Genomic DNA, 144,179 nt, shown 5'->3' with positions numbered 1-144,179 from the left:
TTTTGTGTCCATTTTCGTCTACCCAGGGTGGAGCGCCTTGTGAGGACCCAGTAACGTTGAGTGAATGCCTCGCCCCATGCAACGGGGGCAGGTAGAGAAAAAGAATTGAAATTGACTCTGAACTCAAGGGATTTGCCATTCGTTAGAAGAGGCTGCATCAAAACAAAATGATGGGAGGAGCTTCAAGACGGCGGAAGAGTAAGGCGTTGAGATGACCTTCCTCCCCACAAATACATCAGAAATACATCTACGTGTGCAACAACACCTACAGAACACCTACTGAATGCTGGCAGAAGACCTCAGACCTCCCAAAAGGCAAGAAACTCCCCACGTACCTGGGTAGGGAAAAAAAAAAAAAGAAAAAAAGAAAAAACAGAGACAAAAGAATAGGGATGGGACCTGCACCTCGGGCAGGGAGCTGTGAAGGAGGAAAGGTTTCCACACACTAGAAGCCCCTTAGCGAGCGGAGACTGCGGGTGGCGGAGGGGGGAAGCTTCAGAGCCACGGAGGAGATTAAGAGCGCTGCCTAAAGGAGCTCCAGAGACGGGCGTGAGCCGCGGCTATCAGCGCGGACCCCAGAGACGGGCATGGGACGCTAAGGCTGCTGCTGCCGCCACCAAGAAGCCTGTGTGCAAGCACAGGTCACTCTCCACACCTCCCCTCCCGGGAGCCTGTGCAGCCCGCCACTGCCAGGGTCCCAGGATCCAGGAACAACTTCCCCGGGAGAACTCACGGTGCGCCTCAGGCTAGTGCAACGTCACGCCGGCCTCTGCCGCCGCAGGCTCGCCCTGCACTCCGTGCCCCTCCCTCCCCCCCGCCTGAGTGCGCCAGAGCCCCCAAAGCAGCGGCTCCTTTAACCCCGTCCTGTCTGAGCGAAAAACAGACGCCCGCCAGCGATCTACACGCAGAGGCGGGGCCAAATCCAAAGCTGAGCCTCTGGGAGCTGTGAGAACAAAAAAGAGAAAGGGAAATCTCTCCCAGCAGCCTCAGAAACAGCGGATTAAAGCTCCACAATCAACTTGATGTACCCTGCATCTGTGGAATACATGAATAGACAACGAAGCATCCCAAATTGAGGAGGTGGATTTTGGGAGCAACGATATATATATATATATATTTTTTTCCCCTTTTTCTCTTTTTGTGAGTGTGTATGTGTATGCTTCTGTGTGTGATTTTGTCTGTATAGCTTTGCTTTTACCATTTGTCCTAGGGTTCCGTCTGTCCGTGTTTTTCTTTTTTTTATCCTTATTAATTATTTTTTATTTTAATAATTTTTATTTTATCTTATCTTTTTTTATTTTATCTTTTTCTTTCTTCCTTTCTTTCTTTTTTTTCTCCCTTTTATTCTGAGCCATGTGGATGACAGGCTCTTGGTGCTCCAGCCAGGCGTCAGGGCTGTGCCACTGAGGTGGGAGAGCCAAGTTCAGGACACTGGTCCACAAGAGACTTCCCAGCTCCACGTAATATCAAACGGGGAAAATCTCCCAGAGATCTCCATCTCAACGCCAAGACCCAGCTTCACTCAACGACCAGCAAGCTACAGTGCATGACACTCTATGCCAAACAACTAGCAAGACAGGAACACAACCCCATCCATTAGCACAGAGGCTGCCTAAAATCATAAGTCCACAGACACCCCAAAACACACCACCAGACGTGGACCTGCCCACCAGAAAGATAAGATCCAGCCTCATCCACCAGAACACAGGCACTAGTCCCCTCCACCAGGAAGCCTACACAACCCACTGAACCAACCTTAGCCACTGGGGACAAACACCAAAAACAACGGGAACTACGAACCTGCAGCCTGCAAAAAGGAGACCCCAAACACAGTAAGTAAAGCAAAATGAGAAGACAGAAAAACACACAGCAGATGAAGGAGCAAGATAAAAACCCACCAGACCTAACAAATGAAGAGGAAATAGGCAGTCTACCTGAAAAAGATTTCAGAATAATGATAGTAAAGATGATCCAAAATCTTGGAAATAGAATGGACAAATACAAGAAACGTTAGCAAGGACCTAGAAGAACTAAAGAGCAAACAAACAGTGATGAACAACACAATAAATGAAATTAAAAATTCTCTAGAAGGGATCAATAGCAGAATAACTGAGGCAGAAGAACGGTTAAGTGACCTGGAAGATAAAATAGTGGAAATAACTACTGCAGAGCAGAATAAAGAAAAAAGAATGAAAAGAAATGAGGACAGTCTCAGAGACCTCTGGGACAACATTAAACACACCAACATTCGAATTATAGCGGTCCCAGAAGAAGAAGAGAAAAAGAAAGGGACTGAGAAAATATTTGAAGAGCTTATAGTTGAAAACTTCTCTAATATGGGAAAGGAAATAGTTAATCAAGTCCAGGAAGCACAGAGAGTCCCATACAGGATAAATCCAAGGAGAAACATGCCAAGACACATATTAATCAAGCTATCAAAAATTAAATTCAAAGAAAAAATATTAAAAGCAGCAAGGGAAAAACAACAAATAACTCATAAGGGAATCCCCATAAGGTTAACAGCTGATCTTTCAGCAGAAACTCTGCAAGCCAGAAGGGAGTGGCAGGACATATTTAAAGTGATGAAGGAGAAAAACCTACAGCCAAGATTACTCAACCCAGCAAGGATCTCATTCAGATTTGACGGAGAAATTAAAAGCTTTACAGACAAGCAAAAGCTAAGAGAATTCAGCACCACCAAACCAGCTTTACCACAAATGCTAAAGGAACTGCTCTAGGCAGGAAACACGAGAGAAGGAAAAGACCTACAATAATACACCCAAAACAATTAAGAAAATGGTAATAGGAACATACATATCGATAATTAGCTTAAATGTAAATGGATTAAATGCTCCAACCAAAAGACATAGACTGGCTGAATGGATACAAAAACTAGGCCCGTATATATGCTGTCTACAAGACACCCACTTCAGACCTAGGGACACATACAGACTGAAAGTGAGGGGATGGAAAAAGATATTCCATGCAAATGGAAATCAAAAGAAAGCTGGAGTAGCAATTTTCATATCAGACAAAATGGACTTTAAAACAAGACTATTACAAGAGACAAAGAAGGACACTACATAATGAGCAAGGGATCAATCCAAGAAGAAGATATAAGAATTGTAAATATTTATGCACACAACACAGGAGCACCTCAATACATAAGGCAAATGCTAACAGCCATAAAAGGGGAAATTGACAGTAACACAATCATAGTAGGGGACTTTAACATCCCAGTTTCACCAATGGACAGATCATCCAAAATGAAAATAAACAACGAAACACAAGCTTTAAATGATACATTAAACAAGGTGGACTTAATTGATATTTACAGGACATTCCACCCAAAAACAACAGAATACACATTCTTCTCAAGTGCTCATGGGACATTCTCCAGGATAGATCATATCTTGGGTCACAAATCAAGCCTTGGTAAATTTAAGAAAATTGAAATCACTGATGAACACAGATGCAAAAATCCTCAACAAAATAGTAGCAAACAGAATCCAACAGCACATTAAAAGGATCATACACTATGATCAAGTGGGGTTTATCCCAGGAATGCAAGGATCCTTCAATATACACAAATCAATCAACGTGATACACCATATTAAGAAACTGAAGGAGAAAAACCACATGATCATCTCAATAGATGCAGAAAAACCTTTTGACAAAATTCAACACCCATTTATGATAAAAACCCTCCAGAAAGTAGGCATAGAGGGAACTTTCCTCAACATAATAAAGGCCATATGTGACAAACCCACAGCCAACATCTCCTCAATGGTGAAAAACTGAAACCATTTCCACTAAGATCATGAACAAGACAAGGTTGCCCACTTTCACCACTATTATTCAACATAGTTTTGGAAGTTTTAGCCACAGCAATCAGAGAAGAAAAAGAAATAAAAAGAATCCAAATGGGAAAATAAGAAGTAAAGCTGTCACTGTTTACAGATGACATGATACTATACACAGAGAAACCTAAAGATGCTACCAGAAAACTACTAGAGTTAATCAATGAATTTGGTAAAGTAGCAGGATACAAAATTAATGCACAGAAATCCCTTGCATTCCTATACACTAATGATGAAAAATCTGAAAGTGAAATTAAGAAAACACTCCCATTTACCATTGCAACGAAGAATAAAACATCTAGGAAAAACCTACCTAAGGAGACAAAAGACCTGTATGCAGAAAATTATAAGACACTGATGAAAGAAATTAAAGATGATACAAATAGATGGAGAAATATGCCATGTCCTTGGATTGGAAGAATCAACATCGTGAAAATGACTACTACCCAAAGCAATCTACAGATTCAATGCAATCCCTATCAAACTACCACTGGCATTTTTCGCAGAACTAGAACAAAAAATTTCACAATTTGTATGAAAACACAAAAGACCCCGAATAGCCAAAGCAATCTTGAGAAAGAAACATGGAGCTGGAGGAATCAGGCTCCCTGACTTCAGACTATACTACAAAGCTACAGTAATCAAGACAGTATGGTACGGGCACAAAAACAGAAATATAGATCAATGGAACAGGATAGAAAGCTCAGAGATAAACCCATGCACATATGGTCACCTTATCTTTGATAAAGGAGGCAAGAATATACAATGGAGAAAAGACAGCCTTTTCAATAAGTGGTGCTGGGAAAACTGGACAGCTACATGTAAAAGAGTGAAATTAGAACACTCCCTAACATCATACACAAAAATAAACTCAAAATGGATTAGACCTAAATGTAAGGCCAGACACCATCAAACTCTTAGAGGGAAACATAGGCAGAACACTCTCTGACATAAATTACAGCAAGATCCTTTTTGACCCACCTCCTAGAGAAATGGAAATAAAACCAAAAATAAACAAATGGGACCTAATGAAAGTTAAAAAAGCTTTTGCACAGCAGATGAAACCATAAACAAGACAAAAAGACAACCCTCAGAATGGGAGAAAATATTTTCAAATGAAGCAACTGACAAAGGATTAATCTCCAAAACATACAAGCAACTCATGCAGCTCAATATCAAAAAAAATCCAGTCCAAAAATAGGCAGAAGACCTAAATCGACATTTCTCCAAAGAAGATATACAGAATGCCAACAAACACATGAAAGAATGCTCAACATCATTAATCATTAGAGAAATGCAAATCAAAACTACAATGAGATATCACCTCACACCGGTCAGAATGGCCATTATCAAAAACTACAAACAATAAATGCTGGAGAGGGTGTGGAGAAAAGGGAACCCTCTTGCACTGTTTGTGGGAATGTAAATTGATACAGCCACTATGGAGAACAGTATGGAGGTTCCTTAGAAAGCTAAAAATAGAACTGCCATACAACCCAGCAATCCCACTACTGGGCACATACCCTGAGAAAACCATAATTCAGAAAGAGTCATGTACCAAAATGTTCATTGCAGCTCTATTTACAATAGCCAGGACATGGAAGCAACCTAAGTGTCCATCAACAGATGAATGGATAAAGAAGATGTGGCACATATATACAATGGAATATTACTCAGCATAAAAAGGAACGAAACTGAGTTATTTGTAATGAGGTGGATGGACCTAGAGACTGTCATACAGATTGAAGTACATCAGAAAGAGAAAAACAAATACCATATGATAACATATATATATGGAATCTAAAAAAAAAAAAAGAATAAAAAGAAAAAAAAATGGTCAGAAGAACCTAGGGGCAAGACGGGAATAAAGATGCAGACCTACTAGAGAATGGACTTAAGGATACGGGGAGGGGGAAGGGTAAGCTGGGACAAAGTGAGAGAGTGGCATGGACATATATACACTACCAAACATAAAATATATAGCTAGTGGGAAGCAGCCGCATGGCACAGGGAGATCAGCTCGGTGCTTTGTGACCGCCTGGAGGAGTGGGATAGGGAGGGTAGGAGGGAGAGAGACGCAAGAGGGAAGAGATATGGGAACATATGTATATGTATAACTGATTCACTTTGTTATAAAGCAGAAACTAACACACCATTGTAAAGCAATTATATTCCAATAAATATGTAAAAAAAAATGATGGGAGAATCCCATCAGACAGTATAGAGTTTGATGTCAGGTTAAATACGATTAAATGCCAAAGTGAAAAGCGGATGGGAGCTGAGAGGGTGGCTGCATTCAGTAGGTATAATTTCTAGGGAACGGCAGGGTCCTTCAAGGCTGACTAGGTTTCCAGCAGGCCCAGAAGAAAGGCATTTGGGGAAGGGGAAATATACTATGGAGGCCCAATGAGCATCCTGCCCCCTCCATGTTCATCAAGCCTGGACTCATGCCTGCAGCTGCCTTGCTCTATTCAAGGTCAGCCAAAAATTGGAGTTGTTGTGCTTCTAGGGCAATCAGATATGCCTACTTCTCTGAAAGCCTCCATTTCCCTTTTTGTCCTCTATTTTAGACTCCTTTCCTCACCCCCTATGTAGCCATTAGCACAGTGGACTAGGGATTTCTTGTTCCCCATCTTCTGGGAGGACTGTGCTTCTGGGCTCCCATGTGCTTGGGTGCAGCCGTGTGACCAACTCTGGCCAATGAGCTGTGAGTAGAAGTGAAGGGAGTCACTCCCAGGCCACAGCATTTCACTGCCAGTGTGGGGCTCTCCAGAACATTCTTTGAAGGACTGGCTTGAGGTGGTGGCTGTGCCGTCAGTAATTAGAATGATTCAGGCCTTTCTGCTGACTCCTAATGGTCACGCCGTGGGAGACAGCACTACACTGAGCGGGCTTTCAGTTCCATTCCGTAGATGTTGTTGCCACAATTCGACCTAGCCTGTCCTGAGTGATACAGCCCCACACTGAGAGAGGACACAGTCTTCTTGGGGTGCATGGATTTGGAAGAGGGGCCAGGAGAGCAATGTCTCTAAGTATACATTCAAAAACCTTGCAATGCCCTGCCCTTTCTGCTGAGGGAGACCCCCTCCATGGTCACCTAAGACCTTAGGGGGCTCCCTCCAGGAAACTGAGGCTCAGGATCAAGACAAACCCACCTCCAGTGCCCATCCATTGTCAGGCCCCTCCCACGGAGGACAGGCATCGTCTGGCCCCTCCCACGGAGGACAGGCATAGTCAGCACTCAATGATGGGTATATGGGGCGGGGGGTGGGGGAGGAGACAGCCAGATCTGCCCCAGACAAAGAGAAAGAAGAAGAGGACAGGGCTCTGGCCTACTGGGGTTGAAGAAAACAAAGGGATTAAAGCCAGAGAGGGTCGTGGTGGACCTGCTGCCCAGAAAGTACCCCCTTCCGCAGCACTGCACCCCCATGCTGCTTCTCAAGCCCTTCTTCCCTTGATCACCCCTTCCAGACTGTCCTTTAGTGACGGGTCTCACGTGTTCAGTCAGTCATTTAACAAACAGGCATTGAAGACCTCAGTGGGCTTGTCTTCAGGATGCACAACTGTGCCTATGTATTCCTGCCCTTAAGGAGTTCCATCTGGTGGGGGAGAGACAAGTAAGGCTAACCTTCCCTAGACGAGTTTTAAGTACTAGCATAGACCATCCAGAGGGGGTTTCAGGGACCACAGAGGAGCAGCTCTGTCCCCAGCCCGAGAAGTCAGGGAGGGCTTCTCAGCGGAGGTGAGACAGCAGCTGTTGGGCAGAGTTAAGGGAGATGCCGTCCAGGCACAGGCAGCAGGGGGCGCACAGGAGCAAAGGAGTGAAGGCGAGAGAGTGCTGAGCTGGGCCATTCAGAGAACGCTAAGCGGCTGGGCACAAGTGGCACAGGGGGCCTTGTGGGCAAGCAGTAAAACATGCGGCTGAGATGGAGGGGGCAGGACCTGGTCACCAAGGGCCCCGTAACCATGGCAATGGTGATGAGCACAGGTTAGCGAAGAGCTACTGCAGAGATTTAAGCAAAGGAACACATTGATCAGATTTGTGTGTAGTTGGGAGGAAAAAAGAGTTATTTTGTGAGCTGGCCAGATAGGAAGAGACCTTTTTTTGTGCGTTTATTTGTGTGTTTGTGTGTTTAATTGTGTTAAGCAAAACTTCCCCCGGGCACAGGTGATATGAAAAGATAGGCCCCGGGGCAGAGTACAGAATGGGGCAGGAGGGCAGCGGGGTAATGGAAGATTTTTTAAAAAATTGGAGGTGCTTGGTTTTATTCTGGATAAGGGGCCGGGGAACAGTGGGAGGGGTGGAATGGTGGAGAGAGAGACCCCATGAGATGTAAACAGCCAGAGGCAGAGAGAAGGCAGCTAGGAAGTGACAGAAGCCATCTAGGAGGAGAGAGGGCAGCTAGGGGGAGGCACGGAGGTGAGGAATAGCCTGGAGTGAGGACGGCTGAAGCACTTCTGCAAGTAGGGAGTCCAATATTAAATGTTTAAGCAGTTAGCAGCACCAAACCTCAGTGTAACCCCAGGCCAACCCTGTCACCCACCAATCCTCACCAAAATGACTTCTGTGTGGACGTGGGTCAGAGACACGGCACAACCACATGGCATGAGATCCAGAGAGGATCCAGAGAAGTCAGGAGAAGCAAGAAATGGGTGTATGAGGTGACGAGGATAAAGATAGGTCCCCTACAGAGGATTACTGGAGATCCTGGGCAGGGGGAAGCTGGATTTCATCAAGTGTGAAATGGGGCTTGAGACAAATTTCGTTAATGTAATAAAGAAAATGATGACCAGGAAGGTGATAGCCACTTAGGCTGTAACAACACTTTGAATAAGAAAATACAGGTCAAATATTGTCTATATTTTCTTTAAAACACCTCAGTATGGATATAGGAAGTATGTGTGCATGCAAGTTAACTTCTCCACCAAGTTAACCAAGGCGGAGGGAGGAAATTAGTAAACATGTGAAGGACCCCAAGTTTCAAATATTGCTTCCTAAATCTTCCTCAGAGTTTAATTAAGAAATATTAAAAAAAAGTTTTTTGGCTAAATAAGCAATGTTAATGGTATGTGGATGGCTAGAAAGATACGTACAGGCATGTTTCCATGCTTGTAGGAAGGTCGCATTAGAATCTATTGCTTTAGGTCTAGAACTTTGGTCTATCCCCGCCCCCTTCCCACCATCCCCAAACACACATAGAGGATTCTGTCACCTAATCAGATGAAAAAGTTGGTTCTGCCATGCGAATATTCTTACATTTGCCTCAGATGAACCTGAGTTAATTAGGGTACGCTGTTGTAACCAAGAGCTCCCTCCCTCCACCCCCAAACACAGTGGCTTAAAGAATTTGATTGCTCTCTCAAATAAACACCTCTATCAAGGTGAGAGATCCAGGTTGACAGGGCAGCTCTGCTACCTGAAATGATTCAGGGATCCAGGTTCCTTCCATCTTGGTGCTCTGTCATCCCCTAGGGTATTGCCTTGCAGGGTCAGACCTGAGTTGTGGGATCTCCATTTTCTTACTTGTAGAAAGGGAAAAGAAGGAAACTCGGTGCATGTTGGTTGACTTTTAAGTTGGAGTAGAAGTTTTAGGTTGTCTTTTAAGTTGGATGAGTTGGGCTGTCTCGCAGGAGATAGACTGGGAGTAGAACACATCCCTTGTGCTCACATCCCGTTGGCTCACCCTGGGTAGAGAAGGACTAGAGAGAAGAAGGGAGGTCCTTGGCTCAACAGCGTCTGCGTACTTTCAGTTCTATTACCATGAAAGGAGGGAGAGCGGATTTTGGCCTTTCTGCCACAGAACCCTCCCTTAAGGTTCTCATTGAAGGGCTTAAAAGGGCAGAGGTTTCAGGGGCTTCCCTGGTGGCGCAGTGGTTGGGAGTCCGCCTGCCGATGCAGGGGATGCGGGTTCGTGCCCCGGTTCGGGAAAATCCCACATGCCGCGGAGCGGCTGGGCCCGTGAGCCATGGCCGCTGGGCCTGCGTGTCCGTTGCCTGTGCTCCGCAACGGGAGAGGCCGCAACAGTGAGAGGCCCGCGTACCGCAAAAACAAAAAAAAGGGCAGAGGTTTGGGACCTCACAAGAACAGGCTGACTAGTTTTGGTGCCTACTTATTAATAAATGTTTGTATGTGTGGCAGGATTTGGTCTCAGAATTCCTTTCATTGTAACATACTTGATGGTGAAGTTGTGGAGACAACCCGGTTGCTCTGAGCGTGGGGTGACCAGCATCACCTGGGAGCTTGTTAGAAATGCAGGACTCAGGTCCCATCCCAGACCCACTAAGTCAGAAGCTGCCCTTTAACAACACCCCCAGGTAGCTCCTGGAGAAGCACAGTCTCCCTGCACCTTTACCTGGTCTTGAGTTCGGCCTCTTACGTAGATAGTTTTCCATTGATTTTTACAGTTGGAAGAGCCCAGGCAGCACCCATGACTGTTTTTCAAACTGTAACTAAGGACCCACTAGTGACTAGTGATATCATTTTAGCAGATCATAACCAGCATTGAAAGAAAGGCAGAAAAGACATACAATAAAAAAAGAAAATAAAGTGCATCACACTAATCGAGGATGAGAGTTGTTTTCAGTCATAGATACCTATAGATGCGTAGCTGTGGGTCGTCGCCGAGAAATACAAAGGTATTTGAAAGTCACAGATGTAGGAGCAAGGGTCTGTGGCAGGAAGTTCACAGACTTGGTGGTAAATAGTCCTGAGGTTGAAACCACCTCTGAAGAGCGTGTCTTTGGCCAGTATTGAACCTCATTTCCTCATGTGTAAAACGGGTTAACTTCAACCTCCTGGGCTGTGGCAGTTACCAGGGCAGGGCCGGGAATAAATCCCTCGAGGGCCCTTCTTTCCCCTTAGTCGTATCCTCTTTGTTTTTAGGACGGGAGAGTGGCTCGCCTGGGGCTTCTATGCTGAGACTAAGTTAGCCAGGATTCCTAATTCTTTGGGTCTCAGTTTCCCTATTTGTGAAGGAAGGCACCTTAGCCTGGAAGACTTCTAAGGGGCTCAGCCCCGTGGTCCACGTAAGCGAGTATGTCCAGAAAGCACGTGCATGTGGCGTGGGAGGGGAGGTGATGGAATGACCCTCCCTTTGCCTTCGGACCCTGCAGGTGCCGGAGTTCCCAGACTAGACACTAGGGAGGGGCAGAAGGGAGCATCCCCTCGCCGGGGAGCCCTTAGTCCCGCTCCTCCGCCAGCGGGCGGTGCGGCAGCGCCACCGTGTGGTCGTGCGGCATCAAAGCGCCGCCGCTCTGCCAGCTGGAGCCCCGCCGGGGAGACTTGGTGCGAGGGACGGCGAAGGGGAGAGCATCTGGTCTTGCACACCCCACCCCAGTTTTCTTGCACATCCCACCACCCCCCTTGCGGAAATGTTCGCGCCACCAAATGCAGAGTCGCCGGAGCTGGGGCTGTGACCCCTCCCTGCGCGTGTACGGCGGGGCGGGCGCCAGTGCAAAGGGCACCTCGGGAAGACACGGTCCCGTTCCAGACCGGGGTCAGCTGAAGAAGGATGTGGATCCTGGCGGCACAGGCTAGCATCTAGCTGCCAGCTCAGTATCTCATGGTTCGAGCGCACTGGTCTTGTAAAGCGGGGGTCAAGGGTTCGTGGCCCAGCCACGCGTCTGCCTTTCCCCCTCCCTGGCATCAGATCACCCCTTCCCCGGGGCTCAGGTTCTGCTTTTCCTCTTGGATCCCACAGGGAAAAGAAGCATAACGGGCAGCTCCCGAGGAGGGTGCCCAGATGGATGTGGTTAGAGAAGGGCAGCCCCGAGCGTCCTGAGCTGAGGGAACCCGGGCCTCGCCTTGGGCAACAGCGGCCTCCCAGATCCCAAGTGCCACCTTGTCCCAGGACCCGCGATTCCAGGAATGATCCAGGGGTCTCCGCCCCAGCGCTCGCACTCTCCAGACAGCGGGGTTTTCAAGCGCTTTGCTCTTTGAGCTCAGAGATGACACAAGAGGAAGATAAATCAGCGACGAGCTCCCCTCGCCACTGTGGGGATGCTCCCTCTCGCCCACGTCCACTTTAAGCTCTTATTTATCGAGGTTCACCCTGGGCGTAGCCCTTGTGCTAAATTCCCCTCCAAAAGTAATCTTTCGCAGGTGTTTGACAAAGTACAGCTGACGCATTTGAGGCCAAAAGAGACTAAGTCATTTACCCAAGGTCACCCTGTTCGTAAGTAACAGACAAGAAACGCCAGGTCAGTCCACCTTTCTCCCAAGCCCATCACCATTCGAAGGAGACACCTTTCGCTTCTGCACCCTCACCCTGGGTGCGGGCGAGGGGCTTTTTATTGAGCCGAATCAGGGAAACCTGGGGAGTTGGGAAGAGAACTCACATCTAATGAAAGAAATGGTCTTCCTGTCACTCCCTCAGCCCCCATGCCCTTTCCATCTTGACCATTTCAACTCTCACACGTGAAGGAATAGAGCAGAGATGTTTCCACTGAAAGCCTGAGGTTAATTATTTGGCCTGCTGGAAGGACTCTGGAGGTTACTCATGGGCATAGTGATCATGATGAACTCTGCACTTGGTGCAAGTTATGTACTTAACTTTCTGAATCTGCTCTCCCTTGTGACTACTAGTAACAGCTAATGCTTTTAAATCACCTGTCAAATCTAAACAGAATCCGTGAATTATCGCAGTGTTGACAACATTATAAGTAGTATTATTAGCCTCGTTGTCCATAGGAGGAAATTGAGGCCCAGAGAAGTTAACTCTCTTGCCTAGGGTCATACCGAGAGCAAGTAGCAGGGTCAGAATTCAAACCCAACCTTCCTGGTTCCCGGCGCCTTCAACCACCGTGCTGCTGTGGAAGACATCCAGAGCCTCTCGTAGGGATTTTCTGGAGCCAGAAAAAACAAAGCTGTGTCTTCAAGGTAATACAGTTTCTGCAAATGTTCTATCAAAGTCCTCCGATTGTAGAGCCAAGAGACTTTGTTCATACCATTCAAGAGAAAAAAAAACGAGAACCTTAAAAATGAATTCTCCCTTGTGCCTGTTCCTGAGATTTCTCTATGGAAGGAAGATATTCTCTGTGCCTGGAAGTAATATCTTTTCATCCTACATCATGTAAGAGACCAATGCAAAGTCTCCTACTATAACCTCCCAAACACTTCAGTCTTTTTATTCTGCATGGAGTTATGTTGCTGTCCTGATTAAAAAAGAAACAAAAACCCACACTTTCATAGCTTTTAAAACAACATCAAATAAGCCAGAATTTCCGTGTATTTCTGTGTACCACACCAGGAACAGTTAGGGTGGGTGGCAGACTGGACTTTCCAAAAGTGGTCACCCCAATACCTCCCATCACACATGGTCTTAAAATGTAACTGGGCACTCGTCTTGAATCTGGGTAGACCTGGGCCAACTTCTCTATCTCCCCTGCTCTTGAACCTGAGTGGACTTTTGTGATTACCTTGACCAATTAATTGTGGCAGAAGTGACGATATACGTTTTTCGAGGCTGGACCAGACAAACGCCATGCGTGTCTGCCTTGCCGCCTCGGGACACGCGTTTCTGCAACTTGCTGCCTCTAGCCCCGGTTTTCCAGCCTCCCCCAGCTGACGGAGCAAAGATAAGCTGACTCTACCAAATTCTGCCCAAATTGAAGATTCATGAGTAGAATAAGTGATTATTGTTGTTCTAAGCCATTAAGCCGGAGACGTTTGTTAGATAGCAGTAAATGCCTGGACCAGGTCCTCTACACATTTTGCCCTGTTATGAACTGTTCTGCAGTGGACTTCTTTAGACCTATCACTTTCTGCACATACCTGAAGCTTTCCCTAGGGAAACATCTAGAAGCAGCATTGCTGGGCCAAAGAATATTTTGTTTATGGAACCGCACACGTAGTGAAAGTGTGAAAGCATACGGGGAGTGATCCACTGTAGTGTAAGTCCTGACACTGGGTTTCTTTTTTTGTAACACGAGTGTCTGACTTAAGCTTTGGTTGCTGAGGCATCCACTTCAAAGACGGCGACCTCGAATCAACACATTCCCAGCCACACGGCTAGATGGAGGGCCAGCCCGCCTCCCCCCACTGAAGCTCTTTTGTTTTAGTTGATTTCGTTTTCTTTTGGTTGATTTTGATAACTAACCATTTGGGAAACTTGTTTTCTCTCTTCCTGTGCTTTAAAGTCCTGCTCTTATGTTCTAAATTCACCCAGAAAGAGTGAGCCCTTGAAACCCCAGGCCCAAGCCACCCCCACCTGGGACTTCTCTGTGTTGTTCCGGGTGTGTTGTGTAATTTCCAGGTCCTGCGAGTAGTAAACCTTTATTTTTTTCAGAGTTTCCTGATGGTTATTGCTGAAGGGCGTCTTGCAATCAGAATAAGAACCACGAGGGCCAGTGGTTGGCCCAATGTGACAACATTGGTTATTGATGGGCTGAAATCGGCATGAAACATACACGTAAAGGATGAGTGTGAATCTTTAAAAGTGTCAGGGAGGAAGAGGTTTTCCTCTACAATGCTAGGTTCTCCTGGCTGGTCTAAGAGTTAAGTTGACTTGAGACAGATTCACAGGAGGAAAATCAAAGTATAATAACATGTATATATGGGAGAGATCCCGGAAGACTTAGGAAATCACCAAAATGGCTGAAGCCCTCACCTTCAGCTAAAGACAAAAGAGGATGTTCCTAGTGGTTTGGGACTTCAAAGGGGAGAAAGGCAATTCACATGAAGGTGGAAAAGCAAATGTTGGGTACATAAATGTTTGCAGAGCCCTGCAGAGACAATGGGCTACAGGATGGACTCTGACCTCTAAGAGTTTCCCACAATACACATTACCCATACTTTTTGCAGATTTCTCTGGTGATAGCTCTATTCTGGAAGCAGGCCCTCTCTCTACATTTTTTTTAGGCAGTTAGGGGGAAGGTCAAACAAAGTTTCTTCCTAAGTCTTTTGGGCCTTAAAAATAATCAAATTAATCCTCACGCCAAAGAGACATATTTTGAGGTGGCAAACCCTACAGCAGAATCCGTAAGATTCTATTTCTTTAAAAAAGAAACCTGAAGGTCTGAAGCAAATACTACAATGCTAACACCTGTTAAACCTGGGTGTGGGGATAGATGGGTATCGTACTTTACATTTTTAATTTACATTTCTTAAATGTGTTATGTATTGATATTAAGTTATTTATAATTGTGCGAATATTTTATTATTTAAAAATCTCAACTCAAATAAAATTATGTCCTAGTAATTTTGTCCCTTGTGATTTTCTGTTTCATTTGTTTGATCACATCCCTGATTGATTAAAGCAAGACCTTTGGCCTTTGACGGGCTGACAGTTCAATGCAAATACCACATCCTCCCTACCACACACCCTTCATCCTGGCCATACTCACAGACCTGCTGTTAAGAAACAATCAGTGCTCCTTGAGTTTCCCTGCCTTTGCGTGAGATCGTCCCTCTGCCTGGAATAATAATCCCAGAGATTTCGCTTCACAAATTGTTCTCCCGTGTCTCATTTGACCCTTATCTGCTCCCTGTGACAGTAATAACAGTACCATTTACTGGGTGAGCTACATATGCTACGTTCCGTGTCAAATGCTTTATGTGTGTCTTTTTAAAAGTAGGTTCTGTTGTCGTCGTCCCTTTTTTGCAGACAAAGAAACCCACTTTGGCTTAAAGGTTACTTGTTATTATCATTGTTGTTGTTTTTATTATCTCCCAAAATCTTGGTGGCAGAGCAAGAGTCAACCTCAGGCCTGTTCCGAGTCCACAACTTTGGCCATTAGACGGTACTGCCTCCCGCGAGAAAGCTGTTCTTTTCATTCTCAAATTACAGTTAAAGAAACAGATTCTGAGAGTTTCCCTCCCTGCCTGTCTAATGAATTACTCATCCTCCTAGAGCCACAGCGATGGCCCTCTGTCTGGGAAGCCCTCCTCCTGTCCACACAGTCCACACCACACCCCCATGGAAGGGTGTTTATAGCCTGCCTTCTCTTCTGCTAGTTGCCGAGCTCCTCAAAGGCAGAGACTGGCTTGTGCACATTTGTATTCCCAGCACCTAGAATGGCCCCTGATGCATTATGAGCGCCTAATCTTTTCAGAAATGAATATTGATTAGCACCTGCCCTGCTCAGTCCCTGAGCAACATACATGCCCGTGAACTCAGGTGTGCAGTTCACTTCTGCTGTGTGCACAGGGCGTAGTTTGTGCAAATGGCTCCCAGCCTTCGGAAACAAACAACAAAAATCCCCACTCATCTTTACCAAAGAAATCCAGCCCAAAGGATTGCCCACCTTGAGAATTTAGATGATGGCTACCCTGAAAACTCCATAAAAAAAAAAAAATAATAGAATAAGAGTGAACGTGGGGCTTCCCTGGTGGAGCAGTGGTTGAGAGTCCGCCTGCCGATGCAGGGGACACGGGTTCGTGCCCCGGTCCGGGAAGATCCCACACACGTGCCACGGAGAGGCTGGGCCCGTGAGCCATGGCCGCTGAGCCTGCGCGTCCGGAGCCTGTGTCCCGCAGTGGGAGAGGCCACAACAGTGAGAGGCCCGCGTACCGCAAAAAAAAAAAAAAAGAGTGAATGTGTATTGGGCATTTAGCATGTGCCAGGGACTGTGCTAAGCGACATACATGGATTTAATTTTTGCAAACAGAGTGAACTATTGCTTTTCTTTGTTCGGTGAGCTAGGTGCTCTGGTTTTTACGTTAGTGAATGTGCAAATCGGAATTTTCCGGGGAGGTTTGGAGGAGAGAATAGGATGTCTTAACTCAAAAGTTCTGTCGTGTTATCGTCACTGCTAAGAAGACTCCTGGCGGAGCAGCTTCTCTGAGCCGAGGGTGGCATTTGTCACTTCTTGGGGAGTATGTATGGCACTGACATTTAATGATGCCATCATGCCATGCTTTGTCAATATCTCTTTTCAAGCAGCAGCAGGGAGTGACAGGCAGTGCTCTGTGGAATGATCTGCATTGTGACACCAGACACTGACAAAGTCGCTTTTATCAGCCTTACTTTTCTCATGGAGTTTTGAAGGAATGTTGGCATGGCGCTGTTTCTTCTCTTTTGACACCACAGTCAGTTCACTCATTCAAACCCCCCTATCATGGTGTGCACAGGAAGCTATGGGGCACACAGGGATAGCAGAAACCAGTGACTCAGGTCGCCCCAGTGCTCTGCGTCTCAGTGTCTTGTCTGATCTAAGTGCTGGTGTCATCGTCTCCTCTGTCACTCAGCATCCTTCATACACTAGGGAAGGCGGTGGTGGACAAGCTAAGTCTCACATCTGACAATTTTGCTAAAAGGCAGATTTTACTAGTAAACTTTATTTATCAAGTCTGTGCTATGTGACAAAGATTTTACCTCGTTCTATGAAAGCTTCAAGAGAAATTTAAGGCTTGGTCTCTGCCCTCAAATAGCTGAGCTGACTGTGTGAGTAAAATAAAAACCTATGAAAAACTTACAAAACAGCTGAGTTGAGAGTATGTCTTACAGCCAGGTTCAAAGACCTATGAGTAGAAATTAAGGCTTGGTCAAGATGAAAAAAAAAAAAGCATTTTCCCATTCTAACCCCATTTCCCTCTCCAGAGGACAAAGAAAGAACTGATCTGAAATTGTCATGAAATTCAACTCTTGATCTTCCAGGCCCTGATCATCCACAGTAAAAAGGAGTCAGCCCTCAAACCTCTTTTAAGCCACTAGAAGACAATTCAAGTAGGGTCTAAGTGGAAGACCAGCTGGGGCTAAAGTATAATGAGAAAGGATTCCTCATCTCCTCTCAGATGTCTCAAAGCCGTCACATGGGCAGAATTTAGGTATTCCTTGCTTGGGCCTGGTACTAAAATTCAGTGAAATAATCCAAAGACCTATCTATTCCCAGGCAAAATATTAGAGAGAGCTCTAAGAAAATGTCATTGTATCTACAGAAATAGCATTTGATAAAATCCAAACATGCTTTCATGATAAAAATGCTAACAAAAATAAACAAACAAAAACCCCCAAACAAACAAACTAGGAATAGAAGGGAACTTCCTCAACCTGATAAAGGACATCTATTAAAGAAAAAAAAATCATATGAAATGGTACAAGTGTGATAGCTTTCCCCTTAAGATCAGAAACAAGAGAAGTATGTTCACTCTTGCCACTTCTATTCAACACTGTGATACAGATTCTAGTGAGGACAATTAGGTAAGAAAAAGAAATAAAAGGCATCCAAATTGGAAAGGGAGAAGATGCATGTGACATGATCTCCTATACAGAAAATCCTAAGGAATCCACTGAAAACCTATTAGCACTAATAAATAAGTTCAGCAAAGTTGCAGAGTACAAGATCCATATGCAAAAACCAATGGTATTTCTATTCACTAGCAATGAACAATCTAAAACTGAAATTAAGAAAACAATTCCATTTACAATAGCATCAAAAAGAATAAAACACTTAGGAATAATTTAGTAAAAGCAGTGCAAAATTTATACCCTCCAAACAAACAAGCAAACAAATCACTGTTGGAAGAAGACCTAAATAAATGGAAAGACATCCCAAGTTCTGGATGGGAAGGCATAATATTGTTAAGATGGCAACAGTCCCTGAAGTAATCTACAGATTCAGCACGATCACTGTCATAATCCCAGCTGCCCTTTTTGTAGATTCTGACAAGCTGATCCTAAAACGTATATGGAAAGGCAAGGGACCTAAGGTAGCCAAAACAATCCTGAAAAAGAAGAACGAAGCTGGAAGACTCACATTTCCTGATGTCAAAACTTATTACAAAACTACAGTAATCAAGACAGTGCAGTACTGGCACGAGTACTGACATACAGACCAATGGAATAGAACTGAGGGTCTAAAAATAAACCCTCATATGTATGATCAATTGATTTTCAAGGAGAGTGTAAAGACAATTCAATGGGGAAAGAGTAATCTTTTCAACAAATGGTGCTAGGACAACTAGATACTCACATGCAACAAACAGAAAAAAAGATAAACTGGACTTCATCAAAATGTAAAACTTTTTTACCTCAGAGGATATCATCAAGAAAATTTTAAAAAACCCCACAGAATGGGAGAAAATTTTGCAATCACATATCTGGAAGGGGACTTCTATTTTAAAGATATAAATAACTCTCACAACTTAATAATAAAAAGAAACCCAATTTAAAAGTGGGCAAAGGATCTGAACAGACATCTCTCCAAGGAAGTTGTACAAATGGCCAATAAGTAAAGATGCTTACCATCATTAGTCATCAGGGAAATGCAAATTAAAACCACAATCAGATACCACTTCCCACACACTGGGCTGGCTATAATAAAAAAGACAGATAATAACAAATGTGGCAAACATGTGGAGAAATTGGAGACTTTGTGCACTGCTGGTGGGAATATAAAATGCTGTAGCCCCTTTGGAAGAGAGTCTGGCAGTCCCTTAAAAAGCTAAACATAGAGTCATTGTATGATTGACCCAGCAACACTACTCCTACCTACATACCCAAGAGAAATGAAAACATGTGTCTGCACAAAAAGTTACACATGAATGTTCATAGCAGTATTATTCATATAAAAACCAAAAAGTAGAAATCAACCGCTGAATGGATAAATAAAATGTAGTATATTCATACAATGGAATATTATTGGGCAATGAAAAGGAATGAAGGACTGATATATGCTACAACATGTATGAACCTTGAAAACATCATGCTAAGTGAAAAAAGCCAATTATAAAAGACCAATTCTATGACTCCCAAACAGGAAAATCTATAGAGACAGAGAGACAAGGGACATGATAGCTAAAGAGCACAGGTGTTCTTTGAGGGTGATAAAATTGATTTTGGTGATGGTTGCATGCATCTGTGGATATACTAAAAACCATGGAACTGTTTGATTTAAATTGGTGACCTATTTGGTACGTGAATAAAGCTGCTAATGTTAATAAAGCTGTTGAAAAAAATCAGTGATATTACAGGTGTCTGGGAATAAAAGAAACAGTAGCAAATTCAATATCACGTTAATTAGAACACACAGCAGGATTTCAGACATGTTGCAGAGCGCCGACCTGAAACGGAGAAAAGTTGGTATTAGACCCATTTTGTAGATGAGGAAATTGTCTTAGAGAGTTTAAGAACTTGCTCAAGGTTATCTAGTTAGTAAATGTCAAACCCGAGACTTGGGTGCAGGACAACCGCTGCCATGTCAGCTCCAGGGGGAGTGAATTCTTCATCTCAGGTTTAGTTTAAAGAAACAACGCATTTAACTTTTTAAAAATTCGGTGGAGTGTCATATTGGATATGGGCAATGAAGCAGGGAGGTTGTAAGAGATGCTGTCCTCCTTTTGGAACCTGGCCACATCTCCGCGTGCCTTGGCACTGTGTCCAGGATGAGTACAAAATATCGTGTGTGATGAGAGGTCGTGCGTTCGAGTGAGGCCCACACTCAGAAGACTCAAGCCCAGCCACAGCGGGCCTGGGAAGCTCTAAGCCTGTCCACAGGCCTGGGGCAGATCTTGTTTGCCTCACGTGCCTGTGGCTTTACCTCCGGTTCACTTCCCCAGCCCCTCGGCCCATCAGCCAGGGCTGGTTTCTGCACCTCACGATTGTCTTTATTTTCCCTCTGCCTCTGGGAACACTGTGTTCCGGTGGTTTCGGTGTGTGAGCAGAGAAGGGCTGATTTTGTTTGAGTTGGAGCAGGACTGTTGGTTCAGTATCAGCAGTCAAGAGGCCATGGCTTTCTAAGAGATTTTTTTTTTTTAATTTAAGCTTCTCAGTGTACCACAGGATTGAACTGTGTACTGCTTTGTCTATTAACTTTATGTTTTATGAATTCTCTGTTTTGTGGACTAGAAACCCAGGCACACAGACCATGTGCTTTATTCTGGGTAACACAGCTGCCACACGCTCTCAAGATCCAGTACTATTAACCCGGTAGGGCTACGCCTCTCAGATCTATGTCTTCCACCTCTCTCTGCTGTCTGAGTGTGGGATCAGAACCCTCCCCAAGAAGGGTGTCCACTTGGAAGCACCATCCACAATATCCTCATTTCTTATTTCGATTCTCACTACAATCCTGCCCTCATAATGTTATTCCTATGTTTCAGATGAGGAAACTGAGGCTCAGGGTGCTTCCGTGACTTGTTCAAGGTCACATAACCAGGATTTGAACCCTGGAGTGGGTAGACTCTAGACTGAGATTCTTTTCCTGGACCCCTCCCCAGCCTTGGTTTGTGGCCAGGGAAAATTACTGATGTTCTCCCGCCCCCATCCTCAACTGCCCCCCACATCCCTGTCTGTAAACTGGTGAAAGTAATTTGGCTTCAGAGGACATCCATGCAGGCCTGTAGGGAGAAAGGAGAAAAGAATGGACAATGAGAGCCTGTAGGGTGTGTGGGGAAGAGGGAGGCAGGACCTTGGCCTTGGTAATGGGAGTGCGGGAGTTGGGGGGACAGGACTAAAATGTGTCAGTGCCTTGGACAGGCTAATAAAATTTGTCAACTCTCCCAAACCAATGTTCTTCCTCTTTTTCGTTAACTGTTTTTTTAAATTGAAAAAGTAATAAATGTTCATGGTAAAAAAATCAAAACTACTTCTCCTCCATACCTCCCAGTCACCCTCCGAGGAAGGACAATCTGTCTTCTGTCTCCTTCAGGAATATTCCAGATATATATTCTACATATAGACACACACATTTCTCCCTTTCATTTTCACAAATAGGAACATAATCTGTACACTGTCTTGCACCTTATTTTATCCTCTTATCTTAAAAACTCTTCCACACCAGCTCACATAGATCTGTCTCATCTTCTTCATTTTGTTGTTTTTGTTTTTTGTGTTTTTTGGCTGCATTGGGTCTTCACTGCTGCGTGTGGGCTTTCTCTAGTTATGGAGAGCAGGGCCTACTCTTCGTTGCAGTGTGTGGGCTTCTCATTGTGGTGGCTTCTCTTGTTGAGGAGCACGGGCTCTAGGCATGTGGGCTTCAGTAGTTGTGGCACGTGGGCTCAGTAGTTGCGGCACACAGGCTTAGTTGCTCCACAGCATGTGGGATCTTCTCGGACCAGGGCTCAAACCCGTGTCCCCTGCATTGGCAGGCAGATTCTTAACCACTGTGCCACCAGGGAAGCCCCCTTCATTCTGTTTTACAATTGCACAGCATCTCATCCTATGGATGTTTCTTCATTTATCCAACCAGCCCCTATTGCTGGGGTCACTCAGGTTGTTTACAAATTTAGGTTGTTATAAACAATGCTGGGAAAAACATTCATGTCTATTCATTTTCAAGTATAATCTCTATGATGATTTCCTAGAGGCTGAACTGATGAAGGAACTGCTGAATCCATGAGAAAGAATATTCTACTCTTTAATAGAGATGCCAAGTTGTGCTGCATCAATCTGAACTCCTATCACCAAGGAAGAGTACCTGCTTCCTCTCAGTGTGACGTAATTTTTCAATCTGTATTACGAAGTGTCACAGGCTGAATAGTGACTCCTAAATATATCACATCCTAATCCCTGGATCCTGCACAGGTTACATAATACGGAATACAGTCTTTGCAGATGTGACTAAATTAGAAACTCCGAAAGGGGGAAATTATCCTGGAAATTACCCAGCTTGGCCCAGTGTCCTTATAAGAGGGAGATGGACATCTGACTACAGACAAAACAGAGGAACATCATGTGATGGAAGCAGAAAGAAGCAGTAGAGAGAGATGTTCCACTGCTGGCTTTGAAGATGGAGGAAGGTGCTGGGAAGCAAGGAAGGCAGCTGGAGAATTGGAAAAGGCACAGAAATACCCTCCCCCAGCACCTCCAGATGGAAGCACTCCGCCAACACCTTGATTTTAGCCCACTAAAGCCATTTTGGACTTCTGGCCGATCTAACTGTAAGAGAGTAAATTTCTGTTGTTTGAAGCCATTAAGTGTGTGGTTATTTGTCATGGTGGCAATAGGTCATTAATACTGGAGGGAAGGCTTAGTGCTCTGGTGGGGGGAGAGAGGAGGAAGTCCTGCTGTCCATCCCCCACCTCTGCTCCCTGCTCAACTGTTCAAAGCAATTCCCCTCTGACTCCAGGCCTGTGCCCCTCACCCAGCAGAGAGAAGTCTTCCTCATTAACCCCACTCTCAGGAAGGTGGCTCAAGCTAACCGCAGTTGCAAGCAGCGTATTAAAATATTTCTTCCAACCACCCACAGATCTCACTGAGAAGATATGGACAAATAACATTTTCTCCTCCTCTGTCCGTTTCCGGCGCTGTTTAGTCACCCCTGTAGTTTGCCCTTTAAGGACCTCATTTGTACATCAACATGGAAGATTTGACAGCGTTAGCTTTGCGACTCCCTGCCGCAAAGCAATTAGGATGGTGGGAGGGCCCTAACCCGACTAATCTCAGGGCCTCGCCCTTCATTGATTTCTGGAAGCTGAGAGGTCACTTTCAGTTGGGGCTCTCTTCGTCTCTGGAGTGAGAAAAGCAGTCACTGTTCTCTGTGGTACACGGGCCTCTCACTGTTGTGGCCTCTCCCGTTGCGGAGCACAGGCTCTGGACGCGCAGGCTCAGTGGCCATGGCTCACGGGCCCAGCCGCTCCGTGGCATGTGGGATCCTCCCGGACCGGGGCACAAACCCGTGTCCTCTGCATTGGCAGGCGGACTCTCAACCATTGCGCCACCAGGGAAGCCCACAGTCAGTGTTCATAGGGATTTGCGACCTGGCTGGGGAGAGGTGTGAGTTGGGAGGAATTATCTGAAATTTGATACATGCATTCAAAGGTTCAAAGGTTCAAATCTGGCTGTGGGCTCCCTAAGGAAAAGGAAGAAAATTGCTGAGCAAATAAACTCCAACTCAAACAAAACCTTTTGGGGCAAATGAGTTACGGAAGGTGCCTGTGGTTTGCAAATAGATACTTGATTAAAGCCAATGGCTCGATAAAGCCATTTTGGGATGCTAGGAAAATCTCTCTGCCTTCATCCTCCACCTACCCAGTCTCCTGGTTCTGGGCATACCAATTTCTGCTCAGGACCAAGTAGGTGAGAGTTACAGGGGGGTTAGCTCCCTAAACCACCTGTTAGAGTAATAATCCTGGGCTCCTCTGAGGCAAGTGGATCAGGCCGTGCCGCAGGATGACAGACTAATTATCCCAACCATCAGAAGTGTCTTCTGTGTCTCTAATCTACCTTGACAATCCAGTGGTTTGTCACTTCAAGGCCTCTTTAATTGGCTGCGTGATTGACACAAGTGTGGGGGGCTTTTTATTTTAAGAATTGAGGAGAGCCTATGCCTTCAAAATTAGTTCAGTTACATATAATTGCTTTGCTATGATGCCAAAGACCTAGTTTGCGCCCTACGTGGGCTAGAATCTGATTCTTGCAGTCACTCTGACTCTAGGTAACTAGCAAGAATGACAAGAGACACCCAAGCAATTTTCTGTGTTTATTATTTACCTTTCACCAAAGGTCTCCTCAACCCTAGGTTGACCTGACATCCCTTTCAATAGGATTATGAGAAAAGCTGCTATGGTCTGAATGTCTGTGGCCCCTCAGAATGCATATGTTTTGGTTGCAAGTGACAGAAATCTAATTAATTTTTTTGTCATTGTTCATATACCGTACAAGTTCAAGAGTTGAGCTGCTTGGAGTCATAGCTGGGTTTGGGTGCTTAAACAGTAAGGACAGGGTTCTGTTACCCTATTTCCACCTCTCAGTTCACCTTCTGAAGAGGTACTTCTCTTCACGTGGTAGAAAAGATAGCCTCTGGCAGTGCCAGCCTTTCCCGACCCAAAGGGTCCACTCTCCCAGAGAAAAGGCATACCTCACAGGCCTCAAATTAGCATAGCATTCATGGAAGCCTCAGACTGATCTGGCCTGGGTCACGTGCCCTCCTCTTGGCTCAGTCAACGGATGCAGGAGGAGTTCTATGATTGGCCAGGTGCTAATCAACGGATGCAGGAAGAGTTCTATGATTGGCCAAGTGCTAAGTGCTGGTCATGTGACCAGGAGGAGGAAGAAGGCGCTGTGATTGGCAGTCTCACCAGAACCACTCGAATAGGGGAAGTTCCTTTCCCCAGAGGCAGAGGTGGCCACAGCCAGAGTAAGAAAACAAATCGCCTCCACAGACATGAGAAGTGCAACTGTTACAAGTCCGCTCGCCCTGGTAAGTCCTGTGTCTCCACTTTTTCCTCTGAATAGCCTCTTTGTCTGACAATGTAGCCTGTTATGACAATCAGCCTGGAGTTTCAGAAGGGAAGGTTCCGAACGTGTGGAACGCTGGTTCAGTTTCCTCATCCTTAGGACCTGGCGCCGGTAAATGGGAATAGATTGCTCTGCCTCCGGTCATAGAGACCTAACTTATCAGAAGCGATTCTTGCCTCCTCTCGAGGATAGTAAAGGCTGGGAGCTCCTTGGACCGGAGTTGATAAACCCAGGGAGGAAGCAGCAGCCCCACTGGCCGGCTCCTCGTAGACCTGCAAACCCTGCCAGGCCTCCCTTCCCCATTCCCTTGTCTTCCTTGGCAGTTTAGCTGGCCCAGCCTCAGCTAGAATGTCTATTCGACCGTGAAACTTGGCTGTTCTTTCTTTTCTGGCCTTTTGTAAGCTTCGAAGAGAACCTTTCCTCGTTTGGATTTTCTCCCCTTTCTTGCCTGGGTATTTCATGGGTTTTCAGGCATCAGTCCTTATATGATCATTGCTTGCTGAGGTTCTAAAAACTTTAAAGAACATTTGGTTCTTGGTCATTTAAGGCTTCTTCTATGTGTTTTACAGAATTACTTGGAACTTACCTGTTCCATTTCCCCATTTGAGACTGAAATCTCTGCTACTGCATGAAGAGGTCATGGTGAGCTCAGCTTAAATACCTCAAGAGATGGGGCACTGACTCTAGTTCGCTGACTCCATTGCTAACCAGCTCCATTAGTTATAATGTTCTTTTTTATTTGGAGGACAAATCTGCTCATTTTGGCTTAGATCCGGCACACATAATTTGTCTCATCTTCTTCTGTATCCATTTAAATATTAAAAGAGTGCTTTTATGTTCTCTTTCCTATCTCTTAGCTAATATTTATTGAACACTTACTTTGTCTAGTGCCGTACTAACTGCTTGACACACATATGCTCACTTAATCCTAGCAACAACCTATGACGTAGGCAGGCATTATTATGCCCATTTTATAAGTGAGGAAACCGAGGCACATGGGTTCACCAGGCTGACGTGTCAGACTGATATGATGCCAGAGCTCACACTTATAATCCCATATGCTCCTCAGTTTTTTTTACAACAAAATAAACCATATAAATTCAATGTACTAAGCAATCTAATACCATTCAAAATGGCCTTTTAAATCTCCAGAAGGGCTCAAGGAAGGGGGCAAGCTTTCTTTACAAGCAGTGGAGAGGCAGTGTGGAGACCCAGCCCAGTGGCAAGAAGGAGGGAAAAGCCAAATTGGAGCCCACCCTGGTACCTGGGTATCCACCACTGAGGACGAAGGTGAATTGTTGCAGAAGGCATCATGGAGCAATGGTCCCAATCAGAGGCTCAGGAGACCTGGATTTCATTCCGTGCCACACCAAAGAATGTATAACTTAACGTATCCCCATCTCAGTTTGACCAACTGAAAAATGGGGGTACCCTTTAACTCCACCCACTTTCCAGAAAAGTTATAGGAAACTGATCAGCTAATAAAATATGGGTTTTGAAGCCCTTGAAAAAAGGATGGTAATAGAAAAATCCAACTTTACTTTTAGGTAATCAGCCCACATGGGCCAGTGTCTGACGGCAACAAAGATTTCTTCTGAGACCCGCAAAGAGTCAGCCAGAAACCTGTGCTGTGATGGGTACGTTCTAGGATACAAACTGTAAGCTACTCATCTCCCATGAGGAGTGACGGTGATGGGCTGAAAGGAAGGATATCTTTTCTAGTGAAAACACCCTCTTCTCTCCACACTGGTGTAAATAAATGTGTCTTGCTCTTATTGGCTTCTTTGAGGATTCTCTGAGTGTCAATTTGAGGACAGTTTGTGACTTAATCTATGTGGCGGGAACAGTTAATGTCTAGGCTCATTAGTGTATTTGTTCTCTCTTCTCCCACTGGGCAAATTTAGCTTGCCTCGCCTAACCACTCAGCATAGTGTATATTCAGATTAATCTTTCCCAAGCCTTCCTTTCATCCTGCTGTCTCATGGTTTTCTACCTGCAGAATAAAGTATAACCTCCTCAACTGTTAGCATCCACAATCTCTTCCCATCCTGCCCCACTCATATCATCTCCCACTTCATTCCCATAGGAACTTTTTATTTCAGGGAATCTTGTCTTCTGAACTATTCACATAGCTGTGCATCCATCACCACAGTCAATTTTAGAACATTCTCCATTACCCCCAAAAGAAACCCTACAGACCTCTTATCCACCCCTCACCCCCCTGCCATCACAGATCCCTCCAGTCCTCAGCAACAACTAATCTACTTTGTGTCTCTATAGATTTGCCTATTCTGGACATTCACATAGATGGAATCATACAATATGAGGTCCTTTGTGACTGATTGCTTCCACTTAGCACGAGCTTTTCAAAGTTCATCCATGTCGTGGCGTATATCAGTACTTCATTCATTTTCGTCGTCCAATAATATTCTATTGTATGGAGGCCACATTGGTTTATTCATTTATCAGTTGATGGGCATTTGGGCTGTTTCCATTTTGTGGGTATTATGAATAATGTGGCTATGAACATTCATGCACAATTTTTTGTGCGGACATGTTTTCATTTCTCTTGGGTATAAACCTAAGAGTGGAATTGCTGGGTCGTGTGGTAACTCTATGCTTAATCTTTAGAGGAACTGCCAGGCTGTTTTCTAAAGGAGCTGCATGGTTTTACATTCCTGCCAACAGTGTGTGAGGGTTCTAATTTCCTCCACATCCTTGCCAACACTAGTTATTATCTGTCCTTTTTATTATAGCCATCCTGGTAGATGTGAAGTAGTATTTCATTGTGGTTTTGATTTGCAATTCCCTGATAACTAATGAACATCTTAGTTTATTGGTCATCTGTTTATCTTCTCTGGAGAAATGTCTGTTTGGATCCTTTGCCCATTTTTCAACTGGGTTATTTGTCTTTTTATTGTTGAGTTGCAAATGTTCTTTACATATTCCAGATAGAAGTCTATTATCACATATATGATTTTCAAATATTTTCTCCCATTTTGTGGGTTTTCACCTTGATAGTTGTCCTTTGAAACACAAAAGCTTTTAATTTTGATGAAGTCCAATCAATCTGTTTTTTTCTTTTGTTTCGTGTGCTTTTGATGTTATACCTAAGAAGCCATTGTCTAATCCAAGGTCACAAATATTTATGCTTTGTTTTCATTTAACAGTTTTTCAGTTTTAGCTCTTACATTTAGGTCTATTATCCTTCTTTTTAAATTTTATTTATTTATTTTTGTCTTCATTGGGTCTTCGTTGCTGCGTGTGGGCTTTCTCTAGTTGGGGAAAGCGGGGGCTACTCTTCATTGTGGTGTGCAGGCTTCTTGTTGCGGTGGCTTCTCTTGTTGCGGAGCATGGGCTCTAGGTGCATGGGCTTCAGTAGTTGTGGTGGGTGGGCTCAGTAGTTGTGGCTCGTGAGCTCTAGAGCGCAGGGCTCAGTAGTTGTGGTGCACAGGCTTAGTTGCTCTGCAGCATGTGGGATCTTCCCGGACCAGGGCTCGAACCCGTGTCCCCTGCATTGGCAGGCAGATTCTTAACCACTGTGCCACCAGGGAAGTCCCTATTATCCTTTTTGAGTTCCTTTTTTTTTAATAAGGTGTGAGGTATGGGTCCACCTTTATCCTTTTGCATGTAGATACCCAGTTGTCCCATCACCACATTTTTAAAAAAGATTATTCTTTTAAAAGGTTACTCTTCATTATCTTGGTACTCTTGTCAAGCAACTAGCCATTTCTGCCGTAGTATACCTCTTAGCTATTCTCTCCTCTGTATTGTAGTACCACCCAGACCTGATGGCCTTGCTTACCTATATAGGGCCTTGAAAGGGGCTGCTGAGCTTTGGGCTCCAGGTGGAAGTGCAATTCTGATGATGTGGCAAGGAGCCCTCCTCCCCAGCCCCCCACCCCCTGAGCCAAGGAGAGCAATGTCACTGCACAACATCATACAACTCAGAGATGGGGACCAGCCCATTAGGTGAAGTCTTCTGTACTTTTGGAGAGTGGAGAATACCTCCATGGAGAAGCATGTGATTGGGGAGATCTCTGGCTAAAGATTAAACTTCCAAATCTGAGCAGAGTCGAAATTGTATATATGCTGTATAGACTGGATTACTGGTGAGCAAAGATCTCTTTTCTGTCCCACTCACTGTGCGTGAGTTATGTATCTCCACCCAATTGACATTGGACTTGGGTCTGTGACTTGTTTGATGCATGGATTGTTAGATATAACGTGAGCAGAGTCCTTAAATATGTTTGTGTTATTGTGTGTCTGCTGTCTGCCCTGAGAAAATGTGCCCTGGTCAGCCACTCATCCAAAGACATTGGGAAATTATTGTGATCCCCTCTCCCAGTGTTTGTATTTTCAATTTGCTCTTAGTGTGAAGGCTCATTTGGAAGTGAGGAGAACTGGTTCTATCTTGTGTTCTCGCACCAACCAGCTGCGTGAGCTCACCATCACATGTCTCTGGGTCTTAGTGGGTTTGACTAAATGGTAGCAGATTTGAAACCAGACCGGAGCAAAGCTCGACAATCCCTGGCAAGTGCAGCAGAGCTGCAAAGCAGTAAATTAAGAAAATGAACACGAGGTGTAGTAAGCCACTGAGTTTGGGGATGGTTTGTTACACAGCACATTTGCAGAAATAAATGACTGATATTCATGCAGAGGTGGAATGCAGAGGCCTCTGAATGGGATACCACAGGTTCCCATGCCTTGATACATGTTGGAGGATTTCCAACTGATAAAAGACTTTTTATCTTGGCAATGAGCCATTGTAGCCATTGTAGGAAAAACAAAGGATCACCCAGTGGACAGCACAGACCAGAGCCCTGAAAAATCTGGGCAAATCCAGACCCCACTGTGCTCTAGAGCACTGGACAGCTAGATGGAGGGCTAGGTGTCAAGCATTAGAGCTTAGTTCCAACTCATCAAACACTTGCTGAGCACCTGCTACCTGCAAGACACTGTGTGGACATTTAAAGGTCTTTGTCTTGTCACTGCTCCTCCAAAACACTATGTGTATTCCTGCCTTAGGACCTTTGCTGTTACTACTCCCTCTGCCTGGAATGATCTTTGCTGGGATTGTTACATGGCTGCCTTGTCATCATTCAAGTCTCAGCTTGAATTTGACCTTCACAGAGAGGCTATTCTGATCACCAGCTAAAGTAGCCACCGCTTGCCCTGATTCATTTACTAGCACATCGTCCCGGTTTATCTTCATGGCACTTACCACCACCTGGCATGTTGTGTGTTTATTTGTTTGTTTGTAGTCGTTCTTCTAAAATGTAAGCTCCACAAGAATGGGATATTATCTGTCTTATTCACTATTGTATCCCCAGCTCCTAAAACAGTGCTTTCGTACATTGTAGGCACTCAGTAAATATTCTTTGAATAAATGAGCAAGGTGCTTACACAGGGCAAGAAGGGAAGGGTGAAGAGAAAAAAAAGGTGTGTATCCAGGCCCAAAATTACTGTAGTAAAGGTATGTAATGTCACTTCCTGGAAAGAGTTCAGGTTCTTGAGTCATACTCACTCTACCATTAACTACCCTATAAACTTGGGCAAGTTTTTGTATTAGCTAACATACCATTTTAGCTGATATAATAAAAGGCCACAATAGCAACAACTTAAACAATACAGTCATTTGTTTCTCTCACTTAAAAGTCCAAAGAGGTAATCTGGGGCTGGTGTGGTGACTCCGCAATCATCAGGGACCCAGGCTCCTTCTATCTTGTTGCTCTGCCATCCTTAAATGGGGCTTCCAACTTGTGGCCCCAAAAAAGTACTTGGCTCCTCTCATGTCTACATTCAGGCCAACAGAGAGGAGGGATGAGGGGAGAGGAAGACCAGCCCCTCCCTATAAGGGCTGGGCTCAGAAGCTGCACTCATCGCCCCCATTCACATCCTGTTGGGTAGAACTTAGTCATATAGCCACATTTGACAGCAAAGGAGTCTGGGAAATTAGTTTTTAGCTGGAGAGTAATGTTCCCAGCTAAGAAATTCTATCATTGTAGAAGGAAAAATGCATAAATAGCAGTCTCTACCCCATTCTTTACCACCACTCCACTCCCAGCCCTCTGCCCTATCCCGTTCCCGCATTTGTAGAACATGTGCCTCGCTGTGTTACAATGAAATGAGATGAGTTATTTGGAAGTATCTTGTAAGCTCCGAAGTTCTATCCAAACATATAAGTTACTGATTGCAAAAGAGTAAAAAACACAAAGGGCGTTGCAATCATAGAACAAGGGGAGATTCATTCTAGCTGAAATGATAGAGGAGTTTATGGAGCAGGTAGCTTTTAAGTTGGGCATTGAAATATTGATCAGTATTTTTAAGGAAGGAAACAAAGGAGGTTGGGGGTGGTATGGAAAGCATCCTAGGTGATAGGAAAAGTAAGATCAAAGGTAGTAAGGTGAGAATTTACATGCCTGTTTGAGATGCTACGTGGGGTATGGTTTGGGGAGTACAGGGGCAAAGGAACGAATTTGGACCAGAGCAGGCAGAACCCTGATGCCATGATCAGGAGTTGGAGAGCTTTGGATGAGAAGTGGGAAGCCCATGCCAGCCTCTGAGTAGGGGTAGGATGTGATTTTTCTCCACAGCAGTGCCTGTCCCTGGAGGAAGATGGCCTTGGAGATGGGGAGGCCACTTAGGAGGCTGTTATGAGAGTCCTGATGAGATGGGCAAGGGCCTGAACTAGAGCTGTGAGAATGGAAAGATAGGGATGGATTTGGGAACCATCTCACATGTAGAATCACCAAACTCGGCAGCAGATCAGATGGAGTGAAGAGTAAGTACTGACCAGGGTTTTACCAGGTACCATTGACCAGGAGGGAGACCCCAGAAAAGAGGGGCAAATTCAGGAGGAAGAAAGTAAATTCAGAGTGTTCAGTGTGACTCAGAGCACCTCCCAGTAATGGGAAATTTAAGGTGTGCTCATAAAATTGAAGGCAAAGAACTAAAGAATTTACCAAAATGATAAAGATGCTTAATCAAAAGTGCTGTTGCCTCTTACAGTATGATCTAATGTCTAACAGTTCAGACAGCGCAATTAAAATTCAGTCTTGGGGAATAACTTCTTTCCCTTTCTGGAGCCCTAGCTTTTGTAACTCACTCTTTACACACAAGCAAGGCTGGGCTGTGTCCTTACTTGATACGTGAAGGGCATTTCCAGAAGCCCTGCAGGGTTAGGTGTGCATCTCACCAGAGTCTGGGGAAATATTTGGCCATTTCTTTTCTTTTCCTCCCAAACATCCTCCTTTGGTCTGAAGATATCCAGATCCTAGTCTTCAGTCCAGTTGTGAAAAAACCTTTCCAATTTGTGTTCATAGTGTCAGGAAGAGGTTAAGAATATCATCATGAGCTGCATTGGAGATCAACAGTGAAAGCTGGACAGGAGATAGTGAGTTCTTTCTCTTTCAAAATTTTCCATCATTGCATAAAATTGATTATGCAAAAAGCGTAAACTGTTTTTTTTTTAAATTTATTTTTGGCTGTGTTGGGTCTTCGTTTCTGTGCGTGGGCTTTCTCTAGTTGCGGCGAGTGGGGGCCACTCTTCATCGCGGTGCACAGGCCTCTCACTGTCGTGGCCTCTCCTGTTGCGGAGCACAGGCTCCAGACGCGCAGGCTCAGTAGTTGTGGCTCACAGGCCTAGTTGCTCCGTGGCATGTGGGATCTCCCCAGACCAGGGCTTGAACCCGTGTCTCCTGCGTTGGCAGGCAGACTCTCAACCACTGCGCCACCAGGGAAGCCTGTAAACTGTTTTTATTTAAACAACACCTTGAGAGTTCTCAAGGACAGTGGAAGGTCCCAGATGGAGGTGGAGCCTGGAGATTTTTTTCTCAGCCATGCATGGTCACTGGCTGTACCATTTCACCCTGTAGAACTTGCAGTGGCTGTCACTTGGTTCTGAGGAATTCATCTCATCATGTCGTAGATTTGACCTTGAACATCCTGAGCTGGGAGGCAGAATTTATCAACCACTCTTGCTATTATTATGATTATTTTCCCATACATTTGGAGACCCATGTGGTCCAGGCTAAGAACGGTGTTAACATTCATAATCCAACAAACAGGAGTACATGGTGCAGCCCAATCATAATCCGTAATAATACTGGGTAAACTTCTCTCTTCATACCCCCAATACTCCCATGTGGTTTTTCTGTCTCTCCCCAGCATCTCTTCCCACCTCCTTAATATGAAATTAGCATGGCCTCTCTGAACATGTAACAATACTTCCTTTTTACGAAGGTAATGAGCAAATTCATGGTTATGAGGCAAATAAAGGAAAAGAAACTTGGGAACAATCACACTTTAATACTTTTTCCCACAGCTCAATTATATATTGTAATTCATTATTTATATTATTAATTAAATTGTATAATAATAGCCAACGTTTCTGTAGTGCTTTGCCATTTCCAAAGTGCTTTTATATCCATAACTCCTCTAGTGCTCACAACAAGGAAAGCATGATAGGTATCACTGTCGTTTCACAGATGAGGAAACGGGAGAGGCTGAACAAATTTCCCCAAGTCACAGAGCCAGGAAAGAGAATCTGGATTCCAGTCCAGGTTCTGTGGCTCCGAGGGCCTCAATAACACAGCTGAGGACCTCCTTGTCCCCACACTGGACCTGGCTTCAGATCCTCTGCTTCTTGGGGACCTGGGAGTTCTGTCAGTGGGTCTGCAGCAAGCCTGTCACCGGGCTGCAAGGCTGGGACTACTCTTGTTCGAGTTCAGGGTCTTTACACCTTACATTGTTGCCCCCTCACTCGTCTCACCCTAGTGCTACCCTCGCTGGGCTTATCCAGGAAGAAGGAAAATAAACCCAGCCCCTGCACCCTCCTTCCACAACAAGCGCAATTTGCCTCTTACAACAGAAGGAGAGGAGAGCAGTGCCTCGTCCACCTTCACGGACAGGAGGCATCCGTTGGCCGTCATGGGCTTTCGGCAGCTTCAGGAAGCTGGGGAGGGGGAAGCAGGGATGGCTGACTTCACCGAACATATAATAGGTGTTTGTGGTGCCATTTAAAATATTTAACAAGCTGTGGGAGCCCACTGGTGGCTGTGCTGCTTTGGTCTCTGTATTTTGCCGAAGGTGAATGTTTCCTGTTCCTAATCTCTCTGGTGCAAGAGACAGATGTCAGGCTTAGTGTTCAAAAAGTGAGACAGACAGACTGGCTACCGCTAATGTTCTTAAAAGAAAATCACATTCCCCCTCTTTTTCTTTCATTTCTCTTTTTTCGCAGAAGAGTGAAGGGTGACAAGATGACCCAGGCCACTGGGCCTCAGCCACTCTCTCTGTTTCATGGTAGAGAAGGTAGAGAAATACCACCTTGGCCAGAGCAGGGTCCCCAGCATAGGGATGTCTTTGACCTTTAGGGTAAGAAGTGAGTTTCAAGCTTTTCATCCCAAGGGGTGAGGGCTGTGCCTCAAACCAGGTTACAGACCTACTATCTACAGATATACCTCACATGAAGGTCTGTTCGTACGAATGTGTTCAAAATAAGGTACCATAGTGTACCAAATAAACCTCAGCCTGGGTTCTAGGCTGCTTCTGCCACGATTGAGTAAGCTGCAGCAAGTCTCTGGGCCTCTGTTATCTCAGTTAATAAAATGAGAGCCTTGGTTTGGAGTGGGGATGGTCAATAGGCATTGTCAGTAGCCTTGGAATTCTTTCAGCTGCACTGCTCCAGGCAGCCATCATTAATCAGTTAGAGCTACGTGAATCGACAGCAGTGGTGTGCTGGTAAATGCCTAACAACTGGCTCTCTGTGGAAAAAAAGCCCTGGTTTGTCATGTTTGCCAATTTCTATGGTGTAAACACTCCACTGTGGCTGATTTCAAGTTTCCATCGCAAAGTCACTGAACACACTGTTGGGAAGAGATGTACGTCATGATGTACATCCCCAGCACCCGCAGTTGATCTCCAAAGAGCTGTTTGTTTCCCATAGTCTATGATTCTGAATCAAACCTCTTGGAAAGTTGCATTTCCTAAAGTCACTGCTTTTTGAGTTCCCCCCAAAGCAGATAAGCGTCAGGACTTTGTTGGGAAAGTGAGAGTTCAGGGCGCAGAAGTGAAGGCTTGGAGAATGGGGAGCAGGGAGGAGGAAAAGGCAAAGCAAGGACACACCCAGCGGGAGGGCCGCCCCACCCATCGCACTGCCTGAAGAGTCATGTGAAGTACGTCTGGCTGGAGGAAGAAAAGGGGACGCCGGTATCCATTTCGCCTGCCCCCATAGGTCAAGGTTTGTGCCGTGGGCATTAACTCTCTGCCTCCAGGCTGTGCTTTCAAGGGCTCCAAGCACCAATGGAGGAGCCAGAGGGCAGGAGGGGGGAGGCACAGGCTTAATGAGAGGTTGTTAGGTGCCCCTGTGTGAAGCTGGCTGGAGAAGAACCAGTCATCCCAGGGGTGGTGGGTATAAAAGATCAGTGAACATGAGGGATCTGAGGTAGTGTCTAAAGTGTCTGAGACACCTCCATGGGAGGAGATGCAGTGGCTCAGTTACTTCGTCTTGTCCCTGGTCCTCTGACCCTCATGAAGATGCTTCCTCTTTATAGTGTGGATTCCAATGCTGGCTCTTGGTCCTCTGACCCTCATGAAGATGCTTCCTCTTTATAGTGTGGATCCCAATGCTGGCTCTGCTACTAACCAGCTCTGTGACCTTGGGTGAATCACTTAATCTTGCTGTGCTTCAATTTTCTCATCTGTAAGTTTGACATAAAAATAGCACCTAACTTAACAGACTGTTGGGAGGATTAAATGAGTTACCACCAGCAGAGTGCTTAACAGAGTTCCTGACATATAGGATGTACTCAATTAAAGTTAGCTCTTATTAGAGTGTTTCACAATTTTTTAGGAAATTTGCTGTAAGTACCTGTGGCAGATTGTATTTCCCAAAAATGGCCACAGTAGTATGTCTGCTCCCCACCCCCATGCTTTTCACACCACGCCAGCCTGCCCACTGAGAGGTGGAGTCTATGTCCCTCCCCTTGAACCTGGGTGGGGACTCGTGACTATTCCGGCCGATGGGCTGTGGCAGGAATGATGCTGTATGATTTCTGGGCTAGGTCATAAAAATGTTACCAAACTCAGGTTCGGCTGTTTGCCCCTTGAAAGTCAGTGCTCTAGAAGACAAGTGTTGGTTGGAAAGGAAAGGTTGCTTTATTCAGGAGACTGACAACCTGGGGAGAAGGCAGACTTGTGCCCAAGAACCAACTCAGAAGATTCTGCTCCACCATGAAAGTTTTTAAAGGGAAAGAGGGGAAGTTAATCACAGTTAATCATTTGGGGAAGGGGGTCAGAGTCTTCCTTATCTTCCACTGTGTGCAGACTTTCTTCTGAGTGGTTGGAGGTGAGATAAAACAGGGTGGTGTTCCACAATTCTTATGCTCAGCCTGAAGTTACCATCTTCCACCTGGGTGGGAGCCTTAGTTCCTGCAGAAGAACTCAAAGATAAATTGTTATATATATATTCCTTGAGGAGGAACCAGGACCCTGCCCCAAGGCTGCACTATTGTTTCTTGACTGCTCCTCCTTTGTTTCTGCATTCCCTCCCTTTTCTGATTAGCAACTGTTTGAATCTGTTCTTCGAAACTCAGGGAAGGTCAGGGAGGCTGAATGAAGCCTATTTCCTACAAACAGGAAACAGGGGACACTAAAAGATTTATACCCAGGAGGGATCCAAGGGTTTGCTCTATTTCAAAAAGAATACAACTTGGACCGTGAATTAATCTCTTTCTTGTTCTCTGCCTCTGTCTCTCTCTCCTCAGGATATTTGTCCTGGCAGCCCAGCTACCATGTTGCGAGGAAGTCCAAGCCACTTGGATAAGCCATAGGTAAGTGTTCTAGCCAATTGCCCCCGCTAAGGTCTCCACCAACAGCCAGCATCAACCTCCAGCCACGTGAGTAAACAACCCTTCAGACGATTCCTGCCACCATCTTTGGAGTTTTCCAGCTGAGGTGCCAGATATCACAAATTAGGAACAAGCTATCCCATTGTGCCCCGTCCAACTTTCAGACACCAACCCCCTCCGCAAGAGATAATAAATATTATTGTTTTAAGCCATTCATTTCTGGAGTAGTTTCTCAGCAACAGATAGCTACTAACCCATCATACTTGCATACACAAGTCCGTTTTTAGCCTTTGATTTCCAAATTGAAGAGTCCTCGCTTGTGAAATCTGCCTTCAAACAGGTTAGTACCCCCTTGGAATTCTTGTATCATGTGTTTTGACTTGTGGGGCAAGACTAGTTCTAGCGTAGCCCTTGAGGACCACTGCAAGGGTACACAATGCCTCTGGGAACACCCCCCATGTTTGTGGTAAGGCATGGAATGGGGAGATCTTGGAAAGGAGAAAAAAAGAAATGAAGGAGGAAGAGAAGAAAGGCATTAGAAAGAGATAAGGAGGGGGCAGATAATGGAGGAGAGGATATATGGCTGAAGGGGCTGATGGTCCACACCAGGTGACCTCAACAAGATGCCCCAATCCTGTTGACTCACTTCCAGGGAGGCCCTGGATGACCCTTTCTCTGCGGGAATCTGATGAGTCACGCACACAGCCAGATAGGGCGTGGGAGGGTATCTGCCTTCCTACTTCATGGCAGGAGACGCCAACTGGATATTGTCAAGTCTAACTTTGATTGAACCACCACTTCCTGTCAGGTTCTGTGCTAGACTCTGGGAATATGAGATACTCCAAGTCCCTGCCCTCAAGGAGTCAGAGACCATTTGAGAAACAGAGTTTAAAACAGTTCAGTCACCCAGTATGTTTTCCAAGGGAGGCCTCAGCTAAAATTTAGGAAGAAGTTCTGAAATAGTTAAGTGTGTGAGTGGGGCAGTGGTTGGGTGTGTAAGCAGAGGACGAGAGGGAGGAGGCAGCTGACTGCATGGATTTAATTAAAACAAAAACACCACCATTGATTTTGAAAGCACTTGGCTGATGTTCATTAACCATCTGGGACTGATTTGATGGTTGACTCTAGAGACTCTGGTAAATAAAATGAAAATAAATATTTCCAAATTGAGTGTACTTTGAGTCTGATGATTGGGCTTCGGTTAGAATACTTTTGAAGAGGCTGAAACCAACTCAAACTGGCTTAAGTAGTAAAGGGAATTTATTGGCAGACGTAACTGAGGAGTCCAGGTTTGGGTTCAGACACAGATAGATTGCAGGCTGAGACACATTCATTGCGACTCAGTTTTCTCCATCTCTAGACTCTACCTTCCACCATATTGGTGTCACCTTCATGTTTCCCAAGAAGGTGCTAGCTTCTCCAAGCTCTCCCCTCATTGTGGCAAGGTGGCAAGGTGGCTGCATGGCTCCAGCCCCTCATCCTCTCAGAGCCACTCTCCTCTACCCCAGCATGCCTTGCAGATGTCTCTGGTTAGGCCCTGTGCCCAACTCTGAAACTTTCACTGCAGCTGTGGTAGGATATAGGCTCAGGCCTATATCATGTGCCTACCCATGGAGCTGGGGTAGTGGAAATGGGGAAGCCTGACCCAACCACAGGTACTAAGAGAGGAGGTTTGGATTGTCACATAAAGATTGGGGACTTTTATTAGAAAAAAAGGGGAATGAGTGCTGGGGAATAAAATTAAATGGCCCCACAATGGCCCAGAGACAATGAGACAATGGGACGTCTCAGGGACAGTGGAAGGCAGCTCAGCACATGAGGGGAGTTAGGCCAACGTGGTTCTGAAGTCAAGGTCAAATTGGCCTCATTACTACAGCAGAGAGTCTTACTGGCCACCATATATATACGTCTGTGTGTGTGTGTGTGTGTGTGTGTGTGTGTGTGTGTGTGTGTGTTTCCCCTCCCACTGCAGAGTGTGACAGCCATGGAGGTGTGCCATTCTTATCTTCTTTCAAGAAATAACTGCTCCAAACAGCGCAATTAGCTTTGGAGCTAAAACCGTGCTCTCTCAGGGGACCCCCCCCCCCCCCCCGCAGTTGATGAATGAGCATGGTGGTACTAGAGCTGGTCGTTTCTGCTCAGCGCAAGACTTCTCTAGCAGGCAATCTTTGCTCTGGATCTCCCTGTCAAGTTGGCTGACACTGATCTGCTTTGCAGTCTGAGGCTTGATCCCTGAATCACTCTGTGGAAGGCCTCCCACTGACCAGGATCACCACATTGGACTGTTCCGTCAGCCAAAGAAATATATTTGGTGGTATCTTTCTGCACTGCAGGCATACTTTCTTATAATTCCTACTCTGGTAAATGCAGATCTTAGAAATGAAAATATTAGAAGTGTTTTTTTGTTTGTTTCATTGTTTTTTAAGAGCTTGGCTGTTGCCTTGGTTTGGACCACTATAATAGAATACCATAGACCGGGTGAACAAAAATTTATTTCTCACAGCTCTGGAGGCTGGAAGTCCAAGATCAAGGTGCCAGCAGGTTCTATGTCTGGCTTGTTTCCTAGTTCATAGGTGGCTGTCTTCTCGCTGGGTCCTTACATGGGAAAGGGGGCAAAGGAGGTCTCTGGGTTTTTTTTTTAATAAGGGCCCAAATCCCATTCATGAGGGCTCGACACTTGTGACCTAAAGCCCTCCCACAAGCCTCACCTCTGAATATCATCACACTGGGGATTGGGTTTCAACGTACGAATTTGCGAGGGGATACAAATATTCAGTCTATGGCAGCTGTCTTTAAATGTTTGCCCTTAACAAAAGCACAAAACAGCTCTTAAAACCCAGCTGTGGTTCAGTGTTTCAAATAACATTTTTATAGAAATATGACACGTTATAGAAAGGTGCACAAGACGTAAATTCCTCAAGATCAATGGATTATTACAAAGCAAAACACACTTGTACTCACCATCCAGGTCAAGGGAAAAATCATTTTCTCACCCTAGATGTCTCCGGCCTGCCCCACCACACAGCCCCTCTCAAGATTCTTACAAGTTTCACATTCTAAGTCTAACAGAGGAAGCAGATTCAACCAACCCCTTTAGTGAATGGAGTGGCAGACTGGAAAAAGTAGAGCAAAACTTCCTTTGGTATTGTTTGTTGGCTTTAACCTTAAAAAGCAAGTTTTATCTTGATGTTTTCAAAACCCAGAACATTTTCCAGGCACTTGGATAAGGAAACAGGAAGTGGAGAGGCAGAGGTTAAATTTTGTTCTATCCTTGTTCAGGAGTCTGATCTTGATAAGCAAAGAATATAATTAAAATGGATTACAGACTATTAACCACAAACAAGAACAAAATGATTGCAGTGTGTGTAAGCCAGTAATTAAAGCTTTAAAAGAGGAAAAAGTCACCATCACTTAAAATGTTTATTTGTCAAGGCTAGTGACAAATATTGACATGAGAGCTTTTTTCTTTTCTTTTCTTCTTAGCCTCAGGCTCTCAGCAATTAGTGGTGCATATTCCAGAATCAATATGGCCTCAGGTCTGAAGCAGTAAGATCCATACATTTTAAAATGAGCTGGTATAGTAGCAAACTGGATCCATAAAACAGACTTGCTGGCAGCATATTTCAATTAGTGCTTATTAGAAGACAAACAAACAAGTCAGGAGCAGCATCTCCTTAAATTGGTTTTATCGCAAAGACACTTTTATGATGACCTTCAGGGAGAGACATTTTTTTGTCCCCTTTTAATTTATTTTTTAACCATTTTTAAACTGAATTATAGTTGATGGACAATATTATATGTTACAGGTGTACAATATAGTGAGGCACAATTTTTAAAGGTTAGACTCCATTTATAGTTATTGTAAAATATTGGCTATATTCCCTGTGTTGTACAGTATATCCTTGTAGCTTATTTTATACCTAATAGTTTGTACCTCTTAATCCCCTACCCCTATCTTGCCCCTCCCCACTTCCCTCTCCCCACTGGTAACCACTAGTTTGTTCTTTATATCTGTGAGTCTCCTTCTTTTTTGTTATATTCATTAGTTGGCTGTATTTTTTAGATTCCGTAATAAGTGATATCATACAGTATTTGTCTTTCTCTGTCTGACTTATTTCACTTAGCATGATGCCTTCCAAGTCCATCCATTATGGCAAAATTTTGTTCTTTTTTATGGTGAAGTAATATTCCGCTGTATATATACACCACAGCTTCTCAGTTTTCTCATCTGTAGAAAGAATAATGATCATATTTACCTTATAAGGCACTGTAAAGAGTAAATGAGATAATGTATGCAAGGTTCTGGCATGCAGTTCAAGCTCTTGATGCACGAGCTACTGCATTAGTCAGGATAGGCTACAAATGAGTCCCCAAATCCCGGTGGTTTTACTCAATGAACTTCATTTCTCACACAAGCTATGTCCCTACACGGGTCAATGAGGGGAGGGGAGGGAGAGGGCTGTGCTGCACATTAGCCACTCAGGGACCCACACTCCGTAGATACACTAAATGGAACATCCAACAGTAGCAGAAGAGAAACAGTAGAAACCGACCCCGCACATTAGCCACTCAGGGACCCACACTCCGTAGATACACTAAATGGAACATCCAACAGTAGCAGAAGAGAAACAGTAGAAACCGACCCCAAAGTGACACGTGTGATTTCTAACATGTCTTATTGTTCAGAATTCGTCAGTTGAGCACCAAGGAGCCTGGGAAGTATTAGGGACAGGCAGAATGTTTAGTGAGTCCATGCCATTATATTATTATCATTATTATTAATGTTGTAGGTTCCATAAGAGTTTTACCGTATGAAATTGGAAGAACACATTTTGATCTGTGATATGGCTGAATCCCTGGAGAATTCAACCATTCAACAGCTGTTCGTTGAACACCTATGATGAGGAGATACCGTTTAAGGTGTGGGATAAACTTGACCAAATAAGGACCCTCGTCCCATGGACGTTAAAGTACAAAAATGATGTAACCATATACCAAACCAGCTAATATCTGAGAGCATTAGGTCTTGGCGATGGGGGCCAGTGGTCGGGTGTGGGGTGGGGAGTCGTGTTTGTGCTGAGACCTGAATGACAAGAAGGAGGCAGCCAGAGGGGGATCCAGAGGACGAACTTTCCAGACAGAGGGAAACCAGTAAGTTTCAAGAGCTGTAAACAAGGGCAGTGTGGCTGGAGGATAGACAGGGAGAGGTGACAGGAGGGGAGGTGACAGAAGGTGGCAGGAGCCAGCTTATGTTCAGCATCACAGACCCTGGGAAGTGGTTGTGAATTCAGCTGAGGGGATGTGGGAAGCTGTGGGAGGCCAGAATGGAAGGAGGGTACGAATGGGAGCAGGTGGACCAATAAGGAGGCTCGTGAAGCCACGCAGGGGAGAGGTGGTGGCGGCAATAGAGAGAAGCGGTCAGATTTAGGGTACATTTTGGAGGTCAGCTTCATAAGCACCCTCCCCCATCACCCACTGCCTGATCAGCCATGCTAAGGATCCGGTGAAACATTCCATCCTTGGATGGATCATGGAAACAGACGATACCTCTAAACCCTTTACCTCTCAGAGACCTCCCACAGGTCCCTAGATAAAAATTATAACAAGGTCTTTGCAAATCTCACCACAGTGAAAAACAAATCAGATCAATGCTTGTTGAATGAGTAAAGATGCCTCTCATTCTCTCAGGTTTATAGCCGAAAATCCTCCAATTCACTTGATCGCACTGCCAGGAGATTTAGCAGTTAGGGCTGCGTGTGGATTGGAGTCTTCTCGGGACTTGAATGCTTCTTGAAGGTTTCCATCCTGTCCAGCCGAGTGCGGATTTTATCAGAGGCGGAGATCAGCGTCCCAGGCAGGGCCCTGACCCTGGAGGCCAGGAGACAGTGGTCTCCCCTCTTACCTGCCGTGGAGCTTGGACAGTGCACCTGTCTTCCGTGGGACAGCTCAAGCCACAGATACTTACAAGCACCAGGCACAGGGCCTATGGAGATGCATAAAACAAAAGTTCTTCACCTCAAGTAGTCTCTGAGGAACTAGTATAAGGGACCCTTCACATTCCTTCTAATTCTAACCCCTATGATTTCCCAAATATAGTGAAACCCCCTTTACCTGGCTTCATAAGAGGTGATGGGTGGAGCCTGGAATGCCTTGCCTACCTGTTTACAGATGTGGATGCTGGCTCTCACACCAGCAATTTGCCCATCCAAGCAGTAAAATACTTGTGGGACCCATGGGTCTGTGAGTTTGAACCCATGCAGGGTTATAAATAAGTTCCTCTCTCCAGGGCTGTAATGAGAATTAATGAGGTTTAATTCTACAAGGTCTTGCCAAGCAGGGGTCAGGCAATCAGGAGTTTCTATGAATGAAGGAAAAGATTGTGTTGATCAGGAGTGATCTCCTTGCACCATCAGGACAGAGGGAAGCAGCCTGGTTCTGCCACGAGCGAAGAATGCTGAGCTGGTGGTGGCAAACCCCAGAGTCATGGGTTATGCAGAGGGAGTGTGCTGACCAGGGCTACCTAGGGCTGCTGGTCAGGCCAAGGCCAGACCCAGAAGGTGGGCTCCGATCCTGGGAGAAGTGAACTGCATTCCAGACCTCTGGAGGGGGTTCTGGTGCAGACCAGCAAGGAATGTACACTCGGGGGGTGGGGGGCAGATCAGGCTCAAAGCAGGGTTTGAAGTGCATCGGAATGAGAGATCGGTACCATGTGTAAAATGGGGACCATACAACAGTCATCCTAGGGTTCTCATGAGGATTAAACGAATGTTGGCTGCCTCTGGCTACAAACAGCAGAATCAACCAGCATTGACCTGATTTGCTCTTCACTGTGGGGTGAGATTTGCAAAGACCTTATCACAACTTTTGTCTGAGGACCTACGGGAGGTCTCTGAGAGTAGGAAGGTAAACCCCCTAAAGAGGGATCGTCTGTTTCCATGGCCCACGCAAAGATGCAGACTATCAATTCATCCTTAGCTTGGAAGATCCAAGCGCTGGGTGTTGGGAGGGACCTTAGTGAAGCCAACTCCATTATCACCCTGCTCTGCCTCTAAAATGTACCCCAAACCTGAGCACTTCCCAAGTCAAGGGATTAATCAAGCAGGAGCAGCTATAACCCAGCGCCAAGACGTTCCTGCCTCTGCTCTGGCTGGAGGGAATCTCTGGGAACTGCCGGAGCCACAGGGGTCGACAGCAGTTTCTGGAGAGGAAATCCGCACAGCAAAATCCCTCAGCCCAAACTGTAAGCCAGGCAGTTGGGAGAGGGATGTGACAGGAAAAAGATCCAGGTATGGAATTTAAAAAAAAACTTTTAATGGGGTAGAGTTGCTTTACAATGTTGTGTTAGTTTCAGGTATACATATACGTATATGGAATTTTAATTTCATTCCTCCATTGATGAGTCACCTAAACTGAGGGGGATTAAAGGGGCTGAATTCAGTCTGTAAGCAGCGCTCTGTTTCAGGCACTCGTTCCCCAGTTGCTTGAATTTGGATGCCATCACCAGGGCATTTGCCACAGTCCACACCAGTCCCTTACTTCATTGGTCTACCGCAGCTTAAGCTACTTGCCTGTATCCTGAAGTCACTTGGTATGTGACCCTTACCTCATTGGTGGGAGATTGGAGCCAGCTTATACTGACAGATGAGAGCTGATTGCTGTATTTTCAGAAATTTTCCAGACAGTAGACATCCTATTGGTAGCTTGAAAAGAGCCATGGAGGGAATAGTTATACCACAGAAATTGGCAAATGCTACAAATCAGGGCTTTTTTCCCCCCTGGGGCAGAAGGCACCCTACCACCTTAAATACTACCCCAAAACCGCCCCCCCCAAAACAAAAAAAATACTGAGCACAGGGTTAGGGAGGAAGAAGAAAAAGGAGAGATGCAAAGGTAGACCTGTTTCTTGCATTCAAAGAAATATTGAATTTAAGTAATTGCAAACCACCTTTGCTTAAAACTGTCCTGTAATGCTCTGTACTGAACAACGGAACTCAGCTATGGTGACAGCACATTGTAATCACATGGGAGCTTTGAAAAAGCCCTCATGTCTGGGATCTCCTCTCTATAGCTTCTGCTTTAATGGTACTGGCCGGTGGCCTGGCCACCAGAACTTTTGAACTCCCTAGATGATTCTGCAGTGCACCTGGAGTTATGAACACATGCCTGACATCTTTATAGCATCAGTTCACAAAGTGTTCTCACAGATCTTCTGCCTTTGTATAATCAGGAAAGACACACTGCTCTAATAAACAGCCCCAATTCTCTGTGATGAACACAATAAGTGTGGCATGTGGTGAGAAAAAGCACAGATTTGGTGCCAGATAACCTTCTGAGCTTATGGTTTCCTCATCTGTAAAATGGGCGTATTATGACAGTCACCATAGGGTTTTCATGAAGATTAAAGGAAGGTAGGATGCTATAAACCATAGAATACCCAAGTAAAAAGGGCTTATTATTTAACATGCCTAGATATTCAGGGGTAGGGCAGTTCCAGCATTGGTTCCTCAGTTCCACAATATCATCAAAAGCTCAGGCTCTTTCCACATTTCTGCTCTGACATCCCTGGGGTCTTTTGACTTTGTGTTCAGTCTTGCTTCCTCATGCTTACAAGATGGCTGCCACAGTTCCAGGTATCACATGTAGACATGGCACTGTCTGGAGAAAGAACCACTTCCTTCCATTGTCACATTTTACTGGGGAGGGAAAACTCTTCTTAGAAGCCACCAGTAGTCTTCTCCTTGGGTATCGTTGGCCAAGGTGGGAGTCACACGTTTTAGCTGCAGGAGAGCCTGAGGAAGCAGGTTTCTGGCACTGTCAGCCTTTGCAATGGCAGGTGGCTGTGCAGCCAAGAAGAAGGAGATGAGTAAGTGTTGTTGATGAGGCCACAGAGAAGTCTTTTAAGGGACCCTGCACTGTGCTTGCCACACACAGAGCTCAGTACATGTTTGTTGCTTTCGCCTTTTATCCTCTTATCCCACCCTTACCAACCACCACGTCATCCCTTTACATTCAATAATTCTAATTTCCTTCCTAGAACTAGCCTCTCTCCCAAGACCAAAGATATGTCTGATCAGCCACTGAACACCCACAAGTGCATGGCTCTCTTTAGGCCCAGGGAGGCCATTACACTTGGCTATAAATATCACCAGGTGTTTGGCTTCCTCTCTCCCCTTGGATGAAGCTAAGAACTAGGGAATAATGCCAGGTAGCTTCACCTCAATAAAAAATAGTCACACCTCACTGGTCTTCCAGCATTCAAGCTATAGGACATCTTAGTAATGCAGATCCCCAGGGCAAGGTTCCCATCTGGAGAATTCCCACCTGCCAAGGTGACTATGTGCTCATTATTAAAACCCCACAGAGCAGTAATGAACCATTCTCCAGGGAGGTCACACCCTCTAATTAATAACATATATGTCAAATCTCATTAGGGGCAACTCCAAGACACCTTTCAGAATCTTTTGTTTCAAGGAAATCAGTTCCCTTGGAATATAGGCAGAAACAAGCCAGCTTCAGGCTGAGAATTAAAATGTTATGCTGCATGTACTATGAAACAAAACTTTTGAAAGTTGTAAACTAATATAGTCACATTATAGAAAATGTGGGAAATAAGAGAAAAGACAAATAAAAGCACCAATAATTCTACCACACAAGTAAAATCAGTGTTGTCATTTTGGTATAATTCCTTCTCAACATTTTTCCTTTGCTCAAATGTTTTTACATAGTTATAATCACAGTATGCGTGCTCTTTTTATTGTACTTTTTCAACTTATAGTTAAGAAGCATTTACTGTGTGTGTACTATGGCACCAGCCTCAGGGTTAGATGGTGGGAGTTCAGTGGAGTAGAAGACAGGCAATAAAAAACAGACAGTGCAATATGATAAGTGAATGGAAGTGGATGGCAGGGGTTATGGAAACGTGTTAGAGGAACTTCCAATCTGGACTTATTCAAGAACGGCTTCCTGGAGAAGGTAATCTATAATCTGAGACCCAGAGATGCATAAGAATGAGCTTAATGAAGAGGAAATGGGAGGAGTGGCCTCTGCAGAAGGAAGTATTTTTCACGGCATGGGGAAGACCCAAGCTGAGCAAGTACATGGTGTGTGGAGGACATGATATGAGAGTAATTCTGCATGGTGGGAGCTTGGGCTCTGTTATGGACTGAGTTGTGTTCCCCCCAAATTCATATGTTGAAGCCCTAACCCCCAATGTGAGTATATTTGGAGATAGGGCCTTTAAAACATAATGAAGATTAAATGTGTGTGTGGGGGGATGAATTGGGAGGTTGGGATTGACATATATACAGTACTATGTATGAAATAGATAACTAATGAGAACCTACAGTAGAGCACAGGGAACTCAGTGCTCTATGGTGACCTAAATGGGAAGGAAATCTAAAAAAGACGGGATATGTGTATACATATAGCTGATTCACTTTGCTGTATAGCGGAAAATAACACAACGTTGTAAAGCAACTATACTCCAATAAAACATTTTTTAAAAAAGATTAAATGTGGTCATAAGAGTGGTGCCCTAATCCAGTAAATCTGAAAGAGAGAAAAAGAGATAGAGATTTATTACAAGGAATTAAGTCACATGAATGTGGAGGCTGATAACTCCAAAATCAGCAGAGCTGATGTCCCAGTTAAAGTTCAAAGGCTGGAAGCTACTGTAGAACCAGGAGAAGCCAGTGCCTCATTTGGAAGGCTGTCGGGAAGGAGAAGTCTCGCTTACTTCAGAGGTCAGTCTTTTGTTCTATTCAAGCCTTCAACTGGTTGGATGAAACCCACCCACATTATGGAGGGGTAGTCTTCTTTACTGAGTCCACTGATCTAAAGGTTAATGTCATCCAAAAAAGTTCTCACAGAATCATCCCGAATAATGTTTGACTAACTACATGGGCAGCTCCTGGCCCGGTCAAGTTGACACACACAAGTAGCCATTATAGACTCCAAGTTGAGGAAAGACACGGGGAGAGGCTAGGGAGTTTGTCAGGGACCAGAGATAATAGGCCTGTTAGCCAAAATAAGGAGTTGGTACTTGATTCTGAGGTCAAAGGAAAGTTATTGAATGGTTTTAATCAGCAAATGTCATGTTCAGCGTGTTCATTTTAAGAAAAAGCATTGAGGCTGCAGTGTGGGAAACACATTCAGGACTGCCCTCCCTGTACAGTTGGGCGGGTTGGGTAGTACACAACTCTAGTGTAGACAGTGTTTCCATCCCGGTCTATGGGAATAGCACCTTTTGGAGTTGTGCAGGGTACAATCTGAGACATTGTATACAGTGGTTCTGAACACATTAGAAGGGGCAGAACTGGAAACAAGGAAACCAGTTAGGAGGGCATGGCAGTACCATGGGTCCAAAGAGTTTTCAAACCTTGTACATAGTCATGATTTGGTGGCTTTCTCCTTAGTGATAAGCCATGATTTGCTTAACCATTTTCCTAATGTTGTTTATGAGCAGAGTTTTGCCATAGTGATGTTAGATCTAAACAAATTTCCTCTGTATCCTCCCACGTGACCATATAATGTACTATCTCACTGCGACACTTTTTTTTTTTTTTTTTTGCGGTACGCAGGCCTCTCACTGTTGCGGCCTCTCACTGTTGCGGCCTCTCCCTTTGCGGAGCACAGGCTCCGGACGTGCAGGCTCAGCGGCCATGGCTCACGGGCCCAGCCGCTCCGCGGCATGTGGGATCCTCCCGGACCGGGGCACGAACCCGCGTCCCCTGCATCGGCAGGCGGACTCTCAACCACTGCGCCACCAGGGAAGCCCTCACTGCGACACTTTTGAGAGCAAAGGGGTTATGAGTGATTACACTGAGAGAACAGGCACCATCTGTGGCTGTCCTAGGCGCACCAGAATGAATGGCCACTTCCCTCTCCCTTCCCTCTCTGGATGTCAAGCCTTTTCTCCAGGGAGTTTCATTTCTGGGAGAATCAGGAGCTAAATGCACAAAATGTGCTTGCCTAGTGTCAAAAACTTCAGTCTTTTTCTGTAGATTGAAACAGTATAATTTTTGTGTTTCAGCAAAGTAAATTGTACTGTCTATGTTTATTTATATTCCCTTCACATCTTCAGTAGCAAGAGATAGCTGAGAACATTTCATTCTCCTCCCACTAAGTTGCTATGATTTCACAAGGGTTTTTTATTTTTTGTTTTTGTTTTTATCTTGGGGAGAACAGTCTCTCCTGAAGCTTTGAAGCAAGACTTCCAGGCCCAAGAGAGCAGAGGGGAAAGAATAATGACAATTTCTCTCTTGTGTTTGGAGGAAAATAGGAGGAAGGAGGAAGAAGTCGAATTATCAAAATTATGTGACTTCCACAGTTAATTTTTTTTTAACTGGGGTGACACAATGGTCCTCCTTCTAACATTAGGAGACTTGATGTCTGCCTACACCGTTGCCTATGACTCCAATGGAGTTATCCAGAAAAAGATTCAGTTGTGTGGCCATTCTCATATCAATGAAAGATGCCAGGGTTTCTTTTTTAGGCTTGAATGGACCACTCAAAGAAGCTCCAACTTGGAATAGAGGGAAGCTACCCCTAAAAGAATGTGGCAGAGGCTGCTAGAGCTCACCAACTTTCATGTTCTAAACTTCTTTCTGGAGAGCTGTGCTGTGTTTCCCATTCTCACTTGGACTTAGGTCTGGCCCTGTAACTGAATTCTGGCCAGCGGTATGTGAGCTGGAATGATTACCACGACTTTCATGCATGATCCATATAAACACTGTACATGCAATCCTTGCTCTCTTTCTCCATCTTCATAACAGAGAGGACTCTGAGATCCTAGAGTTGGATGGAGCCCCAAGACGGAAGGAACCTGGTTCCCTGAATGACCGCCTGAAGCAGGGCACCCCTACCTGAGCCACACTAGAGCTATATGTTAGCGAGACATAAACTTACTATGTCGAGCAACTGAGCTATGGGGAGTTGTTTGTTACAGAGAGGGCTGCCCAGAGGGACAGATACACAGGTCCCTTCATTCTGTTAACTCTGTCAGAGAGATCTGAGAAGAACAATGAGAACAAAGAGATTTACATGAATGAATATTTATTGAAGATGTCTCCATGCACCCAATTTGCTACCTATCAGGAACGAGTGGGTTAGCAGAGAAGACTCCAACCGCAATTGCTTTCAGCCCCATCTGCTTCCTTAAGGGAGTGGTGGGATCTTCCCCCAGACTAGAAGGGTTTTTATTCAGCAAAACTCTTGGTGAGCCATTTCGTGATGAAAAGACAGCCCTCAGCATCAACCCAAAATACATGGAAGAAACAGAACTAACAAGACTCTTCATAATAAAAAACAAACTGGGGGTTTGGGGAGAGAGCTCAGGTAGAGTGGGTTGGGAGAGAAACAGCGCTGAACAAGACGGCAGGGACCGGACGAGAAAGGATCTGGTAGTGGGGACGAAGGCCTTTTAGGACAGGGGTCTAATGGACCACTTTTAAGGCATCTGCTGTGTCTGCTACAGTAGAAGCCCCTGTGCTGTTCCCCAAATGATCAGTAAAGAAGCTGTTCGCCCAGCCTAGAGTTCATGTGTCCTTGGAAGGGATAGAGGTGGGCCTTCAGCTAAGTGAGCAGAAGCCCACAGTGAGATGCCAGTGTCAGAGAGAGGTGGTGGAGACACTGACCCAGCTCAGGAGTGGACATGAGGCAAACCCCTTCCTCTGAATATACCAGAGAAAGAGTGACTCTTGAGATGGGTGGTGACCTTGAGGTTCCATAAAGAAGGTAAAATAGATTATAAAGAAGGATCAAGTTACTTACCACCTAGGTAGGAAGCCCCTTCTCCCTGCAGAACTATTCTAGATAGAAGCGAATGCCATTCTACCGGCTTGGGTGGTACGGAGGGAGGGCACGTTGGTTAGTGGAAGGGAGTCCCCAAGGCAGAGGTCACTGCTGGCCAGGGTTCAGGAAGCTCCATGAGGCTGGGAACCAAGTGTGTGGGCAATGTATGCTCGAGAGCAGTTAACGGCCTTCTGGGTGGGATCCTGAGATCAGGTTGTCTGCTGGTCGTGTCATGAGAAGGTGGAGGGCACCATCTTGATTGAAATTAAATCAGGCCTTTCAGTGCCTGTCCCTCCACGCAGGCTGGTTGTGACCTGGGCCAAGGTGTTACTGCAGTTCCGGCAGCGAGCCGGTGCCCAGTCACCCAGCCCCTCTCTGACTCACCGGCTGCAGTGCCCTCCAGGTGACCCCTTAGCGCTCTCCCCAAACGTCCACAGCTCTCTCCCTTGGCACTTCACCAGCTCCATAGGAAAATTCCTATGACCATCAGTTGAAGGAGGTCACGACTAATAAAGACAAAGAATGACTAAATTCAGTACTTTTCCTGCCCCATTTGGGACACCCTAGGTGCCCACAACTTCCTGGATAAGCTACCAGCTCAGCAAACGCCCACAGAGGCCCCGCACAGAAACTGGCACTTAGCGTGGGCTCCACAAGCTGTACTTCCTCACCTTCTCTCTTTTATTCTTCTTCCCGCCACTGCTGTTACAATCCCTGTTACCGTTATTAATCAATATCAGAGACCCAACTCTTCCTAGGAAGAGGCCAGCCTCCTCACAGCTATGAATGTCCTGGTTACTTCTACTGCCCTCCTGCCCTCCTGTCGGTAGATCTTGGCCCTGAGGAAAGCCAGGTGCCCTTAGAATGGCTGTGATGCCCAAGTGAAGCCTAGTGCAGTAACAAGTCTCAGACAGGCTGGGAACAGAGCTCTGAAGAAAACGACCTTTGCAGTTCATAGTGAAATAAAGACAGCTAAAGGTCTCTGCTTAAACACAGAGCAACCCTTGTAATCAAGAATCCGTTTTGTTTGCTGACATCTCATCACGCGTTCCATACCTTCTCCCTCACTCATCTCATGTCGGTGTTCCCCGCTCAGGGAGGCCACGGGGCCGTCTGCCCTGGCAGACAGACAGCTGCTGCTTTAAAACGTGGTTTAACTGTGCTGGCTCTCCAGCACAGCCTGAGCTTAGCCTCGCTGGAGTCTCAGGGCCCAGGGTCTTCTCTTCAGGATCTCATTTTCAGAAAATTCAAGTTACTTAAACTCTCTGAGCCTCGCTTTCCTAATCTGTAAGTGGGGTTAGCAGTTCCGATCTGGTAAGGTTGTCCTAAGGGTAAACTGAGATTAGATATGGGCCAAGTGCGTGGCCCAGTGCCTGGTACCACCTGGGATAGGCGAATGCCTAGCTGAAGTAGAAGTCATAACGATGGTGGTGATAGTTAATCCAGAGTTTATTAAACTCAGGCAGAACTGATTCCACATCGCCCACAAGATGCTGGACCAACTAACAAACTGGAAGGCTGAAGATAAGGAATATGTCGACCAGATAGTCTAGAACGTTTAAATCCTGCAGCATCTTTTCCACTGCAGGGAACCCTGAGAGTATGCACAGAAGCATGGTAGATGTGCAAATCCATGCAGAGTATCTGTTGACCTTTATGGGGAATGATGATAAGCCATTTTATACCCCAAAGTCACTATCTCCATTGCAGGGATAAAGATGTGGGTGCTGACCAGCCAGTGCTGGACAACTGACAAAGCTCCTTTCCTCAGTGTGCTCTGTTCTGGACCTTGTGGGGACCCTGCCCAGCTACCATCTAGCTGTTGAGTGGCAGCCTGCTCCAATGACATGTAGGTCCTGACCATGCTCCCAGGCCCCCCAACTTGGACTGGTTGTTTACAGACCTCCTGGACAGTACATTCACAGATTGTGCCTCGAGTTGGGGAATCTTTTGCAGGTGGCTGTCATTCTGCCTTTTTTTTTTTTTTTTTGCGGTACACAGGCCTCCCACTGTTGTGGCCTCTCCTGTTGCAGAGCACAGGCTCCGGACGCGCAGGCTCAGCGGCCATGGCTCACGGGCCCAGCCACTCCGCGGCATGTGGGATCTTCCCGGACCGAGGCACGAACCCATGTCCCCTGCATCGGCAGGCGGACTCTCAACCACTGTGCCACCAGGGAAGCCCTGCCATTCTGTCTTTGATGTCGGCTTTTAGAACTTTCATTCTCATAGAGTAACCATTTTTTTCCCCCTATGAGCCCAAATTCTATGGGTTTCAGACTCTAGGATTCTGTATACTGAATACAAGACCCCGTGCAATTATTCTCATTCTTTTGACATAGAGGTTGTTTTTTTGCCCCAGGAGGAAGGTGAAGAGAGGTGCTAGATGCTAAGGAGTTGCACCTTTGACCCTCTTCTCTTTTTATGCCATATACTGTCCATTTTAAGCACTTTCTGGATTTTGTCTGCCATCTTTGACTCCAAAATCTCTATCTCTACTCTCAAACTCTGGTGGTATGCTATAGCTGGCTTGAATGTACTCACAAGGATTGATCATTAAATATTTAAGTAATTTGCAAGCTTTTAAGCCATTGATAACTTGAAATCAGCCATGGTAGACATATTTACACCATGGAAATTGGCAAATTCCAAAAATCAGGCTGTTTGTTTGTTTGTTTCAGAGAGCAGGTTTACTGGAAGACCACTAGGTGATCTTCCTCCTAAATTCCAGGATAGCCAGTTGTTTAGTGGACATCTGCACGTAGATGACCCATGAACACCTCAAACTCAACAGCCTCTGAATTGAACTCAATTTTTTCCCCACCAACCTTGTCATCCTCTTATATTTTCTGTTTTCATCAATGGCACCAACAGAGAACAGTTCAAGGAATTCAGAATACAAAGGGGATGAGTCATGAGTTTAGGCAGAGGGATGACTTCAGAGACGGGGATGAATACCTCCCTTCTCTGTAACCTGAGGCAGGAATGGCAGCAGGGATGGGTGGTGAGTCCCTAAGTAAATGCTCTGATGTTTGAGGGCAGAAGTTCCCTTTCTCAGCCGTAAAGGTAGAGGTTTCATCTCTAAGGGGAAGGGGTGAATAATGCTTTGGTGATCACTCAAATAGGGGCACAGAGTATCTGCAAAGGATTCATTCATTCTTGCAGTAGACATCTAGCTGAATCTATAATGTGATTATTTTCACTTTTTTCCTTTAAGATCCACGTTGCTGAATATTTTAGCCCAACCTAGTCATGCCAGGAGAAGGCAGGCAGAGGTTTAAAAAACAGTTTAATGTTGTTTACAAATATCCCTGAGATACAAACATTCTGGGAAGCAGAGAACATGGTGGGGGCAGCACTTAGGAGGTGCCTCTGGACCAGGTGGTGTGGCCAATCTTCCAGTACTCTGCTTGCTTGCTTTCAAGAGCTTGCTCATCTTTCTGTCTTCCATTGTTCCACTCTCCACGCTTATATGCAAAACAGACTTTGTTAATCAACTTCAGTACTTTTCTCACTGAGCCTGCAAGCACCCTAGTGTCCTTTCCAGCAGCCACTGAAATGATCCAAGTGGGCACACAAGACAAAAACCACTTGCCATTGCTGCCATAATTCAAAAGGAACACGTAATGAAAGGAGGCTCCAGGGCTCACACATAGTATGTTTGCCACTCGTTTTGAAACATCAGAATGATTTGTCTATAATTTTAAAAATTGCCCTGTGTTTACTGTACACACAGAAGCATAGTTTTCTGGAAAAATGATACCCGACTCCTGCGGGCTTCCTGGCTGCTCCCCCAATTCTTCAGTCTCTTGGCACCTGGATCTCCCTCTTCGTTTCCATGCCATCATCCTGAATGACACTAACCACCCAATACCCTGTCATCCCAGTTGGCCTCAACCTTAATAACCTCCACTTCCCTCCACTTAAGCCACTCTCCCCCTCCCCCAGCCCTTGGTATTCCTTGAACTGCTTTCAAAGTCTAAAACTTTAGAATCCCACACTCTGAACACAGTCTCTTGTCTTTCCCCTTCTCAGAACCCTCTCTCTAAAATGTGCACTCCTCGACCTCCAAGAGACCCCTAGTTGCTCGATGACTCCATTTCCTCAAACCCATCCCTATCGCCACCTGCTTCTCCCTCTAGCCTAGAATTTTAGCCTGTATACTATTAATCCCACTAGATATACACTAGCATACCCCTAGGCATGGTACCTGCCCACTGTACAGTCTGTTATGGGGTCTCAGTGCCGCACTGACCTAGAATTCTATTTCCAGCTGGGATTCTATGGAATTCTATTCTAGTCCTTGCTGTCAACCCCCCACATCTAGATTATGACCTGCCCTCTGTCGAAGCTGCAGTGACAGAGACAGGCACCTCCACCTGGCACCATGCCAGCCAAGTGGGATGTTAGGGCGACTCCTATGTTAGTCATTCCTCCATCTCCCTCATTGGCTATGGCCACGCTTTCACCACTCTCCTCACATCTCCTATCCATCCCTATTCTCTCCTCCTAGCCAACTCAGGGAGAAAATCTGAGGCTATTAATCATGAAATACCTAAATTTCCTCCTCTCCGACTGTCGTCCCCTCAAATCCATTTTCCAGGGCATATAGCTGCTCAACTAGAGACTACGTTTCCCAGCCTCTCTGCAGGTCGGTGTGGCCCTGTGTCTAAGTTCTTTTTAACAGGAGATGAGCAAACATGGTGTGTGCAAGTCATTTTCTTAAAGATCTCATCATAGACTGGCTCATCCCTTTTCTTCCCGTGGGCTGGGAAAGACCTTGGAAGCTAATGTTGAGGACGGCAGCACTGCCTTGCTGGCCTGCGTCTCTGGGTGATTTCGTGGGGCAGAGTCTGCCTACTCTTCCTGGACTGTCACACGAGAGAAAAATAAAGTTCTATCTTGTTTGAGCCACTAAATTCTGGAGTCCTTTTGTTATAGCAGCTTAACCTTTGCCCGGATAACCTACTCACCTACACATTTTTTTTTTCTTTTCGGTACGCGGGCCTCTCACTGTTGTGGCCTCTCCCGTTGCGGAGCACAGGCTCCGGACGCGCAGGCTCAGCGGCCATGGCTCACGGGCCCAGCCGCTCCGCGGCATGTGGGATCTTCCCGGACCGGGGCATGAACCCGCGTCCCCTGCATCGGCAGGCGGACTCTCAACCACTGCGCCACCAGGGAAGCCCTACACATTTATCTTTATCAGTACCCTTTATTGCCTCATCCTCACCAGCCTCAGAGGTTGAGATGTACCTCTGTTTGCGAAGGTGAATTCCCCTGCCCCCCAGTACTCCCCTTCATTTATTCATGACTTTGCTCCAGCAAGTGTGCTCTCTCTCTTCTAAATCTCTACATGACCTCTTTCTACTGGCGGGGTCCCTGCACCTGTAAATGCTGTCCCCTTACATCCTTCACACCCTTAAAGAGAACCTCTGTGACCCCTCTGTCCCTCCTAGCCACAGCCCTTTCTCTCTCCACTGTTTCTCTGCCAAGATCCTTACAGAAGCAGCTAATGCTCGTTGTCTCCATTTCTTCAATTCCCATTTCCTCCACAGCCCCCTGGAATCTGGCTCTCACTGTCACCATTCTGCGGGAACTGCTTTTGCTAGGGCTGTTCACTGCCTCCGTGGTTCCAATCCCCAAAGGGACGTTTCCCATCAGTTCCTGCTCAGCTCTAAGTTAGACCAGGAACAAGAGAGCATTGGAATGGTCCGCCTCTCTAGCTTACGTTCCGGCTCCTTCCTCAGCTGTTTTCCAGTATCCACTCCTTAAACATGGGTGTCTGCTCTCCAGGATTTCATTCCTGTCCTTCCCCTCCACGTGTTTGACTTGGACAAGCCAGTGGCCCGCTTGTAGTCTTGACCACCAGGGTGACAGGTCAAATCATACCTTCGCTCTGATCTTTCTCCTGAATCTGACTCATGTGTCCAACTGCTGGCTTCACATCTTAGATATCCTACAGGCACCTCCCACTCAGCCTGTCCACACCCGAGCTTATTCTGTCCCCTTTCGCAAACTGCCTCGTCTTCCTCTGCTTCTTCTCTCTGTTGGCCAATGGCAACACCACTTCCCCAAACACCCAGACTGGAACTGGACTTAGGAACTGTCATGGACCCCCCTCATCTCCCACAGCTCCTCAAGAATTGTTATTCCTCTTTGGCTTCACAGATATTTCCCCAATCCACCCGGTCCTTTCCACGCTAGCTCAGACCTTTACTCACTCACATTTAGCAATAGCAGCAGCTTCCTGCTGCCCTCGCTGCCTCAACCCTCCCCCACCCATACTGCTGCCAATATTGTACTTCTGAAGTGCAAATTTTCATCATACCTTTGAGTTCCCACCAGGGCATACAATGTCCCCTGTCTGCTCCTTTGTAAGACACCAGCTCATCAATCTCCACCACAGCCTTTCCACCCTGGAAACTGAACCTCTTGTGCTCTTCCCTGTCTACGGACCCCTCCCTCCTGTATTCTTGGGGTCACTCTTACTCCTCGCTCAGACTCTGCATTGCTCCCTTCAGGAAGGCTTCTTTCAGCATCACCTGGCCTAAGTTCCCTTTGTCCCTGCTTAGTGCTCCTAAAATTCTCTGTTCATGGCTGTATTGAGCACTTGCCATAATATTCTGAAATACATATTGTATTGGCCTGCAGTGGACGTTTGTCTTTCTTTTTGACCACCTAGCATCCGAACCTCCTTCCTACACTTGGGCCCTCCCCCACTTCTTATAAGCCTACTTCCCACTATCAAAACAGAAAACACCAGATACCCACTCTCCCAGCTTCCTTTCACTAAAACAAGGGCTCCTGACTTGTCTTCTCCAATCAGATACCCTTCCCCAGGCTTGACTCATAAGAGACAGAGCCCCTGGGGACCCCATGCTGATGAGGGTGGCTGCAGCAGTGGCAGCTGTTCCAGAGGCCACAGCTGGGGTCTCGTGTCAGTGGTACCAGTGGTACAAGCTGGGGCATGCTTTCAAGCTTTGGTCCTATTCTGTGCCCCATTCTGCAAGCCCCCCAATATCCTTTTAATAAATCCTTTTTCTGTTTGGCTTCTCCAGAACTGGGTTCTGTTGGCACCAAAGGTCCCAACTGTGCTCCTCCCCACTGAGACTGTGAGCCAGCCCCTCCAGGGCAGGAGTATCTTCATTGCCTTTGTATCTGCAGCCCTGACACACAGTGGGCATTTTCAGTAATTGCTGCATTTGCGCACAGACTGCCAATAATATCTAGGTGCAACTCAAGGAGACATTATGCATTCTAGCATTTTTATCCTTCTGCTTCCAAGGAGGCAGCAATCAGGCCAGATAACAATTATCTGTCTCTTGTGTGCACAGATGGTCCCCCGCTCGACGAAATGTCTACCTCCATTACCTCCATTCCCCCACCCCTGCTTCTTCTGCTGGGCTGCAGGCTTTCTCTCTGCATGACCTAGATTCATTGGAAGCCAATAGGTGAGCTTTTGCCTTGGCTATACCATTGTCCCCTTCCTCCTTTTACCTGGCGTAGGAAGGTTGAAATGCCCTTCCTTGTGGGCCCTGGCTAACGTATCCCATCCAATATTTATGCTCTGCACGTACCTGAACTTCCCAAGCTGTGCCCTATTTATGCATTCATGAGCAAGTGCTCAAGGTAATGTCATTTCATCAAACGGAGCTGAACCATGGCTCCACTTTATGAAATATTACAGGCTGTTTTTTCTTTATTTGTAAATGTGCCAGCCTAAAAAATACCATGTTTTGTCAGAGACAGCTGATTAAACACCTCTGAATATCTGTCAGTGCAAGCCGCGAGATCATTAATTTATGCTGTAGAAAGAATAGCTTGGCCAGGGGGGGGACCTTCAAGATAGCGGAGGAGTAAGACGTGGAGATCACCTTCCTCCCCAAAAATACATCAAAAATACATCTACATGTGGAACAACTCCTACAGAACACCTACTGAACGCTGGCAGAATGGGACTTGCACCTCTGGGAGGGAGCCGTGAAGGAGGAAAAGTTTCCACACACTAGGAAGCCTCTTCACTGGCGGAGGGGGGGCGGATGCGAGGGGGAAGCTTCGGAGCCACGGAGGAGAGTGCAACAACGGGGTGCAGAGGGCAAAGCGGAGAGGTTCCCGCACAGAGGATCAGGGCCGACCAGCACTCACCAGCCCAAGAGGCTTGTCTGCTCACCCACCGGGGCAGGCGGGGGCTGGGAGCTGAGGCTCGGGCTTCGGTAGGATCCCACGGAGAGGACTGGGGTTGGCGGCGTGAACACAGCCTGAAGGGGCTAGTGTGCCACAGCTGGCCGGGAGGGAGTCCGGGGAAAAGGTCTGGAGCTGCCGAAAAGGCAAGACACCATTGTTTCGGGGTGTGCGAGGAGAGGGGATTCAGAGCGCCGCTTAAAGGAGCTCCAGAGACGGGTGCGAGCTGCTAAGGCCGCTGCTGCCGCCACCAAGAAGCCTGTGTGCAAGAACAGGTCACGATCCACAACTCCCCTCCCGGGAGTCTGTGCAGCCCGCCACTGCCAGGGTCCCGTGATCCAGGGACAACTTCCTCTGGAGAACGCACAGCAGGCCTCAGGCTGGTGCAACGGCACGCTGCCTCTGCCGCTGCAGGCTCGCCCCGCATCCAGACCCCTCCCTCCCCCCGGCCTGAGTGAGCCAGAGCCCCCGAATCAGCTGCTGCTTTAACCCTATCCTGTCTGAGCGAAGAACAGACGCCCTCAGGCGACCTACACGCAGAGGCGGGGCCAAATCCAAAGGTGAGCCCCCGGAAGGTGTGAGAACAAAGAATAGAAAGGGAAATCTCTCCCAGCAGCCTCAGGAGCAGCGGATTAAAGCTCCACAATCAACTTGATGTACCCTGCATCTGTGGAATACATGAATAGACAACGAATCATCCCAAATTGAGGAGGTGGACTTTGAGAACAACTGTAGACTTAGGGTTTGCTTTCTGCATCTAATTTTTTTCTGGTTTTATGTTTATCTTAGTTTACTATTTAGAGCTTATTAACATTGGTAGATTTGTTTATTGATTTGGTTGTTCTTTTCCTTTTATATGTATATATGTATTTTCCCTTTTACTCTTTTTCTGAGTGTGTATGTTTCTTTGTGTGATTTTGTCTGTATATTTTTGCTTTTACCATTTGTCCTAGAGTTGTCTGTCCATTTTTCTTTGTTTGTTTTTAGTATAGTTTTTAGTGCTTGTTATCATTGCTGGATTGGTTTTTTGGTTTGCTTGCTCTCTTCTTTCTTTTTTTTTTTTTAGTTTTTTAAATTACATATTAATTTTTTTATTTTTAATAATAATTTTTTATTATTTATTTTAATAACTTTATTTTATTTATTTATTTATTTTCTCCCTTTTCTTCTGAGCCATGTGGCTGACAGGGTCTTTGTGCTCCAGCCGGGTGCCAGGCCTGAGCCTCTGAGGTGGGAGAGCCGATATCAGGATATTGGTCCACCAGAGAGCTCCCAGCTCCACGTAATATCAAACGGCAAAAGCTCACCCAGAGATCTCCAACTCAATGCTAAGACCCAGCTCCACTCAACGACCAGCAAGCTACAGTGCTGGACACCCTATGCCAAACAACCAGCAGGATGGGAACACAACCCCACCCATTAGCACAGAGGCTGCCTAAAATCATAAGTTCACAGACACCCCAAAACACACCTCTGGACTCGGTGCTGCCCACCAGAAAGGCAAGATCCAGCCTCATCCACCAGAACACAGTCACTAGCCCCCTTCACTAGGAAGCCTACACAACCCACTGAACCAACTTTACCACTGGGGGCAGACAGCAAAAACAGTGGGAACTACGAACCTGCACCTTGTGAAAAGGAGACCCCAAACACAGTAAGTTAAGCAAAATGAGAAGACAGAGAAATACACAGCAGATGAAGGAGCAAGGTAAAACCCATCAGACCAAAAAAATGAAGAGGAAATAGGCAGTCTACCTGAAAAAGAATTCAGAGTAATGTTAGTAAATATGATCCAAAATCTTGGAAATAGAATGGAGAAAATACAAGAAATGTTTAACAAGGACCTAGAAGAACTAAAGAGCAAACAAACGATGATGAACAACACAATAAATGAAATGAAAAATTCTCTAGAAAGGATCAATAGCAGAGTAACTGAGGCAGAAGAATGGATAAGATGGATAAGTGACCTGGAAGATAAAATAGTGGAAATAACTACTGCAGAGCAGAATAAAGAAAAAAGAATTGAAGACAGCCTCAGAGACCACTGAGACAACATTAAATGTCCAACATTCGAATTATAGCAGTCCCAGAAGAAGAAGAGAAAAAGAAAGGGACTGAGAAAATATTTGAAGAGATTATAGTTGAAAACTTCCTAATATGGGAAAGGAAATAGTCAATCAAGTCCAGGAACCACGAGTCCCATACAGGATAAATCCAAGGAGAAACACGCCAAGACACATATTAATCAAACTATCAAAAATTAAATACAAAGGAAAAATATTAAAAGCAGCAAGTGAAAAGCAAAAATTAACATACAAGGGAATCCCCATAAGGTTAACAGCAGATCTTTCAGCAGAAACTCTGCAAGCCAGAAGGGAGTGGCAGGACATATTTAAAATGATGAAAGGGAAAAACCTACAACCAAGATTACTCTACCCAGCAAAGATCTCATTCAGATTTGACAGAGAAATTAAAACCTTTACAGAGAAACAAAAACTAAGAGAATTCAGCACTATCAAACCATCAAACCAAACAAAAGCACTTCTCTAGGCAGGAAATACAAGAGAAGGTAAAGACCTACAATAACAAACTCAAAACAATTAAGAAAATGGTAATAGGAACATACATATTGATAACTACCTCAAATGTAAATGGATTACATGCTCCAACCAAGAGATGTAGACTGGCTGAATGGATACAAAAACAAGATCTGTATATATGCTGTATATATCTGTATATATGCTGACTACAAGAGACCACTTCAGACCTAGGGACACATACAGACTGAAAGTGAGGGGATGGAAATCAAAAGAAAGCTAGAGTATCAATTCTCATATCAGACAAAGTAGACTTTAAAATAAAGACTATTACAAGAGACAAAAGGACACTACATAATGAGCAAGGGATCAATCCAAGAAGAAGATATAACAATTGGAAATATTTAGGCACCCAACACAGGAACACCTCGATACATAAGGCAAATGTTAACAGCCATAAAAGAGGAAGTTGAGAGTAACACAATAATAGTAGGGGACTTTAACACCCCACCTTCACCAATGGACAGATCATCCAAAATGAAAATAAATAAGGAAACACAAGCTTTAAATGATACATTAACAAGATGGACTTAATTGATATTTATAGGATATTCCATCCAAAAACAACAGAATACACTCTCCTCTCAAGTGCTCATGGAACATTCTCCAGGATAGATCATATCTTGGGTCACAAATCAAGCCTTGGTAAATTTAAGAAAATTGAAATCGTATCAAGTATCTTTTCTGTCCACAATGCTATGAGAATAGATATTAATTACAGGAAAAAATATCTGTAAAAAATGCAAACACATGGAGGCTAAACAATACACTAATAAATAACCAACAGAACACTGAAGAACTCAGAGAGGAAATCAAAAATACCTAGAAACAAATGACAATGTAAACACGATGACCCAAAACCTATGGGATGCAGCAAAAGCACTTTTAAGAGGGAAGTTTATAGCAATACAATCTTACCTCAAAAAACAAGAAAAATCTCAAATAAACAACATAACCTTACACCTAAAGCAAATAGAGAAAGAAGAACAAAATAACCCCAAAGTTAGAAGAAGAAAAGAAATCATAAAGATCAGATCAGAAATAAATGAAAAAGAAATGAAGGAAATGATAGCAAAGATCAATAAAACTAAAAGCTGTTTCTTTGAGAAGATAAACAAAATTGGTAAACCTTTAGCCAGACTAATCAAGAAAAAAAGGGAGTAGATTCAAATCAACAGAATTAGAAAGGAAAAAGGAGAAGTAACAACTGACACTGCAGAAATAAAAAGGATCATGAGAGATTACTACAAGCAACTATATATATGCCAATAAAATGGATAACTTGGAAGAAATGGACAAATTCTTAGAAAAGCACAACCTTCTGAGACTGAACCAGGAAGAAATAGAAACTATAAACAGACCAATCACAAGCACTGAAATTGAAACTGTGATTAAAAATCTTCCAACAAACAAAAGCCCAGGACCAGATGGCTTCACAGGCGAATTCTATCAAACATTTAGAGAAGAGCTAACAGCTATCCTTCTCAAACTTTTCCAAAATATAGCAGAGGGAGGAACACTCCCAAACTTATTGTATGAGGCCACCATCACCCTGATACCAAAACCAGACAAAGATGTCACAGAAAAAGAAAACTACAGGCCAATATCACTGATGAACATAGATGCAAAAATCCTCAACAAAACACTAGCAAACAGAATCTAACAGCACATTAAAAGGATCATACACCATGACCAAGTGGTGTTTATCCCAGGAATGCAAGGATTCTTCAATATACGCAAATCAATCAGTGTGATACACCATATTAACAAATTGAATAATAAAAACCATATGATAATCTCAATAGATGCAGAAAAAGCTTTCAACAAACTTCAACACCCATTTATGATAAAAACCCTCCAGAAAGCACGCATAGAGGGAACTTACCTCAACATAATAAAGGCCATATATGACAAACCCACAGTCAACATCATTCTCAATGGTGAAAAACTGAAACCATTTCCACTAAGATCAGGAACAAGACAAGGTTGTCCAGTCTCGCCATTATTATTCAACATAGTTTGGGAAGTTTTAGTCACAGCAATCAGAGAAGAAAGAGAAATAAAATGAATCAAAATTGGAAAAGAAGAAGTAAAGCTGTCACTGTTTGCAGATGACATGATACTATACATGCAGAATCCTAAAGATGCTACCAGATAACTATTGGAGCTAATCAATGAATTTAGTAGGGTTGCAGGATACAAAATTAATGCACATGAATCTCTTGCATTCCTATACACTAATGATGAAAAATCTGAAAGAAAAATTAAGGAAACACTCCCATTTACCATTGCAACAAAAAGAATAAAATGCCTAGGAATAAACCTACCTAAGGAGACAAAAGACCTGTATGCAGAAAACTATGACACTGATAAAAGAAATTAAAGATGATACAAACAGATGGAGAGATATACCATGTTCTTTGATTGGAGGAATCAACATTGTGAAAATGGCTATTCTACCCAAAGCAATCTACATATTCAACGCAATCCCTATCAAACTACCAATGTCATGTTTCGCAGAACTAGAACAAAAAATTTCACAATTTGTATGGAAACTCAAAAGACCTGGAATAGCCAAAGCAATCTTGAGAAAGAAAAACGGAGCTGTAGGAATCAGGCTCCCTGATTTCAGACTATACTACAAAGCTACAGTGATCAAGGCAGTATGGTACTGGCACAGAAACAGAAATATAGATCAATGGAACAGGATAGAAAGCCCAGAGATAAACCCACGCACATATGGTCACCTTATCTTTGATAAAGGAGGCAAGAATATACAATGGAGAAAAGACAGCCTTTTCAATAAGTGGTGCTGGGAAAACTGGACAGCTACATGTTAAAGAATGAAATTAGAACACTCCCTAACACCATACACAAAAATAAACTCAAAATGGATTAAAGTCCTAAGCATAAGGCCAGACACTATAAAACTCTTAAGAGGAAAACCTAGGCAGAACACTCTCTGACATAAATTACAGCAAGATCCTTTTTGACCCACCTCCTAGAGAAATGGAAATAAAATCAAAAATAAACAAATGGGACCTAATGAAACTTACAAGCTTTTGCACAGCAAAGGAAACCATAAACAAGACGAAAAGACAACCCTCAGAATAGGAGAAAATATTTGCAAATGAAGCAACTGACAAAGGATTAATCTCCAAAATATACAGGCAGCTCATGCAGCTCAATATCAAAAAAACAAACAACCCAATCCAAAAATGGGCAGAAGACCTAAATAAACATTTCTCCAAAGCAGATATACAGATTGCCAACAAACACATGAAAGGATGCTCAACATCACTAATCATTAGAGACATGCAAATCAAAACTACAATGAGATATCATCTCACACCAGTCAGAATGGCCATCATCAAAAAATCTACAAAGAATAAATGCTGGAGAAGGTGCGGAGAAAAGGGAACCCTCCTACACTGTTGGTGGGAATGTAAATTGATACAGCCACTATGGAGAACAGTATGGCGGTTCCTTAAAAAACTAAAAATAGAACTACCATACGACCCAGGAATCCCACTACTGGGCATATACCCTGAGAAACCATAATTCAAAAAGAGTCATGGGGCTTCCCTGGTGGCACAAAGAGTCTGCCTGCCAATGCAGGGGATACGGGTTTGTGTCCCGGTCCAGGAAGATCCCACATGACGCAGAGCGGCTAGGCCTGTGAGCCATGGCCACTGAGCCTTTGTGTCCGGAGCCTGTGCTCTGCAACGGGAGAGGCCACAACAGTGAGAGACCCACGTACCACAAAAAAAAAAAAAAAACAGTCATGTACCACAATGTTCATTGCAGCTCTATTTACAATAGCCAGGACATGGAAACAACATAAATGTTCATCAACAGATGAATGGATAAAGAAGATGTGGCACATATATACAATGGAATATTACTCAGCCATAAAAAGAAACAAAATTGAGTTATTTGTAGTGAGGTGGATGGACCTAGAGACTGCCATACAGAGTGAAGTACGTCAGAAAGAGAAAAACAAATACCGTATGCTAACACATATATATGGATTCTAAAAAAAAAAAAACAAATGGTTCTGAAGAACATAGGGACAGGACAGGAATAAAGATGCAGACGTAGAGAATGGACATGAGGACACGGGGAGGGGGAAGGGTAAGCTGGGACAAAGTGAGAGAGTGGCATGGACATATATACACTACCAAATGTAAAATAGATAGCTAGTGGGAAGCAGCCACATAGCACAGGGAGATCAGCTCGGTGCTTTGTGACCACCTAGAGGGATGGGATAGGGAGGGTGGGAGGGAGGGAGATGCAAGAGGGAAGAGATTTGGGGACATATGTATATGTAAAGCTGATTTACTTTGTTATAGAGCAGAAACTAACACACCATTGTAAAGCAAGTATACTCCAATAAAGATTAAAAAAAAAAAAAAGAATAGCTGGGGAGTGTGAATGAGACCGGTGTTGTTCCTTTCCTCATTTGAAACAAATAACATTTACATCTTTGGAAAAAACGTTTTGAAAAAAATCACCCTAATGGATCAATGTTTTCCAGAGTGACATCAGTTTCTTCACTTTGGCGCTCATCTATTTAAAGCCTCAAAGTGGATGTTTTAGTCTTAAACAGCAGGTGTACTGATATGGAAGATCTCCTAAATTTGCTTGCACTTGGGACGCTTTTGATCTTTTTCTTGACTCTCTCCATTTCCCTCTCTCCCTTTTTATTTCCTTATCATCTGCCATGGTCTCACCATTAATACATAGTTTTGAAATAATTTCTGCATCTTGTTAATATCTTGGCTTGAATTTGGAGATCAAGGGGTTTGCAGCACCTGGTGGAGTTTGCCTGGTGGGTTTGTTTTGAATGCTGGATTTAAGGAAGTGTCAACTAGTGCTTTTTTTTTTTTTCGATACGCGCGCGAGCCTCTCACTGTTGCGGGCTCTCCCGTTGCAGAGCACAGGTTCCGGACGCGCAGGCTCAGCGGCCATGGCTCACGGGCCCAGCCGCTCTGCGGTATGTGGGATCTTCCCGGACCGGGGCACGAACCCGTGTCCCCTGCATCGGCAGGCGGACTCTCAACCATTGCGCCACCAGGGAAGCCCTCAACTAGTGATTTTTAAACAAATCAAACATTTAGGAGGAGACAACTTTCCCTCTGGAGATGTAAAGGTTGCATTTACTAAGGTGAACAAAGTGTCTCTAAAGTGGAATGTTTATACCATTTTAATTATAGAAATACCTCATGAATCCTCTTTTCTTATAGAATTCTGGTTTGTCATACAGCATTTGTATGAAATCTGTTTTTTAAATCTGTTACCATTTCCCAAAACACTTTCCTCTGGATTCTATAGTATATTCTACTCTGCATAGATTAAAACAGAGACCAGTCAATTTGCATCATTAAAACTATACAACAAACAACTTGATTATTTCATCTGACCCTCACAATAACTTTTTCAAGAAAACAGGACCCTATTTTGCACGTGAGGAAACAGTCCCAGACATTTCTGGAGGGACTGGCCCAAGATTGAATAGAATCTGTACATAGTTCAGCTCAATATGCAATCTCCTTGCATATGGTGCTCAGAGCTAAGGACACAAAGATGAATTAAATGCAACTTCTGTCTTCAAGTTCAAAGTCTAGCAATTGTGGAGCCAGGAATTTAACTCACGTCTCTGATTGCAAATCCTTGTCTCCCTTTGCTGTCTCAACTCTAAGGTTAGGGCCAGACTTAGGGAAAATCATCAGATCTGAGAAATTTGCTTCCACTAAGCAGCCTCTTCTCTTCTTTATCCTCCTTTCTCCTCAAGCACTGAACACCCTCATGCTTTCCAAGACTTTCTCTGAAATTTGCCTTCCATATTCCCCATATTATCACTCCCTCCTTTCCTCACCCAAATTCATCTTGCCTGGGTCTTACTCCGGCTCACAGCTTCTGAACCTTAGAATTGTTTCCAAACTTTTGACCATGACCTGCAGTAACAGGGCCACTAATAACCCATAGGGCTTCTATGAAAGAATGTTTAAAAGGTGCTCCTTCTTCAGGGGAGTCACATCCCTGCATTGGGTTGCACAGCTTGGCAATCAGAACCCACCCTCGCCCCCTTAGGGAGACACCTCTATGCAGAGCACAACCTGCAGAGTGATACAGGACAGTCTGTGTAGTAAGAAACAATACCATATTTTGCATTGTCTTAGGGGCCTAAGTCTAAGGAGCACCACAGCCACTGTCCGTGGTCCTGAACAATCCCTCCATGCAAGGACATGTGTCTTCTGTCCCTGGGTCCCCAATGATTTTTGTTGAAAGCTCTTGGCATGTTTAGGTTTTTCTTTATTTTTCATCTTAGTGAAAAGCCTGCCCTTTCTACACTGTCACAACACAAATAGGACCCATGACTCATGTGTTACAATTTACGAAGGAGAGTGAATGCAAACAGCCTGGGTTTGAATGCCCGACCCACATTTGCTAGTGGGATCTTGGGGGAGATACTTAGCCTCTCTGGACTTCAGTTTCTCCATCTTTAAAGTGAAGATCAGAGTATTAAAATAGCTTGTAAGATTGCTCTGAGCATTAAATGAGATAATGTATGCAAAGTACTTTGAGAGTGTGTTGTTTGTGGGAAAAATTCAGCAAATGTTTTGTAATACTAGTAACAGTTTTGAACTTAATAATTAATGTAATTTTAGGAATTATATTATGTTTTTATTCAGACACTTCCTGATCACCAGGAAGTTGAGGAAATATGGACCCCTTCTCCACCCGTAACAGTAAGGGTCAAGTCAAAAACACACAAAAAAATATTCATTATTTCAACAGAGAATATAATATAGTGAATTAAACAAATGTTGAAGGAAGGATAAAGCTAAAAGAGAACACTGAGGTAACTCAGAGACAATAATAGCAGGAAGCAGCTCCAAACCCTTAGGGCTGGACAAAGAGGGGAGGTTGGGATCTTCAGAGCTTTGAAGATTGGAGGAAGGAGACCTCTCTGCTCAATGTTGATACATGAAAACAAATTAATGACTGACAATAGCTTGGTAAACTATTAGTTTAGTTGACTAAGAAAGAAGGGCCTTTCTTTAATCTGTGGCTTGATATATTATCTCCTCTATACTCTGCAATTTGTCTTGCAGTACCCTATTTTATATGAGAAAACTGTTAAGAAAAACTATTCAAAATTTGGAAAAAGACAAAGAATGTTGCATATCCTTTAATATCATATTGGGGCATTGTCTAATGAAAAATATCTTTGTTTCATGTGCTATTAATCAAGGCCTAGACTGTGCAAAGTTCTATCTTAGCTTGAGAAAAGATTGATAAGCTGAAAATAATTTTGTTCAGTAGAGATGTAAGTTATTTCTGTCCTAAGAAAAAAATAGCCCCAAAGATTGAAGATTTGTTGCCCGGTAGAACATTCTGTAGTTTTATATCTAATATAGCAGTTTTATTTCAGCATTCTTTCCCTGACAGACTAAATACCTGTTTCTAAATAACTTGAATAAGTAACTGTTTTTGAATGCTCTTTGAACCATCTTTACCATCCTGTAGGTTCCCTTCTTAATGAATGTATTAACCAGGGTTCTCCAGAAAAACAGAGCCCATGGAATATATATACATAGAGAGAGAGAGAATGAGATTTATTATAAAAAATTGGCTCACATGACTTTAGAGGCTGAGAAGTCCAACACCCTGTCATCTTCAGGCTTGAGACTCAAGAAAGCTGATGATGTAGTTTGAAGGCCTAAGAGGTTGGAGAGTCAATGGTGTAGATTCCAGTCCTAGTCTGAAGCCCTGAGAACCAGAGTGCCAAGGGCAAGAAAATATCACTGTCCCAATTCAACTAGTCAGGTAGAGAGAGACTGAATCCTCTCTTCCTCCAACTTTTGTACTATTCAAGCCCTCAGTGGATTGCAAGAAGCCCAGCCACTTTGCGAAAGGCCATCTTCTTTATTCAATCTACCGCAGGGGTCCCCAACCCCCGGGCCGCTGACCGGTACTGGTCCACGGCCTGTTAGGAACCCAGCCGCACAACAGGAGGTGAGCGGCGTGCGGGTGAGGGAACCAAGCTTCATCTGCCGCTCCCCAACGCCCCCCATCGCCCCCATCACTCCCCATCACTCCCCATCGATCCCCATCACTCCCCATCGCTCCCCATTGCTCCCCATTGCCCGCCATCGTCCCCCAACGCCCCCATAGCTCCCCAACGGCCCCCATCGGCCCCCATCGCCCCCCATCGCTTCCCATATCAACCCATCGCCCCCCATCGCTCCCCATCTCTCACATTGCCGCCTGAACCATCTCCCCCAATGCCGTCTGGTCCATGGAAAAATTGTCTTCTACGAAACCGGTCCCTCGTGCCAAAAAGGTTGGGGACCGCTGATCAGCCAATTCAAATGCTAGTCTAGGGACTTTCCTGGTGGTCCAGTGGGTAAGACTCTGCACTCCCAATGCAGGGGGCCTGGGTTCGATCCCTGGTTAGGGAACTAGATCCCACATGCATACTGCAACTAAGAGTTCACAGCCGCAACTAAGAAGCCAGCATGCACAACTAAGAAGTCCACATGCTGCAACTAAGTCCGCATGCTGCAACTAAAAGATCCCACATGCCACAGCTAAGACCCAGCAGAGCCAAAATAAATAAATAAATAAACAAATCAGTCTGCTAGTCTGTTTTGGAAACACCCTCACAGACACACCCAGAAATAATATTTAACCAAATATCTGGGTATCCCATGATCCAGTCAAATTAACTGTCACAATGAGTTAAAGAAACCTTTTACATGAGTTCACTATGTGCTTGCATAAGAATCATGTTTTTACATGTTACCTTTTGACAAGAACCGGAATGAGAAGAGGACTGCATTTGGCCAAATCACACACTTAGAAAGTCAGGGAGTTAGGATCCCCACTCAAGTCTGGCTGCCTCCAAAGTCCACATTGTGATCTCTTGGTGCCATGACTTCAGAAAAGATCTGTTTAACAGGGAAATCGTACTAGGGGTTGCTGCCAAGCTCTTGTTAAAGTTTGACAAACCTGGGCATCAGCTGGAGTGATAAGCCAGTCTAAGACACTCAGGGTGGATTTATAGATCGAGATAGGTCAGAAAAGGTCAAGTGTTTATGTAAAGCAGGGAAGATAATGAAAATGGTAATGAGAGTCTGAGAAGCATGGCAGCAGTGTTGACACAGGCACGAATTTTAAGACAAACACTAGGCTCCAGCTGTTGGAGACCTGGATGGATAGCCAGCCACCCCTGCTAAGCCCAGGCAGACAACCTGCCTTCCCCTCCCCTCCTATCCTCAGTGCCCACCCATGGGCTCCCAGGCCCAGTTACACAGGCAGAGAATGCAAGGCAGTTCAACCAGGCTCTCTGATAAATTCTTAAGGCATTTCCTGCAGAGCCAAGAGGAAATGTGCTGTTTGAGAATAAAAAGAAACAGCAACAGCCTTGCAGAGAGCTAAAGCAAACTCATAAATTTCATTAAAATTTTTTAATACCCAGAATTTAGCCATCATTAACTTTACAAATATATGAAGACCTCCTGGGTGCAAAGCATTGTGGGGAGTGTGAAAAAAATAAAAAGACTTGGGCTTCCCTGGTGGCCCAGTGGTTGAGAGTCCACCTGCCGATGCAGGGGACACGGGTTCGTGCCCCGGTCCGGAAGGATCCCACATGCCGCGGAGCAGCTGGGCCCGTGAACCATGGCCGCTGAGCCTGCGCGTCCGGAGCCTGCGCGTCCGGAGCCTGTGCTCCGCAACAGGAGAGGCCACAACAGTGAGAGGCCCAAGTACCGCCAAAAAAAAAAAATAAATAAAATAAAATAAAATAAAAAGACTTTTGGAAGGAATCTTAGAGACCGCTATCTCTCAGAGGTCAATCTCCCTCTCACTTGTCAGTCAACGATTTTATTGTGTTCCTTCTGTGCACCAGGTTCTGTTCCAGCCCTGGAAATACAGCAGGGAACAAGAGCTGCAAGATCCTTTCTCTCATGAGTCTCATAAACTAGCGAGAGAGACATAAGATATTAGTATTATATCAACAGAAGATACAATTATTAACATATATGATATATTAACATAGTCTATATAATATATAGATATTAATATATAGCATACAATGTAATATATAACATTCTATGATATTAATATGCTATTTTATATTATATATTATTATATTAATATAAGATATAATATTAATTTTATAATAGTTATACTTTATAAAATAAGAGGATAGAGCTCTGGGGAATTTAATCCTGTATGGTCAGGCCACTTGAGACGGCTGTTCTCTTGCTCTCTGTACATCCCCTCCCGGACCAGTGCCCTCTTCACCTACACCCTACACACATGACTGACCTTCCTACATACTTGCCCCAGGCCCCAGCTAGTGAAAGCTTATCAAAGGGGTGGTCAGGGGCGTGCCCCTCTGCTGGTTTCTCTGGTAACTAATGAGCCAACCTGACTTCAGTTCCTCCTATAAGCGGCAATCAATCTCTCCTTCCCCTTGGGAGTGAAGACTGCCACCATGTCCTGCCTGCCATCCCTCCGCCACACATGGTGGGGTGTCGCTCCAGGACCTTGCTTCAGATGCGTAAGCTCTGCCATCCATTAATCCACTGATGTCTCTGTTGCTGACTCTGGGCTCTTTCTTTGGTCTTGAAGCTGAGCAAACACAGGCCTTGTAGGCCTGCAGGGTGCAGCCCAACAAAGCAATTTTAGAGCAGTCAGGAAGACCTCTCTGAAGAACTTAACTAAGTGAAGGGGCAAACTATTTGAAAATGTTAAGAGAAGGATGCACCTGGCAGAGGGAATTCTTATTTTAAAGCTTCTGAGGAGGGAATGAATTTGGTGGTTGAAGAAGAGTAAGAGACTGATGGGGTTGGAAGTAGCCAGTGAAGCCAGCGACGGGGCAGGGCCAGACCACAGACCACACCAGCTTGTTGGTCCGAGCAGCAGTTCCAAATTTATTCCAGCCATTTCATCCCAGTGCATTTGTTCTGCCATTTAGCAAATGAGGATGCTGTGGCCCCTTGTTTATTAAGCAAATTCTACACAGCAAATCTGTATGTGATTCTGCCCTGGCTAACATGGAAGTTCTACAAAGATGAGAAAGGAATGATACTCGCTTTGTGGGACGGAGGCGCCCCCATTAGTTGAGAGAAGCAAAGGGTCACTGGGGAGTCAGCTCCTGAGCCTCCATTAACGGAACCCCCATCCCCTGTTGCTCAGTCAGAAACCTCATTTGAAATCAGCCACCAAGCCCCTTGATTGTACACCTTAACAGGCCCCCATACACCTGGGGGCCTCTTCCCCTCCATCATCAATGCTTTGGTCAAACATTGTTACCATTTCAGGCCTAGACCTGTACAATGGCCCCCCAACTGCTCTCCCTGACTCCAGGCTCACCCCACCTCCAATCCAGTTTCCACACTGGGGCCTGATTAATCTTTCTAAAATGCAAGTCCAATCATGTCTCCCCTACTTGGGAAAAAAGCTTTTAGTGACTTCACGTCACCCAGGGTTTGCTAAAGCCCAAATTTCTGTAGGTCCTTCACCCCTTGGCCTCAAACCCTCTTTCTGAGTTCATATTCGGTCTCATCTCCCCAGACTCTTACTCTGCAGCCACACTGAGTTCTTGCCGTTTTCTAACACATTGTGCTCTTGCACGTGCTGCTCCTTTCCCAGATCTCATCCATTTGGATCTTACAGTGAAGATCTTTCCTTGTAGTTTTGATCCTAAACTGTAAGCTACTTCTCCTGCTCTGGGAAGAGACCCTATCCAAGGCAGAAGAGGATGAGGCCAATGCAAAGAGAAAGAAAGAGAGCAGAATCAATGTACATAGTGATAGAGATTTGGAACATCACTTGAATTCCTGGATCCGGCCACATCTGAAGCCTATTTCACCTAGGAGTTCACTTTTGTAAACCAACAAGGAAGCCTAAAGAGTGGCAGTGGGGAATAACCCTGCCTTGGGAAATAGGAGATCTAGCATGTCTATCAACTGGCTGGATCTTATAAGGACCCTTGTGATTACATTGGGCCCACTCAGATAATCTAGGATAATCTCCCCATGTCAAGATCCTTAACCCCATCACATCTGTGAAGTTGCTTTTTTCACGCAAGTTAATGTAGTCACCGGTTCAGGAGATTAGGACGTGGATATCTTTGGTGGGCAGGGCTGGAGGGAGGCATTATTTTGCCTACCACACGGAGAAAGTGACCTCTGAAATGATAAATGGAAGAAGAGGGAGTTAATTGAGTGAAGTGAGTGAAGGAAGGCAGGTGAGCATTCCTAAAGAGGAAACGGTATGAACAAGGGTCCTGAGGCAGGAGGGAGAGTGATAAGCTGAGGACCTTGGCTTTTCCTAAAAGAAGAGTGGGGATACAATCAGATGTGTCTTTTGAAGATTCCACTGGGGCTTCCCATAGAAAATAGGTTGGAGGGGCCAAGGGGGAGACACAGGGAGATCTTTAGAGGGATGAGGGGATAGAAGCCACTTTGGTCATCACTTAAGTCCCCTGACCCTTCCAGGTAACACATATGAATCATGCACACCTTGCTCAGAAGCTTTGATGTTAATTTTAATATGGAAAATTGCAAACACATACAAAAGTAGAGTTTACTGAAGGCCCACTTATCCAACTCCTAGCTATAATAATTAGTCAATTCACTGAAAATCTTATAGCGTCTATATTCCCCTACCCCAGGATTATTTGAAGCAAATCCCAGGTATCCTATGATTTCATCTAAATTTATTTCAGCTTGTATCTGTAGCTGTATAAGGAATCCTTCAAAAAAAAAAAAACACAATTGCCTGGGAGCTAATAAATCCCTGTACGGATTCAATACATATCTATGGAAGGAAGGAATGAATAATTATGCATTTTTGACCATCTTGTAGGAAGAATATTTGTTTCTCATCTTTGCCCAGGATTCCAAAGCACTTTATATGTCAAAATCCACATCCTCTCGGAGCAGAGGATTTGTCTCCTTGTGAATGCCAAGCTTAGTCTGGCTCCAGCCAGCGCCTTCTCTTGCCATCCCCTAAGCATCCCTGCTGCAGGTTGTAGGGCCTGAAGGAAGCGCATCCTGTTTTTCAGATGGGACAATAAAGGTACTGCCCCAGCTCAGCTCCCAAGATGGCAGAAGCCTCAGGGTGGTGTTCCATCCAGCCTCTCTTTCAGCATCAGGGGGAAGGCCTTTTCAAAATGACAAAAGAAATTCATTCAACCCACAACCCACGTGCTGACGCTGCTCATTTCCAGGACACCTACTGTTAGGCCTCCTCCTCTCCAAATTACTCTGCATTGCTGGCTGTGAGGGTGGGAGGTGGAGAGGCCTTTAATTACACCTTTCTTGCAGTCTTTGGTTCTGTGACTATTTCAAGGAGGAATGGAATGACGTTGACATCCTCCTCTCAAATGAAGACACTCCTCAGTGGTCCCCTCTCCGTTCCTCTCTCCACAAAATCCTTTGTTGTCTGGTGATGCTCTGTTCTGGTTGTCAATTGCTATGTAACAAAATCCCCAAACACAGCGACTTAAAATAGCAATCACTTTATTGTGTTCATGATCTATAAGGGTACTTGGGTGGGCAATTCTGCTCCACGTGGTATTGAGCAGGGGCATGGTTTGGCCTGGAGGATCCAGGAAGTCTGGGGCCTGGGCAGGCACAGGTGGATTCCTCTCTCTGACCTTGTGGTCTCAGGGCCTCTCACATGGTCTCTCCAGCAGAAGAGTCAGAGTCAGGACTCCAAAAGCACATGTTCCCAGAGACAGAAAGTGGAAGATGCCATCCCTTCAGGCCTGGAAACTGGCACAGCATCCCTTATTCTGCTGCTATTGGTCAAGGCAGTCAAGAGCCTTGATCAGGTTCATGGGGAAAGGACACAGCCCCACATCTCAATGGAAGAGATGTCAAGAATATGTGTCCAGCTTTAATACCTGTCTTGGTCCATTCGAGCTTCTGTAAGAGAAGACCGTAAGGGTTTCCATAAGAGCCTGGGTGGCTCATTAAAAAAAGAAACTTATTTCTCATAGATCTGGAGCCTGGGAAGTCCAAGATCAAGGTGCTGGCAGATTTGGTGTCTGGTGAGAACCTGTTTCCTGGCTCATACACAGCTGTCTTATCCACATATCCTCTTATGGCAGAAAGGGCAAGAGAGATGTCTGGGATCTCTTTTATAAGGACACTAATCCCATTATGAGAGCTCCACCCTCCTGACCTGATGATCTCCCAGAGGCCCCACCTGCAAATGTCATCACATTTAGGATTAGGTTTCAAAAAATGAATGTTGTGGGAGATAGAAACATTTAGTCTACAGCAATCCTCCACAAGTAAGGAGAGAAGAGCACAGATCCTTTGTAACCCCAAGAAAATGCAATGGCCCAACTAATAGGAGTGGTCCCAGGAGAACTGTGAATGGAAAAAACAGTTTTTGACATTCTGAGACAAAACTGCAGTCCTGTTATAGGAAAGCCCTTTAGGTGCTTATCAGCCTACATATCTTCTGCTTGGAAGGTAAAAGCATGTTTCCATAGGCAAAGAGAGAGTTTCTACTGTGTTACAACAGTAAATTTTAGATGATCCTGAAACGAAAAACAATGGCTTTGCTGGTTTCTAAAGAGGGCAAATCTGGTGAATCAAGTTGATTTGAATCACCAACCCCAGGCTAACTCTGTTGAAAGTGTTTCCATGCTTGCAGAATTGACCGAAAGTCACTTCACTCTCTATGAGCTCTGTGGCTAATAGCCCCAATGATAGGAGAAGGGCTTTGTAAGCAGGAGAACCTGGCTTGGAACGCTGGCCTTCCCACCTGGGTTTCTATTGTGTGATCTCTGGCAAGTCACGTAACATCTCCCCCTTAGTAAAATGGGAATAGAATACTCCATTTAGTTTTGTGAGAATTAAATACTGAATGTGAAATACTTATTTTAGTGACTGGAACACATACTCAGTGCTTAAACATAATTTAATTCTTTTATTTCTCTCCTGGATCTTTAACTATTTCTTTTTTCCTTCCTCATGCTTTCTTTCCTCTTTTTGTTCTCTCTTAATATTTTTCACTTGAAATGAATAAACTACTCCCCTACACAAACTCTGCTCTAAGAAAACCAGAATTTGCTTCTCCCTAAATGTACTTTTGACTTTTTCATCTCCATACATTTCCCCTTTCTCTAGAACATCCTTCACCTTCTCCTCACTAATCTAAAACTTCCTCTGTGAGGCATTTCCTGCTCATCTCAATTGGAAACTGTTTCTTCCTCCTGTGAACTCCTATAGTCTGGTCCATTTGCTAATTGGTAGAAAGAAAAGAGCTTCATGGTCCAGGAGTCAGGAGGCATGAATTGTCTTCCTACCTCTGCCCTTAAATAGCTATGCGATCTCGGGCAAGTCATTTACCTTCCATAAGTTTTATATTCTCTATCTATAAAATAAAACCATGAAGCTAGATAATTCTCTAATTAGGGTTCTTTCTGCTACAAATGACAAAAATGTTATTCAAATTATCTTAAACAACAAAAAAAAGGAATTTATTGTATCATATTACTGAAAAGTTCATGGTTAGAGTCAAGGACAAATGGATCCAGGAGGGATGATCATCAACAATAAATCTATCTCTTGTTCTTTTTTTTTTCTTCTTTGTTGCCTTTATTTACGCCAGCCCCACCAAAATGTATTTGGCTGAGTGCAGGGGTGGTTCTCTAAAGAAAAGTCTGGGTACTAATATCAGAGGAAGGCAAGGTATTCTGAAAATGCAAAAATAATAGATACCAACTACAGTCCACCCCTTGGCTGCTCATCTCTCATACACCAATTCACTTATAAACCGAGCTTCAAATGTGCCCTGCCCAGCATGGTGCAATTCCTCCATGTGCAGCACTAAACTCAGTCATCTCATTCTCCAAAGAGAGACAACGCAGTCTTGTCTAGTTACTGCATCCACGGCAATTCCAGGCTTTCTTGGTGATGTATGGCTCTTCATAGCCTGCAGCCTTTGAGTAAATGACATATTTAGCCATCCACCAACATGCCCAATAGACACCAGTGGATAAAAAATGGGATTAACTGCTATTAAAACATTCATTTGAAAAAGGGAAGCAAAAAACAATGGTTATTAGTCCATGGCATTTACCATATCCTGTTGGAGGGGGATAGCAAACCTCCCTGCTCTGGCAGTGGGATGATTTCTTTGACTAGTGGCTGCCCTGGGTTTTGTTCTCTTTGATGCCCTCCAGAAATATAGGAGAGATGGACCTTGGGGTGAATTGCCCTTCTGGGAATGCGGTTCTTATCAGCTGGTTTCCTGTTAGTATAATTTCAAGTGTATCAGTAAGAAATGAACTCATGTATAAGGAACAGAAGGCCTGGCAAACAGTGAGTTAAACAAGCATGAGCTTATTTTTCTCATACAACAATATATCTAGAGGTCAGCAGTCACCAGCATTAAATTAAATCAAGGGTCAATGAACCTTTCTGTTAGAATTCTATTGGCCTTTCTCGATAGATGGAATGCTGCAGCTCACGCTTGCATTCAAGGGAAGAAGTAGGTGGAAGGGCTCTTCCGGTGTATCTGTCCCATTTTATCAAGAAATGCAAAAGCCTTCCCAGAAGCCCTCCTCAAACTTCCATTTAGATCTCATTGGCCAGAATTGTGTCTCATGATCACCTCTAGCTGGAAGGGAAGATTGTAAAAGCCAATATTTTGTCCATTGTTCCCAAAACGGAACTGAGATTTATGAGCAAGGAAGGCCTGAAAACTGCCTCAGGGATTGAGAGTCGGGGTATGAGGGAGGTAAGGCTTTCCAGAAGAAAGTTAGGGATCCATTACAACAAAAGGGAGGAAGGGGCGCCAGGTGCAGGAAAACAACAGACTGCTTTACAATCCCAAATCCACTATTTCTGGCTCTAAAAATCTTTGGTCCTGAGGGCATAAATTTTAAAAACTTTCTCTGAGAGTAAATAAAATGATAATATCTCAAAGGAGTTTCGGAAAGTGAAATCAATGGCAACTTATTTTTAAAATAACACCTTCCTGAGATAACAGACAATGATAACTTCTGGTTTCATTGGCAATTTCAGAAAGGATGAAAAAGAAGACTTTAAGCATGCTGACATGTGTTTTGCCATCTCTAGCATAAGGTAATATGTCTCATAGGGATGCCAAGGAGCCAGGGCTGCCATCCATCAGCTCTGTCCCTATCCCCCTCCCCACAGCATTGGAGTCTGCCGTGGTTGGCTCTCTAATTTGCATAACCACTAAGGTTAAGTAGCCCAGAGCCTCTGATGCCCCTCTCCCCCACCCCCACACTGCAGTTAATATCCCTAGGTCCAGGGCTAAGAAAGATTAGCAAAGATTTTTAGGTGAGTTTCATTATTTCCAGGCCGGATTAGTTGGCTAACCCAACGTGAGCCTAAAGGTGCACTTAGAGCCCCCAGCCGGGGGCTCCTGAGTGGTGCTCTTGGGGGCACCTCTAGCACAGTGGCGTCCAGTGGAGTGGGCAGCAGCACAAAGTGGGTTATAATTCTAGGGCAGAGGAGCATTTGAAGGAGTGGAAAGGAGATGCTGCTCTTCCTGGCGTGCCCCAAGGGAGTGAAGCTAATAGAATAGACATCTTCTTGGAAACCAAGTTAATTTCTGAAGCAGAGGCTGAAATAGACGTGGCTCTTCTCTTCTCTTTACTCAGGACCTCACCCCTACCTAAACTGAAATAATAATAGAAACGATTAGGAACAGGTCTGCTATGCACAACAGAATAAACCTGCTTCACGGGACAACGACCAATTACGACAACGACCAATTCTGTAAAAGAGCACATGGCTACATCTTCGTTGGTTCAGCTAAAAAAAGAATGCATGCAGCTGAAAAGCACCTCTAGGCAGTTTCTAGATCCCATGGCCCTTTGTATGTATCACCCCATGGCGAGGGAGCAGAAACCCTTTTTAGGATTCATACTCAGGATTTTCATCTGTTTTCTGTTTTTAACCTTTAGAAGGAAAGACAAGAAAGACCTTGCAAACAAAAAGAAGCCATTATCTTGCTAAAGTAATTTCAGCTGTGAGAGAGATCACGCAAAAGAGAGTCAGTACAATTTAGCATTCTAGGTGGTTGTGGGTTTTTTGTTTTTGTTTTTTAATTCCTTGCAAATTAGAGCAGGTGATAACAAGAAGAGTTGGGAAGCTGGAAAAATGGATCCAGGAAAGAGGGTCAGATGTTTCAGCGGGGCTTCTTCAAATCACACATCCTTCCTTGCCCCCAATTCCTCCAGCCTGGACTATACATACCCTTGGTGAATCCTCTCTTTAATCCATCCTCGAAAATTCTGCTTGTGTTCTTTCTCTATTTGGTTCTCATCACACCGCTCCTCTGCTTAAAAACCACACTGAACTCCACACTGTCTTCAGAAATAAATGCAAACTCTAAAGCAACACCGCACGGGACCCTCCAACTTTCTCCTGGTCCAGCCTACCTTTCCAAGTCATCTCTGTTCTTTGCAGACAGTTGCCATAGCCTAGCACAGCACCTGCTACACATTCAGTTGTATTTGTCCAAGTGCTAACTAGCCATACAAGTCAACATCTCCTGCCCTTGACGTGCATTTACCCCTCTCCGTGCTTTATACATCCAAGCCATTCCTTTTGCCAGGAACAGCCTTTCCCATTCTATTCACTTGGGGAATGGATACTTATTCCTAAGACTCCAATTCAAATGTCACCTCTTTTCCATTGCTTCCCTTGACACTCCTTCTACCCACCCACCCACCCCTAGGCAGAGTTATTTTGGGGTTACTATCCTCTTTTATGCATTCCTCTGCTGTAGCAGTTCCTGCATTGTATATTTAAACAGTCTGATATGCCATAAAGAAGATAATTGTGTTCCTAAGAAAATTTACTTTATCAAAATTGAATTATAAAACCAATTGATGGGGTAAGAGATAAAAGGTGTTGAGGTTAGGACATTCGAGGCTCACAATAACAAAGTTAGTTCTCCTGCAGGATTTTCAATAATAAGGGTGCTTTATAGCTATCAGATTATTTAATTGCAAGCTGAAATATCGAATTGCTTGATCAAGAAAAACAAGAATGAACCCAAACATTTGCCTCGTCAAACACCCATGAGCCTTCCAAACTTCAATCATCTTGGCCTTGACCTTCCAACTTTGCTGGCATCACAATTCATAACACACAGTAAACAAAAGAACACAAGCATGAACAGGTGTACAAAGGAGGAGGCACTCACACTGCTGTGTGTCCCGGTACTTTGTTTCCAGTATCTGTCATCCTACTCATCAAGGACTAATCCCCAGTGATGGGCCTGTGGTTACCAACGGCAATCAGGGTAATGCAAATTGTGCTGCTTAATTCATTGACCTATGGTCAATATCCAATTCAATTATGAAAACTCTCTCTGTGGGGAAAGACCTTTATTTTCTAATCTATTAGCTTCCTTCTACATGGGAGGACACAAAAAGCAGGGATGGTGTCCTACTCAACTTTGTCACCCCAATATTGATGAATTGATGACAAACGTCCTGCAATATCCAGATAATTAGTTTTAGTCTTGACTTTGACTAGAGCTTGCATAGTACCTAGATTTTTTTAACATGAATTAGATACATTTCCATCCCTCACCCCAAATTCTTATACACTGTTTACCAGATTTTAGTGTCATGAGTAAAGAGTGATTTTAATAGACAGCTAGCTTCTATAATACAATATTAATATTTATTGAGAATATATTAAACCCTTTACATGGATTAGCTCATCTGTTCTTCCCAACAGCCCTGTAACGTAGGTATTAATATTACTGACCCATTGTACAGAAGAGTAAACTGAGGCTTAGAGAGGTCAATTATATGTCCTACAGACAAATAAGTGGAAAATAATGACATAAAATAACCACTCTAAAATAACGGGTCTCATTTGGAGTAGATATCCCCCAACCTTTAGTTGTTTCATGGCTTACCACTCCAAATAAGAGTCAATTCATTTATTTGCACATTCATGGATTTTGCAGTCCGTTTTTATAAATTTTGCGATTCATTTATCTTGTAGGATTTAACTGCTTAATATTAGATATTTAATGCGTGCTTTGTTTTTATGACTGAGATGGTACTAATTTGAACATTCTTAAGCTAAAATGACCACAGCTGTTTTCTGTAGCAAACAGAAACCGAGGCAGGCCCTCAATTATTCATTTGCCCAGTGTAGTGTGGGACCAGAGATGTTTTCTAAAGAAAGTCTTGGCCATATCCAGCGCGCCCACTTATAATGAGGTGTGAAGAGGTGGAAGGGCCCCATGTTTACAAAAGGATATCAGTCCTCCCCAAGAGTTTGCGTATGGCTCAGCACTTAATCCATACCGTAATATTAATACAAGTTCTCCAGTGCTCAGCAGGCATACCCTTGAACTCCCTGCTGCCTGATTCATATCAAAAGCCTAGTTTGTATAAATAATATTTACGAAAGACGTCTTGAAGAAGTATTATGCAGTTAATCTTTCAGATTGCAAATAAGGTATCTTAAATCAATTTTGGAATGAGGCATTATATGGAATTAATTATGGTGATTTCAGACAAGCCATTTAACCTCTTGGCACCTGGGTTTCCCCACTGGTACCATGAAGTAGTTGGTCTAGGTGACCTCAAAATGTTTTCCAATGCGAATATTTCATCAAGTAGTCTCTACTCTAACCGTACCCGGGCTAATGAAGATCTCATCACAAATTATCTAAAGCAGTGGAAGATCCAAGCAAGCTGGTGGGTGGTGGAACAATTTACTGAGAAGGAAGTCTGAGAAGGAACAGGCTGGTGGTGGGCACAGTCATTGTTCGAGATGGCTCATATGCACCTGTGCCCATTCCCAGCCCCCAGCTAACTGAGAGTCCTTAAAAGGAGTGAGCATACTCTGCTCATCTTCGAACCTACCACAGCACCTAGCACAGTGCTATGTCAGCACTTGCTGGCTGAATTGCCGTTCTTAGGACCTCCGTGGTGTCAGAGTAGGTAAGGAATGCATGAGTGGAGACTTTAAACTGGCTTTGGCCCCAAGGGGAAGGTGTTGGCTCATGAGATGAAAACCCAGGAGGGGCTTCCCTGGTGGCGCAGTGGTTGAGAGTCCGCCTGCCGATGCAGGGGACATGGGTTCGTGCCCCGGTCCGGGAAGATCCCACAAGCCGCGGAGCGGCTGGGCCCGTGAGCCATGGCCGCTGAGCCTGCGCGTCCGGAGCCTGTGCTCCGCAACGGGAGAGGCCACAACAGTGGGAAGGCCCGCGTACCGCAAAAAAAAAAAACCCAGGAAAAGCAGGGGTGGATCTGGGCTTATAGGACAGCTAGAGCCAGTAACTCAAGTGCGCCTAGGGTCTCCTTCCCTGCAATTTCCACTCCTCACAGGGTGTTCGCTTTATTCACTATCATTCACTGTTTGCACCCTTCCTAACACTTAACACACTCACAAATCATCTTGTTCATTTACTTGTTTACTGCCCACCTCCCTACCCTGCCCTGAAATCATGTAAACTCCATACATGGAGTTTACATCTGTCTTGTTCATTGTTCTTCCCTTGCACCCAACATAGTGCCCCTGAGTGGAGACTTCGTAAAAATTTTACGAATGGAAGAATGAATGGCTCCTTCATGCAATGGGCAAGGACTATGTCTCAATTTAGCCACCTCTGAGTCCAATCACTGTGTCCAGGGCTTTGAGCTTCTATGATTGGCTCATCTTGAGTCATGCCCCAACATGACTCCTCTCAACAGTGTCTGGCCGTTGAGAGGAGTAACAGGACCAGAAGTAGGACAGAAAGAAAGCTACAGGAAAAGAGGAGAGTTTCGGCCAACATTAAGGGCAAAAGGGATGTCACAGGTAGTCTCTTAGACCCTGCTGAAGGTAAGGTACTCTCCATCCTGAGCTCTCCTTGGAAGTGTGTGGGCATCGTCCCGTTCCACTTCTTGGCTTCTGAGTTATAGTGACTTGGACATATTTATAAGACACATGCTCTGAGTAATCTATTTAAACCTTGAAGACAGTGACAATATTCTCCACATAAAAATTCAAATAATCTGATAAATATGGGGGCAACATAATCTGATAAACATAATCTGATAAATATGGAGGCAACATTTAAATTAGGCCTGTTCCAAAAATATGTTGGTTGCTGGTTGCCCTTGTAAATTTCCACCCCAAGTTAGCTAGGAAGCCATTAGCCATTTGAGCCTTGACCGCACAAATGGCATTTATACAAGGAAGGGCTGGCAGTAACTTATCCACATCATTCCCAGGCTTGCCTGCCTCTGGTATCCAGCAGTGAGTCCAATTTCCCTTAACCATTTGGAAAAACGGCAAATTAGAGGGAGCAAATGTCCCCTCCAGCAGCAGGAGAGACACCTGCCTAATGAATCAGCAGTTATGCAGATGGTGAGATGGAGAAACCAAGCAGGAAAGATCTGGAGTCGGCTTGCCCTGATAAGCAGTCAGTGCCAGAGCCTCTTCCCCCCTCTCTGATCCTGCTCGGCTGGACCACACGGCTTTCCACACAAATGTAGGTCATTAAAAATGCTGTCAGCAAGCTGCTGGTTCTTACTGTCAACACACTGGAAAACCTACAGTGACCAGGAGAACTTATTTCCAAGCTGGTGCTTTTCACTTAAAACAGAGAATCCAGAATTTCTAAGCTGCATTCTATACGCGGTGCCGTGATTATCCTTTAGTGTTGCCCAAACGGCCACCAAATGTGTATATATGTGCGTTGGGGGTGGGAGTGGAGGGAGAGGGAAAAGGAGGGGAAGGAAGGCCCTATTTTTAAAGGTACTAATTATAATTTTGCAAAATTATTTTGAAGGTATTTAAAAACATACTCGGTTATAGAAAAATTAAAATGTCATTATTTATGCCAAGATCTAGAGATACATTTGGCCTTTAATTTGGCTGAGAAAGAAAAATATCTGTTCTGCTGATTGAATTAACCATTTTGCAAAAGTACCTCTGTTTAATTCATGAAATTTAATCACTGTCATGCTGGGATTTATTGCTGCTCATTAATGCTTCCTTTGAAGATGAGTGGAAAGACCTAGGGTTGAGAGGAAAGAAAAATTCTTTCCAAAATACTATAAGACTTAATTTGGGTTTTATTAAATCTCATTAGTTCACTAATACAAAATTTATGACACTTTGGACAGAGAGTCAGCTGGTATTTTTCTAGGTTTAATCTATGAAAAAGTGATTTTTCTCTGCAGGTGAATGATATCAATAAATCCTATGGGGATATTCTATATTCTTGATAGAATATTCATTAGACACTCTTTTACATACCAGTACTATGCTAATTTCAATTTTTTTTCATATTTTCATCAAAGAAGATGGGTAGAGGCTACCACTTGGCAGTACTTTTCCACTTTGCTTACTACTACTATTGCTTATTTATTTATACTCTACCCCCTTCCAAGAAGGATTTGAACCAGCCCACAACAAAGAACACATCTATATAGGTAAAATTAAATTTTTGTCTGATCACTACATCACACAAAACTGTTAAGACAACTTTCACTAAATTAGGGTGTGATCTGTCTTTTAAAATGGGGTGAATCTGAAATTCATTTTTAAAGAGTTCTGGGAAGCACTGCAAAAAGATTGTGTAGCAATTTTATTTAAAAACCCAGAATAAGAGTGGCTTCAACAACGTACGTTTATTTCTGACTCACCTAAGAGAAACCTTTAGCTAGATTGGCCAGAGCTGATCGGGTGACTTTCCAGGCATCAGGGACCCAGTGCCCACCTTTTTGTTCCATCATCCCCGTGCTGGCTTTCATCCTTTGGAACCACTTCCTGGTTCAAGATGGATACTGGTGTGCCAGGGAAGCTATTCAGTCAACGGATAGGATGAAGAGAGGAAACACAAAATAAGCCCCTTCCAATGGGTCAGCACGTTTAAGCAGCCTTCCTGGAATTCCCACGCAAAACTTACCCTTACAACTCATTGGCCAAAACTTAGTCACATGGCCACACCTCATAGAAAGGGAACTTTTGTTAATAAAGGAAAAATAAGAGAATGGATATGGGGGAGCTGGGACCAACAAGTCCCCACCATGAATAGATAGCCAGCCATCCTTTTGAGCAGCTAAAATTGTGGTAGAATCAGAGGGGGAGAACTAGAAAATTATGAACAAGAAAAGTAAAAGAATTTATGCAGTTTCTATAATTAAATAACAGTTTTAACACTGAGCTTCTTGATAGCCAGGGAAAAAAAAGGGAAAGAATTATTTTTGCTAAAGAAGCAAATTAAGTTCCTCAGTAGAAGCACAGTGTAGCCCAGAATTGAATTCTATAATGTTTCTCTCACTGGTACCACATATAAGCACAATAGCCACATGTTTTGCATTTAAAAAATTATTTTCATTATTAAATATTCTATGCCATTGTTTTCCATGCATATATTCACCCATGCAAGTCCCATGTCTGTTTTAGAGAACATGGTCACCATGGATATTGAAAACAGTGAAAGGCATAACTGAATGTTCTTGGTAAGTTTTGCAGAGAGTGTGAAAAGACGTTCTGTGGGAATCAGTAGAAGGAATGAACCAGAAATGTCAGAGTGGTGTCATTTATGTCATGATCAAGTCCTAGAAGACTGACTCAGCCTAACTGAAATGTGTGTGAGATGGAGACAGGGACCAACAGCAAGTAAAAGAATTGTTACAAAGACTAAGAGTGCCTTTGCTGGCACCGCCTGTGCATTCTTTCTCTAGCTAAGGCACTTGGGAAGCCAAGTCTTCATCCAAAGCCACACTTTGGAGGTCTTGAAAAATCTTTATCACAGGGATCAGAAGTCCTCAAAATCCCTACAATTAGTTCATTTTCCTCCATAGGCAGATCTACATGGAAATCCAAATGTTGCTTGGAAAACAAGGAATTCGGGGAAGTTAAGTGAGAGACTAAACATTTAATGGCATCAAGGCCACCTATGACCATATAGATGTGATTGTTCTTCCTAGAGACTGGCAACCACAGAAATCTTTTGGCTGAGATTCCTCTCCCTTAGACAGACTCTAAATGTGCCCAACCAACATTTGTCCCTTTGCTCTTCTTTTTAAGGCCCTTGTGGCTGCTCAAAGCCCCTTTAGGTCATACCATTCTTTAATGATGTTACCACAGTTAATCAGTAGCTCATGTCTTTCTTACCTGAGAAGATTTTTGTCTTTGGGGGGTGACCTTTCACTTCTTTTCTGTTCATCAAATGTTTCTTTCTCAAGTTAACTCTGAGAGGGCAATCCAGGTTCCTGTAAGGCATTGCATTAACATCCCCAAATACAGGTCTTCGAAGGACCTTCCACAAGTTTCAGGAGCATAGCGTAAAAGTTTAGTGGCTACCATATATTGAGGGCCTGCTGTGTCAGCCTCTGATATAGGCAGTTTTACTTGCAGTTTCTATTCAAATCCATGCAATAAATCTGGTGGGAAATATTATTATATTTCTTACAGTTAAGGAAATTGAAACTTGCATAGTACATTCATTTCCTAAGGCTACAATAACAAATTACCACAAACTTGGTGGCTTAAAACAACAGAAATGTATTCTCTCGTGGTTCTGGAGGCCAAAATCAAGGTGTTGATTAGGCTTTAATCCCACCAAAGGTTCTAGGGAAGAATCCATTCCTTGCCTCTTCCAGCTTCTGGGGTGGCTACATCTTTTCAATCTCTGCCCCCATCTTGACATCATCTTCTCCTCTGTGTGTCTTCTTTCTTCTAAGGAAATTTGTCATTGGACTTAGAGTCTATCCAGGTAATCTAGGATGCTCTCATCTCCTGATCCTTAACTTAATTACATCTACAAAGACTCAGTTTCCAAATAACATCAGACTCATAGATTTATGACATATATCTGGACATATCTTTTGGGGAGGTCACCATTCAATCCACTACAGAAATAATAATGCATTTTGATCCAGAGTACTTAAAGAATAATTTTGGGGCTAGACAGACTCCATGTGGATATGGATGTGAAGGGTAGCCCTTACTTTTTTAGAGAATGAGGCAGGATCCTATGAATCTTAAAAATAGAACATACTCAGCCTTACATGAACCCAACTGCCCAGACACCCTGTCTCCAAATTTTTAGCATTCTCCTACTGATAAGATATAGGAGAGGGCAATAAAAAGGGAATTTGTTGTTTATCACAGCACTCTGGTGCCCAGGTAGACTCCTTACCAGCACTGCCTCCTCCTTGGAGGGACTGAGTGGGGACCAGTATTGACAATCACATCACACAGGTAAGCTAAAGAAAGATACGTAGAAAGCAACTCTTGTAATAATGGGGTTGAGGCTAGAATTTGGTTCTGCTTCATTAGCTCCCATTACTTTGATCTCTGCAGTATTGGATGATACTATCAGAGGCCATGTCCTAGAGTTAGGTGGGTCGCTAACACTGTTGCCCAACAAGAGTGGCAGCTTCTGTAGAGCATTAGCTATAGGTGTGCCTCCTAACACCTCCACCGTGTGCAAGGCTCTGTGCTGTGTCTTAGGGATGCAGGTACAATTCAGCTATACTTCCTGCTGCTAAGGTGCTAGGAGAAGACAAGCTGGTGATCGAACAATCCTGCATGGTAAAATACAAAAATTGCACTAATAGAAGTTTGTATTATGGAGTATCACAGAGGAGGGAATGGTTCATTTCCAGCAGAGGCAGGACTCATGGGTTTTTTCACGGGGAGGTACTTGGTTCTTTACCCAAAATTATACAGTCAGTAGGCAAAGCAGCTGGAATGGGAGCCCCAGCTTGTCTGACTGCAAAACATTCTTAATACCCACTCCATGAAGACATTTGTGCAAGGGCAAAATTAATGACATAGAAGTATGCACCCCAGACGGTCTGACCTGGTCCAAATTAGAACTTAGAATGCCTTGAGGGATGAATGTAGCATTTGTCTGGGTCTCCTTTTCTGAAATATCACCTGTCTCAGCTGGCTGCTGAAGATGGAAGAAGAAATAGCAAAATATTCTAGTTTTCTTTTTCAGAAGACGTCCTTGAGTGCTGGTTTGCTGCCTCCCTGATTGGGGGAAACAGACAAAATACGGTCATATTCTGTTAATTTCCTTTAAAAAGTACTTTAATTGCATATTTTCTCTAAAAACTTAATCTTTTAACATTTAGTAGTTTAAATGTCTCTAAATTAATTAAGTAATATAATTAATAAGATAGATTTGCATACTCTTTAGGGTAAAGGCAGTGTCTTCTCCATCTCTCTGGCCCCCATCAGGTCTAGCCCAGATCCCTTCATATAGTATGTGGGCAGTACAATTCTGCTGAATCAGATTGAGTTCTCCTTGTGCAGTGTTGGTGGGAATGTAAAATGGTGCAACTGCTGTGGAAAATAGTATGGAGGTTCCTCAAAAAATTAAAAATAGAACTACCACATGACCCAGCAATTCCACTTCTGGGTATATACCCAAAATAATTGAAATCAGGGTCTCAAAAAGATATTTGTACGCCTGTGTTCATAGCAGCAGTATTCACAATAACCATAACCCAGAAGGAAACCAGGTGTCCATCAACACGTGAATGGATAAGCAAAATGTGGTATACACATACAGTGGAATATTATTCAGCCTTAAAAAGGAAGGAGATTCTATGACATGCTATAACATGGATGAACCTTAAGGACATTATGCTATGTGAAATAAGCTAGTCACAAAGAAATACTGTATTTTTCCACTTATTTGAGGTACCTAGAGTAGTCAAAATCATAAAGACAGAAAGTAGAATGGACGCTGCCAGGGGCTGGGGGAGCAGGGAGTTAGGGAGTTACTATTTAATAGGTATAGAGTTTTCAGTTTTACAATATCAAGAACTATGGAGCTGGATGGTGATGATGACTGTACAACAGTGTGGCTGTATTTAATACCACTGAGCTGTACACTTTAAAATGGTTAAGATGGTAAATTTTATGTTATTTGTATTTTAACACAATAAAAAAAAGAAAAATAAGAAAGTGGTAGAGAATTCACACAAGCTTATTTCCCTATAAGGTTTTTTGTGTTTTGGTACACATTTCAATTTTCATGATAAATAAATTGATGTTCATATTGCTGTTGCTTTGTAGTATAGTTTGAGATCATGGAACATGATACCTCCAGCTTTGTTCTTCTTTCTCAAGATTGTTTTGACTATTCCAGGGCCTTTGTGTTCCCATACAAATTTTAGAATTTTTTGTTCTAGTTCTGTGAAAAATGCCATTGTATTTTGATAGGGATTGCATTGAATCTGTAGATTGCCTTTGGTACTATGGCCATTTAAACAATATTACTTCTTCCAATCCGTGAGCATGGTATATCTTTCTATTTATTTGTGTCATCTTCAATTTCTTTCATCAGTGTCTACAGTTTTCCAAGTACAGGTCTTTTACCTCTTTTTAAAAATTTTTTTATTGGAGTAAAGTTGATTTACAATGTTGTGTTAGTTTCAGGTATACAGCAAAGTGAATCAGTTATACATATACATATATCCATTCTTCTTTTAGACTCTTTTCCCATAGAGGACATTACAGAGTATTGAGTAGAGTTCCCTGTGCTATACAGTAGATTCTTATTAGTTATCTATTTTATATATAGTAGTGTGTATATGTCAATCCCTATCTCCCAATTTATCCCTTCCCCTCCCCCTATTTTACATCTTTTATTAGATTTGTTCCTAGGTACTTTATTCTTTTTGATGTGATTGCAAATGGGATTGTTTTCTTAATTTCTCTTTCTGATGGTTTGTTGTTAGTGTACAGAAATGCAAGAGATTTCTGTATATCAGTTTTGTACCCTGCAACATTACTGAATTCATTTATTAGTTCTTATAGTTTCTTGGTGATGTCTTTAGCATTTTCTATGTTTATTATCATGTTATCTGCAAACAGTGACAGTTTTGCTTCTTCCTTTCCAGTTTGGACTCCTGTTATTTCTTTTTCTTGTCTGATTGCTGTGGATATACTATGTTGAATAAAAGTGGCAAGAGTGGCATCCTTGTCTTCTTCCTATCTTACAGGAAATGGCTTCAGCTTTTCACCATTAAGTATGATGTGGTTGTTGGTTTATCCTATATGGCCTTTATTGTGTTGAGGTATGTTCCCTCTAAACCACTTTATGGAGAGTTTTTTTTGTTTTATCATAAATGGATGTTGAATTTTGTCAAAAGCTTTTTCTGCATCTATTGAGATGTTTATATGATTTTTATCCTTCAGTCTAGTAATGTGGTTCATCCCACTGACTGATTTGTGGATATTGAACTATCTATCTTTGTATCCCTGGAATAAATCCCACTTGATCATGGTGTATGATCATTTTAATGTATTGTTGAATGTGGTTTGCTAGTATTTTGTTGAGGATTTTGCTCCAGTGATCAAAAAAGTATGGTACTGGCACAAAAACAGACACATAGATCAATGGAACAGAATAGAGAGCCCAGAAATGAACCCACACTTACACGATCAATTAATCTATGATAGAGGAGGCAAGAATATACAACGGGGGAAAAGACAGCCTCTTCAATAAATGATGTTGGGAAAACTGGACAACTACATGCAAATAATCAAACTGGACTACTTTCTCACATCATATACACAAATAAACTCAAAATAGATTAAAGGCTTAAATGTAAGGCCTGAAACAATAAAACTCCTAGAAGAAAACATAGTCAATATGCTTTTTGACATTGGTCTTAGTAATATATTTTTTAATATGTCTCCTCAGGTAAGGAAAACAAAAGCAAAAATAAACAAATGCAAATGTTATATCTGATAAGGGGTTAATATCCAACATATACAAAGAACTCCACAACTCAAAAACAAAAAACCCAACAACCCAATTAAAAACTGGGCAGAGAACCTGAATACACATTTTTTCAAAGACAAACAGGGAGCCAACAGACACATGAAAAGATGTTCAACATCACTAATCATCAGGGCAATGCAAATCAAAACCACAATGAGATCGCACCTCACATTTGTTAGAATGTTCTTCATCAAAAAGACAACAAATAACAAATGTTAGTGAGGATGTGGAGAAAAGGGAACCCTTGTGCACTATTGGTGGGAATGTAAATTGGTGCAGCCACTATGGAAAACTCCCCCCAAAATTAAAAATAGAGCTACCAGGGCTTCCCTGGTGGCGCAGTGGTTGGGAGTCCGCCTGCCGATGCAGGGGACATGGGTTCGTGCCCCAGTCTGGGAGGATCCCACGTGCCACAGAGCGGCTGGGCCCGTGAGCCATGGCTGCTGAGCCTGTGCGTCCGGAGCCTGTGCTCCGCAACGGGAGAGGCCACAACAGTGAGAGGCCCGCGTACCGCAAAAAAAAAAAAAAAAAATAGAGCTACCATACCATCCGGCAAGGCCACTTCTGTGTATTTTTCTAAAGAAATCAAAAACATTAATTGAAAAAGATATGTGTACCCCTATGTTCATTGCAGCATTATTCATGATAGCCAAGATAAGGAAGCAGCCTATGTGTCCATTGATAGATGGATGGATAAAGAAGATGTTTATATATATAGAATATTTATATATACATAATAGAATATTACCCAGCCACAAAAATAAACTAATGAAATCTTGCCTTTTGTGACAACATGGATGGGCCTAGGGGCTATTATGGAGAGTGAAATAAGTCAGATAGAGAAAGACAAATACCATATGATTTCAGTTATCTGTATAAGCTAAAAAACAAAATGAATGAACAAGCGTAACAAAACAGAAAAACAGAAACAGAATCTGAGATACAGAGAAAAAACAAGTGGTTGCCAGAGGGGAGGAGGGAAGGGGGGATGAGTAAAAATAGATGAGGGAGATTAAGAGGTACAAACTTCCAGTTACAAAATAAATGAGTCATAAGAATGAAATGTATAGTATGGGGAAAATAGTCAATAATAATGTAATATCTTTATATGGTGACAGATAGTAACTAGACATCATGGTGATCGTTGTGTAAAATGTAGAGAAATATTGAATCACTATGTTGTGCACCAGGAACTAACATAGTGTGGTAGGTCAATTATGCTTCAAAAATGAACAAACAAACTCATAGAAAAAGAGATCAAAACCAGAGGTGGAGGGCTTGCCTGGTGCTGCAGTGGTTGAGAGTCCACCTGCCGATGCAGGGGACATGGGTTCGTGTCCAGGTCCGGGAAGATCCCACATGCCGCGGAGCGGCTGGGCCCGTGAGCCATGGCCGCTGAGCCTGTGCATCCAGAGCCTGTGCTCCGCAAGGGGAGAGGCCACAACAGTGAGAGGCCCGTGTACCGCAAAAAAAAAAAACAAACAAAAAACAGAGGTGGAGAGTTGGGGGAGGGGGAATTCAATGAAGGTAGTCAAAATGTACAAACTTCCAGTTACAAGATAAATAAGTACTAAGGATGTAATGTACAACATGATTAATATAATTAACACTGCTCTATGTTGTATATGAAAGTCGTTGAGAGTAAACCTTAAGAGTTCTCATCACAAAGAAAAAAATCTTTTTTCTTTTACTTTGTATATATCTGAGATGATGGGTGTTCACTAAATTTATTGTGGTAATCTTTTCATGATATATGTAAGTCAAAATCATTATGCTGTACACCTTAAACTTATACAGTTCTCTATGTCAATTATAACTCAATAAAACTGGAAGAAAAAAAACAAAGTACACATACACACACATGATTAACTATAGCCCATGACACACTTTCTCTAACACTGAGTCTTCATGTTTAAACATTTTAAATCAAATTTGATTTAAATAAAATTGGATATTTTAAAGTTTAAATAAATAAATAAGTTGGTTGATGTTCCAAAAAATTTTGAATTCTATTCACTATCCCTGTTCAATGTTGAAAACCAGTAAGAATTCCAGTCATGCTAATTTTATCACAAGCTCAAAGCAGTAAAGCCTGTAGATGATATAATTTGGTGAGTAGTTATTATCTGAATGAAAAACTGCTTTGGCTAATATTCTAAATTTATTTTAGGTCACTGAAATAATAGCTTCCAAGTGATAATAGAGTTAACACTATGACCTCCCATGAAAATGCTGAGTATCCTAAAGGAGCACAGTGCATTTACAGCTTGCTGTGAGTCGAAAGATGGGGGGGAGGGTAATTTTGTTTTAATAACAACTTTCTTTATCCTGATATTTTCTTTCACTGCCCTTCCCATTCAAGTAGACAGACTACCCCAGGAGGGCTGTAGCAACCACCTAGGAGCCTCCTCCTGGTTTTGGTTTCCAAAAGCCTGTGGCTCTAGCTAGGAGGTGGTTGAAGAGAACTGATATGAACTGAATGTTTGTGTCCCCCCAACACACACACCCCCAAATTCATATGTACTGAAACCCTACGCCCCAGTATTCAGGGGTAGGGCTTTTGGGAGGTAAATAGGATTAGATGAGGTCATGAGGGTGGAGCCCTCATGATGGGATTAGTGCCCTTATAAGCATCATGAGAGAGCTTGCTTTCCCTCTCTGCTCTTTGCCATATGAAGAGACAAGGAGAAGTCTGCAGTCTGAAACTCAGAAGAGGATCCAGCTATGCTGGCACCCGATCTTGGACTTCCAGCCTCCAGAACAGTGAGAAATAAATTTCTGTTGTTTGTAAGCCACCCAGTCACCCAGTTTATGGTATTTTTGTTGTAGCAACCAGAGATTTAAAAACCTCTTGTCTTAATGACAAGGACTCAGCCAAATTTTAGAAGAAGGAAGGCTTTCCCTGAAGACCAAACAAGTGTTCCTTAGACTGTGGGAAGGGGAAATGAAGGGAAAGTGATGAGGGTACAGGGCTCAGTAGATTCCTAAACAGGGGCCCCTGCAGCATGCTTCCTGCCAGAGCCAGCAAGATCCCAGAGAGGAGATGACTGGTCTAGGCAGGCACCTGACTGTGGACCCCACAGTAGTGGGAGAGCCCCCAGACCTGAAGGACCCCTGTGGACAGGAATAGGGGCACCCCTGTGACATCCTGCACAGATTGATCACTGTAGCTCCTCCCAATAAATCTCCACAGACTGCTTTTCCAACAAGGTGGGAGCAGGAGCTGAAGTATTGGCTGGCACTAAATATGGTTGTTTGTTTGCTTGGTTTTTTTGTTGTTGTTTGGGGAGGGTTTGCTGAGCACATAGAATTGAATTCCCCAAAGTTAAATATGTATATGATGTAACTCCCCCATGCTACCCAGAAAGGGGTGGAAAAAATGCTCATACCTACAGCCAATGGGCACTACAGGCAGGACAATTTGGCAAATCCTATCACCAGCTTTAAAGCATGCAAACTATTAGACCCTGTACCTCTACTTCTATAAATCTATCTTAAATAATCCATCTGTACCAAATACTAAATCAAAGATTTAGGAACAAGAATGTTCAGTGGAGCATTGTTTATAATAGAAAAATATAGTAGGAAGCACCCGAACTGTCCAGTCGCTGGGTTGGATCAATCATGTGAAGTCGAAAGCTCTCTCAACTGACCTAACTGGACTGACCCTCTTTTCCTCCATAAAATCCACTGACTGAGGCTGTGGTCCCTCCGGGGGGCCAGTGGCCTCTGCAGATCAGTGCACTCAATACTCCTGCTCCCACAGCTGAGGTGTGTGTTTACTAACAGGCTGTGGGATTGTCCAAAGTGGTTTATGGCAGTTGTACTGGTTATTTGCATTCCAGAATATACTTAAATATTATGCAGACTGATGCAATATGGGTGCAGAGAGAAAGACTTCATTTCTATGAAAACTACTGAAATAGAGCAGGACCCTGTGGGAGCCTTCCCAGGACAGAACCCCTCCATGTCCACTGCCTGCCTTTTGTCTGTAGAAAAACTTTAGTCAAAGAGTAAATTTAATCAGAGAAGTGAGAAAACACAAAAGCCAAGGAAAACAAACGAGACCAAATAATAATAGTCATTAAATAAAGTCAAGAACTTTTAGTTCCTCCTCAAGGACTATAGATAATATTCTGAGCCATATCCTTTTATTTTATTTAATTTATTTTTTTTATTTTTTAAACATCTTTATTGGGGTATAATTGCTTTACAATGGTGTGTTAGTTTCTGCTTTATAACAAAGTGAATCAGTTATACATATACATATGTTCCCATATGTCTTCCCTCTTGCGTCTCCCTCCCTCCCACTCTCCCTATCCCACCCCTCCAGGCTGTCACAAAGCACCAAGCTAATATCCCTGTGCCTTGCGGCTGCTTCCCCCTAGCTATCTACCTTACTACGTCTGTTAGTGTGTATATGTCCATGACTCTCTCCTGAGCCGTATCCTTTGAGCTGTTTTTTAGATACTGAAGCCCCCACCAGGTGGAAAAAGTTACCTACATGATGACCAGACTGTAGCCATGACATAAGCTGCCACAATTCCAAGAACTGGCCTCAAAGAAATGGGAACAAACTAACCCTGGAACTAAAGACTAACTGTACTTAAGCCAATCAAGATGATGCTGACCAGACCACTGCATGGCCAATTTCAAGATGATGGTCAGAGCTGACGGTGCTGTTCTGCCTGTAGCCTCCTCCCTCACCCTATACACCCCTGAATCTCCCTTAAAAAGCTCTTGCTCACTGATCAGCAGTGGGGCGTTGTCCTTTGAACATGAGTCCACCCTCTCCCCTGGCTGCCAGCCACCAGAATAAAGCGCACTTTCCTTTTCATCAACCTTGCCCCTCAAGTACTGGCTTTCAAGCCGTGAGCAGCTAGACCTGAGTTTTGGTAACACTACCTTGAAAGCCTTGGAAGGGCTTCGTAAATCATAGTTCTATAGCTGTGGAATGAGATGTGGGTGAGAATACTACACATGAGTGAGAAAGATTATGAGAACTTTGCCCCACGATTGCTTGGCTGTGTCTTTTAAGTTCTTACCTCACTTTAAAGACACAGAAATTAGAGGTATAGATGACATTATGGGTATGGTCTAGGTTGAACTAGCCAGCATAGTCTTAAAGAAAAGCCCTGGACTCAGTGCAAAAGACTGGTGAATGAATACACATCCCTATGTTGTTGTTTGAACTAAAATTTATAAGGTTATATGTGTAGAATTTTCTAGGATCCCACAATCTCATCAGCTTTTTCTATGGATTATGCCACTGCTGAGGCCTTGGATGAGAGGGACACAGCCACACATTCATAGAACAGAATGTTCTTTGGTCGTTAAAAAGGAAATTGCAGAAGAATGTTTTTCATATGAAGGTGTCCTTCACAGTAAATTGTTAAGTGAAAGATTCAGCTTAAAAATACCCATAGTATACAGCCATTTGTATAAAAAATACATGTGTATTAAAATTTTAAAATACCTTTTAAAAAATGAGTGGTGGGAATATAAGTGACTTTTCTTCTTTGTATTTTTCATATGTGCTTGTATGTCTACAATAAATACTTTGTGGGAAAAAAATTACAATAAAAGCACATTTTGGTTTAGAGAAAATGCACATCTACACCCAGGTCCCAAGAGAGAGAAAGGAGAGTGTGGGAAGGATGTTGATCGAGGGGATGGTACTGCACAAGGAGCCCGGGAGATGGGGTGGGTGCCCTGCGCCAGTGGCCTTCTCTCCACCCCCTGGCACTGCAGGTGTTCAATAAGAGCTTGCTGATTGATTCATTTTCCACTGAATTTGCTCACGGACTCAGGGTTGGCTAGGCGCAGCTAGGCAGTGATCACTTGGGTATCTCATGCAGTGACAGTCGGATGGCCATGGGGTCATCTCAAGGGCCACTTCACTGAGAGTATGGCACCTGGGCTGGGAGCTGGAAGCCGGGGCTCCTTGGCAGCAGCCCCTTCTCCTCTCCTCTTCCTCCTCCTTCTCCCCTGGCCCCCTCCATGTAGGGGTACCTGGACTCAGCTGGCACCTGAAGCCTCCCCGAGTGAGGGACCCATGACAGCTGCGTAGAAGCTGTTTGGCCTTTTATAACCACCCTCTGAAGTGATCATTTCATCCTACTCATAGATGCAGTCACAAAGGCCCACCCTGGTTCAGAACAAGGGGACATAGACCCCATCCCTTGATGGGAAGGATGTCGAAGAATTTTCGGCCATGTTTCAAACCCAGCGACTCTGGGTGTCTGCCACACCCCTGGTCTGTACAATGGGGGGAACCGGCCCAGACGTTGATCCTCTGCACTCAATTCATCTACCTTCTCTCTCCTCCTCTCAGCCCCCCTCCCCAACTTGCAATTCTCTTTCCATCCTGACTAAACTCAGCTCCTCTTCTAGATTTAACACCTGCTGCAGGTTCCCTGGGAACCTCTGCTTCTTTTCCTTCCCCCAAATTCCCCCAACTCAGAGCCAGGTTAGATGCATCGCTCTGTGGTTCTGGACCCCTTGTACATATCTCCAGTGCAATGCCAGCCAGCAAACACCATCACCACATTTGCCCTCTTACCATCTCCCCTCATGGAGCAGCTCTACGGTATAGCCAGCCCTCAGATCCCACAGGCCCAGCTCTGTCAGACTGGCTCCCTCCAAGCTATGGGATCTTGAACAAGTCATTTATCCTTAGCTTTCTCATTGGAAAAAATAGGAATGATAATCTCACCTATCTCAGAGGACTCTGGTGAAGCTTCGCAGAAATGATGGATGTCAAGTCTTATATGTGCTCAGTAAATGTCTGCTATTTCCAGCTGTCATTGTTATTATGAATAATTGTCCCTGAAGGTAGGGACCATGTCTGGTGTCAGTCAGTCTTCCCTGGAGCCCTGCCCATCCCCTGGCACACAGAAAAGACTGTACATCCTTGTTCTTCCTTTTCTAGTTTTTTTGTTGTTGTTGGTTCTCTTTGGAGATTTTTGGCAGACTCTTGACCTTTTCCCATACCTGGCCCAACCCGTGGTTCAGAACAGTCACATTAGCCCTTTACAGAATTACCTTCACAGTCCAAGTTACAGCATTGCAAATTACAAGGATGTCCTAATATAGATTTAAAATATTTAAAATCCTGCATTTCTATTTATGCCTAGACCTTTCTGGCCCCTGTCTGAGGTGTCTTCTCCAAATATACAATTCTAGTGGGAAAGGTACCATTTTCCCAAAGGTTCCAACCTACCGTCCACACAAGGACTGAACTGTAAGCTGGGGTCCTTCAATAGAAGGACCCTGGAAGGAAGGAGGCTGGTTGCTCAGAGTTTGTCAATATACTCACGAGGACTAGCTACATAATTTGTGGGACCCAGTGCAAAATGAAATTACATGCCCCTTGTTCAAAAACAGTTACTAATTTCAAGATGGCATCAGCAAAGCATTAAGCCAACCCTGGGGACCTTCTGAAAACCTATGCAACTCTACAGGTCATATGCTCATGAAGTTGGCCTTGATATTCACCTGAAATCAGCAGAAGAGAAAAAAAATGCAGTCATTGAAGATAAAATGCAATTTAATCGAAGATGAGCCTCAGCAATTAAATTTGCTTTCACTCCAGGAGTGCCCCCTTCCTCTGACTCCCATCCCATGCCTCCCACCTCTCGCTCCCTGCCCAGGTTCCAACCGCAGTGACCTCCTTGGAGCACCTGGAACATGCTTGTTCTTTCTTGGTTCTTCCTGTCCCTTCGGTCAGGACCACCTTCCCAGACTCTTAACACAGCTGGTTGCTTCTCCTCTTCAACTGTCAACTTATATCACCCCCACGGCCTGCTACAGGCACCCTGTGATTGTTCAGTACCCTAGAACCTCCTTTATTTCCCTCAAAACCCTTATGGCCATCTGTATTTTTCAGTTTATGATCCGTCACTCCCACTGGAGTGTGGTCCCCTAAATGCAGGAAATCTTGTTGACCTTGCTCACTGCTGATTCTCAAGTAATCAGAACAAAGCCTGGCATGGGGAGGGGGAAGGGATAAATTAGAAATACAGAATTAACAGATACACACTACCATATATAAAATAGGCAAACAACAACAATTAACTGTATAGCACAGGGAACTGTATTCAATGTCTTGTAATAACCTGTAATGGAAAAGAATCAAAAAAAAAGTGTATACATATATATATAACTGAATCACTTTGCTGTACACCTGAAACTAACACAGTATCATAAATCAACTATACTTCAATTAAAAAAACCCTCACATAGGAATAAAGACGCAGACGTAGAGAATGGTCTTGAGGACACGGGGAGGGGAAAGGGTAAGCTGGGACGAAGTGAGAGAGTGGCATGGACATATATATGCTATCAAATGTAAAATAGATAGCTAGTGGGAAGCAGCCGCATAGCACAGGAAGATCAGCTCGGTGCTTTGTGACCAGCTAGAAGGGTGGGATAGGGAGGGTGGGAGGGAGGGAGACGCAAGAGGGAGGGGATACGGGGATATATGTATACGTATAGCTGATTCACTTTGTTATACAGCAGAAACTAGCACACCATTGTAAAGCAATTATACTCCAATAAAGATGTTAAAAAACAAACAAACAAACAAAACCCTCTCATACATATCACAGGAGTTTGTAGTGGGCTGAATAATGACCTGCAAATATATCCAGCTCCCAATTCCTGGAAACTGTGAATGTCCTTATATGACTAAATGAAGCTTTACAGATGTGACTGAATTAAGACGTCAAGATGGGGGGGATTATCCTGGATTAAACACGTGGACCCTCAATGCTGTCACAAGTGTCCTTTTAAGAGGAAGGCAGAGGGAGATTTGACACAGAAGAGAAGACCACATGACAGAAACGGAGGGAAACAAGAGTCTGAAAGATGGAGGAAGAGGCCACAGGCTGAGGAACACAAGTGGTCACCCCTGAGCCTCCAGGCTGCCAACACCTTGATTTTGACCCAGTGAGACCCTCTTTAAGACTTCTGGCTTCCAGAATTATAAGAGAATAAATTGGTGATGTTTAAGGCACCAAGTCTGCAGTAATTTGTTGCAGCATCCATAGGAAACTAATACAGTGTCCAATAAAAATGTGCTGAATAATTGATGGTTAAGCGAATCTGTGGTAATTCATTCAGTGAATATTGTCCAGAGCTTCCCGAGTGTCTAGCAACATACAAAAGGGGTTAAGGATAGCTCTTGCCCTCAACATGCTCAGAGTCTCATAGAGAGGCTGTCAGAAAACTTGGAAATAATCAGGCGAAAGTAGAGAGCCATACAAGGCCAGAACACATCAAAGCACTGAATTGGCAATGCTTGTCAAAGGATATTTTATCCCCCTTATTTTTCTTTATGACTACACCCTGTCCTTCCTTTCCAATCGCCACAATCTTTGATGCCTTTCGTTTGCTAGTTGACTACTCTCTCCCCTTCTAATGTCTAAGCTCCATTCAAAGTATGAAAGTGTCTGTGTGTCAAAAACCAGATATGAGACAGAATTCTATACCAGAAAATTAATCTCTAAGTTGATTGCTAAATTAAACATACAGGTCAGAGCATATAGTTACTTGGGGAGGAGAGCTCTTTGTCGGCTCCAACTTTTGCGGTGGGAATCGAGGGGCAGGTGGCACTTGTAGTGGGTGTTTGAAGACCTTTGGGCATGGACTGAACCTCTGGGTGGGTCCTGGCCAGGGTCAGCATATTAGTCCCCTAGGACTGCTGAAACAAAGAACCACAAACAGGGAGGCTTAAACAACAGAAACGTATTGTCTCCCAGTTCTGGAGGTGAGAGGTCTGAGATCAAGGTGTGAGAAAGATTAGTTCCTTCTGGAGGCCCTGAGTAGCATCTGTTTCAGGCCTCTCCCCTGGCTTCTGGTGCTTTGCTGGAAATCTTTTATGTTCCTTGGCTTGTGGCAGCGTAACTCTGATCTTCACGTGGCGCTCTGTCTGTTTCTTATCTCTGTGTCCAAATTTTCCCCTTTTTATCAGGACACTAGTCATTTTGGATTAGGGACCCTCCCTACTCCAGTGTGACCTTGTTTTAACTAATTCCATCTGCAATGACCCTCTTTCCAGATGAGGTCACACGCTGAGGTACTGGAGGTTGGGAGTTCAATGTGTGAACTTTAGGGGGACACAACTCAGCTCATAGCAGCAAAGGACTCCTCTCCTGCCAAGCATATAGTGGGGACCCACTGGATTGGCCCATTTTGCCCTTGCTGTAGGCACCTCCTTGCATCTGTCTAGAGGACCATTCCACAGGCTTGGCTTTATTCAGAAAGCTTTCTTCAGTATCTCCCCCTATCTTTGTTGCCCAGAGCAGAACAGAGCTGGGCTGCCCAGAAGCTACCCGCACCAGCACCGTAGCCCTTTCATCGTGGGACTTGGCCTCAGCAGACTCCCCAGGGAGGAGAGCTATTGCAGTGGCTCTGAGAGCTTTCAAGTGGAAATTTCTTACCCTGCAGGGGACAGCTCACCTTCAAGCTCCAATTCGAGGAGGCAGCTCCTGGGGCTTCTTCTGACTCCACTGGCTTGGGTCTCACTGCCTTCTTCTGAGAAGCCCTCCCCAGCTGCCCCTGGTCTCCCAGGACCCCTCCACAGGTGATTGGCTTGTGTGTCTCCTCACACCCCTTCTCATCCCACACACTCATCACAGCCTGTTGGCTTGTCTGCTTCCCCACAGGACAGTGAGCTTGTGGCAACAGAAACCAGGTGTCAGTCACTGCTGTGTGCTTGCACCTTGCCCAGAGCCTGGCCCCCAACTGGGCCAGGGGACGGCAAACTACAGCCCATGGGCCCAATCCATTCCACTGCATGCTTTCATTGGCCTGCAAGTTAAGGATGATTTTTACACGTTTAAATGGGTGGAGAAAATTCAAAAGAAGAATATTTCATGACACAGGAAAAGGACATGAAACTCAAATATCAGTGTCCATAAATAAAGTTTTATTGGAATACAGCAATGCTCACTCATATATTGTCTGTGGCTTCTGTAAAAATTTTTAGCTTTACTGAGGTATAATTAACAAATAAACTTGTAAGATAGTTAAATGGTACATTGTGATGATTTGAAATATGTATACATTGTGGGAGGATTCCTCCCATCTGGTTAACCAACACATCCATCACGATATTTATATATACGTACTTGGTGAGAACATTTAAAGTCTACTCTCAGCAAATTTCAATTATACATACAGTATTAGCAACTATAGTCACCATTATGCATTAGATTACATTATACAATAGCTCCTCAGACTTTTTTCATCTTACAGCTGAAAGTTTGCACCTTTGTACCAGCCTCACCCTATTTCCCCCACCCTATTTGCCCTCACCTCCACCCCTGTCTGGCTTCTTTAGTGCTACAAGGACAGAGTCAAGCAGCTGGGATGGAGACCATCTGTTTCACAAAGCAGAAAATATTTACAATCTGGCCTTTTACTGAAAAAGTGTGCCAACTCACCTCCTGGACACTCAGGAGACATGTTGACTGCCAACTAAACGATTGGATACGTGGTCTCTGGCACTCACGCAGCTCAGGCCACCTCGTGCTGTTAGCTATTTTTATATGTGAGATCCTGGGGGCAGGGACTGGGTCTTCTTTTCCTTTTTTGGCTCCTGCACAGGGTCAGCAGGTCTTGGAAAATGTTGATGCTGATTTGTTGCCTCAGACGCCAGGGAGCAGGGATGCTGAGGATAATGTACTGCACACTGACACCTGCTCATCTTAGAGGAAGGTGTAGACTGTCTACACAGTGAAACCGCTTCCGTGAACATCAGTGACCACTTCCTTCCAGTCTGCTTAGAGTCTGAGGTTGGAGAAGCCAGAGGAGAAGGGTTCTGAGACGCTGAGGCTCCCTCACCTCGAGGTCAGGCATCCAATGTCTCCGCTCAGGGAGAAGCGATCCCTCCACGCACTTCGAGAAGGGGCGTGAGGTCCACAGACCTGCGAGAAGCACGTGGCTTGGGGGTGGGGAAAACGAACACAGCACCAGGAAGAAAGTGTGGACTAGATACTGGCAGGGCTGCATTGAAACCTCATCTGTGATTCTTCCTAACTCCGTGACTTGACGCAAGCTGCTGTTTTCTCAGCTGCGAAGTGGAGACAATAAATATCTCCCCCTTACAGGGCTGTCCTAAGAGCTAAGAGACACAATTGTGTGTAAAAGGATGTTGAGAGATTTCCCATATCCTAGGAATTGGAACCAATACTCAGTCACTCATTCAATAAGTGCTTATTGAATACCTATAATGTATCAGGCACTGTTCTAGCCTTGGGAGATATTTCAGTGAACAAAACAAAGAACATAACTTCGCGTCCATTTCATTCTCTGCGAGCTGTAAGCTATAGAATTCCCAGGAGTACAGGCACAATGACACACACTCTGCTAGCTCCGGAGCCATCCCAGCACCTGCTTGCTCCTCTCTCAGGGACACCTGCTCCGTTGGGAGCAGGTGACTTTTAGCCCTGTTACCATCCTTTGGCAAAGCTCTGGGTCTCTGTGTCAGGTTGATGGGAAGCGAAGGGATAACGGTCTCTTTTGGATGTTGCACCTCCCCGGAAATGAAGGGGAGAAGTAGCTCAGGGGGGCCTCTTTTGTGCAACTACACAGTTATGGCATTTCCAGCTCCACCAAAAGAGCTAATGTTCGGCAAAATCTCTATCTCAAGAGCCGATTCAGGGAGGCAGAATTGCCATTTGAATGTTGTCCTCAGAACTCTTTTCCATGCACTGGTGGCTCTCACCCTTTGCACAGCCCCACTCTGTGACAGCAGAATGTTGAAAAGGGAGGAGGTTGAACTGCCAAGGGGTCTGGCACCAAAGGCCACATACAAACTGCACCCCATAGACGCCCAAGAGATGAACTCACTCCCCAAGCAGCTGTGCAGCGGCTGCCGTTTGACATGGCCTTCTCCTTAAAGGTTCGAAGTTGAATTCCCAGTGCGCTGGAAGGTTCCAGGTCTCTGGAATCCTTTTCCCTTCCTAGCTTGCTCAAGTGGAGTGCATTGAACTTGGAGGACATAGTTTTTCGAAGAAAGAAAGAAAGAGAAAGGAGGGAGGGATGGATTGAGAGAGAGAAAGAGAAAGGGTGAGGAAGGAAGGGAGGGAGGGAGGGGAAAGAAAGAACAAACTAGTGGGAGGGAGGGACTTATTTTTGTGTGTGTGTGGTACGCGGGCCTCTCACTGTTGCGGCCTCTCCCGTCGCGGAGCACAGGCTCTGGATGCACAGGCTCAGCGGCCATGGCTCACGGGCCCAGCCGCTCCGCGGCATGTGGGATCTTCCCGGACAGGGCTACGAACCCGTGTCCCCTGCATCGGCAGGCGGACCCTGAACCACTGCGCCACCAGGGAAGCCCAGGGGAGGGACATTTTAGCTTAGGTCTCCTCAGGCTGCACCTGCCTCACATTAAAGATGGGACCTTGTTAGCAGAAGTGAACTCCATCTCTTAGATTCTTGGCCTCACCCAGAACTCAGGTCCCAGCACCTGAATATTTCCGGGAGTTTCTGGGATGTCTTTGAGAAGGAAGAGCTGGTCCTCTTTGCAGCCCAGTGGTGGCTGCCCTTGTCCTCATTGTTAGCAAGCCCCATTAGGAGGGAGGCTGCACCACTGGCTAGGGGCCACAGCAGGACACCTGCCCACGCATAGCTGTGTCCTGGAGGCTGGCCTCAGAGCCACCACATCTGCATCCGAGGCTGCAGCCTCAAGTACGCAGGTACCTCCAGGGCCCAGGGCACCTGCTGTCAATGCAGGGCTGTGGCAGAAATAAGGAGGCTGCGCTCTGTGCTCTTTCTTTACCCCTGAGAGGGACGCTGAGGATGATGTACGGCACACTGACACCTGCCCATCATAGAAGATGTAGACTGTCTACACAGTGAAACCGCTTCTGTGAACATCAGTGACCCCCTCCTTCCAGCCTTCTTAGAGTCTGAGGTTGGAGAAGCCAGGGGAGAACATTTTCATTCTTTTACTGAGGTGTGACATAAATACAGTAAAGAGCACAAATCTTCAGCTGATGAGGTCACTGCTGTTCTGACTCTATCACCGTGGAATCGGTCGCCTGTTCTTAAAACTTTGTATCAAGGGGACCACGTGATGTGCGGTCTTTCATGGCTGGCTTCCTCTCCTCAGCCCGTGAGATCCATCGTGTTGTCCATCAGTTCACTGCTTTTCCTTCGCTCTGTAGAGTTTCCTAGCAAGGGCGATCAGAGTGCTAGGTCCCAGAAGCAACCCGCCCCCGACCCACCATGACGGTGGAGAAAAAAGTGATTTTCCTTTGCCTTCATCCTGTGGCGGCGGCTTCATAGGGCCACTCAGAGAACTTGATTTGAGTTTTGGAGCTGGAGGGGAACCCAGCGAAGCTTCTAAAGGTGAGGGATTATCCAGTGGAGAGAGGCGGCTGCCTTCACAGCAGAGGAAGACGTTTGAAGGTCAGAATCTTGTCGGTAGAAAAGGGCAGGGGTGGAGGAGGACAGAAAGGGAGCAGCAGCTCATCATGGCAGTTGCCCCAGGACCTGCACTTTGCAGAGTCTCCCTCCCTGAAGGCAGACCCAGGGGAAGCCACCCTTCTGAGCACCAGGAGGGTCCTAAGGCATGGCTTAGTCAACTGGCATTAAACTCTAAAAAGTGCGTGAGGCTTATGTCTCACTGTCACCAGCGCTTATCAACCTCACCTATGATGGAGACCAGAGTCTCCTCTTCAGCTGTTTCACAGCGCTCCGCAAGTTTCTTTTTGCCTCTCTTCTGACTTCTCTTCTCCTTGAGGACCATTCTTTCTATCCATTTAAACCTCATTTGACTTCTCTGTAAATGGTCAGGGTACCCAGAAGTTCATGAAATGTGATTCTTTTCCTCTTACACCTTGCATCCCTCAAACAGCCCTGCCTGTGATTAACATCCCATGTTTATAATCCCCCTTTCTCTGCCCAGGAGTCAGGGATGCAAGCAGACCCAGCTAGCAACAGTCTATCCCTCCCAGGGCAGCGTCATGGCCAGGTAATCATCAGGCCATGACCAGGTGATCGATTGATAAATAACCTGGTTCATATTCTTATACTAGGATTTCAAAGAAAAAGAGATTCTTTGAAAGTCATTCATATACTCTTGACTGAAGCATAGGTCTCTTCTGTCTGGGTAGATCATCTTCTTTCATCTCAAGACTTTGAAAGAGAAGTGGAGGAAATGAGAGGGAGAAAGGGGATGGCCTCCTATGGCGCATATCAGATGAATCAACCCCAGTAATCATGGAGTGTCGTATGTCACAGCCAAATTGCTCTCACATTCATAGGCTTCATTAATTCATTTTGCAAATATTTATTGAGCATGTACTATAGGCCAGGCACTGGAGATAGAGTAATGTGTTAGTTTGGTTGTTTTGGGTAGATGCCAAAACAGGATTAGCTGTGCAAGAGATTCATTAGAACACGTATGGGGGAAAACGAGAAGGGATCCAATGGGAGGCTGGGAGAGAAGTCAGACCTCAATACAGGTCTGATTCCAGGTGAAGAAAACACAGGGAAGTGTGAAGGTTAATTTTATGTGTCAACTTTGCTGGGCCACAGTACCCAGATACTTGGTCAAGCATTAGAAGTTTCTGTGAAGATATTTTTTAGATAAGATTAACATTTAAATCAGTGGACTTTGAATAAAGCAGATTACCCTCTATAATGTGGGGGGCTGCATCCAATCGGTTGAAGGCCTTGATACAAACAGACTGACCTGCACCAAGGAAGAGGGAATTCTGCCAGCAGGTGGCCTTTGGACTCAGACCACAGCCCCTCTCTGGGTCTCCAGCCTGTTGGCCTACCCTGAAGATTCTGGACTCACCAAACTTCCGTAACAGTGTGAGCCAATTCCTTAACAATAAACCAATCTCTGTCGTGCACACGTTTGCGCTGTCTCTCCCTCTCTGTCCCTCTCTCTCCCTCACACGCGCACGCACTCGTCCTGTTCGTTCTATTTCTCAGGAGAACGCTGACTCATCCAGGAAGGAAGGGAGGTAAGAAGGAAGCGTGTTAGACTGAGCACAGCTCTAAGAGGGTTTGGCAAGGAACTGTTTACAAAGGTGTCGAAAGCCTGAAGGAACAAAAAGAGGACACTGAGGTAACCCAGAGGTGAGTACCTAAAGGCAGCAGCCACAACCTCTGGAGGAGTAAAAGGGGGGAAATGGTGCTGTGAAAACCTGGGAGCTCAGAGCAAGGCCCCACAGACTGGTGGGATGCCAAGGTGTCCCCTCCACAGCTGATATTTGGGTTCCTGAGGAGAGGGACATCCTGGCACTCAGGTCTCTGAGGAGGGGTCTGAATCTACTGGATGTCTGGAAGGCCGAGAGAACATGGCCTAGTGGATAAGGGAGTATGGCACGTTCTGGTACTCCTAACGCAACATGGCGAAGCTGCCGCTGGGGGTACTGAAAGAAATTCAACCTGGACCCATAACTTCTGCTGCTACTAGAGAGACACTAACAGGAACTGGGAACAGGGAAGGTCTCTTCTCCTCCCCTCCTGCCTCCCAGTCTCCCTTCAGTGCCTCCCATTGGTGGAACCTAACAAGATTGGCAAGGGAGTCTGGGAAATCGAGTTTTCAGAATCCTAGCTCCAATATCCCAGAGCACAATATAGAAGGGTGGGCTTAGGACTGAGAGCCATTAGGTCAATAATGCAAGGAAGCATTAAGGAATTAGTGAGAAAAAGGAAAATCACACATGGGGACAGAAACTGGAGACAGGAACAAGGCTCCTTTCTTCAGAAATGCCATGAAATCTTCCACATATACTATGGGAGAGCATAAGTTTGTGAGTTGTTCTTACCCTTTTATTTTCCTTGGCCTACTTGAAGAATCCAGTCCATTCTCATCAGGCACAACTGAATGTGTTACGTGGTGCCACACCATTTCCTCTCATGTGTACTCCCAGGATTGAAGTCTCGATGTGTCTGCCATTCCATCTGTATCTTTATAAAGCATCTTCCCATACAACGCTATAGCTTATCGCTTCTCAAGACTGGAGCCTTGTCGTCTTCCAGAAATGGAAAGCACAGGTATGTGAGCCAAACCCTCAGAATCAGCTAAGCTCTTGAAGGAGATAAAGCCCTTCCTCCTGATCACCACAGTGGCCACACTCATGACTGAATCCTCCTCAAGACTCATGCAGAGTGCCTCAGGCCATTGGTTGGAATGCTATGGCCTACATATAACAGAAGACCCAACTCAAAATATTTTATTATTATTTTTAAATATTATATTATTTATTAATTTTCTTATAAGTCATCCATTTTATACACATCAGTGTATACATGTCAATCCCAATCTCCCAATTCATACCACCACCCCAGAGACTGTCTTTTCTCCATTGTATATCCTTGCCTCCTTCGTCATAGATTAGTTGACCATAGGTGCGTGGGTTTATCTCTGGGCTTTCTATCCTATTCCATTGATCTATATTTCTGTTTCTGTGCCAGTAGCATATTGTCTTGATTACTGTAGCTTTGTAGTATAGTCTGAAGTCAGGGAGTCTGATTCCTCCAGCTCAATTTTTTAGCCTCAAGACTGCTTTGGCTATTCAGGGTCTTTTGTGTCTCCATATAAATTTTAAGATTTTGTGTTCTAGTTCCATAAAAAATGCCATTGCTAATTTAGGATTGCCATTGGTAATTTGGGATTGCATTGGGATTGCATTGATAGGGATTGTATTGAATCTGTAGATTGCTTTGGATAGTATAGTTATTTTCACAATATGGATTCTTCCAATCCAACAACATGGTATATCTCTCCATCTGTTGGTATAATCTTTCATTTCTTTCATCAGTGTCTTATAGTTTTCTGCATACAGGTCTTTTTTCTCCCTAGGTAGGTTTATTCCTAGGTATTTTATTCTTTTTGCTGCAATGGTAAATGGGAGCGTTTTCTTAATTTCTCTTTCAGATTTTTCATCATTAGTGTATAAGAATGCAAGAGTTTTCTGTGCATTAATTTTGTATCCTGCAACTTTACCAAATTCATTGATTAGCTCTAGTAGTTTTCTGGTGGCATCTTTAGGATTCTCTATGTATAGTATCATGTCATCTGCAAACAGTGACAGCTTTACTTCTTCTTTTCCAATTTGTATTCCTTTTATTTCTTTTTCTTCTCTGACTGCCATGGCTAGGACGTCCAAAACTATGTTGAATAATAGTGGCGGGAGTGGACATCCTTGTCTTGTTCCTGATCTTAGAGGAATGCTTTCAGTTTTTCACTATTGAGAATGATGTTTGCTGTGGGTTTGTCATATATGGCCTTTATTATGTTGAAGTAGGTTCCCTTTATGCCCACTTTCTGGAGAGTTTTTCTCACAAATGGTGTTGAATTTTGTCAAAAGCTTATTCTGTATCTATTGAGATGATCATATGATTTTTATTCTTCAATTTGTTAACATGGTGTATCACATTGATTGATTTGTGTATATTGAAGGATCCTTGCATCTCTGGGATAAATCCCACTTGATCATGGTGTATGATCCTTTTAATGTGTTGTTGGATTCTGTTTGCTAGTATTTTGTTGAGGATTTTTGAATCTATATTCATCAGTGATATTGGTCTGTAATTTTCTCTTTTTGTAGTATCTTTGTCTGATTTTGGTATCAGGGTGATGGTGGCCTCATAGAATGAGTTTGGGAGTTTTCCTTCCTCTGTAATTTTTTGGAAGAGTTTGAGAAGGATGGGTGTTAGCTCTTCTCTAAATGTTTGATAGAATTCACCTGTGAAGCCATCTGGTCCTGGACTTTTGTTTGTTGGGAGATTTTTAATCACAGTTTCAATTTTATTCCTATGATTGGTCTGTTCATATTTTCTATTTCTTCCAGATTCAGTCTTGGAAGGTTATACCTTTCTAAGAATTTGTCCATTTCTTCCAGGTTGTCCATTTTATTGGCATAGAGTTGCTTGTCGTAGTCTCTTAGGATGCTTTGTATTTCTGCAGTGTCTGTTGTAACTTCTCCGTTTTCATTTCTAATTTTATTGATTTGAGTCCTCTTCCTCTTTTTCTTGATGAGTCTGGCTAATGGTTTATCAATTTTGTTTATCTTCTCAAAGAACCAGCTTTTAGTTTTATTGATCTTTGCTATTGTTTTCTTTGTTTCTATTTCTTTGTATGGGTCTTGTTTTGTATCCATTCAGCAAGCCAGTGTCTTTTGGTTGGAGCATTTAATCCATTCTCGTTTAAGGTAATTATTGATATGTATGTTCCTATTACCATTTTCTTAATTTGGGGGGGTTTGTTTTTGTAGGTCCTTTTCTTCTTTTGTGTTTCCTGCCTAGAGAAGTTCCTTTAGCATTTGTTGTAGAGCTGGTTTGGTGGTGCTGAATTATCTTAGCTTTTGCTTGTCTGTAAAGCTTTTGATTTCTCCATCGAATCTGAATGAGATCCTTGCTGGGTAGAGTAATCTTGGTTGTAGGTTCTTCCCTTTCATTGTTTTAAGTATATCATGCCACTCCCTTCTGGCTTGTAGAGTTTCTGCTGAGAAATCAGCTGTTAACCTTATGGGAGTTCCCTTGTATGTTATTTGTTGTTTTTCCCTTGCTGCTTTCAATAATTTTTCTTTGTCTTTAATTTTTGCCAATTTGATTACTATGTGTCTCGGTGTGTTTCTCCTTGGGTTTATCCTGTATGGGACTCTCTGTGCTTCCTGGACTTGGGTGGCTATTTCCTTTCCCATGTTAGGGAAATTTTCGACTATAATGTCTTCAATTATTTTCTCGGGTCCTTTCTCTCTCTCTTCTCCTTCTGGGGCCCCTATAATGCAAATGTTGCTGCAGTTAATGTTGTCCCAGAGGTCTCTTAGGCTGTCTTCATTTCTTTTCATTGTTAATTCTGTTCCGCAGCAGTTAATTCCACCATTCTGTCTTCCAGGTCACTTATCCATTATTATGGATAACTTATCCATTATCAGTTATTCTGCTATTGATTCCTTCTAGTGTATTTTTCATTTCAGTTATTGTATTGTTTATCTCTGTTTGTTTGTTCTTTAATTCTTCTAGATCTTTGTTAAACATTTCTTGCATCTTCTCGATCTTTGCTTCTATTCTTTTTCCCAAGTCCTGGATCATCTTCACTGTCATTATTCTGAATTCTTTTTCTGGAAGATTGCCTATCTCCATTTCATTTTGTTTTTCTGGGGTTTTATCTTGTTCCTTCATCTGGTACATAGCCCTCTGCCTTTTCATCTTGTGTGTCTTTCTGTGAATGTGGTTTTTGTTCCGCAGGCTGCAGGATTGTAGTTCTTCTTGCTTCTGCTGTCTGCCCTCTGCCCCCATATAACTTCTGAAACTTTCGTGCTGCACTAGTCTCAAAGCTCCCACCCCTGCTCCTCAGGCCGGGTCCCCATGGGAGGTGGGGCTGCATCTAACTCAAAATATTTGAAACCAATTGTACTCAACACTGGCTGTCCATTCAAATCAACCGAAGAACTTTTAAAAAGACATCTTGCCTGGCATAAAAACAAGATTGAGAACCAATGACTAAAATAATAAAGGGATTTATTAGCTCATATAATATGAGGTCTGGAGGAAAGGCTAGGGATGGTTTATTTAGCAATTTCAACAAGGCTCATCAGGGAGCTGGGAAGATTCTGTCTTTCTGTTCTGCTGAGGAGGGCATCCTTGGCATAATGATTTGTTTCTTCATCTTTGTCTTCTCATGGTCACAAATTATATGCAGCAGCTCCAAGATGCTCCTCACACAACAATATCTAAAGATGGGAGAGATTGACTCTTTGAGCCTTTTTTAGTATCAAGTTTATCTCGTATTTTAGTGGCTGCAACTGGGTCACGTACTTATCCTTAATCTAAGTACTGGTAAAGGAGATGGAATTATATGCCTGGCCTAATCTAACCAAGACCCATCCTCTGCATCTGCAGAGGGGCTTAAAATACAAAGCACGGAAGGAAGAGGGCCATGTCTCTTGGGTAGGCAGCCAACAGTGTCTGACACCATTTACCCAGCATCTTCATGAGCTCCTTCTCTGGCCTGTTGATTCTACATAAAGCCTTTAAGTAATTCTAGACCCTGAGTTACACACAGAATATAATTCTCATGGAATTTTTCATGGAATTATGGAATTTATAGGGTAAGGCCTCAATGCAAAGTCTAAATGCTAATGAAATCTGGGTTTTCGCAAACTTCACATACTTCCAAAGCAACTGGAGAATATTGCTGAAGCAGGAAGATTTGAAGAGTTTCGGATTACCGAAAGAATTCTCCTTGAGCAGTAATACAGAAAATGTGCTTTAAACAGTGGCCAAGTGTAAGCACCAACCTAATTCTTGGGCTCAAAGTTTTTTATGTGACTCAGGTGTTGTTGGTTTCTGGAATCATCTCCTGGCAATATATTGTGGCATTATGTCCTGGCACATCATAGAGAAAGGCTTTTTTCTATGAAAATTGTTTTCCTAAAAATGACCCATCTCTGCAGAGGCAGGCCACTTGGAAGGTAATTGATTTATATGTGCTCTTCAGAGATGTGATGAGGTTATTCAAGAAGATGATAGGAAAGACAGAGCCCCATACTTCTAAAAATGCTACATGTAGGCAAGTGCTGAGTGGAATTGCATTAAAGCTCCCAACATTTGCAGCTTCTTCCTTCACATTGCCCTTGGGCGGAGATAAGGACTTCCACAGCAATTGCTATCACCACCTTGTTGGCCTACACTTGAAAAGAAAACAATTTTCTTCCAAAATAAAACACCATCTGATTTAGTAGAAACAATGACCAGTTTACCACTAGGGAAATATTTTTATTTCAGAGGTTGGCCACTGTATAATTTCCTTAAAATCCTTAGAGATGTGTTATAATGATATTAAGTCCAGGAAAAATAAGTGATTAAAGGGTGGAATGGCCAGATATTTAGCGACCAGTCAACTTGGATGCAGAATGACATCAAAGGCATAAATTACCAAATTCCATCCAGTGACTCAGAGCCCTTAAGGATAGCCAGAGTGAGTATCAATTCCATTCTCTGACTTTTATTTGCCATCTCACATGCTAATAGATAAAATTAGCAGCCATTTAAAATTAAGAGTTAGGAAAGTAACAAATCTCTTCCACAGACAACATAGTAGATCAAGGGTCTTGCTCGATGGTTGGTTCTTGATCACTTAACCACTTAACCACTCAGTTTTCTAGAGAGTAAAAAAGAACAATGACAAGGAGAATAACTTATTACCATGGGGGTGAGAGATACATCGATGTTTCTTTAAATTAATGATCTTTATTAAGCGCCTGTTACATGCTGTACACTGTGCTAGCTCTTCTGGATACTATGGTAGACCAGTTAAGACATGGTCCCTCCTCTCATAAGAGTTATGATATAGTGAGGAAGATAAGCATTAATCAAACACACAATTAAATGTAAAGTCCTAAACATAATAAGTCCTCTTCTTAGGAAGAGGAAGACAGTGCAAGGAAAAAAAAATCGTATGAGAATTAAACTTATCTGAGGAGATCAGGAAGGTTCCCTGAGGAAGAGACATTGAGCTGAGATCTGAAGGAAGAGAAAGACTTAATTAGGTAGAAGGGCAGAGGGAGAATGCTCTGGCAGAGGTAGAAGAGGACACACACACAAAAGACAAAAAGATATATGATGCTTGCTGTAGTTAAAGTTGATGCTAAGTAGCTATGACAAAAGACCCCCAAAACACAACTCACATGAGAGCAATTTATTTATTTCTCTCTGTAATAACCACCTAGGATGAATGGAGCTCTGCTCCATTAGGTCATTCAGAGACTCAGGTTCCTTTCATCTTGTTGCTCAGCCATCCCCCTAGAAACACAGGGTGTTCTCCTTATCTACATAAAGATGGTTCACCACAAAAACCATATCAGCATTTCAGCCCAAATCAAAAGAAGAAAAAGAAGTCACTAGCAATCACCACTGGAGAGGACTTAATCCCAGAGCCAGATGCAGCTGCAAGGGAGGCTGGGAAATGTGGCAACCAGCAAGATGGCCATGCACTCTAACAAAACTTATCTGGCAGTGAGAACAAGCTCTATGCTAAAGGGGAGAGGGAAAGAATGGGTATCAGGATACAATAGCCTCTTCCACAAAGCAAAAGCACTCCCAGCATGCAATGCTATTTTCATTGAACTGGCGAATATAGGTGAATATCAGCTGTTGCCTTGGTTCAGTTGAAATGACTACAGCATGAAGATCATTTCTTAATTTTATAAGCTTCCTAGAAGTGTCCTTGTTGCAACTCCCCATCTTTGCAGATCATGAATGAAGCATCGAGGAAGGAGCTCCCAACACTTTTTACCATCTATGAAGTGCATACTATGTCAAGCACTGTTATGTGCTTTGCATACATTATCTCATTTGAACCTTATAGCAATCCAGTTTATAGATGAGAAAGCTGAGGTAGAGAGAAATTAAGATCACATTAGGTCACATAACAGGCATATGATGGATTAGAACTCAGATCTGATTCTAAATTCCACACTTTTAACAGGTACACTGTACAACTGCTCCTAGAAAATATGACTCTGATGAAGGAATTTAAGAACTAATGCATAGTCTATATCCAAAAGAAACTAAACCACTATACTGAAAGGATATCTACACCCCCATGTTCATTGCAGCATTATATACAATAGCCAAAACATGGAAACAACCTAAGTGTCCATCAATGGATGAATGAATAAAGAAAATGTGGCATATATATAATGAAATATTACTTGGCCATAAAAAGAAAGAAAGAAATCCTGCTATTTGCAACAACATAGATGGGCCTTGAGGGCATTATGATAAGTGAATTCGTCAGACAGAGAAATACAAATACTGTATGATATCACTTATATGTGGAATCTAAAAATAATTGAACTCATAGAAATAGAGAACAGGTTGGTGGTTGCCAAGGGCAAGGCAGTGGGGGTGGGGTGGAAGAGTTGGGTAAAGGTGGTCAAAAGGTAAAACGCTCAGTTATAAGATTAAGTTCTGAAGATGTAATGTACAGCATTATGACTATAGTTAACAATACTGTATTGTATATTTGAAAGTTGCTAAGAGAGTAGATCTGAAGTTCTCATCGCAAGGAAAAAAATTGTAACTATGCGTGGGATGGATGTTAACTAAACTTATTGTGGTAATCATTTTGCAGTATATACATATATCAAATCATTACGTTATACGCCTTAAACTATTACCATGTTATATGTCAATTACATCTCGATAAAACTGATGGGGGAGGGGAAAAACAAATTGAGGTATGACTCGGCAAAGAACAAGGAAAATAAAAAGAACTAATACAGATATAACTGGTTAAATTCTTCCTATTTTATGTCCTTAGGAATATTCTGGTTTAGACATCTGACTTTTTGTTTCTTTACCCTTAAATGCTGGCTTATACCAGGTACTGGACATTGAACACTGATTTTTCAAGGAGTGAAACTCTCAGAACTGATTGCTTCTAATTCACTGAAAGAAAGAAATGTAACCTTTTTTTTTTTTTTTTAGCCATTCAAAAGTTCTCAACTTCACTTCTTCAACAAACATTTACTGATCATCTACTTTAGGCACAGTGTTAAGCACAGGCTACGAAGATTAACATGGCCCAGACCCTGCCCTCAATATGCTCTCAGCCTTACGGAGGCAAACGCACCAGCAGGTGCTGCCATTAGCAGTACTGCCATGATACAGTAGTCAAGGACACTAAAGACTGTGTGGGAAGCAGGATACGTGCTAAGGACAGGAAAGGCTTCACAGGCAAGATGTTATTGGAGGAGTCTTGAAAGGTGAGAAAGACTTAATAGAGAAAGACAAGGAAGGCCTATCAGGCAGATGGAAGGGCATTTAGCAAAGGCACAGAGGTATGACATATATGGACACCTGCTTTACAACAAAAGCCCTATGGAAATTCAGTAGAGAACTGATGGTCTTTTTGATCATTGATGCTGAGTCATGGGATGTTCATATGGGAAAAAAAGAACTTCAATCTCTACCTCCCACTGTACACAAAAATTAATTTATGATCGATCATAGAACTAAATGGGAAAGTTAAAACAATAAAGTATGTAGGAAAAAATGTAGGAAAATATTTTCATGACCTTGGGGTAAGCAAAGATTCCTTAAACAAAACACAAAAAACCCCAGTAACTTTAAAAAATTTGATAAATTGAATTAAATTAAAATGTAACACTTTGGCAAAAACAAACAAAACATTGAAAGAGTGAAAAGGCAAGCCACAGGCTGGAAGATGCACACTGTATCCCGCAAAGAGCTTGCATCCAGACTGTAGTATGAACTCCTAAAAATCAATAAGAAATAGACATAATGGGCAAAAGAACTGAACAGGCACTTTACAAAGAAGAATATAAAAGTGGCCAATAAAATGTGAAAAGGTGTGTAACATCATTACTCATCATAGAGGTACAAGTTAAAATCACAGAGAGATACCACTACCACAAGGAGATACCATTATACTTTTAAGTGGTTAATATTTAAGATTAGTAACATGAAATGTGGGCTGCAAAGTAGAATAACTGGAACTTTCTTTTGTTCTTGGTGGGAGTGTAAATTGGAGCAACCAGTTTGAAAAAGTTTGGACAGTAACTACTATACCTAAACATACGTACATTCTATGACCCAGCAGTTCCACTCCTGGATCCATACCCAACAGAAACAAGTGCTCATGTGCACCAAAAGATTTGTACAATAATGTTCATAGCAGCATTGCTCATGGTAACCAACAACTGGAAACAACCCAAATGTCAATCAACAGAAGAAGAAATAAATAAATTGCGGTGCAGTCATATAATGGAATACTACTCGGCAATGAAAAATAATAAACCAGCATACCATATTGAAAGAAAGAATTAAGACACAAAACAACACATGCTGTATGGTTGTATTTATATCAAGGTCTAAAGCAAGCAAAACCAATCTATGGTGATAGAGGTCAGAATAGCAGTTATCTTTAAGGGGTACTAACTGCCAAGGGACTAAAGGGAGCCTTCAGAAATGGTAGAAAAGGCCTATATCTCAATCTGGATGGATACACATGTATGCATATATGTTTGTAAACATGTATCAAGCTGTACAATTAATATCTGTGCACTTTACTTGAAGGGACACCTCAATTTAAAAAGCATTTTTTAAGTCCAGAGGTGTGAAACCACCTGACAGGTTTGGGGATTATAAGTGCTCTGGACTTATTAGAATGTGTGGTGCTGAGGACAGTATGGGAGGAGATTCGTTCATTTAAGGAGTGCCGGGTGTGGTGCCTACTATGGGGCACTAGCAGTCTAGACTCAAGGGCTACTGCCCTCATGGACACTGCATTTTAATGCAGGAGAGAGCAATAAGAAAAATAACCAACAAACATGTGATTTCAGGTGTAATGAAAAAAAACACACGAAATCAAGGTAAAAAGATAAGCGTGACAAGAGTTGCTATTTTCATAAAGAGAGGTCCAGGAAGCCCTCTCTGACATTTGGCCCATAACCTGCAGGAGCTGAAGGAGGGAGCCATGTGGACATCCGGGGAAGAGGGCTCCAGGTCGAGGGAATAAGAAGTGCAAAGGCCCTGAGGTGGGCTATGGAACAGTGCAGAAGCCAGAATGGCTGGTAGAATGAGAGAGAGAGAAACGGTAAGGGATGACATTAGAGAAACATCAAGGGGCTAATCACAAAGACTCTCCAGGACCAACCAAGGTAAGGGCCTGGGATTTCAGCCTGCATACACTGGGACTCCGTGGGGGTCAACGGGGTGCAGAGTCTGAGCAGGGGAGTGACATGACCCGATTTAGGCTCTCTGAAGCACGTGGAAGCAGGAAGACATGTTGGTACATGACGGGAAAAGTCAGCAGGGGTATATGGTCATTAAAGACTTTATAGCCAGGACGTTACTTGCTCAGATTCATATTTTAGAAAGATCCCTCTGGTGGGCGTGGAGAATGACCCTGAAGTGGAGAGTGGGTAGGGAGGAGACTGTTGGCAAGGAACCAGGTGAGTGGCCATTAGAAGACCCAAATCTTCCCCAGGATCAACATTCTAAGCATCTATAAACAGTTTGTTCTAGACAGATGGGCGTGCTGACGAGTTGGGAGTTCTGGTTAACAGGATGCCCGATGCCAGAGAGCTTTCTCGACAGAATCTGCACAGCAAAATGACAGCATGCTTCTCAGCCCTTCCTCACAGCGTTTTACACGGAGGCAAAATGAACAGCTGCCCGCGACATGGACTTTTTTCCCCTTTTCTTCAAACAAAATAGTAACCGGAGCAGAGCACAGCAGAACCGGGAGGGTCTGGCTGATCTTTTGGGTTTAGCCCAGTTTCCTAGCTCCTAGTCACTCCCATGTGCCCATGAGGAGCTGGTTTATGGCACATGAATGAAGACCAGCTGTGAGCGAGGCAAGCGAAAGAAGGGTCATTATCATAACATCTCATCTGAATTTCATTCTAGTGTGTCCAAACAACAGAGGAAAATTGAGAGATTAAATTCACTGAGAGTCAAATGGAGCTTTCTTAGTTTCAAAGAGATGTTGCAACTCATCACTGAAAAAATCACAGAGGCCTGGGGGCAAACAGCCATTTGCAAATACCACCGTGTCAGAGAAGACCTCTTTCCGGGTTCAAGCTCAGGAATTTAGTGTAACATTCAAAGGAGTGTAGTACAAATTCTTTTTTGTGCTTTCTGAGGGGGGCTGGGGAATAGGTTTTAAACATTGAACAAGTATAAGCAAACCAGAATATTGCTTATTACACTCAAATGCTGTAGAAATAATACGAAAGGCACTCCCTTTCATCTGAAAAGCAGGGAGCAGTGGGGTGGCTATAAGAAAATAACAGGGAATTCAGAGTTGGACAGATCTGGGTTCACATCCCAGCTCTACCATTTATCAGCTGAATGACCTTTGGAAATTTATTAAACCTCTCTGAGCCAAGTTTCTTTCTATAAAATAGGGATAAAATGCTTATCTTTCAGGGTTGTTGAGAATACTAAACTAAAAAGTGCCCATAAAGCATTGGACACATAGTAGGTACTCAATAAAACAAGATATTTAAACAACACCTTACCATCTACATAATGCTTTCATATGTGTAATTGTATACACTCGATAATAACAAAACATATTGGAAACATCAAGTAAAATGGTCATTTTGAATATTCCTCCACCAGACCTCCTACATGATGCTCCAAAGGCCCATTGTCACAGGACCTTCTTCCATGTGAGACCTCATGCCAGCCCAGGAGGCATTCGCAAGAGTCTCCAGGTCCCCAAAGGCCTTCAAAGGAAATAATGAGGTCTCAGGAGCTATCGCTGGTATTTCAAGAAAAGGCCAACAAAGGCTTTGCCTTGTATAAATCTGCACAGACTATCTAAAAGGTCAAGTGTTATTGCTTCTGTCTGGAATTAAGACAGTCCAGGTGTTAACTCATGCTGAGCAGGATCTCAGATTCTTTGCCAGACATGTTCATGTCTTTGATGATTAAAGATAAGCAAAGTGAATTATACATTTTTTCTCAGACTGTCTTAGTACATTCAGGTGACATAACAAAATACCATAGACTGGGTGGCTTATAAATAACAGACATGTATTTCTCACAGTTCTGGAGGCTGGGAAGTCCAAGATCATGATGCTGACAGATCTCTGAGGCTGGTGAGAGCCCGCTCCCTAGGCAGCTATCTTTTTTCTGTAATCTCACATGAGAAGGGGCAAGCAATCTCTCTAGGGCTCTTTTATAAGGGCGTTAATTCCATTCCATTCTGCCTTCATGACCTCATCACCTCCCAAAGGCCCCACTTTCTCATACCATCACCTTAGGGGATAGGATTCCAGCATATGAATTTTGGGGGATACAAACATTCTGGCCACAGCACAGATGAAATTTTTCTTATGGAAGCCAGAGGTCAGCTGGGGCCTCCCTGCTCCTCTGAGATCTGGGGAAACCTGGCTCAAGTCTCTCAGTTCCATAGTGTGAGAAAGTCCAAGGCCATTGCTGAGGTGTCTGCAGATCTCTGGGGCTTTGGTTCCCATGATGACCTCACTCTCTGTCTCCCGTGCTGCCTCCTCTTTGACTCCATTTCAATCTGGGGCTAAATCGCCATTTACACACACATACACTGTCCACTCACAACATGCATGGATTTCGTGAGTTTAGTTGACCTCACTAAGGTTTGGGGGTCACAATGATGGGGGTCACGGGCAAGGACCCCTCCTCCCGCTGACTTCACACTAAAACCCCCTTTCTTTTCTGTCTCCCTCTTGCCTCCATTCCTTTCTCATTTCTCATCTAGTCTCAGCCAAGAAGTTTAGCCACATCCTTTGTAGCTAGAGCATAGCTTCTTTCTCCCTCCAAATATGGCTCTCTTCCTCCAATGAATGGCAAGAAATAAAAAGTTTTCCCACTTAATTAAGCTTAATATAAATTTCTTTGAGGAAAATCATCAAGAAAAGGGGTCTTTGCAATCAACAAATGGGCAGAAGTCCTAAATAGACATTTCTCCAAAGAAGACATACAGATGGCCAAGAAGCACATGAAAAGCTGCTCAACATCACTAATTATTAGAAAATCAAAACTATAGTGAGGAATCACTGCACACCAGTCAGAATTGCCATTATCAAAACTCTACAAATGATACAGGCTGGAGAGGGTGTGGAGAAAAGGGAACCCTCCTACACTGTTGGTGGGAATGTAAATTGGTGCAGCCACTATGGAGGTTCCTTAAAAAACTAAAAATAGAGTTACCATATGATCCAGCAATCCCACTCCCGGGCACATATCCAGGAACAGTCTAATTCGAAAAGATACATGCACCCCAATGTTCATAGAAGTGCTATTCACAACAGCCAAGACATGGAAGTAACCTAAATGTCCATCGACAGATGAATGGATAAAGAAGACGTGATACCTATATGCAATGGAATATTACTCAGCCATAAAAAAAGAATGAAATAATGCCATTTGCAGCAACATGAATGGACCTAGAGATTATCATACTAAGTGAAGTAAGTCAAAGACGAATATCGTATGATATCACTTATTTGTGGAATCTAAAAAAATGACACAAATGAACTCATTTACAAAACAGAAATAGGCTCACAGACATAGAAAACAATCTTATGATTACCAAAGGGGAATGGGGGGGAAGGATAAATTAGGAGTTCAGGATTAAGAGATTCACACTACTATATGTAAAACAAATAACCAACAAGTACCTACTGTATAGCACAGGGAACTATATTCAATATCATGTAATAACCTAAATGGAAAAGAATCTGAAAAAATATATTTTATATATATAACTGAACCACTTTGCTATACACCTGAAACTAACACAACATTGTAAATTGATTATACTTCAATAAAAAAAAAAGAAAGAAAAGAAAAGGGGTCTTTGCAAACAGAAATATAGGAATTGTTAATCTAGGGCAGTGGTTCTCAAAGTGTGGTCCCTAGATTAGGAACAAGGGCATCACCTGGGAACTTGTTAGAATTGCAAATTCTTGGCCCCGCCCCAAATCCTTGGAAGCAGAAACTCTGGGGATAGGATCCAGCACCTTTCATTTTAACAAGGCCTCCAGGTAATTCTGCTGTGTACTAAAGTTTGAGAAGCATTGATCTAGAAGGAGGACTTTGGCTGTAACAAGGTGGGGATTCCAAACCCAATGCCCATAGAGACAGGCGGTAATAGAAAGGGTAGTAGGCAGAAGGGAGTGTGGTGGAGATGGGAGTGAACTGTGGCTGATTTTTACCATGTGAAAAGGGAGATCCAGGATGGTCAGTTTTTCTAAATTTGTAAGAGAAGACAGAAATCTGAATTTTTATGTGCAATCTCCAGATGTTTAAATGTTAGCAACAAATTCGTTTTGTCCTTCAAGTTTGATTCAAAGGCTTGCAGGCGCTGCCAACATCATCTCCCTGTTTAAATTAAGAATCACAGGTTTCCAAGCCATGCTCCTGGGTCTGCTACTTTCAGTTCAATTTTTAAAGCACAATTAGAAATGGAAAAGTAAAAAGAAACAGAGACTCTCATTTAACATGGATTTTGTGTCAAACTTTAAAAATGGGTTTTTACGTTAATACAGGGCTGTGGAGTAAAGAGCACATAAAATGGCAGTTGGACTAATGTAAGGTATTGTTTCTAGGCAGCCTTTTTATTTCTGTCCTTATTTTCTCAGAAAGTCACCAGGGAATCCGTTTCGTTCCCCATATCATGTTTAAAGCCAGGCTTATAGAATATATGCAGTGCTCAGCCATCGCCATGGCAACCTATCTTCTCCTAATTCCTTTTCTTTTCTAAAAATAAAGTGCCCTTTCTCAAAGTATCTATTACCAATTTTTATTTAAATTTCACTTTTTGCAGAGGTTCTGTCTCCCTTTGACCTGAAAGCTATTTTTGTTTTGCTCAAGAAGAGATGGTGATAACACACATTCTGGACATGGCTATCAGCTATCTCCAAGTGTTACATTAGAAGACTAATGAGAGCTACAGACACTGGCCGGGTTGGAGGGTGGTTTTAAAACAACCCCACTGATTTCATAGAGGGGGTCATGGTCACCTTCTTATAGCGCAAAAACCACTTGGAACGGTGTTTCTCCAGTCCGTTATTATGTCTGCTGCTTCCAAAGAACAGTATTTCTACTACATAAAAGAATATTCAGACAAAGAGATGGGCTGAGGACCCAAAGCCCAAACATCTGATGGTGGATGGAGCCTTGGACACTCACTCCTCTGATCCGTAACCAGAGAGTTCTCTCTCCTTGGTTCCTTGCCCTCGTTGCAGGCTTTCCTTTGCCTGCAGAGGGATCTTGAGGGTCCACTTCTGAGCCATTAGAAGAGCTGCAGGGGAAGGAAATGTTGAACATCAGCCTAAATTCTGCAGCCTTTGTACATCAAAGACCAGGCCTTGATCAAAACGCCCATGAAAAGTGATTGCTTGGAACTTCTGCACCGAAAGGGAAACGCTCTATTAGACTGTCCTTTTTGGGGCCATTTGCCATGCTGAGATGCTACAGAGATGCTACAAAGCTTGGGTATTGTCATGAGATAAGATGAAAAAATCTGCCCAAGACAAAAAAGACACATGGCTGGGATTCCTGCCTTCTGTGAGTCCACACCCAAACAAGGCCACATTCATGTGTCCAAGCAAATGAGCAGAAGATTTCGGAAAGTCACGGAGGCGTCCGTGGCTCTCGGGAGGATGTGTGCTCGGAGTTTTCTCCACCGTTGGCGAGCCATCCACACTCCTCCCTCTGCATCTCTATCATGGCCAGCCTGCTCCTTGACTCCAAGCCTCTCTGTCAAGTCTGTGACGGTGAAAAAGGTGTGTTTCACCCTGCCAAGCTAAGTAGCCAAGGCAGAAATGGGAAGTGTGACTCTGATTCATTTACACCATAAACAGTTTGTGTTTGGGGCACAATGGGTCTAATGAGAGTCTGAAAGCTTGCCCATTACAGATAATACAGGGTTAGGTGAAAACATTACTTTCTTTCTCTTCCTCTTTAATTTCAAGGGCTAGTCCTGTCCAACATTCTGTCCTACTGTAGTGTTGTTCACTTGGATGATGGTCCTTTGGCACAGCTAATCTGGAGCCTGAGGTCTGTGGTGTCTTTGCTGAGGGAATGTCACCTCAGTAAATGTCACACCCGACTGTGTACCATGGCTTGGGGCCAGGCTGGACATGATGGGTCAGCCACTTGGGACTCAAAACAGATGATTGAGGATTGCTTCTCTGGACTAGACAGCAGCCAAGAAGTCCAGGGCAACAACTGGGGTCCTGACCATATCTTCAGACGGACAAGTTGCTCACCGCAGAGGGCACTGAACTGTGGTAGTGGCACTGGGCAATCCAACCATGAGGAGGAGAAAGTCCAGGGCTGGGACCTTGCCCTGTGGGAGGGTGGGGTCACCAGCACAGAAAGGAGGAATGCACCGTGCTCTGACCGCTTCCCCCTGCGTCTCATAGCCTGATCCCTAAAGGTGCAATCACACACTCACCAGCCGCAGCTTGCCTTTCACAACACTCTCTCTAAGGTCTCATCGTAGGCCTAATAATCTTCATGTAATACTTGATCTTAAAAACACTCGTTGACCCAAAAGAATGCAAAGCGGGGCTCAGATATTTGTACACCTGTGTTCATAGCACCCTTATTCAAAATTGTCAACAGGTAAAGCAACCCAAGTATTCACCAAGAGATGAAAGGAGAAACAAAATGTGATACATACATACAGCGGAAGATCATTCAGCCTTAAGAAGGAAGGAAATCCTGTCACATGTTACAAAATGGATGAGCCTTAAGGACATTGCGCTAAGTGAAATGAGCCAGTCATAAGAAGACAAATACAGTATGATTCCACTTATATGAAGTACTAGGGTAGTCAAATTCACAGAGACAGAAAACACAATGGGGCTTTCCAGTCGCTGGGGGAGGAAGAGAATGGGGAGCTATTGTTTAATGGGTACAGAGTTTCCATTTTTCAAGATAAAAGGAGTTCTGGAGATTGGTTACACAACAGTGTCAATATACCTAACACTGCTGAACTGGACACTTAAAAACGATTAAGATGGTAAATTTTATGTTATGTTTATTTTACCACAATAAAAACAAACAAAAAGGAAAAAAGCACTTGTTGAGTAATTCCCCTTTGTTTCCTCAGCTACTCCACTGAGATGCACTGAAGCTCTGGTCCTGATACCAGAACTGCTATTCATAAACCCAAAGACACTGTGAAGCTCACAAAAACTTCCTGAGCCTAACTTTCTTCATGGGTACTTGGGAATAATAATAGTGACCCTGGAGGATCATGTGAGAAGAGTTCTGTGAAATAAAACGTGAATAGCACTTAAGAGATAACGAGGATTATGAAGCCATTATACCCCACACACCACGTAGCACAAGATCTCGCATCTATTAAGGATCAAACGTAGGGAATGAAGGGATGGATGAAGAGGTGTGCCCTGGACAGCCAGTGACCCACTGTGTTGAGACAGAACAGTGAGGTTAGTGAAATTGGTCTTCAGGCTCCACCTGGGTACCTGGTTTGGGTATCTTCCTACCCCCCTAGACCCTCAGTGCTCTCATTCACCCCTTCCCAGAAAATTAGGTAAAGTTTTACACTCAGATCTCCGTTCACAGATATCTTCAGTTTCATCTGCACTGGGGAGAACAGAGCGCTTACCCAGAAGAATAAATGCCGATGACGGAAGTTCAGGCACTAACGATAGCATAATGTGGAAGACGTGCTGGGGTAGGGGGCAGAAGAAAGGATTGTGACCTCTCAGCAATCTTTGAATCACAGCACACAGGCAGATGCTAGGTCCACCACCATTCTGCCAATGGGGAAGTCAGCAAGGAGAAACAAGGTCCTTATCTGTAAGTCGTGCCACCATTTTGGTGATAAGCATCATAGCTTAGGGTTAAGAGCAAGGACACGGGAACCCAACTAACTGGATTTGGATTCTGGCTCTGCCACTTAGCAGCTGTGTGGTCTTCCACTTATCATTTAACCTCTCTGCTTTTCAACTTTAAAATGAGGATGGTGAAAACAGCACCCACCTCATAGGTTTGTCATAAGGATTAAACGAGTCTTTACTCGGAGAGCTCTTGGCACATAGAAAGTGCTCTATAAATATGTTAAATAAAGCCCAGGAAAATTTGTAGCCCCCAGATCTATTCCCTGGCTTCTCCATTTGCTCTCCCTCCCCATTCCTCCTATTATCCGGATTCCCTGTGTGGAAAATGTACTCCCCACTCATGCCCTGACCACAAACAGATAAATCTTTCAGACTAGATTCCTGGCTGCTAATAAAGCTGGCTTTCAGACCTCATTTCCTAGTTAGTTGCCTTATTTAGAGACTTTGTCAATTTGCATTACATAGAAATAATGCAATAGGACTTCAAAGCTAGTTGGAACCATGCCCTGCAGCCCATAGCTCTGAATCGTCCAAAGTGGATTGGGATAATCGTAAATTATTTGAGAGCATGAAACTTCTCCTTTGCCGATTCTCTTATGATCACCGGGCTAGGACACTTTTGGGGGTAACTGTATAGAAATAAATGCCAAAAGTGTGCTATTTTCTAACTACAGATGGAAGGTGAGTTGAAATTAAATGTTTTCATCATAATGATTTGGGTTATCCTGTTGTCATCGCTGCTCTTGTTCATTTCTTTCTCCTACTTCTTTTCTTATTTTTTTTATCTAATAAACCTGTTTGAGTTTTAGATAAAATAGTGAGAATGCACAAATGCAACCTGCACCCAAATTTAAAAATATATATATTACAAGCCCCTCGAAGCCTCATCATGACCCCTTCTAGTCGCTACTCCCCCACCGTATTTCTAAGGGCACAGAAGAGCTTGGACTGTTTTGATACTTTACATGATTGGAATCTTACACAATGTATGGTCCTGTGTCTTTTTTCACGCCACATTGGGTTTGCAAGATTTGGCCACTTGATTGTTACGTGTGGTTGTGGTTTGTTCACTCTCACTGCTGCATAGTGTCCCGCAGCGTGATTATACCACAATTTATTCATGCATCCTAGTGCACGGACATTTGTGGAGTTTCCAGTTTGGGGCTGTCTTGAATAGGGCTGCTAGGAACCTTCTGATACATGTCTTTTGGTGAATGCGTGTAATCTATCTTGTGGGTACGGTTGTTTTAGCTCCCCCTTTTTCTAACAAGCCTCCCTCCATTTGTCGCAGTGAGGCAGGGTAGCCCAGAGTGGGTGGAGGGTAGGAGGAAGAAGGGAAGGGGGACCCTGACTGCCTGACTTCCAGCCTCCACCCCCCTTCTTCCCCAACCCATCCCTCATACTTGGGGTTCTGTCCTACCCCAGCCGGTGGCTGCCTTCCTGCTGACGTGCTTTCCTGCAGCTCCTCCCTGGAGCTCCAGCTCCTGTGCAGAGGTGCTGCCACAACCTCTTTCACTCCCCTGCAGGTCAGAGCTCCTGGGACCTCAGGTGAGTCCTCTGAGGGCAGACTCCCAGCCCCGACCGACACTCTGGCCTGTACCTGTCTTCACTAGATGCCATGATTCTCCTGCTCTGCCAGACTTCCTTCCATCCCTCATAGCTGTGGCTCCTGGGCTTTCATCACCCCAGCAAACTTGTCTTAACCACTTTTAGAGTGTAGGATTTGGGGTCAGGATATCTAGATTTAAAATTTGGTTCAAGGTTCTAGTTGTGTGATCCTTGCAAATGATTTCATCTCTCTGCATCGCAATTTTCTCATCTGTGTTAACAGTAATAATATACACTGAGCTCATAACATGACTGTTGAGTTAAATAAGATAATACCTTTATTATTCTGGTAGTCGCTATTACCTATGCTCTGTATTATGTATGCTGCTTTTTGCCTTCTAAAGACAAATCGTTTTAATTCTTCAAAATCAGCCAGTTCTTATCATAAAAATTACTCTGATAATGCTATTGAGAAGTAATCACAATCCGTCTGATTCTTTTGCCCTTTTTTGAATAAAATGTAAAGGCAGAGGGGTTGGGAAGTATTCACGATATACTGTTACATATTTTTAAAGAGGCAGGATAATAATTTATATATATACATACACGTAGTTTTCATTTTAGAAAAATCAAAGAAATATATAGAGAAAGACACTGCAAAGAAAGATATAAAAATATAGCAATATTTCTCTCTGGATGGTGGTATTCTGGGTGATTTTTATGATATCCCTTATATTCTTCTATAGACGCTGATATATATAGTTACACATATATATGTAAACACATACACTTTTATACACATATACACATAAAATTAGCCTAGTCTGACCAATGGAAAGGAAATCAAATTAATGGGCTGGTTATCTGAGGGTGGACTCAGGAAATGGTTTAGTATTAGCCTCCTGGGTTTCACTTGCTTTTTCTGTGCAGAACCAACTTGGGTTGCTGCCATGCAATGGGGGTGAGGAGTAGTGGGTTTGGCACCCAGGTGACTCACTGGAACACCTCTTGGTACCTGCGCCATTTTGACAGTAAGTATATGAATGCAGCAAGCCCAACCTGAGAAGGGTAACAGGGGCACAGACCCCTCAGGGATGCAAATCTTAGTCAGACCACCAGGCAAGCCATCCAAGAAGCAGAGGTGCTGGCTGAGGGTGAAAGGAAGCTGAAATGGATGGTAGAGAGGTGATGATGAATAGCAGTCATGATTCTAAGACGAGATGCAACAGCAGGGACTCTAGCTTGTCTTCCTAACCTTCCTCTTCTAAGCTTCCCCCTGGAAAGAGGCCCCTGAGCTGTGGAAGGAGCTGCTTCCAGAAAGTACATGAAACGTGGATCTCACTACACAGGGTAGTTGCTGTGATGCATCACCTATGTCCCCTTTCGGGAACGGCTTGTGGTCCATCTTCTGGGAGTGCTGTTGGTGACTGCCTTTAGCTGTCAGCCCTTCAGGACAAAGAAGTGACAGCACCAAATATGTGTTTTAGAAACATTTCTCTGACAGCTGTTAAAAAGAATAATCTAGGGCTTCCCTGGTGGCGCAGTGGTTGAGAGTCCGCCTGCCGATGCAGGGGACGCTGGTTCGTGCCCAGGTCCGGGAAGATCCCACATGCCGTGGAGCGGCTGGGCCCGTGAGCCATGGCCGCTGAGCCTGCGTGTCCGGAGCCTGTCGCTCCGCAACTGGAGAGGCCACAACTGTGAGAGGCCCGCGTACCGCAAAAAAAAAAAAAAAAAAAGAATAATCTAGATCTGTACACATCCACACAGAGAACTATCCAAAACAAATCTTGAGGGTAAAACTCAGAATGTAGAAAAATATATCTAGAATGTAACCATCTGTGTAAACCTTGGAACACATACCAAACACAGCCATATATTGCTTGGATATCCACATATGTGGATATATGTGTGTGTGTGTGTGTGTGTGTGTGTATCAAGATATACAAAATGAACACAATAGACACATTTGCGTTCATTTTGTAAATTTTCACATGCGTAAATATTTTGAATTAGGTTTTTTTGTTTGTTTTGTTTTTCTGCTGTATAACAAATAACCCCAGCATCTTAGGGGTTTACAATAACAAATGTTTATTTTTACTCACATTACTTGGAGGCTGCAGGTCGGCCATGGCTCTGCTCAACTCTGCCAGGCTCTGTTGTACTGTGATGAGCTATGTCCTGCCTCTAGGAAGACCAAGAGGATGAGGAGGTAACAAATTACTGTGGGAAAATAACACGGACTACTCTACACATCAAACTTCCGAGGGCAATTGCCCCTGGAAGAGCAGGAAGAATGAAAAAAGGAGTTAGTGAATAGAGGGGTTGTTATCTAGAACTGTGGCATAATTTTAGAAAAGGTTGGATGCAAATATGACAGTTCTGGATGACGGAAATAGGGATGATTGTTTAATTATCCTTGGGACTTCGCTTTCTACTTTTGCAGAAATGATAGATTGATCTGGGAAGACATTAAAGATGGAGTTGGGAGGGGGCTATTAGGAGGTAGAATTCCAGGTAAAATGATAAAGGCCTGAACTATGACTAAGCATAGAAATGATATCATGGGGACTTCCCTGGTGTCGCAGTGGTTAAGAACCTGCCTGCCAATGCAGGGAACACGGGTTCAAGCCCTGGTCCAGGAAGATTCCACATACCGCGGAGCAACTAAGCCCGTGCTCCACAACTCCTAAGCCTGCGCTCTAGAGCCCGCGAGCCACAACTACTGAGACCGCGTGCTGCAACTACTGAAGCCTGAGTGCCTAGAGCCCGTGCTCCGCAACAAGAGAAGCCACCGCAATGAGAAGCCCGCGCACCGCAACGGAGAGTAGCCCCCGCTCGCCACAACTATAGAAAGCCTGTGCACAGCAAGGAAGACCCAATGCAGCCAAAAAATAATTAATTAATTAATTTTTTAAAAAAGAAATGATATCATGGAGTTACTTAAAAGCTAAAGTTCACGTGACTTGATGATCAATTACATGTGAAGAGTGAGAGAGAGGTGAGTCAAGAATGCCTCCAGAGATGAATCCATGGTGATGGCAGGGCTCCCCGCTCAGGTGTCTGGGTGAAGGAGTAACCATTCTCCACCCCAAGAAACAGAGGAGAATCAGGTCCTCAGGTGGGTGGGCCAGGAGGAGGTGATGCCTGTCATCTCAAGGCTTGGTTGATAACTCTGAATCATTATGATTTTACTTTTTTCCCTGTTCATTTGTTTACTTATTTGTTCCTTTGCTTATTCTTTCCTACTACTAGTTTACAAACCAGGGGTACATACATCTAATTTTAACTGTTATTTTTTATAACAAGGCCCTTCACTTGAGGCTGTGAGTTCTGCAAAGATAAGGCCAATGAAACAGTGTAGTCTGGTCAGGAGTGAGTTGCTCTGAAGAAGAAAATGACCACAGTGACAATTCAGTGACTGACCAGCACATACATACTGCAGACTTCTTAACTTTGCTTAGGACATTCCTTTACCATAACTAAATACATGTATTTGTTTATTTGATATGAACTTGGAGCTTCTTACAGAGAGATGCTTCCATGAGAGCCTGCTAGACAGCAAAACAAGTCTTATAATTTAGAGTCTCAGTCCTTGTGACCTTTTGATTTGGGTTTCATATTTGAAACCACTGTTCATCTCTCTCTGTCGTTTTATCTCACCTTCAGCCAGTCTTGAGGGAGTCCCTCTGCCCTTACCCCAGGACTTCCCAAAGGAAATTTTTAAACAAGCCAATCAATATTTAATCTCCAAATTGTGAAAAAAAAAGTCTCTCCAACCATTTCACATGATGAAATAACAAACAAAAGAAAAACAAATAGCTGCATTTGGCATTGTGTATAGAAATAAATCCTAAACAACAAAAGGATTACTTTTTCTGATTAAAAGCCAGCCTGACATTGCATCTGGCCATGACTTAGTTCTTCCTCAATCAGCTGTGCTTGAGGAAGAGACTAGAAGCTAATAGCTAATTCTCTACCCACCCTTCCGTTTCCATCTTTCTCCATAGCCCTTCTCCACGATCGCCTGCATCTCTAGCTCATTATTTGCAGAAATGATAGATTTCCGCAGCAAAGTGCTCCAATCTTACTCCACCTAAAAACGGTACTGGAAGAACCAGTGGCCCTAAAACTGCCTGGAACTCACCTGCTGCTTCCATCCCAGCAGTACGGAGAACATAATAGAAGAAATGCCGGGCTTGGAGACCCAGTCTCTCCTTTCCATTTTGTGGTTTTGAGCAAATCACATAACCTTTCAGAGGTTTGATTACCTCATCTGCAAAATAGGGAGAGTGATATCCACAGTGCAGATGTTTTTATGAGGATCGAGTGAAATAAAGTATGTGAAAGTGCTCGTGTTTGTTAGAGCAGAGCTTCTCAGACATGGATTTGTGTACCAATACATGGGAATGGAAAACAGGCTCATTCTCTAGGTCGGGGCTGGAGCCTGAGGTTCTGAATGTCTCACAATCTCTCCAGTCACACCAAAGCTGCTGGTCCATAGACCATAACTTGAGTCATAGGCTGTTTTCTGTGCCGTCCATTATGGTAGCCACTGGCCATTTGTGGCCACTTAGACATAAATTAATTTAAATTTAAAATCCAGTTTGTTAATTGCAGTAATGACATTTCAAATGTTCAATAACCGTTGGTGGCTAGTGGCTCCCATATTGAACAGCACAGATCTAGAACATTTACATCAATACAGGAAGTCCTACTGACCTTTACTGTGTTAGAGCATCACAGAGATGTTAGAGAGCCATTCGACAACACTCAGACTGTATGTACTGAGCACGTTCCATGAGCCAGAAAATTTTCTAGGCCCCTGTGACATAGCAATGAGCAAAATAGATAAAATTCTTGCTCTCGTGGAGCTTACCTTTTAGTGATTATTGATTTGAAAACATAAGAGATCATTATTAGATGGACGTAGACATGGCTGCTGTCCCATAAATAGACTCTAACTTTATTTTATGACAGCCTCGCAGTGGAACTCAACATTCCGTTATATCTCCCCAGAGCACAGCCACTCAGATAACCATAAGTGAAGAATTAATCTGAAGATTTTACTGAAGATTTCTTTTTTTTTTTTTTTGCAGTACGTGGGCCTCTCACTGTTGTGGCCTCTCCCGTTGCGGAGCACAGGCTCCGGACGCGCAGGCTCAGCAGCCATGGCTCATGGGCCCAGCTGCTCCGCAGCATGTGGAATCTTCCGGGACCGGGGCACGAACATGTGTCCCCTGCATCGGCAGGCGGACTCTCAACAACTGCGCCACCAGGGAAGCCCTAAAGATTTCTTAAAAGATGGTAAGGGGAAGTTTATATTACATAACAGAGAGCACTTTTACTATTAATTTTCTTTTTCATTTTTCAATTACACAGGTGGTAAATGACAAATAGGATTTTACGTGCTTCCCACTCCTAACCCCCGCAAAATATCCCATATATTTCTTCCTAAGTCTTTCTCTTCCTGGCCACCCACTACAGAGATCTCCTGCAATATATCTCTTTTTTAATGATCTCTGCCCACCTCCTCAAGGTGTGCATCCCTATACCTCTTACTTCTCTGGGTCCCACAACGGCTTCAATTAGAGCAAGAGCCGAAGTCCGCCTGCCCTCACATTGTTGACAATAGAACACTGATGGTGTGCTGGGGCCAGCTCAGAACAGCTCACAGAAGCCAGCAGTGAATATCTCTTCCCAACTCTGCATTCAGTGACCTCACATTGGAAAGCTTGCAGTTGGCCATGGTGGAGGTATTTACACCACAGCAATTGGCACATGCAATAAATCAGGGCTCCCTCATTTCCCCCACCCCCAGAGAGCCAGTTGTTAAACATTTACTAGCACACCACTGGGTGCAGAAATTGTGGGGAGATGACATGGTACCCAATGTAATTTAGAATTACTTGGAGGACTCTTATTTTGCAGTCCCAGATGCTTCTTTCTCTTTGTTTTCTGCTATGGGGTCTGACCTGGGAAACCTGCCTCACTTCTCTGAGGGGGACCCTTCCTGACAAGATACAGGAGAAGCAGGCAAACATTGCTTGGTTCAAATGGCACCAAATGGTTCAAAGTCACCATTCCATGGCTTAAGACAATGTGATCTCCAGTGCCAGAAAAGATACCAGGGAGATAATGAGACATGAACCAACACCCCACACACACCCCACTCCTGATAGGCTGCACCTCTTACCTGTCTGCAGGTGTGCTTCCGTGGGTTTGGTGGTCAAGCCAGTTGAACTCATTTCTCCTGTGAATATTAAACTGAAAACCAAAAATGTGCAGAGGTGATAAGGGAAAACTGGGCTTACTTTTCGTATCTCAAAACTGTCCTCAGTGGGCCATAACCATCATAAGAACACTCTGGAAGTAGGGAACACCAAGAACTAGGTGATAGTCACCTCTGCTCAGAACTGGGGTTGGGGGTGAGGAATTGAACACAATGATGTGAAAGTCATTTGGGAGACTGACAGAAGCTCTGGGTGTGGCAGCCCCTGGGCATCTTCTCTTCAGCTCTGTTTTCTTTCCTTTAGAGAAAGTACGCCAGGGACTGAGGCTAGAGCCAGCTCTACAGGATTGCAGGGGAAAGTGCCTCATGAGAGATTCCTACATCTATGCCTGTTCTTCTGCACTTCCCTGTTCAGTTTCTTCTGAAGGCTGACTTTGACGTTCAGTGAAGCCTCTTTTGCTTTGGTTCAAAGTCCTGGAAGTGGAGAGGGAGAGAGTAGGGAGGTTTCCACTATGATTTACCCTATAGTTTCAGCAGGGCTCCAGGTTCACCCCCTCACAACAGCACTGGATGTTAGGTTCTTCCCTAACCCCCTGCACCCTGAGCCTTCAGTGGAGGGGCCACAAGGATGGTGGCAGTTCCTGAGGAGTGGGGCCTGCCTCTGGCTGAGATGATAGGGAGAGAAGGAAAAGAAGCACCACTGAGAAGGGTAGGATCCGTGGACAACACTTCCCTGTCGCCTTGGCCCTCAATTCACTCTCCTGCTCCTTTATTCCACTTGGATCAGTTGTGGGCTCTTTCTCTCCTGATTACAGTCTATAAATGCCAAGTTTTCAATGAGTTGGCACCTAAATTGAGGCTGCACTTTTCCACAGTGTAGTTTGGTTTTTAATAGCCTAATTAACAGACAACTCAGGTGAATCAGCATGCTTGTAAGAATGTATTAGTGCTACGGGGGGGAAATGTCTTTATAAGGTGGCCCTCTTAAAGGTAGATCCAGACATAGCATGTCAACAAGGAACTCCATCTCTCTATGTCTCCATTTTCCTATCATGAAATAGAAATAACAGTACTTTCCACATAGAACTAAGATAAGGTTTAAATGAGATCACATATGCAGAGCACTTAGAACAGTGTCTGGCACATAGGAGATGCTCAAAATACGTTAACTGTTGGAGCTGTGATTGTGGTTTTTGTGCTTGTCTTTTATTCTATTTGACCAGTAGGGTATGGTGCCAGCAGCATCCTTGAGGACTGGAAAGTCGCTGAGATGATTGAATGTGGACAGAAACAGCATCGATGGCTACAGTCAGTAGATAGATAGCTATTTTAGGCAGCTCAGGAGGCTATGATAAAACTACCATTGACTGGGTGGCTTAAACGACAAACATTTGTTTCTCACAGTTCCAGAGCCTGGGAAGTCCAAGATCAAGATGCAGATTCAGTGTCTGCTGTAATCCTTTCCTGGTTTGCAGACAGCTGCCTTTTTTGCTGTGTCCTCATATGGCTGAGAGAAAGAGATTATCTCTCTGTTATCTCTTTTACAAGGGCACTAATCCCACTCGTGAGGGCTCCATGTTCATGACCTAACTACTTCCCAAGGATCCCACCTCCAAATACCACCACATTGGAGATTAGGGCTTCAACGTATGAACTAGGTGGGAGCCTGGGGCACAGACATTCAGTCCATAGCAAAGGCAGAGTCAGAAGTCACCTTATCGTGCAGGCCTTCCCTAACCACTGCTAAAATATCACACGCACACACAAACACAGATCACTGTCTTCCCTATTCTGCTATGATATTCATCACCTCCTGAGACATTATAAAGTTGTTTGTTTGGGGTCTTCCTTTATTGTCAACCTCCAACCTGACTACGAGCTCCACAAGGGCCAAAATTTTGCTTGTTTGCTGCTTTATTTCCAGAGCCTCTAAATGGGGCTGGCAATACCAGGTCTCAATAAATAGTTGTTGCCCAAAGGAATGAGCGAACGAATGGGCATAGTGCTCTGTGCCATGGCCCAGTCCTTAGGGAAAGATGAGTAGTGAACTTAAAGGACAAAGAATGCCAAAAGGGGCACTTTTTTCAATCAAAAATTCTGTGTCATAGGGGAGCAGGGTCATATGTGGCAATAAGTTTGGGGCAACGAACACAGCCATCTCCAGAATAAAGTAGCAGAGTGTGGTATGGGTACAAGGCTGCTTTTGTGACATCCGCAGAGCTTGGGGATGGAAGCAACAGCAGCGGCAGGGCTGGGTGGTGACCTAGCACCAGGAGAGCATTCCGACTCATTAGATGGCAGTGGCAGGCCTTTTTGCAAGGGCAGAGCTGGGACTCAGACAGCTTTAACAGCTAAGGCCGTCGCCTTCAGCTGGCACATCATGGTGGAGCCAATAGCTCCTGTGGATGATGGCAGCAGCACCCTGGATGGCAGGTGCAACCATGCACGGCAGCACCTGAGCTTTAGTGGGTGCCAGACCCTTTAGTGGCAGAGCCAATGGGAAAGCCACAGGAGCACCAGCCTCAAAACTCCCCGGGGCAGGGCTCCCCTGGTGGCGCAGAGGTTGAGAGTCCGCCTGCCGATGCAGGGGACACGGGTTCGTGCCCCGGTCCGGGAAGATCCCACATGCCGCGGAGCGGCTGGGCACGTGAGCCATGGCCGCTGAGCCTGCGCGTCCGGAGCCTGTGCTCCGCAGCGAGAGAGGCCACAACGGTGAGAGGCCCGCGTACCGAAAAAAAAAAACAACAAAAAAACTCCCCGGGGCAGAAACCACCAAACAGAGCCCCAAAGAAGATCCCATCAGCTGACAGATGATACCCAAGAGTAGTGCGTTTATGGATAGCAGCACTCAGAAATACTCCAGAAGGCCCACGGGAATATCAGGAGGGTATCTTAGAGAGAGCTGAAGACCCCGTAACTGTGCAGGGGGCAAGAGCCAGAGGAACGCTGGTCTTGTTGATAGAGCCCTGGCACAGAGGAGGACACTGGGATTAAACGTCGTGCTTGGATGAAACATTGTCTGTCGTCCATAACCACCTTCGTATGCTCTCAGCAAAGCAGAAAAATTCCATTAGGTTCTGCTGACAAGAAGCACACACCAAGGCTAGGAGTGGGGAGGAGAGTGGATGCCATTTCTTTGTTGGTCCTGTTAGTAGTTAACCAGTGGGAAGGCAAGGACCACGGGCCCCTTCTGGGGCAGCAGCAGATTTCTGCACTGTCTGGACTCTAGGGAACATCATGCCTCGCTGCTTTCTGCTCCCACAGCACCTCCCAAGCATTTTGTGACCTAATTCCTACGTTAAATTTCTCCCCACCTAATATCCTAGAGGGGTTTCTGTCTTCTGACTGATAACCCTGACTGATAAAAATATGTATCATCCATTTGTTTAATGGTTTATGGTTTTTTTAAAAATCTTTTAATTATCTTATTTAAATTCTATAACAATTCTATAAGGTTGCAAGGACAGGGATCATGGTGACCATTTTTATGTGGCGGATAGAAAAAGAGAGACTAGCAGGAACCTCATTGCAGGTCCTGTCTTTTCTTCTGAACAGCTGAGTGATTATGGCCCACTTACTTAATCTTTCTATGCCTCAGTTTCCTTTCCACATGAAGCAATTGGGCTAAAATCATTAGCTTTCAAACAGTTTTTATTGCAACTCACAAAAAGAAAAATATTTTATATCACTACCCAATACTTACATCTGCATGTATATAAAAAACTAAAATTATAGTTTCATGAAATAAGATGCTTAAGAATCACAATGTACTCTGATTTTTTTCTATTTATTCTATTTATTTTTAAAATGCTCCTGGTAATTATTATGTACTGAACGTGTGTGTTCCCCTCCAAATTCATATGTTGAAATCTTAACCCCCAATGTGATGGTATTTGGAGTTGGGACCTTTGGAGGTAACTAGGTCATGTAGATGGAGCCCTCATGAATGGGGTTAGTGCCCTTATAAAAGAGACCCCAGAGAGCTCTCTCACTCACTGTCTCTCTACCATATGAGGACACAGAGAGAAGTCGGTGGTCTGCAACCCCGAAGAAGGTTCTCACCAGAATCCAAACATGCTGGCACCCTGAGCTCAGATTTCCAGCCTCCAGAACTGTGAGAAATAAATTTCTGTTGTTTAAGCCACCCAGTCTATCTTAATTTGTTTTAGCAGCCTGAACGGACTAAGACAGCAATCTACTACATAGATTTCAAAACCCAAGTACCTGGGAAAAGTAACATCCATTTCCTGAGTCTCAGTTTCATCATCTGTAAAATGGGAGAAATAATACCTCCTTTATAGGGTTATTGAAAGAATTAAGTAACGACTAATCCTGGCTCAGGGTTTAGCCCAGGGTTGATGCTAGATTTATCCCTGAAACCCAACTGACAGGATTAGATCATACCTAGTAGTATGATTACATTAAAATGAAGAAGAGGGTATGAAAACAGCCCAGGGGGAAAAAAAGAACCCTTAATTGTTTACAATATAAGAACACCAGCTCTGCCAAGTAGTTCAAAACCTCCCCTTCAGTTACCAGGAATTCAACGTAGAAACACTCCCGAGGCATTATACACGCTTGGGCATGTGAAGTTGAAAGGAAAACAGCTCATATTGAGAATGGATATCATACCATCAAGCGGTGTGCCAGTATACATGTAAGTGAGAAGTAGTCTCATTTGACATGCTTACGCAGCGTCCCACTGGGGCATTTTACAGTCCAAATGTCTTTACAGGTTTCTGGTTGCCAAATACCTGCCTTCTGCTTAACGGTAATGTTATTTCAATAGTTTTGCTCTCCAAGAGGTTGTGAGAAAATTGGATTTTTATAAATCAGCTATCATCCCCCCACTGGCTTAAATTATAACTTGCAGAGGTTTTGTTTCTAATTCCTCATTCGTTTTCAACCCTAGCACTTCACTGAAAGTGTCTCTGCCTCCTCTAACCTACCTGCATCAGTCAGAGTTCTCAGCTGAGAAAAATAGAAGACATTCTAGCAGTTTGCACAGAGAAAGGAATGTATTAAATGATACAAGGTCACTTAAGGAAATTCCTGGAGAGCTAGACTCACATCTTGTTTTATTTCTTTAAGAGTACTTACTGCGGGCTTCCCTGGTGGTGCAGTGGTTGAGAGTCCGCCTGCCGATGCAGGGGACACGGGTTTGTGCCCTGGTCCGGGAAGATCCCACATGCCGCGGAGCGGCTGGGCCCGTGAGCCATGGCCGCTGAGCCTGCGCGTCCGGAGCCTGTGCTCCGCAACAGGAGAGGCCACAACAGTGAGAGGCCCAAGTACCGCCAAAAAAAAAAAAAAGAGTACATACTGTTATGGGCAGTTACTTCATTTATTTGTTTCCAATTAATTGTTGGTCTTCTCCTTTTGGAACATAAGAGCCATGAGCAGGAATCTTGTCAGACCAGCTCCCTGCGCCCAGGACAATTGATGGCATACATTGGGTGCTTAATAGGTATGGACTGAATGAATGATTTAAACCTTCAAGGATAAGTAAAAGTTTGTAAAGAAGGAAAATAGGGACAGGCATTCTAATCTGAGAGAACAGAAGAGTGTGTGTAATTAGCACTAATGAATAAAACAGCTTGACACTTCGAGAAAGAGGTGAAATGTAGGTAGGCAGAGGTCAGGAGAGTCCTGTGTGCTGTGCTGAAGAGTGGGAACTCATTCCCGCGGGGAGTAAGGAGCCATTGGTAGGTTCTAACCAAAGGTGAAAGGAGATGAGACTGAAATGAGACCTGCAGACCTCATTCACTGAAATGAGACCAACCTGCAGAGATAAAGACAATGGAAGGAGAAGGTACTTAACGTCAGGCTGAAGACCTTGGATTGGATCTGTTACAGGCACTCTTAAAAAGCCAGGTCATTATATGGGTTTGGCAGACACTGTGTAAGATGCTTTGGGGTAGAGAGAAGCTAGAATCAAGGAGACTAATTAGGAGATGCACATATCCCAAACAACATGTCACTAGGGTCTAAACAAAGATGGTGTAATTTACAATGAGAAATAAGGAGCCACAAGACACTTTAAAGAACCAAGAGGATCTGGTAACAGATTGGCTATTGCAGTCAAAGAAAATGACTGGGTTCTGGTGAGACCTCTTTTCCGGACTGCAGACTGCTGACTTCTGCTTGTAACATTCCCTGGCAGAAAGGGGGCTGGAGAGCTCTCTGGGGTCTCTTTTACAAGGGAGCTCATCCAATTCACGAGGGCTCCATCCTCATGAACTAATTACCCCCCAAAGACCCCACCTCCAAATACCATCACATTGGGACTAGGGTTTCAACATATGAATTTGGGGGGGACACAAAATTTCAGTCCATGGCATTGGCCCTGACCCCCCCTTTTCTCCCCTGGCTCCTCCTGCCTGTCCTTGGAGCCTGGTTCTCCAGCCATCCCTCCATTTCTGTGGTCTATCTCACATCCTTCAGATACATTCACTTTCCACTCAAGTTAACCAGACTTATTTCTACTGTTTGCAGCCAGGAACCCTGACTATCCCAGCACCTAATAAAGAGATTTATAAAAATAAGTCAAAAAGCAAAAACAAACAAAACCCAAGATATTTGATTGTTACCTGAAGAACTTGAAGTTGTGAAAATAAAGAGAGAAACTTTCTTCCAAGCATATAGTAGTTGCACCTATACTTTAAAAGGCTCCCTGGCAGAAATCCCTGTATTCAGAAGGAATGTTCACAAAAAACAGCGGCTGGAATAATAGTAAGATGCCAGCCCATCCTGCTCCAATACTCCTTATATTCCTGTGGTTTAAACCAGAGCAGTAATATCCAAGTCATTGTATGGAATGGATACTGATACATGCCTAGCAAAGAGCTGAGATGTAATTCAAAAGTCATAGAAGGCCCCCAGAGATAAAAGCTGGGCTGTTATATGGCAGCCAGGAGAGAGAAATTGCTACAGAACGTAGTAGAAGTTAAATTCTTAAAAAAAAAAAAAAAAAAAAGGTGGGGGAGGGAAGGTACTTAATTGGTGCAGTATATGATGGGACATGTCTTCCAGGATTTAATAAAGTTTAGATTATGTGAATCAAATTGTGAGGCCATTTGCAACATCAAGTTACTAGACAGCGTTTTTCAAAATGACTCATGTTACCAGGAAGGGCTGTAGCACAAATGATTCCCTGAATTATCCCTGAAGGGGGTTCTGCTGGTCAGGAAGCAAAGCTCCTGGAAAACCTATCACATGTTATATATAAAATATGGGTTTGATGGTCCCCTCTAGCAGTGGGGAAAAGAAGAAACTTAGTGAACATAACAAAAAAGCAGGTGAAGGTGACCACTTCTCATCATCTCCTGGTCCATCTCACACCTGGTTTTCTGCAACGGTTTTCTAATGTCTCCTTGTTTGTGTTCTTATCCTTTTTTTTTTTTTTGTGCTCTTATCCTTTATGTCTATTCTCATCACAGCAGCCAGAGTGATCCTTTTAAAACCTTTATGATTCTAATCAAACCCTCCAATGATTTCCCACCTCACTCAGAAAAAAAAGCAAAGTCCTTACAATGGCTTAGAAGACCCTAATGATCTGTCAGTATCTCCCTACACACACCCACACACACACCCACACACACACACACACACACACACACACACCTCTGACCTCACCTTGTGCTACTCTCCCCCTTACTCACCTCCAGCTGTACTGATCTGCTTATTGCTTCTTGAATAACACCAAGCTTGAGCTGTTCCCTCTGCCTGGAACCCTCTTCCCGAAGATACCCACTTAACTTCTTCCGTCAACCTTCCTTAAGTCTGTGCTCAAATGTTATCTTCCTCACCAGCCCTACCCCATCCTCTCTATTTAAAATTGCAACTTGTGGACTTCCCTCGTGGTTCAGTGGTTAGGACTCTACGCTTCCAATACAGGGGGCATAGGTTCGATCCCTGGTCAGGGAACTAAGATCCCACATGCTGCGTGGCATGGCCAAAAAATAAAAATAAATAAAATCGCCACTTTCTGCTCCCCTGCACACTCCTGACCCCTTTCTCATGTTCTATTTTTCCCTCATATGTGTCCTCTCCTAATACACTATATACTTTACTTATTGTTACATTGATTTATTTTTGTCTGTCTTCTCTTCTTGAACCCAATAAGTGCCACGTTCACAAGAATTTTGTGTATTTTTTCCTCTACTGTATCCCTATAACTTAGAACAGTATTTAGCATTTAGAGGATGCTCAAAAAATGAATGAATGTCTCAGGGGAGATATACAACCAGGCAGAGAATAGAGAAAGTCTTCCTCAGTTTTTAAAACTCTAAGCCACTGAGCAATAGGAAGGGTAGGGTGTAGACAAAACGTTTGGAAGAAACTTGAAAGGGAGAAGGATTCCTCCCTGCTCACTTATTAGAAAAGTATTTGAGGGGATTGAAAAAGAGTGATGAAAGCAGAGAGTTTGGTGAGTTCTGGAGAGTGAAATCTATGTCTTGCCTTATGGACTCAGGCCTCAAGACCCCTGAGGGGGATGCCTGGGTGCTGCATCCATGTAGAAAGGACCAAAGCAGCATCTCAGAGAAGCACACACCCACGAGCGAGCAGAGCAGCAGAGAGAGGTACAGGACCAAAGATTGCCACGTGGACAGAAAGGAGGGAGGTCTCAGTGACAACCTGTGTCCCCAGATGTCCCCTCCCCAAACCTGACAGTATGAAACCAATCCCTCCGTAAAGCCTTCATATAACCCTAAGAAAGTGAAGCGATCCCAAAAGACATTAAATTTTCCCACCATCCCATTGGGATAAAAGTAGAAACCATAACTAAGTTAAGTTGTGTAAAAATAAAACTATTTCTGCATGCCAAAGCTCTAACCTGCCTCATTTTATTTTATGTCAAAACAAGCACTAATATTTTAAGGCATGGAATGAATTTTAAAGACATTTTGATCATGTGCCAGGCAGAGACCAATTTTGTCCCCAGGGGTCTGGGACAGGCACTCGGCTTCATCCTCTGCTGACCTTGTGTGCACTTCTGTAGGGAAATCAGAGAAGCGTTAAACATTGCACGCAGCTGAGTAATTGCCATGGCAACCAGAGGCCCATCACCTGAGCTTTATTCCAAACTGCTTTATCAGGAGTGAACTGCAGACAATCTCAGAAAATGAAAGATGGATATTCATATTCTCACTCTCTCTTTTTTTCCTACTTTCTTGTGTTTTGATACTGGAGTTCTAAAAGTGGCTCATCCCTTCTCCTCCTAAATTATTCTCAGTGCCTTTTATTTCTGTCTTTGATGTGCCGTCTGATTCATGAATGTTCGTGCTTGATGAGGTGAGGGATTGGGATAGATTTAGCACACGGCAGTTCCTTGGGTGTGACCCCCCGTGTCACATGTTGGCAAGGCTGGCAGAATGACGGTGTGTCTCTGAAGAGGTCACACTGGGGCGAGCACATCTCAGTCTGTTGAAGGGGATCCATGACCCTGTCACTCTACTCTCTGGAGGGGACCATAACCGAGATAGAAAAGTTGTCATGTCAGGCAGTTTCTGGACTTGAGGTGGTGTTAACGAATAAATGATGACTTGTCGACCAGATCTTTTTGTGGGTTTTTTTCCTTCTGATCTATCATTTAAAGTAGAAGGCAGTAAACATGAAATCATGTGAAATATGGTTCAGGTGATGGGTTCTTCCGTTGCTGTGGTGATAACTCAGCTATGAGTCAATGTCCCTTCTAAAAACAGTTCTAACACCTTCATAAGCCTAAGAATCGACTACAGAGCATGTCTAAAATGTTTATTCCTAGGACCCTTTATTCCCCAGGATCTGATTCAGAAGAGATAGATATAGGGCCCAGGAATTTGTGTTTTTAAAAAACACCTTCTCCCCAAGCGGATTTTCTATCGTATGGTCTTCAGAACACACTATGAGAGAAACAATACTTCCAAAAGCTGTCCCTAGGAGTAAGGTTAGTCTCCACCAGTACAGGTGTGGTGACATGCCAGCGGGTACCAGCTGATTTGGAGGCAGAAGAGCATGGCTCCAGTAGGGTCTGCTACTTAAGTGTGTGCCCTTGGGCTAGTTATGACCTCAGTTTTCTCATCTATATTTCCTTTATGCAGGGATACTTGGACTACTTATGAATGAATAGCTAATACAAAATCACTAACCCCTGAATATCAAACGTATACACGGGCAGGCAAAAAAAAAAGCTAATTCTAGTCTGGTTTGTATGAAAATAGACATTATTTTTTCAGAAACGTTGCAATAATGATTTTTCTCAAGGGAAAGGAAAGTTCAGTCTCCTAACTTGATGTTGAGATTGCGTAAGAAATGTATTTTTATATCTCTGACTCTCCAGGGCAGGTGTAATAAGAAGTAATATAGATTTTATGAAAACTTTCATCACTTTGCCTTAAGGGGATATACATATACATTTTGGTGTGGAAGATGTAAAATCATTACATATATGGTTATATTGGGCTGCAGAGAAATGGATGGAATTGAATTAATTGTCGGAACTGAGCTAAATCTGTCGCTAATTATCCCTTGAAAAAGAACAACCTTATAGGTCAGTTATAACTTATAGACAAAATTATGGGTTTCAAACAGAAAAAAAAAAGGAATCATGGAATTTTAGGTTGAAAAAGACCTAAGAGATCCTCTATTCCATTATTTACGTTCACGGATACTCAGAACTACCCAAATTATATTGTACTAGAGTTTTATCTTGCTGATTATAATGAAAGAGGTTTCCCTAGTATTCAAATATCTTCGCCATTCAGGTTTTATTTATTTGTTTGTAATTTCTTTGCTTTTTAGTATTTGGATTTGACTTCTATTTTTCAAACTCCATTTGGGGTTTTTTGTTTTGTTTTGCTTTAGAGAATG

The sequence above is a fragment of the Monodon monoceros genome, unplaced genomic scaffold, assembly GCF_005190385.1.
Source record: "Monodon monoceros isolate NGI ecotype Baffin Bay Population unplaced genomic scaffold, NGI_Narwhal_1 Super_Scaffold_21, whole genome shotgun sequence".
Lineage (NCBI taxonomy): Eukaryota > Metazoa > Chordata > Mammalia > Artiodactyla > Monodontidae > Monodon > Monodon monoceros.
Note: the sequence above shows the minus strand (reverse complement) of the source record.